Source organism: Sciurus carolinensis, chromosome 3 (assembly GCF_902686445.1).
Source record: "Sciurus carolinensis chromosome 3, mSciCar1.2, whole genome shotgun sequence".
Taxonomy (NCBI): Eukaryota; Metazoa; Chordata; class Mammalia; order Rodentia; family Sciuridae; genus Sciurus; species Sciurus carolinensis.
The window spans coordinates 23,056,341-23,163,251 of NC_062215.1; the positions used below are offsets into that span (position 1 = coordinate 23,056,341).

At 49.8% G+C, this 106,911-nt stretch overlaps 3 protein-coding genes and 2 non-coding genes across 15 annotated transcripts in view; all 5 read left to right on the top strand.

Moving 5' to 3' along the window:
- Positions 1-7,372, top strand: part of Cacnb1 (calcium voltage-gated channel auxiliary subunit beta 1) — a 19,866-nt gene extending 12,494 nt beyond the window's left edge. For 2 of the 5 annotated variants that reach the window (XM_047546323.1, XM_047546324.1), the window contains 2 exons: positions 3,101-3,196; positions 3,634-4,023. In XM_047546323.1, coding sequence (XP_047402279.1) covers positions 3,101-3,196; positions 3,634-3,927 — 390 coding nt within the window. In that variant the 3' untranslated portion in view covers positions 3,928-4,023. Of the gene's footprint in view, positions 1-3,100; positions 3,197-3,633; positions 4,024-5,506 lie in introns of those variants that run through there. The other 3 variants (XM_047546321.1, XM_047546320.1, XM_047546322.1) reach the window with 3 other exon arrangements.
- Positions 7,373-11,246: 3,874 nt separating this feature from the next.
- Arl5c (ADP ribosylation factor like GTPase 5C) lies at positions 11,247-18,030 on the top strand. Of its 5 annotated transcripts, XM_047545341.1 has the most exons (6): positions 12,087-12,244; positions 12,824-12,884; positions 14,191-14,338; positions 15,015-15,098; positions 15,487-15,638; positions 17,761-18,030. In XM_047545341.1, exons 1-6 carry the CDS (start codon positions 12,199-12,201, stop codon positions 17,807-17,809), a joined length of 540 nt encoding a protein of 179 aa, XP_047401297.1. In that variant the 5' UTR covers positions 12,087-12,198; the 3' UTR covers positions 17,810-18,030. The 5 variants fall into 5 exon arrangements, with proteins under 5 accessions (XP_047401295.1, XP_047401297.1, XP_047401293.1 ...); XM_047545337.1 differs by lacking the exon at positions 17,761-18,030 and having other exon boundaries at positions 15,487-16,576; XM_047545339.1 differs by lacking the exons at positions 12,087-12,244; positions 12,824-12,884; positions 17,761-18,030 and adding an exon at positions 11,247-11,783 and having other exon boundaries at positions 15,487-16,576.
- A 1,031-nt stretch (positions 18,031-19,061) lies between these two features.
- On the top strand, positions 19,062-19,133 carry Trnac-gca (transfer RNA cysteine (anticodon GCA)). The gene has a single exon. It is a non-coding gene; the product is annotated as a tRNA-Cys (tRNA).
- A 687-nt stretch (positions 19,134-19,820) lies between these two features.
- On the top strand, positions 19,821-19,892 carry Trnac-gca (transfer RNA cysteine (anticodon GCA)). The gene has a single exon. It is a non-coding gene; the product is annotated as a tRNA-Cys (tRNA).
- Positions 19,893-21,782: 1,890 nt separating this feature from the next.
- Plxdc1 (plexin domain containing 1) lies at positions 21,783-87,614 on the top strand. Of its 3 annotated transcripts, XM_047546228.1 has the most exons (14): positions 21,783-21,997; positions 31,325-31,503; positions 53,207-53,350; positions 53,629-53,698; positions 54,334-54,456; positions 54,993-55,111; positions 56,012-56,111; positions 67,934-68,029; positions 71,556-71,637; positions 74,964-75,024; positions 76,158-76,293; positions 80,293-80,325; positions 82,305-82,465; positions 83,839-87,614. In XM_047546228.1, exons 1-14 carry the CDS (start codon positions 21,922-21,924, stop codon positions 83,956-83,958), a joined length of 1,500 nt encoding a protein of 499 aa, XP_047402184.1. In that variant the 5' UTR covers positions 21,783-21,921; the 3' UTR covers positions 83,959-87,614. The 3 variants fall into 3 exon arrangements, with proteins under 3 accessions (XP_047402184.1, XP_047402185.1, XP_047402186.1); XM_047546229.1 differs by lacking the exon at positions 80,293-80,325; XM_047546230.1 differs by lacking the exons at positions 80,293-80,325; positions 82,305-82,465; positions 83,839-87,614 and adding an exon at positions 79,647-80,263.
- Positions 87,615-106,911: the final 19,297 nt, after the last annotated feature.

Consider the following 106,911-nt stretch of genomic DNA (forward strand, 5'->3'; position numbering starts at 1 on the left):
CGTTTTTTTTGTCCCAGTGTCACTCAGCTTCTTGACAGTTGTGGGGTCTTTCCTGTCTTTGATATGAGCCTTTTTCTGCTATACTGTCCTCATTCAGACTTTGGTAGAGAATATTGGTTGGAAAGCTGGTTTACTTTTTTGTCAGGTTGTGGCTCCATGAACTTTTCCTTCCAGATGTTAGTAGGGATTTGAGAAACATGGAAGAGTTTAGGCAAAGGGTTTAAAGTTCGAAGATGGCACAAGGTTCAAATCCTTGTTCTGGTTGGTCGATACGCTTATTGTTGGTTTGTTGTTTTTATTAAGTTTGGGATCTGGGGGGAATTATTTAGTCTCTGAACCTCAATTTCTTCACCTACGAAATGGGGTTATACTCTCTTGTGGTGTTATTATATTTGTTGCCTGGGATCAAACTAAGGGCCTGACACATGCTAAGCACATGCTATTCCTCTGAGCTACCCTTCAGCCTCTCTTGTGTTATTTCTTTTCTTTCTTTTTTTTTTTTTTTTTTTTTGTGGTGCTGGAGATTGAACTAGGGTCTTATGCATGTGAGGCAAGTACTCCACCAACCGAGCTATATCCCCAGCTCCTCTTGTGTTATTTCTGAGAGGACTGAGCTAATTGATGTAAAGAGCCCAGCATATACTGTTTGGTTCCTGATGGCAGCCAGCGGTGGTAACTATTATTGCTCCTTGATAGCTTCTTATAAGCTGAGCATCCTGGGCCAGTTACTTGGCCTTTCTGAGTCCTTAAGTTTCTAATGAGATAAAAGGTGATGGGATTTAAGTATTTGAGGGAGGGGAAAGTTGAAAGGATCAAATGAGATAATGGATGCAAAAAACACTTTGTGACCTAGAAAGTAACAAAGGCTTTCATTTTGCCCACTGAGATTAAGAGTGGGGACTCAGGAGCCAGACTGTCTGCATTTCCTACCCAGGCTGTCATTTACCAGCACTGTGTTCCTTTGGCAAGTCACCTAACATCTCTGTGCCCTAGTTTCCTTATCTGCCACATAGGCATGCTCACATAATTGTTGTGAAGATTAAATAAATGCATTCGTCACAACATGCAAAATGTGTGGTACCCAGTATATCTGTTTTATTTTTTTTTTTAAGTTTTGTTGGGGCTGGGGATGCAACTCAGTGGTAGGGTGCTTGCTTAGCACACACAAGGCCCTGGGTTTAATCCCCAGCACCTTCTCCCCAATGTTTTATTTTCAAATAATCTCAACAGAAGTATTGCAACAAAAGTTCAAGGAACTCCTGTTCTTTGAATACCCTTCACTCAAATTCACTAATTTTTAAAAACATTTTTAGTGGTACTAGAGATTTAACCCAGGGGCACTCTACCACTGAGCTACACTACCAAACTCTTCTTTATTTTTATTGAGACAGGGTTTCACTAAGTTACTTAAAGCCTCATGTCTTTCTCCACATACAACCAAAAATTCACTAAAATTTTAACAACTTTAATTAGGACAGAATTCATATTAGTTGGACATGGTAGTGCATGCCTGGAATCCCACCAACTTGGGAGGCTGAGGCAGGAGGATTATAAGTTTGAGGTCAGCCTCAGCAATTTAGCAAGGTCCTAAGCAACTTACTAAGACCTTATCTCAACATAAAATATAAAAAGAGCTAGGAATGTGCCCCTGGGTTCAATCCCCAGTACCAAAACAAACAACAAACAAAAAAAACCCAAACAACAAAAAAAGAATTCATATATTGTTTCATTCGGTCATTTATTTTATTTTTATTTATTTATTTAAGTGCTAGAAATCAAACCCAGGGCCTTGTGCATGCTAGGCAAGTGTTCTTACTGTTGAGCTATGTCCCAGCACTTATTTAGCCATTTCAAGTGCACAATTTAATTTTTTTTTCAGATTCTCTAATTTTTTTAAATTTAATATTTTTGGAGAGGGATGCTAGAGGTTAAAGCCTGGGTCTCTTAATGTGGAATATGCACTCTACTATCGAGTCACATGTCTAGTCCTTATATTTAATTGAAACTTTTTTTTTTTTTTTTTTTTGTCGTACTGGGACTCAACCTCAGAGCCTTATGCATGCTAGGCCAGTGCTCTACCACTGAGCTCCACCCTCAACCCAATTTTATTTTTTAATAGAGTGCATGCATAGCATGTGTGAAGGCCTGGATTCAATCCCCAGCACACAAACCAAAAAGATTGTATGCCTTTATTCTATATGCTTCAGCATGTATTTAAGAGCAAGAACATCATCTTACATAGTCATAATATAATTGTAAAATTTTAGAAATGTTACCTAAAATGCAGTTCATATTTATCTTTCACCAGTTGGCCCAATAATGCCCTTTAATAACGCAACCTTTTCCCTAATCCAGGAATCAAGCTGGGGTCACCTGTTGCATTTAGTTGTAGGTCTGTTTTCTTCAGCCTTTCTTGTCTTTTCAGGACCCTGGCATTTTGGAGGAAACAGGTCAGCTGTTTTGTAGACTGCTCCTCAGTTGGGATTTGTTGGATGTTTTCTCATAACTAGATTTAGGTTTTTCATTTTATTATCACTATCATTATTATTGGGATGACAGTAATAAGAATAGCTATCTCATAGTGCTATTGTCAGAACTAAATTGATGACCTAAAAAGCACTGAACAGCCGACTGATGTTGTATGTGCCTGTAGTCTCAGCTGTTTGGGAGGCTGAGGCAGGAGGACAAGGCCAGCCTGGACAACATAGTGAGACCCTGCTTCCTCTACCCCCACAACAGGCATAGAACAGTGCTGGTACCTAGCAAGCACCCTCCAAAGGATGTCAGCTGTTGCTAATATGGGTTAGGGGAAGGGAGTGAGCCAGGAGAATCAGCAGGTTAGACCAGGGTAGAGGGGTGGGGAAATAGTATCACTACTTTTCATGTAGCTCTCAAGGAGAGGTTGTCATGAGACCCAGAAAGCCTGAGCATTGAATAGGGTGGACGTAGGGCTGGTGAGGTCATTTCTGCAGAGGTGCTCAAGGCTGAGTGTCATGGAACATTCCGCCATCCTGACACTGACTCGGACCAGAACGTGCCTCTTTAACCTGGTGCATTGCCTGGGCCCCTCTAACTCCTCCTCCTCCTCTCTCTAAACCAGGTACTTCAGAGGCTCATCAAATCCCGAGGGAAGTCTCAGTCCAAACACCTCAATGTCCAAATAGCAGCCTCGGAGAAGCTGGCACAGTGTCCCCCTGTAAGTGCTCAGACCTCGGGAAAGGAACGGAGGGAGAGGGCATTTGGGTTTACCTGGTTTCCTCTGGCCTGCACTGGAGACAGAGTGACTGGGAACACCTGGGCCAGGTCTGTAGGTGCAGACGTGTCTTGGAGGAAAGAGGGCTGGACAGAGTGGGCTGAAGCACCCCTTCTCCGTGGGGAACCAAGCCCCCTCTTACAGCTTAGGTTGTCTTATCTCTAGAATGAGGGAGTTGGGCTGAGTTGGATTATCAGACCTCTTGCTGTTCTGCCAATTTGTACATCTGAGCGTTCTCCTTCCCTTCCTGTACAGCTAGAGACCTTTTTTAACCTTGTCCTTCAACCCCCTTGGCTCCACCCACTGCACCCAGGCCACACCCTCAACCCTTTGGCCACGCCCCGCTCATCCCAGCCCCGCCCCTAACCCCACCTTCACAGGAAATGTTTGACATCATCCTGGACGAGAACCAATTGGAGGATGCCTGCGAACACCTGGCCGAGTATTTGGAAGCGTATTGGAAGGCCACACACCCGCCCAGCAGCACACCACCCAATCCGCTGCTGAACCGCACCATGGCTACCGCAGCCCTGGCTGCCAGCCCTGCCCCCGTCTCCAACCTCCAGGTACAGGTGCTCACCTCCCTCAGGAGAAACCTCAGCTTCTGGGGCGGGCTGGAGGCCTCGCAGCGGGGCGGCGGCGCAGTGCCCCAGCAGCAGGAGCACGCTATGTAGCGGGTGCCCCGCCCATCTTCCCTCCGACCCTGGAGTGCAGGGAACATGGGGAAGGAAGGGAAGAGCTTTATTTTGTAAAAAATGTGGTGAGCGGCAGCTTCTGGTGTCTGTGGTTTTTGGTGGGACTGGGGTTGGCTGGTGCTGCCTCCCTGGGCCCGGTTCCACAACTAGGACTAAATCTGCTGCCCATTGGACATGAGGCCTGATGGGGCCGCTTATAGGAACAGGGACTAGGAAGAAAATAAGAGGAAGACTGATCTACTCATTTACTGAACTCCACACCCATTTTAGACCCAAAGTGACAGGGGCCCTTAGACTCAGGGAAACCCATAGAGCAGGGGTCTTTAAATCCAGAGAGCCTGCCCTTCCCCTGGAGCCCTAACTCCAGGACGCCCCTAGGAGGGACCCAGAATGGAGCATCTTCTGTGAGTTGATGCTGTGCCCTCCTCTATTCTTCTCCCAGTTAAACAGAGTCCGGGAAAGGCTGTCCTGTGGGTGCTTCTTCCAGCCTCTCCTTCCCATGGGAGCCACAGCCCATCTCTGAGACCATTAAGTATACACCATTAAGTATATGGTTCTAGGTTAGCATCAGAGAAAATTCATGAAGTCATTCTAGACTGCTGCTTTTCAAATTTGTTTTCAGCTACAGCCACACCGAATTTTGGTGGGAAGCTGAGTATATAGATGAGGCATCCTTGTTCAGTTCAGAGGCAGCCAGGGCCCTGCCCTCCCCATCACCTCCCTAGGGATCCTGGAAGCACTTCTATGCTCTCCTTACCCCACCCTACAACTTCAGGAAACAGGTTGGAAACTGCTGCTATAGTCTAATCCCCACCACACTGCAACCAAAAAACAGCTACAGAGAGGGAAATCATTTTGCTCAGGGTCACACAGCTTGAGGTGGTGGCAGGGGAAGGACTTGAACCCCACCCAGCAATCTCTGTGGTGGCAGTGGCCATCAGCTCACCTTCATGTGGCATTTGGTGATTAGGACGTTGGACCATCTGATGGTCTCCATTGGAGGAAGAGGCCCATCAACCTTCCCCAGCTGGCTGCTTTGAGTCCTTGTGGGTAGAGAAGGAATCCCATCAACCTTGTAGGGAATGGGAGAAGCAGCGTGGGGTTCTGGAAGTCTGTGATTGAGGTTTGATGTGGGCTAAAGAAGCTGGGTCAGTGAGTTTGAGCTGAAATCTCTTACTGTATTTGGAAAACTGGAGACATTGACTAACCCAATCAACCACTGAGTGGCAGTACTAATGAGCTGTTAATGATGATTAACCCCGAGGCAGCATTAATAACATGCATTGAGGAAGTGGTGACTAATTGTTCAGGGGCTCCCTACCATGGTTACCAGGAGAATTCATGCATCTGAGGTCTGATGAAGCTGGGCATCCTGTCCTAATAGAGGAGCAGATGCACCGAGGCCTGTCCACTGGGCTTTAGTGCCCCTCTCCCAAAACCAGCGACCTCTTTCAGCCAGGCTGGGTGCCTTGGTGTCCTCACTAACCTGCCTTGCTTTGTTGTGTTTTTCTCACCCCTGCCTGATCTGCATGGTGTGTGCCGTCTGTCTGCTAACCAGGGACCCTACCTTGCTTCCGGGGACCAGCCACTGGAACGGGCCACCGGGGAGCACGCCAGCGTGCACGAGTACCCGGGGGAGCTGGGCCAGCCCCCGGGCCTTTACCCCAGCAGCCACCCACCAGGCCGGGCAGGCACCCTGCGGGCACTGTCCCGCCAAGACACGTTTGATGCCGACACCCCCGGCAGCCGAAACTCTGCCTACACGGAGCTGGGAGACTCGTGTGTGGACATGGAGACTGACCCCTCAGAGGGGCCAGGGCCTGGAGACCCTGCAGGGGGCGGCACCCCACCAGCCCGGCAGGGTTCCTGGGAGGATGAGGAAGAAGAGTATGAAGAGGAGCTCACTGACAACAGGAACCGGGGCCGGAATAAGGCCCGCTACTGTGCAGAGGGCGGGGGTCCGGTTCTGGGGCGCAACAAGAATGAGCTGGAGGGCTGGGGGCGAGGCGTCTACATCCGCTGAGAGGACAGGGGCCACAGTGAGAGGAAGGGCTCTGAGCCCAGGGGAGGGGAGGGACAAAGGGGCTCATCACCTGAGACGTGTCCGGCCTCCGGGGGGCGCTGTCTCCCTCCATTCAGATGCCTTGGCTCAATGTTTGGGGTTTCTTTGGTGGTATCATCCCAGTTCCCGAGAGGCCCTTGAGCCCCAGCTGTAGGCTTATCCCTACCTGCTGTAGATGGATGGGGGATACCCACCTTTCTGAAGTGTCCCCTTTCCCCCATCTTAGGGGGCTCTTCTCCCAGAGAAAAGGTGCACTTCCTTAACTTTCTACTCCGGGTTCAAAGTGAAGGTCCTAAATGGGGCGACCCTTCTTTTTCCATAACTGGGGTATTTGGAGAGTTGGGCATTTTTCTTGGAGAGGGAGGACACAGAATCTTCCCCCTGGGGCTCTCTTCCCCAAACCCCAGATCCAGGGTCCCTCACCATGCCCACCCGCCTGCCCACTTCCTGGCAGCATTGTCTGGTAGGTGAAAGGTATAGCTTGAAAACCTGAAGGGAGCTCACCTTGAGGAGAGGGGTCTGAGTGGAAACTGACAGGCATCAGCTGCCCTCTTGTCCCTGGCAATGCTGGGGCCTGGAGTCCTAGAACCCTGAGGAGTGGGTGACCCGACCTGCTGCTACCCACCCCCACCTCCATGCCTCAGCTCTCACCTACCCCAGGAATGAGCTTTGCCTACAACATCCCCTGCCTGCTGCCATCAGAAGAAGGGGGCCCTCTGCATCTGAGCCCCCCAACTCCATGCCATTGGGTGTGGAGACCATGGAACACTGGTCCACCTCATTCTAAACCAAAAAAACTGCTCCTTCACCTTCATCCTGAGGCCCCAGGAGAGAGGCCCTGCGGGTTGGTGTCCAAGAAGTGACCACCATCCTGGGGTTGCCTGGTTACCTGGGGACCTCAGATCTTCCCCGGGGGGCTTGGCTGCTGCTGCTTCTCTATATTTGCCTCTTGTGATCCTGTCCTTCATTGGTGTCCATTTCCCCCAGGAGAGGCCTTGGTAGCCCCTGGGGTACCCTCTGCCTCAGCATCCTCCACAGCCTAGCAGCCCTGCCCCTCCCCAGCATCCCAGCTGGGCCAGAGAGAGCCGATTGTGCCAACGAGGACTGGGCCCTGCCCGGCTGCCCACCTCAGGGATGGGCACCTCAGGCCTGTCTCGCCACCTCCTGTGCCAATGTTGTCGTGCCCCCACCTGGGGGTGGGGTGCAGCTTCCACTTACTGGTTAGAAGACACCACTGCCCAATCTTTCCCTCTCCCTGTCTGGTGTCCTGTGCCCCATCTGTCTGTCTACTTGTCTGTACTCTTCTAGGAGAAGTATTTTGCCACATAAAAAACCGCCGTCCAGTCCTTTGCGGCCACCTTCCAGCCTGCTTCTTTGTTCCCGCCACACAGTGGTCAGCCTAGCTGCCTCTGCACAGAGAGCTGTTGCCAGAGGCGAAGAGCCAAGGGGAGGTGCAGGAAGAAGCTGTGCTCTGGGTTGGTGACTCAGGAGAGACAGTGCTTGGTTTTGTGGCTTTCTGAAGTACGTTCAAGCCTGACACCGGCGGGGGCCAGTCTTAAGCCCGCACCTTACCTGTCTCCCCTCATGCAGAGCCAGGGGAAATGGCAACCCGGGGTGTAGTTCAGTGCAAAGTCTTAAAGACACATGCTTGTTCCGCTCTTGTGGCCTCACTGACCCCTGAATCTCAGGAAGGGGGACTGAACTTCCGGCTCCACGATGCCCAGCCGTTACTACCATCACCTATATCTTACCTCACGTAGCACCTGCAGGTTCTCTCACCCTCCTGGTTCTTGTTTCTGAGGTTGGTGACTCTGGGGGACCAGAGCTCCTGGAGCCCAAAGTGTGTGTATATGTGTGTGGAAGGAAACAGACACCGGAAAACCTTCAGATAAGTTGGCAGATCAAAGAGGAACTGGCAGACCCAGGTGTCAGGTGGCTGACTGGAGCACCCCAGAGAGTTGATGGCAAAGTTGAGAGCCAGGTCTCTGCCTCCAGCTTGGTACTCTTCCCACCACCTTCCCATGGGATCTATCATTTGGTCCTGTGTTTATTCACTGAACATACATTTATTAGGCACCTCCTAGGTACCAGGAGCAAGTTGAAGCGAGAGCCACAGGCAATTTCAGTACTGAACACTGAGTTGTTTGCCACGGGAAGTACTGGTAATGTGGGAATCTGGAAGAGGCTCGTTCTTAACCTGGGGAAATCCAGGAAGCCTTCCTAGAGGAGGCGAAGATTGCTTGGAGATTAGAAGCAAAGTAGGGGTAGATAAGTAGGAGAATGTTCAAGGCAGAGGAACCAGGGGACATGCATGACAAGTTTTTGGCACTTCACTAACAAAGCATGTTGGTGAGGTGGTGGCCAAAGAGGGGTTGATGGGAGTGGGTCATAGTGGGCCTTGAGTCATGTTAAGGAATTTAGTTTTTGCTGGGCATGGTGATGAACACCTGTAATCCCAGTTACTCTGGCGGGAGAATCACAAGTTCAAGGCTAGCCTGGGCAACATAATGAGACCTAATCTAAAAAATGGGGAAGGCACTGGGGATGTCGCTCAGTGGTAGGCCACTCCTGGGTTTAATCCTCTGTACGCCAAAAGGTTTGTTTTTTTGTCCTGAAGCTGGTGCTCAGAGATTGAAGGATTATAAGCAGCAATGACAAGATTGCTCTGGTTGGAGCAGGAATTGGAGGGCCTCACTTGGAAACAGCTGGGCACTACAGATGGAAAGGAGGCTTTGCCTTAGACCACAGTGACATCTAGCAGTTAGAATCCAGAGCTCTTGAAGAGCGTGTAGAGGTAGCCAGTGAGAAAGAGGCATCTAGGGTGATGGTGGATGGTAGTCTTCCTAGACAAAAGAAGCAGGTGAAAAAAAACAGATTTGAGCAGAAGTGATGTGTCCAGCTTTGCATAAAGGGGTTAAAGGTTCCCTGTGGGACATTCGAGGGGAGAAGAGAAGACAGCTGAGCACAATGAGCTGCAGCTCTACAGAGAGGTTTGGCATTTTGAATCAAGGGCAGGGATTAACTCCAGTTTCCAGATAAAATTCAGAGAGGCTAAGCTATTAGTATGTAATTACACAGCCATAGAGCAAATGAATCAAATTGACATTTGGATTTCAAGTTCTACGGAGCCCGTGACCCCCAAGTTCGATGCTAATTCCTTTGCCCCAGGATGCACCAGCTTCTGCAACGATTGGGGGCTAGGGAGTTGGGGAGGAGAAGGAAGCAGGGATCTGAGTGTTTCTGTCTCCTACCCATGTGTCTTCTGCCTAAAGTTACCTTTGCTCAGAAGTTGCAGGCAAGGACATTTCTAGTTGGAGATACTGAGAGATGGGGAGAGATTCTTGTTTCTTGGTAACCACAAGCCCTTAACCAAAGCTGGCTGCTCAGTCAGCACATGTGGTTGTCAACATGTGAGGATTTCAACAGCCATGTCGTCAGCAGGCTCTGCTGCTTCGATCACCCCACGGCCACAGGAACTGAGGCACTGGGGACCCTTCAAACCTGGCACCGTTCCTTTATCTGCTTCCCTGGCTAGCTGCTTACATTTTGTGGTGGATTCTGCCACCAGTGCTAGGTGTGAACTAAGGATCCCACTGTTGTAAAATAAAGGGAGCTGAACTGAAGTCACTGCCATCCAGGGACAAGGGGGTTGACCCAGCCTAATATGCCAGAGAGATATCTTGTGTTAGCTCCAATAATTATTTCCTAGGAGAAGAGAAGAGGGCCCACTTTGCTATCTCTCAGAGGGTGTGTGTGTGTGTGTTTATCTCCCTCTCCAGACTCAAGGGTCCATGGAGACCCAGGCTGGGTGGCTTGGCTGCTTGGTTGTGTTTGACTTATATTTGTGAAATAAAATGATGAATGAGTGAATGAATGAATGAATGCCTCCTGAGAGCCGGTCCTGGGCCTCCCAGTGCAGCTCTTGTCTGTTTATTGAATGTGCTCCCAGTTTGCAGTGTCACTTTCGATTCTGCAATTGGGTATGTGTGTGTGTATGTGGTTGGAAGGCACTTTAAGGTTCCCAGGAAACATGGTAGAATCACTGAAAGCACTGTAGCTTCCTCCAGCACCCTCCTGGCCTCTACCAGCCCCAGACCCAGCTCTCTTCTTTCCTAAGGCTGAAATGAAATCAGCCCTAATCTGCTCAAAGGTCACTTCTTCAGCCTTCTAACTCTGGGCACCAAGCTGGGTGAGTTGAAAGTCTTTATTTAGTGAGCCAGGGGTACTTAACCACTGAGCCACATCCTCAGCCCTTTAAATTTTTATTTTTTATTTTTTATTTTTTTAATTTTGAGACAGAGCCTCAATAAGTTGCGGAGGCTGGCTTTGAAATTGTGATGCTCCTGCCTCAGTCACCTGAGACATTGGGATTACAGGTGTGTGCCACCACATCAGGCCCCATATTCCTTTTTTAATACTCTAAGTGCACTTTCTCAGGCTGTAGCTTAACTTATCCCAAGTCAACCTGATGGTCACACATTCCTATTTTATTTATTTTAGTTGGTGATGGACCTTTTTTATTTATTTATATGTGATGCTGAGAATTGAACCCAGTGCCTCACACATGCCAGGCAAGAGCTCTACCAAGCAGCCACAACCCTAGCCCCATGACCGCACATTCCTAACTGTATGCCAGGTACTGATCCAGGTGGGGAGCAGGGCAAACACTGGTGAACAAGATAGAAAACCCAGGCTCTAGGGCTCACAAGGGATCAAGAGAAGCAGTTTAGCCCCAGTGTGGAGAGAGATTCCATGAGGTGGGAGCTTGGGAATAGGTGGCTTTTATAGCAAGACAGCTAATGAGTTCCAGGCATTTTCCCTTTCTGAGGAGGTGTAAGGCATTTATGTGGAAGGAATGCAGGAGAGCAAGGGCACCATGGGAAAGAGCTGGACATCTATGGGCAAGGACCATTGGATGCAGAACCCAGGAGTTAACCTGCAAAAGTAGGTAGGGCTGTTGCTGGAAACTCTTGAATGACAGGTTAGTAGGCTGATCTGGATCCAGAGGGCATTAGAGAGCCATTGAAGGCTGAGTTGGGAGTGACAGATCCTGAGCTGTGCTTTTAGGAGGCTACTAGAGCTGTGAGGAGGATGCCCTGGAAAGGGGAGGTAGGAACTGGCCAGTTGAAGAGTTGCTACATCAGTGGAGGGGAGCCACACTGGGGCTATGGGGACAGGGGCAGTAGGGTGGAAGAAGCAGGCACTCTGATGTGTTGACTTGCCTTTCCCACTTCTCTTTTTGGTTTCTGTTTTTTTCCAAGTTTATGCAAAGAAGGAAATTCACAAACAAGAATATCTCCCCTTCTCTCCTGCTTGATCTCCTGGTTCTCTCTAGGCTCACATTCTCTGCTTTGGAGGCTGAGGCAGGAGGATCACTTGAGCCCTGGAAGACCCTGTCTCAAAAATAAAACAGAAAGAAAAACCTAGACAAACAAAAAGAATTTTTCCTCTCTGCTGGGTCTTAATATCTGGGACCCACTGCAGGGTCTCTGGCTGGGAAATCTTTTCTTCTTGCTCCATCTTTGTCTCCAGACACCCACTATTGGGATCAACTGCAGAGTATGTGGTGTGTCAGTGGACTGTAGAAACCCGGATTTCTCCCCAGATGTTACCTAGAAGGAGGGACCTGCAAGAGGAGGGGCGACCCTGCCTTTTCCCTTGGGAGTCCACTCTTGTGGGGAGTGGGCCCACAAGGCTCTCACTAGCAAAACAACTAGAGAAGACCAAAGGTTGGAATGGTCTCCCAGCTCAGAGAGGATCCGTTGTCCCACCGGTAGGTGCAAAAGTTGGGTCGCCTCGGGTTTTGCTTCAGTCTAGGGTTTTGCTCTTTCGGGTAGAGGAGGGAGAGCTAGGATCGTTTGGGGTACCACGGTGCTTAGACTCCCTTGATTTGCAGCCTGGGAGTAGAACACACAGAGAACTTCAGTTTTCTCAGGGCTAAGGGGAGAGTGCAATCTGGGACTCCATTGTTCTTTGCACCTCCGCTCATCGTCACTGTAATGTCCATTGGGCACGTGAGGAATGAAGTCCCAGGGTTTTCCCAGGTCCCACCTGCGAGGTGGGGTTTTCCCGGTTCACACAGGCTCAGTCTGTCGGGCCCTCCCCCGGGGGCGGGGTTCGGAACCCTTGGGTTAGACTCTGGCCCCCGTGGCCCCTGAGTCTTGCACCTACCCAGCTAGGGACGTGCCATGGGACAGCTGATCGCCAAGTTGATGGGCATCTTTGGGAACCAGGGTAAGGGGTAGGGCGTCCCAGCGACCGCTTTGATCCTGTGGTCTCCTGGGGCTTCCTCGATCAGAGGTCGTCTGGGCAGACGTGCTGGGGGACCTCGAATTACCAGAGTCTTGCGTGAGCGCTCCTTGCCTGCTCCACGGTCTTCTCTATCCTTCTCCCAGCCGGTTTCTCCGGGACTCCGCGCTTCCGTGCGCCCCCGGGTGTGCTGCAGAGCTGGGCGAACCTCCTTCCTCCCCACTAAACCGCTCGGGCGGCAGGGTTGGGGGTGCCGCTACCGGTTTCCTGCAATTAGTGCTTAGCTCTTTCTCCAGACCCCTTCTCTTGGCAAGCCCAGAGCACCCGGACCCTTCAGGCAATAGCTTCTAGAAATCTAGAGGGAGGTGGGGCTCAGTTCTCTTTGCCACTGTCCGGGAGTGGTGCAGGGGTCCTCCCGGCCGGTCGGGAAGTAGAAGTGGTGCGGTGGGCAGAGGTTCCTCAGCCCGCTAGGAACACAGGTCTTTCTGGGGGGCCTGCTGGGAGCACACAGTCCCTTGGACATCGGGTTTGTCTCTGACTCTGACCTTCCCCGGATGCCTCCAGAGCACAAGGTCATCATCGTGGGCCTGGACAATGCAGGAAAGACCACCATTCTCTACCAGTTGTAAGTGACTTTCGGGTGGGGAGAGAAAGGGCTGGGCCTCCCACCAGACTGACAGGCATTTGCACCAATCATCGGAGCCCTTTTTTTGATTCCGCGGTTCTCCAGTAACTGAAAGTAGTGATGAGGGACACTGGTGTGACCTTCCTGGTAGAAACGGTGGGCCTGGCATTCGAATCCTGCACTGTATGGGCAGCCCCAATCTCCAATGCCTCCTGCCGTCTGCCCCCCTGGTGGCAGGTCCCTCTTTTCTCAGTGCTACACCTTACATTTATCTGTTAGCTTTGACCTCCCATTAGAAACCCAAAACCAACTGTCAGCTCTAGTGGCCAACTTTGGATCTGGTTAGGCTCTGTAGGTCCTGGTGTGGCAAAACCTGCACACCAAGTCTTAACTGAGCCAAAAGCCAAAGGTGGGAACTTTCCCAGTGTTCACGGTCTGGACAACATCTCTACCCAGATGGAACCTCCAAAGTACTTTATTTACACAGGATAAGTTTTCCCCTGAAAAAGTAATAAATATAAATTTAAAAAAAATAGAGGAGAAAATGCCTGTAATCCCAGGGACTCCAAAGGCTGAGGCAGGAGGATCCCAAATTTCAGGTCAGCATCAGCAATTTAGCGAGGTCCTATGCATGCATGTATATGCTTTTGTCCCCAGTACAAAAAAAAAAAAAAAAAATCAGACAAGAAAAATTAAAATAGCACAAGAGTACACAGCGAGAAGTAAGTTTCCCTCTAGTGAGGGGTCTCGATTTTCTTCCTCCCAGGCAACCACTCTTGCAACTTCCTGTTCACCTTTCAGAAGTATTCTTCACGGATAAAAATGAGGGTGTTTTCTATGTATGCTGCTTAAACAAGACATCTCATCTCTCTGATGACCCTCACTTGTATCTATCTCATTTTTCTCAGTCCTTGAGATTCCAAGTGTGGTCCACAGACTGGAAGCGGGAGCATCATCTGGGAGCTTGTTAGAAATGCCCCAACTTACTGGATCAAATCTGCATTTTGACAAGACTCCTAGGTGATTCAACTGCATATTACAATTTGAGGAGATGGTTCTAATGTGGGAAATTTCTCACATCTCTACTGAGATAGAGCCTCCAAAGTACTGGGTCCTCTCTGGGACCTAAGCCTGGGCAACACTTGGTCTCATTCTGTTTTCATTTTCCCTTGCCCTGGCAGGTGCTTGGTCCACCTGGGTTGGAGTTCTTAGTTAGACTCAGCTGCTCAGGGAGTGGACCAGAGCTGGTGACCAGACCTGGGAGGGGGCTGGACAGAAGTCTTAGAACCTTCTTCTACCTCCTTAGTTTGACCAATGAGGTGGTTCACACGTGTCCCACCATCGGCAGCAATGTGGAGGAGATTGTTCTTCGGAAGACCCACTTCCTCATGTGGGACATCGGGGGACAGGAGGCTCTGCGCTCCACCTGGAGTACATACTACTCCAACACGGAGGTGAGGAGGACACCAGGTCTGGGATGTGTGATGTTAGCCAGTCACCCACTCTTAACCTTGGTTCCCCCATCTGTGAAGTGGGGAGATCTCTTTGAGTGGCAGTGAAATTAAATAACAATCAGACAAGAGCTAAGGCATGTAGGTCAAATACTTAACCCAGTACAGTGCCTGTCGAGATTTGTTTTTAATCCTCCCTGTCTGCTTCTGGCAGTTTTCAGTCTGATGCACTGGATGGCATGAGCCCTTAGTCTCTCCAGGCCCTACTTTCTCACTCAGCAGAAGTAGAGTTCAGTGGTTTAATTTCTGGAGTGAGACAGCAGTTGGAATTTCAGTACTGCCACTCACCAGCTCTGTGGCCAAGGGCAAGATCCCTAACCTCACTGAGGTTACCCTCCCTTATATAAAGGCGGTAATAACAGCACCAAGTCCACAGTATTGTGGTGAGGCCTAAATGGAGTCCTGAGCACTCAGGGCTTAGCATGGCCTCTGGCACACAATCAGGTGTGCTTTGCACTTCCTCTGTCTGGATAGAAAAGGCAATTAAAATGGGACCAGGTTGGTGAGATCTTGAGGCTGATCTTGAGGCTGAGTTCCTTTTCTATGGAGTTGGCATGTGGGCAGGAAATACTTTCACAAAGAGGAAGCCCACTATTTAAGGCTCCCCTCTGCTGGCCAGTTCGTCATCCTTGTGATTGACAGCACAGACCGGGATCGGCTGTCGACCACTCGGGAGGAGCTGTACAAGATGCTGGCCCATGAGGTAAGCTTCCTGTGGTTCTAGCTGTGTGTCATCAGGCTAGTCACTCAGCTTCTCTGAGGTCCATTCCTGACACCCTCATTGTCATCCCAGCAGTGCGGGGAGGGCTAGTTTATTGGAGAAGGATGACAGTGCCCTCAGAACTGATTATAGAAGTCAAAGTTGCTGGTTCAAGGTCTGTCCCCTCTCCTCACTCATGGATTCCTACCCCATGAGGTTGTTGTAAGGATTACGGAGTTGGTTGGAGGCATCCCATGAGTTTTCTGTCGTTGATTGTGGTTGCTGCTGTTGGATTGAGGCCCGCCTGGGAGGCTAGGGCAGGAGTCGGGAGGACCGGTGGGCAGAGGAAGGAGGCTGGCTGATTGACAGGGGTATGGCTCTTCTTTCTCAGGCACTTCGAGATGCTTCAGTGCTGATCTTTGCCAACAAGCAGGATGTGAAGGACTCCATGACCACCGTGGAGATCTCCCAGTTCCTCACTCTCAGTGCCATCAGAGACCATCCGTGGCACATACAAGGCTGCTGTGCTCTGACTGGGGAAGGGTTAGTGGCTGCCAGACCTGGATCTGATCCACCAATGGACAGGGGCCATCAGAACCCCACTCCTGTCTCTCTCCTGTCAGAATCTGGCTCACAGTTGGCTACTGGGCCAAATCAGATGAAAGGGGTTGAATTGTTGAAATCAGGTTGGTGGGTAAGCTGAGTCCCTGCTCTCCAGGGCCTCCTAATGCTCAGGTAACCCTCCACATCAGCACAAGGGCAAGCTGGGTCTGACTTAGCTCTGGTGGTCAGGGATGGCCTCTCCTAGAGATGTAGTTTTTGAGCTGAGACCCAAACAAAACCCAAATGAAGAGAAGGGACAGTCATGGAAAGACCTAGGGGACAAAGACTTAGGGGATTGAACCCAGGGGACAAAGACTTAGGGGACTGAACCCAGGGGCACTTAATCACTGAGCCAAATCCTCAGCCCTTCATATGTTTTATTTAGGGACCCAGTCTTTCTAAGTTGCTTAGGGCTTCCCTAAGTTGCTGAGGTTGGCTTTCAATTTGTGATCCTCCTACCTCAGCCTCCCAAGCCACTGGGATTACAGGCATGTGCTATTATCCTTGAATTTCTGCAAAGAGTACATGACACCATTCCATCAACAGATTTTTATCAAATACCTACTTCATGCCAGGTAGTGTTTTGGGTATTGGTGAAACAGCAGAAAACAAAACAGACAAAAACTCCTGCCTTCATGGAGCTACATTCCAGTGGGGGAGAGAGACAATAAACCAACCAAACAAACAAACAAAAAAACTGAACCTGTATAGAAGTTAAAAAGTGATAAATGTTAAGCAGGGGGAGTAGGAAAGGGAGACTGGAAGTATGTGGAAGGAATGTTGTGATTTTTTGGTTGGGGGCAGTACAGGGGATTGAACCCTGAGGCACTTAATCATTGAGTTACACCCCCAGTTCTTTTTTTTTTTTTCCCCCAGTTCTTTTTATTTCTTATTTGGGACTCACTAATTGCTGAGGTTGGTCTTGAACTTACAATCCTCCTGCCTCAGCCTCCCAAATTTCTAGAATTACAAGTGTGTGCCACCACATCCAGTCACAATGTTAATTTTTGAGATGGGATCTCAATGTGTTGTGGAGGCTGGATTTGAGCTCTTGGGTTCAAGCAGTCATCCTGCCTCAGCCTCCCCCAAAGCTGGTGACTACAGGCAAGTGTCACCATGTGTCCCCAGTTGAATGTTGCAGTTTTAAATGAGGTCTTTAGGAAGGGGTTCCTGAGAAGGTAGCTCTTGAGCACATACCTGCATTGTGGACTAGGACACCTAGCAAGGGCTCTGCCTTGGGCCTAGAGAATTCCCTTCCTCTCCCTCTGGAGTGGAATGGTAGCAGGCTGGAGACGCAGACACCTTTTTTTGTTGTTTATTTTGTTCTGTGGTGCTGGGGACTGAACCCAGGGCCTTGGACATGCTGGGCAAGCACTCTACCACTGAGCTATACCCTTAACCTTGTAGACATCTTTCATCTTTTTGAAAAAGGGGAGACTTCAGGCAAGTCAAGGCAAGGGCTCACACATTTCTGGGAGTGTACCTGCCTCTTCTGGGTCAGGAGGACCCTCCCTTCCCTCCAGCTCACAGTCAGTTCAATGCAGCCAACATTTCCTAAGTACCCCCCATGTCATGCTTTGTGACAGGTGAGGACTGGGGATGACACAGAGATGGCCAAGCCTCCACCCTTGCTCTGGAGTTACTTACTATCTCACAAGAAAACTTGCATATGGAACCTCTTCCTAGACCTTTGAAGTCACTCTGCCATGTCCCCTAGTGACAGAGCAGGTGGAAGGGGACATGGGAGACTTACCAGAACCTTCTGTATATCTTCTTAACCTTAGTCACAGTATGTAGCTGTGGAATTATTTGCTGGACCATTCGCTTATTCTCTATGTCCTCCTGTATGCTGTAAGCCTCAGAAGGCAGGGTGGCTTCTCAAGAATCATTCCAGCCCCCTGGCAGACTTGGTGCATTTCAAGAGCTCAAGTCAGTTTGTGGACTAAATGAATTGATGTAACTTTGGCTACTCTCTCCATCTGCTCTGGGCAGAGGCCTTGGGCTTGCTGGCCATCATCTTTATGGGAAGTGCTGATCCTTGCCCTGTTTCTCCTCCCTGCAGGCTGCTGGCAGGGCTCCAGTGGATGCAGTCTCAGGCCACTGCCAAATGATGTCGGAGCCTGAGGCCAACCAGAAACTTTGGGGGTTCTGCATGGTCAACATGGGTGGAAAACTCAAATGGCCATTTTACTTTTCTCTGATTCTCGGTGGGAGCAGGGCCAGTTGTGGACAGTGAGATTGCCACCGTCTCCCCAAGCCCTCACTGAGCAGTACTGCAGGCTCTGGGTTGATACAGACAGGACAGTAGAAAAAACTGCCCTTCCCTCCATGGATGCAGACACCAAGGAAGCTATGATGTGCTGGGGGATTAGAAAATGGAGCGCTCTCCCTCTCGACCCTTGAAACACGTGGGAAGTAAGAGGTCCTTGAAATTGCTTCTCATTTCTCTGAAGTATCTGCCCTCCTCAGCTTTCTGGGCAGTCTCTCATTTTTGTCCCATTCCCTTGGAGCAAAGGAGATTCCAGAAGGATGAAGAGGCTACTGGGAGGTAGGAGGGAAGGGCCAAAACCTGGGAGGGGAAAGAACTTCCCACTCAACCCTTACCTTCCCATTTTTTTCTGGGATGCTGACTCTGACCAGTTTTGGGGCTTTAAGCCACCCAGTGGTATTCACTCTCAGTGTTCTTCCAATGTGAACCCCAATCCTCCCAATTGTCCCAGATTCCTATGGAACCTGCTTATTTGGTTTGTTTTTGTGTGATTTTTTTTTATATTGCACTGATATTTTTATAAAGGAGTAATAAATGTCATTGAAAACTGTTCACATACTATTTCTGCAAAACTCTCAGGAAAATCCAACTTGGAAATGGGGGCTTGGGGGCCTGCCCCAAGGGTCTATCTGGCTAGGAGACTGGCTTCTTGGCCCAGCGCTCTACTACCAGGCTGGAGGGCACTGGTACCTGATGAACCAGAACTGGGAGCTCTTGGCTGGGCCTAGGGCCTGGTTTGATTCTGATCCATGGAGAAGAGGAGGAGGGATTCCCAGGTTTGGAAAAGTTCAGGAGCCTTCTCTAGGTAGAGCTGGATACAGGAGAGAGACCCTACTGCCCTTCTGAGTTCAGGGAGCAGTGCTATTTCCCTAGAAGACCTGGAATGGTCCTGGTGACAAGCAGGTCTTAATCTTGTGATCTTTGCAAGACTTGATTGGAGAAAGAACTCAGGAATTCTAAGTCGTCCTCATTGTATATTTTATATATTTTTCTTTTGTGTTATCCTTGACAGAACTCCTAGCTGAAGAGGAAAATGAATCCTACCACGTTCTTATTCCATAGAAATTCATTTTAATGAGGAAGCTTTACGAGGTGGGGGTATAGCTCAGTGGTAGAGCATTTGACTGCAGATCAAGAGGTCCCCGGTTCAAATCCGGGTGCCCCCTCTCCGGGTTGTCCTTTTGTATTTTGTTTCCCCGTTCACTGAGAGGAATTGCATTAGTTTCGAGGCGGGAAAGCCGCCGAATCCCTGGGGGGTTACCCAGTCTTTTTCAGGCAGGTGGGGAAGTAATTGACCTTACCGGTCGCTTACTGTGTATGTCCAAGGGCGGAAGGCAGTGCGAGTGGGGCGAGTTGCTCACGGCGAGCCCGGGAGGTCATATGGGTCAGTCCTCTCACGTGTAACAGGGCGCAGGCAGCACATCCTGGGCTCAAGTGACCCCAACCCCTCTCCGCCAGGAAGCGGGCCGGGCTCGGGCTGGGGAAGAAAGGCCCCGGGACGCCGCGGAAATGTGTGGGAGGGAGAAAGAGACGCGGAGAAGCAGTAGGGGGACTCCTGCGGGGCCGGAGAATGGGGTTCCGGCCTAGAGGAACGCCCCCAGAGGAATGCCCCCCAAATGAGGGATCTTGAAGGATCTCGAACGTCTTCCGCTGCAACCCTCTGATTACATTTTATTATACCATCAGTAGGAATCTTTAGCTCAGAGCTTCAGGCAACACATCCTCTGCTTCCAAGAAAGTAATCGGGGATTTTATTTTACTTTTTTGGTAAACGCCGGATATCGCCGAGAATGAGCGACTGCGCTTGCGCAAGTCTAGCATTAAGAAGCCTCCCGCGCTGCTTCGCCAGCAGAGGGGGTATAGCTCAGTGGTAGAGCATTTGACTGCAGATCAAGAGGTCCCCGGTTCAAATCCGGGTGCCCCCTGGGACTTTGCTTTTTTTTTTTCCCCAGGTTCACGTTTTCCTCAAAATTGCTTCATGGCTCTTCCACGCCTTTTATGTCCGTATTACCTTCGCCACCTCTCTTTGGGGCAGTCGGGGAGCGGTGGGGGAAGTGGGAACCTCTAGATCAGCGACTTTCCTAATGTTCCAAGACACAGCAACAGCGCCTGGGTACTCATTAGAAATGTAGATCCCCGGGCTTCATCTCATACCCGGTGAATTAGGAACTTGGGGCTGGAGGCCAGAACTCTGTTTTAATAAGCGCCCCAGGTGACTGATGTACGCTCAAGTTCTAGAAACTTGAGTTTAAAACACGTACACGTCGTTTGCTTCCAATATCTCTAAGTCGCTGTTTCTCCCTGAGCCTTCGTCAGGGACCTTATAAGACAGACCGCGGGCACTCGAGATCCTGGCATGTACGGAGACACCGGGGCGGGGGCTGGAAGTCCATCCTGGGACCCCGCACTCCAGCTTCCGGGGAGGTAGGGGCGAGCAGATATGGACCCTCACGTGGCACAGAGCCTGAGCGGGCCGGAAAATGCAAAGGGAACCACAAAATAAATACTACGTAGCTGCTCCTTACGTGGCCACTCGAGGGCAGTAGGAAGCCGCAGCTGGAAATAGCAACCTATTTGATTCTTATGAGCGGCAGTCAAGTTAGGATTTAAGTTAGACATCAAGAAGAACTCACAGGCCGGCAGGTTTGCCTTGTTCTATTGTAAGTGGAGAAAGAGTTTAGGGTTGGAGGAGAGGTCGTCTCTGGGATCTTGGGTCCTGAGGAATTGGGAGGAATTGGGATTCTGAGAGATTTAAGGAGTCTTTAATTCCTGTTTCCTTCCTCAGGTTCAGTCTATCTGCTTCCTCCAGCCCATACTGTTCCTTCTCCTGTCCCCAGCTGAATCCCTCCTTTTAGGGGCTCTTCCCCCATGGACCTCAATGTCCACAGTCTTCCTCTCTGCAATCTTCCTGTTCCTAGCCCCCAGACCTGTGGCAGTCAAGGAGCCCCTGGCCCCTCACCCGTCTTGGGTCCCCAGCTCCTTGCCCTCCCACGAAGTAGGTCAGAGGCACCTTCGTGTCCTGACCTGATTCGCTGCTGTCTATTAAATCTCCTAAATTGCGGGTATTTTTATTCTGTCCTGAAAGAAAAGAGAAAAAATCTCTCCCCACAGCCGGGTGTGTGGTGGCAATGGGACGGACAGTTGCCCGCTCTGGAGCTGCTGGCTCTGAACATTGACTGGGTCTGGCCTGAGCGGCCTCCAGAGCGGCGCGTGCCTCAGTTGCCTTCTTGGGGACAGGGGTGCAGGTTATTTCAGGATAGGGATGAGCCAGGTCCCTGCTCCCCCTGTCTGCTGGGCTGGAGGGCAAACCCGTGCTGGAAATGGGGTGTGGAGGGGCAAGGTGGGGAGCCGCGCCAGGGGAGTGGGACCCGGGCCTCTGTTAGGGGAGAGGCCGGGGTTCTCGGCTGCCAGGGAGATGTGCGAGGGGTGCGCTTGAGTAAAACGTAGGAAACATACAGACTCCGAGGAGCAGCTCAGAAAGTCGCGCTGCCTGGAGGAGGCGGGTGGCAGGAGCCCATGGCCATGGCATGGGCGCTTCTTGGGTTTCTCTCCCGGCTTTCCCTGGGGGACCAAGGGAGAGGAAAGGAAACAGGAGCCAAGTGGGGGTGCAGGGCGACTGAAGGTGCCTGGGGGATCCCCCAGTACAGGGTCCCCGCCGGTCCCCTCGCCCTTTGACTCCCAAGCAGCCTCCGAGCCTTGAGGAGACTGGGAGGCTGGGAGGCTGCGAGGCCCGGGAGGCTGGGAGGCTGGGAGGCTCCCGGCGCGGCGCCCCGCCCCGCCCTCCCCCCCGCCCCGCGGCTCCCGGTCCCCGGAGGCCGCAGCGCCGCGGCTCTGCTCGCTGGCCGCCCGCTCGCGCTCCTGCCGCTCCCGCCGCCCGCCGGACCGCGCGCCCCGGCTCGGCCCCCTCCTCGCCAGCGGCCGCCGCGAGCCTGCCGAGCGGGTCCCGCCACCACCATGCGGGGCGAGCTCTGGCTCCTGGTGCTGGCGCTCAGGGAGGCTGCCCAGGCGCTGAGCCTCCAGCCCGCGGCAGGTAGGACTGGCCCCAGGTGGCCGGCGGGCAGGCGGGCGGGCGACGCCGCTGAGGGCACTGTCCGCGGGAGGCCAGGGGCTGGGGCTGGGGGCAGGTGGACGGGACCCCACTTTCCCAACGCAGAGGGTGCGTGAGCGAGGGTGGAGGCACCAGACGGTGATGCCCGACCGCTTCCCTCCTGGAACACGCCCGAGGGACCCCCGGAGAGGCGACTCCGGGAGGCAGAGGACTGTGGCCCTAGAGGGGACCTGAGAGAGTTCCAAGGGGCCCCTGTCACTCCAGGCTCCCGATGAGGGGCAGAGAGGCTCCTCCCCAGCGCTGCCTTCCCTGCTCTTCTCCGCCTCCTCCCCGCTGACCCAGGCTGAGTCTGAGTCGCGTTAGGCGGCTGGGTGGGAGCCGCCCCAGGGAGGGAGGGGACCGGGACTCTTTCCCTGGGCAAAGGTGGTGGCAGCCTAACTTGCTTTCCCCTACCTGTGTGGTATCAGTAGGGAGGCAGGGGACCAGGAAGAATCAACTTGCCTCTCCTCCAGCCCCTAGCCTTGAGGCCCCCTGTCCCTCCTGCTCTGTTCTGTCCTCCTTGCCTTTGGCCTTCAACTGCTCTGGTTCTAGATAGGGGGGGATGCTCCCATTTACACACTCCTCTTCCCCCTTTATCAGTTTCCCCAAATCATTTCTCCCACCTGTAAGTTCTTTCTGGACTCTACTTTGAATCCCTCATGTTGTAAATGAGGCCCACCTTTCAACATACAATTTATCTTCTCCTCTCTCCTCATGCACCCAGACTTTCTCTGTGGTTGAGGAGGATGGGTAATTTGCAGCCAAGCCCCCTTGGCAGAGAAAACTGAGAAGAGATCTATGCTTCCCTGGCCTAGTACCTGTCAGATGGCGTGAGGGAAGGAGCTGTCCATGGATGCTGTATTTTGGCGGCTGTGCCTCAGGGGTGCCAAAGCAGCAGGCACAGAAGAGTCAGTGACAGTATTCTAGACTTCATGGACTCAGTATGTAGCTGACCCTGGATTCCTTTTGAGAAGGAAAGATATAGTGGAAGTGGGAGAGGGGGCAGCGGAAGAGAAGTGTCCAGAGGCTGCTGGAGCAGAACCACACAAAGCATGGCTAGAGACTTGGCTTCCAGTCCTATGGTGTCACTTGCTGTGTGACTTGGGTGACTTACTTTCCCTCTTTGGGCCTACTTCTGCACTTATAAAGTGAGTCAGTTGACAAAATCCTTGACTCTTGCTTGTGGGATTATGAGGGATCTTTTTTCTCTTTTATCATGGTCTTTCCTTCTTGGATGTGTATAGGTCACACACACACACACACACACACACACACACATACACACACGCACATACATAAGCACACATTTTAACCCTTATAAACAGGAAGGGATTGGACAGGTTAGTTTCTGAGGTCCTCTGCAGTCCCTGCTTGGCACAGTCTTCTGAACTCAGGGTGTGACCAGGTTGATAAATTGGATCTGAACACTCTGCCTGGGTTGTGAGGACCATGGAGATGGTTGGGAAGGGACTAGGAGGTGATAAGAGTGACCAGATGCAGGCCTGGCTGAGTACTATCTCTTCAGAATTGGGTTGGGGTGGCAGACAATGGGGGGGCAGGAGGAGGGACAGCAGGGACTTGAATTGCTTCTCTAAGGAGAGGACACCTGTCTTCTGGACTTTGATGAATTCAGCTGAGAAAAGTGGACTTTCTCTGCAGCTGGAGAGATTAAGGTTAGACACACGAAGCGGGAGGAGCCGCTGTTGACTCCTGGTCCAGCGCTGTCGGCAGGCTAGGCTGGATTTGAGGGAGGGCTTGTACGGAGGCAGGGGCTGTCTTCTGGGCAGGGGAGATGTAGGCATGGGACATTCTGGAGAGGTTCCTAAAGAGAGCCTCCCAATGGAGCACTTTTATCCCCTGAAGGGGCAGCCAGGAGTAGAACCCAAAGAGGACCAGCCAGCCAGCCCCAGGGCTCTGGGGTCTCTGGGCTGGTGGGAGCCCTCACTGTGGCTGGTTTGTTTGGTAGAACCTTGACACTTGATCTGCCATTACAGCTGGAGCAGGAGAAATCAGTGACCAGAGATGGAATCAAGCAGCAGGGGAGACCAGGAGAGGCAGACTAGCAGAAGGACTGACAGGAACATGGCTTTGGGGTGTACAGTGGAGTTGGGGGGCACCAAGCGTCTGACCTCAGTTGGAACCAGAGGTGCCTATAACAGGCATGGAAGGAAGAGGCAGCTGCAACTGGTATCCATGCCCGAGAGCCCTGCAGGAAGGAGGCCAGGTCCAGCACGGTCCTGTGACTCGATGACTTCCTCCATTCTCTGAGCCTTGGTTTCCCCTTCTCTAAAAAGGGGGTTTGGATGATGCTGTTCCTAGTAACCCATTTGGCCCTGATCTGCTTCCACCTTCCTTCCTGCCCATGGGGACTTTTTTTTTCCCTACCCACTGGGGAATTTCCCCCACCTGCACATCTCCTGTCCTCCCCAGGTCCCCTCTGAACACCTTCCAGGATGCTGCCCCTCAGCTGCTCCTCAGCCGGGTCTCAATCAGCTCAAGAGGCCCCTCGCCATCAAGGACCTGGGGGCTCTGGGACTGTCTGCCCAGCGCCTGGCATAGTCCTGGTACCGAGTAGGGGCTTAGTAAATGTGTGTTGGATGAACTGGGTGAGCACATGAATCAGAGGTGGTCACAGGCTCTGAACGTGCCCCTGGAGGGAACTCCCAGGGAGCTGAGTCCCAATTTCCCTTTCTCTCTTCTGCCTAGTGGCCCTCCCTGCCATTTCCTGTGCCTCCCTCCTTCTCCCCAGGTGAGGGTCCTCTCAGGGCATGGTTGGGGACTTTGTAACCAGGGTGCAGGATTTAGTTTAGCATCTAGAGTCTTCTCCAGGCCCCTGGAAATTTGGTCCTCCTTTGAAGGGGGCAGGGCTGGGGATGGGGCCTAGGACCCTCCTGGTGCTTTGTGTATATTATTCTGTTAAAGATTCAAAACAACCTGTGGAGTGAAGGTTTCCTCATCCCCATCTTACAGATGTGCAAACTGAGTCTTAGATTTAGTAATTCGGCTGGACTCGGTGGCACATGCCTTTAATCCCAGCTGCTGCGGAGGCTGAGGCAGGAGGATCAAAGGCAGCCTCAATAAAAGCAAGGCACTAAGCAACTCGGTGAGACCCTTTCTCTAAATAAAATACAAAATTGGGCTGGGGATGTGGCTCGGTGACCTGAGTTCAATCCCTGCTACCAAAAAAAAAAAAAAAAAAAAAGATTTAACAATTTGTCCAGTGTCACGGTCAGTAAGTGTCACAGTCAGAGTCAGCCTCGAGCTCATCTAAATCCCAGCCTTTACTTGTTTACTGCTCTGATACGACAGTGTGGGTTCTCAGTGGGACTGTGTCCCAGGGAAAGGGTCTTCTCCATCCTGTGACTCTCAGGTACTCAGGGCATCTCAATTGCTGTCTCCTCCCCTCCCATCGTCCCTGTGAGCTCACTGACCATGTGTGTGGCCAGGCACCTGGCGCCTGTCACAGGCCCTGAGTGTCGTGCTGTGCCAGGACCCGAGCTGGGATGTGCATCTGGCAGCTGGGGTGAAGGGAAGAGGTGCCGGGGAGGCTCTGGGAAGAAGTAGCCTCTTGTAAGACTTGAAGAATGGGCAGGAGCTGGTCGGCAGGAAGGCTCGTTCGTGGGGCAGCATGGTCCTGGCTGGGAACACTGCTTTTGTGGATCCCTGTGGCCAGAAGCAGCAGGGCTGGGTCCTGCCGGGGGGTTGGTCAGGGGAGGGCACGCAGGGACCCAGTTACAAAAGGCCTCAGATCAGCTGGAGGGACGTGGCGAGTAGGAAGCAGGAGAGAGGGAATTGAGTTTGTCCTCTGGACGGTTCGTTCTAGCTGGAGTGTGGGATACTAGCTCTAGGGTGGAGTCTGAAGGAAATATCAGGAGAGAGGTCTTGGTGGCTGGGACTGGGTGGTGGCCCTGGGGCTGCAAGGGCAAGCTTAGGTGCTGGGTGGGCTGAGTGTGGTCTGGCCCAGGCTCTGGGTGGTCTAACCTGGCCTCCTGGGTCAGCCTTACGGCCCTGTGCCCTGGAATGGGGTAGTGCTGGGGGTACTGGTACAGGGGCAGCACCCCAGACCTTGCCTCTGTGTCCCAGGGGATGTGGTCCCCCAGGGCACCTCCCAAGGTAGGCCCGATGGCACCCAGGGTGGGACCCTTCAGGAACCCAGCCCATGTGCCAGTCTTGCCCTCGGCTGCCCTTGCACCCTGGGGAACAGCTGGAGAGTTGCTGCTGGCTTCTTATTACGCTCTGTGTGGTTCTGAACAGATTCTGGAGCCAGCTGCCTGCTTCAAATCTTAACATCTTTGTGACTTGGTTTCTCCACTTAGGAAATGCATCTAGTACTAGCACCTACCTCATGGGGTTGGTGTGGGGATTAAATGAGTGAATGTGTTTAAAGCCCTTGGATAGTGCGGGTGGAGGAGAAGTCTAAATGTCAGTGACGATTGTCATCGTTACTGTTATCATGGCATCGGTTAGACTGTACACTACCTGGGGCCGTGAGCGAATGCATGGGCGAATGGGCAGCGTGTGTTCTAGAAGCTTCTTGACATTGTGCACAGTGGGACTCTCACCCATGGGCATGGAATGGGTACTGGGGAGGCAGAAGGTGGGGCCAGGAGCACTGAAGGGCCAGGTAGTTTTCCACACATGTGTGGCCACCTGGCAGGGAGGGCAAGGTGTTCGGGCCAGTCTACGTGGGTGTGCACACAGGCACGTGGCCCCTGCACACGCACATGAGCAGCCAGCTGCTTTGGCTCCTCTTATGAGTTGAGGGGCGACGTCCTGTCCCAGCCCACTGAGAGGAGGAAGGGAGACAGATGTGGTGTGGCTGGGAGGGGACGCCTGGGGGCGGGGTCCAGGCCAGGGGAGGGCAGTGCTCCTGGATGTCTGGCATGGACCATGTGCCCCGACCCTGACCTCAAACCCTCACTTCCTGTTGCTCCCCTGATGCTCACGGCAGCCTGGGCCACGGGCACCTTTGTCATCCTCATTTAACAATGGGGAAGCTGCAGCCTACAGAGGTAAAGTGACAGGTCCGAGGTGCCACAGCCTCCCCGTCTGCTCCCTGTGGGGCTCCCCATTGCTCGCTCTGCCCAGGCCTCAGGCCTCCGCCACCCAGCGCCCTCCCTCCAGTGCAGTCAGGTGGGTGGCAGCTGCAGGTCTTCAGCGCCCCCTCCGAGCTGGCCGAGCTCCTCCACTTGCTCTGTCCAGTTCTGGCTCCTGCCCAGGCCCCAGGGCTGCTTGCAGGAGGACTGGAGGAGCCAGGCTGCACAAATAGTTCCATCTCTGAGGCAGCTGTGGGCCCCGTCCACGGGGCAGGCCGCCCTGGCGCAGGGGAGGTGGGCCGGCCGCCGTCCTAGAGCGGGGCTCTGGGCATCTGTGGACAGCCAGAGGGCCTCCAGGGAAGGGTCCTGGGACTGCCCCTCTCCCCACATTCTCCAGGAGCATCTGGATGTGATTAGGGAGAGAGAAGTGAGAGGGGCCCGGCAAGGGGCCAGCAGCACCAGCAGCCAAGAATGACTTAATTGGATAAAATGTCTAATGACAAACCAGAGCCCCACAGCAGTGTCCTGGCCCCAGCGCCAGGCCTGGTGTTGGCCAAGCCTTGTCTCAAACTCTGTCCTTGCTGCCTCCCTCAAGTTATCCCCAGCATCATGTCCTTGAGTGTGCAGTGCTTGAGCACTTACTGTTTGCGAGGTACTGCTTGAGGAAGGTGGAGAGAGTCCTGGGGACTCAAGTCTCCCAGAGAGATAGGTGCGTAGTCACACCACTGGGGGTTCCTGGAGGGTGAGAGCCGCATCCACACACTCTGGGAAGAGGGGTGGAGGAGGAGGGCATCTGACACACACCAGGCCTGAGATTGATGAAGGTCAGCGGTCCGGACTGTCATATCCATCCATCTGGTAGTCCAAGTCTTACCCAGGGAAGGTGTGATAATTAGAATGACAATATGAGGCACAACTCAGGGGATGCAAATCTCTCCGAAATGGAAAAAGATGCTTTTTGAGTCATTTAGAATTAATTTAACAACCTAGAGGGAATGGGAGAGAAAGTGGAGTCTCGGAACGGCTGCCTGTGTGTGGCCACTTGCTAATCCTGTGCCCGTGACTGACGGTTCTAATTGGTGGTGACAGTCTTTCCTGCGCAACACAAATGAAGCCTCAGAATTCTTCTCAATTAGAGTGCTCCTGGTTGTCACTAATATCACTGGAGAGGGCATTTGAGGCAAAACCTGTCCGCTATTCCAGATGGTATATCTAAGCCCCTTGTTGAACGGGACAGTGACTTGCCCGGTGTTTGAAAGGAGCGTGAGGCTGAAACCGTGGCTCTCACTGGGGAGGAGGGGTACTTTTGTTTCCCAGGAGATATTTGCAATGTTTGGAGACATTTTCAATTGTCATAGCTTAGGGGCAGGGGAAGGTCCTACTGACACCTAGGAGATAGAGGCCAAGGATACCGCTAAATAGCCAAGAAAGTACAGGAGAGCCCGCCACAAAGAATTATCCACCCCAACCAACGACTCAAAGCAACTCAATTTAAAAATGGGCAACACTGGGTGCAGTCACGCACACCTGTAATCCCAGCGGCTTGGGAGGCTGAGGCAAGAGGATTGAGAGTTCAAAGCCAGCCTCAACAGTGAGGCCCTAAACAATTCAGTGAGATCCTGTCTCTAAATAAAATACAAAATAGAGCCAGGGATGTGGCTCAGTGGCTGAGTGTCCCTGAGTTCAATCCCCAGTACCCCGCTCTGCCAAAAAGGGCAAAAGACTTAAATAGACATTTCTCCTAAGAAGATATACAAATACCCAGTAAGCACACAAAAAGACACTTAACTTCACTTGTCATTAGAAATGCAAATCAAAACTATACCCGTCAGAATGGCTGCTACCAAAAACACAAAAACAAAGCAGAAAATAGTAAGCCTTGGCGGGAATGTGGAGAGAATAAAAACCTTGTGTGCTGTCGGTGGGAATATAAAACAGCTCAGCAATGGAAAACCATAGGGGAGTTCCTCCAAAAATTAAAAATAGAATTACTATGTGACCCAGCAATTCTACTTCTGGGTATATACTCAAAAAAGTTGAAAACAGCATCTCAAAGGTGTCTGTACACCTGTGATCACATCGGCATTACTCATAGTAGCGAAAACATGCAAGTTATCCAGCTGTCATTGACAGAGAATGGAGGAGCAAAATGTGGTATATGCATAGCATGGAATATTATTCAGCATTAAAAAAGAAAATCACCAGGCATGGTAGTGCATGCCTGTAGTCCCAGCAGCTCTGGAGGCTGAGGCAGGAGGACTGCATGTTCAAGACCAACCTCAGCAATTTAGCAAGGACTTAAGCAACTTAGTGAGACCCTGTCTCAAAATAAAAAAAAATTTAAAAGGGCTAGGAATGTGACTCAGTGGTTAAGTGCGCCTGGGTTCAAACCGTGGTACCAAAAAAAAAAAAAAAAAAAAAAAAAAAAAAGAAAGGAAAGGAAGATTCCTGTTATACACTACAACATGGAAGGAACTGGAAGACATTATGCTAAAGTAAAATAGGCTGAACACAGCAAGACAAATATTTAAGATTCCACTTATATTGTAACTATATCTAGGCAACTGGGTTCTTTATCTCACAAATTCAAGGAATAAAATCCATGGACACAAGGGTGAGAGCAAAGTAACAGGATTTATTAGAGTAACAGAGAAAAAGCAGAGCCCCCGGAGGCAGCGGGCAGAAGAGGGGTAAAGGTAGGGTAACTAAGGAAGGGCTCTGGGGTTGCAGCTGTGGGGAATGGGGACAAGCACCCCACCTCAGAAGAAGGCACTGTGGTTACTGCTGGCAGCGAGTGGGGGGTCAGAGATGTCCTTCAGACCCCTGTCCCCCTCCCCTCCTGCCCTCTCCAAAGGCTCTTATCCTCTCTGCCCGCGGGAGACCCACCTTCCTGCCTCCACGTGAGATACTTGGACTAGTCAAAATCGGAGAGACAGACTGGAGTAGGGTACTTGCCAGGGACTGGGGACACAGGAGGATGGGGCCCAGAGTTTGTTTAACGGATGAAAAGCATTCTGGGGGTGGATAGAGGTGATGATATACTTACAATGGTAATTCTTATGTGTATTTCCCTACAATTTTAAAAATTAAAAGGAAAAAAAAAAGATATCAATAGTACCAAGGTTGGGAATCCCTGAACTGAAAGATCTCTGCTCTCTGGCTTCTAGTCCCCTGCTCCCCTGGGAGATAGGATTATGTGGCAATTTTGGCAGATAAATAAGCACCTGGTTTGTATTTCAGAACTGTGGTTCTCACCCTTATTGCAGAGGTTTTTGCTTGTTTGCTTTTTCTGGTACAGGGAATTGAATCCAGGGGTGCTCTACCACTGAACGACTGAACTACGTCCCCTGTTCTTTTATTTTTCTCTTTTCAGTCAGGGTCTCACTAAGTTGCAGAGGCTGGCCTTGAACTTGTGGTCCTCCTACCTCAGCCTCCCAAACTGCTGGGATTACAGGCATGCACCACTGTACCCAGCTTTTATATCCACTGTTAATATCGTCATCATGAGCAAGCAGGAGACCCTGGGTTCAAGCCCCAGCACAGCAAAAAAAAAAAAAAAAAACCGTCATCATGAAAATGTGTTCTTGCACATTAGAAAAAGGTCACTTTGAAGGACGGCCACAGGTGGGGCACAGTGGTGTATGCCTGTAATCTAGAGACCCAGGAGGCTGAGGTATGATTATCAATTCAAAGCTAGACAGGAATTTAGGGAGATCCTGCCTCAAAATAAAAAAAATTAGGGCTAGGGTTGTGGCTCAGTGGTAGAGCACTCGTCTTTTCAGAGATCTAATGCCCGGTCCACACTATAGACCAATTACGTCAGCCCTCTAGGGTAGGACCTGGACATCCAGAAGTTTTAAAGCTCCCCAGATGATTCCAGAGTGAACTGAGGTTGAGAATAGTCCCCGGATGGAGGCAGATCAACTTGGGTTTGAACCTAACTTACCATGTCTAACCCGTTATGTGACCTGTAGCCTCTGATTCCTGTCTGCATAACAGAGCACGTTGTATCTATGTTGGAGCACTAACGGGAAGGTGAAAAGCAGCGTGTGCAGGAGCTGCTTGGCACGGTACTGGGCACACGGCTCTCGGGACGTGTTGGGTATCTCCTGCCGGGTACTCAAGTGTCCCCAGAGTCAACAATGGCATGATGTCGAGGCCTCTACAGAAGCGGGTTGGTTCCCTGGGGTCCTTACCTGCCCGGCTGACACTCAGTTTTCTGTGTCTTCCCCAGGTCACGATGAAGGCCGAGGTTCTGGATGGGCTGCCAAGGGGACCACCCAGGGCTGGAATCAGAGAGCTCAAGAAAGCCCCAGGCAGGTGCCGGAGCCGGACCGGACCCAGCTGAGCCAGGACCTGGGTGGGGGCACCCTGGCTATCGACACGCTGCCGGATAACAGGACCAGGGTGGTGGTGAGTGCTGGATGAATGTGGGGCGGGAGGGAAGTGCGCGTGGGCCCCTCCAGGAGCCCTGTGTGCGCTGGTCAGACGGGCAACATGCATCTCCTCTGGATCAGCCCTGGAGATTGGAGTGCGGGCGGAGCCCAGGGGAGGTGATGGAAGCAGAGCTCAGACTGGGTCAGGAAATCACAGCATCTCAGAGCCTAATGGGCTGCCTACTCCTCCAGGACCCAGGGAAGCCTAGCGACTTACTCCAGGGTGCACAGCCTGATCACAGGGTTCCCGACATTGGATTCTTTCACCACCCAGGGAGGAAAAAGCCCAAGGTGGCATTAATAGTTACATCCCAGCTGCCAGTTCAGGTTCTTCCTACCCTTGTTTCTGCACCATCTGCAGACTGTGGGCCCCCAAAGGTTAATGGCTGCGGAGATGCGGTCTGTTTGACCTAAGGACAGGACACTCTGCAGTTAGGCTACAGCTCCAGGACAAAACCCGCTGTCCTGAGTCAGTGCTGGGCAGGGTGCAGTGAGCAAGCCCCTCTAGCAGCTCTCTGGGAGACTGACTAGGCATCCGCGTCCTCCGGCAAATCTATAAATCGCCAGTTTCTGGGAACATGTGTGTCAGCAGGGTGTGTTTGCACGTGCCTGGCGGGGAGGTTTGAGTATGATGTCTGTGTAGGGTGCGTCTGGCGCTGTGGGTGTCTGTGATAGTGTGAGGGTGAGAGCGTGAGTGTGCCAAGGCGGCGAAGAGCGTGGAGGCCCAGGATGCATGAAATCTGAAATGGCGCACGCCCGTAATCCCAGCCGCTCAGGAGGCTGAGGCAGGAGGATTTGCAAGTTGAAGGCCAGCCTCAGCAACTCGGCCAGGCCCCAAGCAACTTAGCCAGACCCTGTCTCAAAATAAAAAATAAAAAGGACTGGGGATGTAGCTCAGTGGTTAAACACCCCTGGGTTCAATCCCCAGTACCAATAAAGAAATAAATAATCATTGAGAAGATGTGATTATCAGTATAGACTTCTTTATTTTATGTTTTAAGAACAATTTTCTTGAAGAAAAATCTGCAGACAGTCAAAAAGTTCAAACAGGAGCTGAGGCAGGAGGATCATTTAAGCCCAAGAGTTCAGGGCTGGCCTGGGCAGCACCAGACCCCTGTTCAAAAGAAAGAAAGAAAATGGTGCTGCAAGCATAAAACAAATGCAGCAGTCCCGCCAGCCCCTCCCTGGCACCGCTGCCGCTGATGTCCTCAGCAGGTGCCCTCCCAGCTGTCCTGCAGGCGTCCACTTGGAGATTTTGACTTTTATGTTCTCCCAGTGCCCCCAGCTTTGCTGTGCTCCCTCTCGGATCTTTCTGTTCACTTCTGTCTTGTCATTATCATTTGAATCCTGTTCTCACCTGATCCAAGCAGAGTAAAGTCCTTGTACCTTTTCATTTTCCCACCCCCTTAGTCCTCTGTGCTTGCCGAGGCAGCTGCGTCTTCTCACACAGTCTCCCTTGACTTCAAATGTAATTCTCCGCGTGGTCAAACTCATCAGTTCTTTTATGCCCCTGGAAACCTCTTTTCTTTCCTGGAATCTGCTCTGTCCTGGGTGGGCTGTTCACCTGCCTACCTACCATCCCCAGGCCTCCTTTTCCTCTTTGTCTCTCTCCTATGTCAGATTCCCTGTTGGGGGTTCTCCTTGACCATGTGTCTTCTCTTTCCAGCTTCACCCCCTTGGCTGTTTAACTTCCTGAGAGAGGTTGCACAGGAGGAAAAAAAATTCTCTTGAGAACTTGCAGGTCTGAAAATGCCTTTATCCCGTCTGCTCACTTGATTGATGGTTTTGCTGAATATAGACTTCTAGATTAAAAATAATTTTCTATTTCAAGTTTGAGAGCATCTCACCATTGTCTTTTTTTTTTTTTTTTGGTACTAGGGATTGAACTCAGGGGCACTTAACTGCTGAGCCACATCCCAGCCCTTTTTAAAATTTTTATTTAGAGATAGGGTCTCACTGAGTTGCTTATGGCCTCACTAAGTTGCTGGGGCTGGCTTTGAACTTGCAGTCCTCCTACCTCAGTCTCCCAAGCCTCTGGGATTTACCAGCGAACACTACCACATCCGGCTTGCCATTGCCTTCTTGCTTCTGATGTTACTGTGAAGAGGTTTGGTGTTATTCTTGTTCCTGATCTTTGTATCAACCTTGGGAAGCTTTCAGGGTATCCCCCTAACCCCAGCCTTCTGAAAAAGTGTGGGGGCTGCCCACTTTGACTGTCCTTCACCAACCTGGACATTGATGGACCATCTCAGTCTAGAGACTTACATTTGTCCGTTCTGGAAATTTTTTCTGCTTTCTTTCTTTGATAGTTTTTTCCCTTCCCATATTGTCTTTTTTCTACAGTTCCTCTTGGTTAGACATCAGTTTCTGGATATCATTCTTGAATATTCCTCTCTTCTTCTTCTTCTCCTTTGCATTTATTTTTATTATTTATTGGTTAGTTTGCTTGTTATCATATTGTTCCATGTTCTGAACAATCATTTTCAACTTTTTTTCCATAAAGTATTGATTTTTTCCTACTATCATAGTTTTAATTTCTAAGAGTTCTATTATTTTCAGATTAGCGTCTCTTAAGAAAGCTTCTTGTTCTGATGTCATGGATGAAATATCTTCTCTGAGAATATTTAAAAAGTTATGAGATTTTTATTTTCTGTTCTCTGTATTGCTTCTGTTACTGGTTTTTCCCTCTACCTTGGGCTTTCAAATGGTTTGACATTTATTTCCTATTTCCATTTAAAATTTTGATATTTTGCTCATCAAAGTACCATCAGTTTTTGTCAGTAATTTTGATTTTTAAAATATCATATTAAAAGGTTCCTTATCTTGATTCTTGAGTTTTCTAGCATCATCTTGAATATTGCACCTGAGGTAAACACCTCACTTACCTCACCCCAGTACTGGCCTTGAGGTGGGACCTCAGAGGACACATTCCCATTCCCTGCCCCGTTTTCTGGATCCTGAAGAACCAAGAAACAGGACAGGCAAGGTGGAATGATGGAATTGACAGCCAGGCCAGAGTGGTCCCTGAGGTGGGAGACTTCTGACCTCTCATTCCCCACCCTACAGCTATGTTGTGTCATTGGGTAAATTATCAATGCCTATTCAGGATCAGACACAATGGGCTATGTCCCAGTCTACAAAGAGGACCTTCCAGAAGAGAGTCACAGAGCAGCAGCTTTCTGGAAGCAATTGCTAACTGGCGTTCAGAAAAGGCAGTGGGTTCATTAGGAGCCCGTATGGAGTCAATAACACTGGGGCTTAAGAAACAGCAACACATATTCTCGGGCTCCACCCTGGACAGAACTGTTCAGAAATATGAGATAGAGCCTGGAGATTTGTTTCTTTGAAAGTCCCCCATGTGAGGCTGGGGGTGTGTTTCAGTGGTAAAGCCCTTGCCTAGCACGTGTGAGGCTCTGGGTTCAACCTCCGGCACTGCAAAAAATAAAATAAAGTTTCCCCTCTGAATTCTGATGATTATCTATAGACCAGAATGCTTAATCTGTAAGATTTCAAACCAATTAGTTGGCAGATGGATGGCCAGAACACCGGGCTTTCTCAAGAGCCACGTGGCTGGTACTTGAACAGGCAACTTCCACCACCCCTGGGCTTCATGACCCCTCAGCAGCCGCACATCAAGAGTCCACACTCAAGAGCAAGGCCACCTAGGAGGAGACTCCTCCTCTGCTTTTCTCGTTGTCCCCTGCTTTGCCTGAGAGATGCAGGATCAGACTTTCAGAGGTAGCCTGTCTGGAAGAGAGAGTTGTGACTCACATCAGGAGACAGAAGACCTCCCCACTGAGCTGGAACATCAGCCTCAGGCCAGATGAAACTACTGGATAAATACCAACCCTGGCACTTGCGGGTAGAGTAAGTTGGGAGTGAGGCGGTTTAGAAAATTCCTGAGGGAAGACTTGGGGCTGCTCAGTGCCCATGACTGGTGTGATTCAGGTGCATGAAGTGGCTGCCAAGGACAGAAGTGGGCAGCAGCTGCGTTAATAGAACCCCATGGAAACCTGGGGGGCCAGGTCAGGGCTCTGGGGACCCTGTAGGCTATTTCTCAGCTGGACCATGGCTGAGGGGCTTGTGGCCCATTTCAGGCAGCTATCTAGAAACCAGAGGAGATGAACAAGATGGTGAAGAGACTTGAACCCCTGTCCTAGAAGGAACGGCGGGAGGCTTTTGGGGTACTTAGCTGGCTATAGAGAAGCCTCGAGGTGTGGCTGTTTTCTTTTTTTCTCTTTTTCTTCCCTCCCTCCCTCACTCCCTCCCTCTCCATCTTTATTTCGTTGCGCCCAGGGCCTCACCCATACTAGGCCCTCACCCTGCCCCTGACTGCTCCCCCAGCCCGGTGTGCCTGTTTTCTAATTGCCGCAGGGCTGCAACTGGGGCAGAAAAAGTAGAATTGATTTTCCTCCATGTCACTTATCACCTCCTGTGCTGAATTATCTACTGACTTGTTTATGTCGGCTGTCTTCCCCACGGACATAAGCACCTCGAGCTGCTCTGTCACCTCCGTCACCACGGTCAGTGCCTGGCCCAGGGCAGGTGCTCCTCTGAAAGAACAAGGCAAGGAGGGATCAGACTTCTCCATCCCCAGAGGTCTCCAAAGATGTGGTTGCTGAAGAGAAGAGTGGTGCCTGGGGTGGGCTGTTGGACTCCGTGACCTCTAAGGACCTCTGCTCTACTGACTCTTGGATTCTTCCTCAAGACCATAAGAGAACATTGGTGTTTAGACACAACAGAGCTTGTGTGACTGGGTGACCCTGTGCCAGGGTCCCCAGGGGGCTTGCATGCGTTCCCTGCTCCGCCATGAGCCCTTAGGCCTTGCCCAAAGCAGTGTTCAACCGAGGATGCTGATGACCCCCTGGCTCGGCCAGTCCTCACCCCCAATCTGGGGAACAGGCAGCCTCAGCCTCAGTGGAGCCAGTGAAGGCTCCCAGAGACACCTGCTTCTCCTGCATCTCTGGGAGCTCAGCAGCCCTGTGGCCTAAGGAAATCTGCTTTACATTACGGCTTGGTGGCAAAGGGTGGGCAAGACAAGGCCAGGGTGTGGGAAGAGGATATTACAGCAAGTTTGCTTTGGTCTGTTCCGGAGTTTTCTTGGATTTCAACAGAAAAACACTTCCACCAACCATCTGTCTCACAGCTTGGTTTGTGCCACAGCAACCAGACTCTAGGTACTTTTGCTCTGGGGCCATCTGAAGGGACTGCTATTCCCTTTGCCTTATGTGTTAGTCAGTTTTTCATCACTATGACAAAGTACCTGAGAAAAATAGTGTAAAGGAGCAAAGATTTATTTTGGCTCTCAGTTTCAGAGTTTTAGTCCATGATTGGCTATCTTCATTGCTTTCAGGCTGTGGTGAGGCAGAACATCATGGCAAAAGCTGCTTACCTCATGGCAGTCAGGAAGCAGAAGACAGAGAGAGAAGGGGTCAGGGGCAAGATCTAATCCCCAAGGATCTACTCTCTTCAACTAGATCACACCTCTTCCCCATAGTCCATTCAGCTATAATCCATTGACGAGGGTAGTGATGATTCCATCACTTCCCAAAAGCCTCACCTCTGAACATTGCTGCACTGGGGACCAAGCCTTCAACAAGCCTTTGGGGGACGTTCCAGATACAAACCCCAACACCTTCCCCACACCTACCCAGGGGCACCTCAGAATACCCTCCTGACTGTGAGCTGTAGTTTTGGCCCCTCTATCCCAGCACCCCCTGCTCAGCCCCTGTGCCCAGGACTCTTGCCTGGACACCTCATCACAAAGCTTCTTCTAACTCAGAACCTCTTGCTTTAAAGACTTTGAGATGTTCAGCCTGCACTCCATCCTCAGGATGAGCTGATGGCTCTGAGGTCCCTGATCAGGGCCATCTCCTCCCTACATTTTACTCCCACTCTTCACCACATCCCAGTGGAAATAGGATTCTTGTCCAGGCTCAGGATTTCCAGAATTTTCCGCCTAGTCCAGTCTAGTCCCTAGACTCTGGGAACCCTGGGATTTTTTTTTTTTCTTTTAGTGGTTGGGGAAGCCATTGTGCAAAGTCAGAGACCCCAACGTACTGCAGTTTATTTAAGAGAAAGGAAACCTTGAATGAAGTTTCTCTTCCAGCCCCGGGATTTCCAAGGCCAACTCCCAGGCTTTCTTGGTTCCATGGTTCATGTCTGGGACCAGGCTTTAGGAGGAACCAAGCTAGAGAACATTCAGATTTCAAAGTGTCCCCCATTTTCACTCTGTCATAGAAGAGATCTCCTCCTCTCACCCCAACAGTCCCCTGGCCCAGCTTCCAGAAATTCTCTCTCCTCTCTGGCTCAGGCAAAACTTCCGAGCTCATGCATCATCATGGCAGGCCTGGAATGCTGAGGGACCGGTGGTGAGGCAGGCACCCTGTCATCCAGGACAGTTGGGCAGAGACAGACAGGTGGATGTGGTGCCTGCCTGGTTTCTGCAACCTTCCAAAAGAGGCAGTTCCCGATGGGAGGCCTTCAGGACACCCCCCCACCCTGGTCCCCCAGTTGATTACAGAGCCTGGGAAGCAGGGACAGACAGACAGATGTGTAACACAGACATGCAGACAGCAAGCACCGCTGCCTCATGCCAGTGCACTCAGAGCAAGCTATGAGGGGGGACCAGGACAGGAGACCTCTGGGAATGCGCACGGCAGGAGGAGGGAGAGAAAAGTCATGAGCTACACTTGGAGAGAGAAGATAAGAGGTTTTGTGAGAAGGAAGGGAGTCCAGACGTCTCGTCTCCAGCACTGTGGAAAGTCTGGCAGTCCTGGCCCTTGCTCTTGGCCCTGACACATACCAGCTGCGTGGCCTTGGGACTCTTGTGAGCTCTTGCCAGTTCCCAGTTTCCCAAATAGGGTGGTCAGTGCTGATCTGGCTCATTGAGGCTCAAGAACAAAATGTGGGGCTCGGGGTGGCTCACAGTCCAGGTGGTCTCCCCACCCCACCCCACCTGCCTAGCTCCTCAGCCCCGGGTGTATCTCCCTCTTAGGTCCCTCTTCTTGACTCTTTTCCATTTTCCTTGAGCTCCTTCCTTTCTTTCTCTTTCTTTTCTATTGAAGTGAGATTTATATTAAAAAAATTAAATTTTATATTTTATTTTGGGACAGAGTCTCACTATGTTGTTCTAGCTGACTTTGAACTCGTGGGCGCAAGCCATCCTCCTGCTTCAGCCTCCCTGGGACGTTAGCGTGGGTCACTGCATCTGGCTTAAAATGAACCCTTTTGAAATGAACAATCTGGTGGCCTTTAAAACTTTCAAAATGTGCAGCCACCATCTCCATCTGATTCCAAAACATTTTCGTCACCCCAAAAGGAACCCTGTGTCCATTAAACAGTTTTCTCCCCCACACCCTGCCCTGGCAACTGCTGATCTATATTCTATTTCTATGGATTTGCCTGTCTGAATGTTCGTGTTTTCCCAATATCCCTATGTTGAAGCAGAATTCTCAGTGTTCAAATAAGCAATACCTATGTATATGACATACAAATCATACAATTTGTGTCCACGCCTTTTGTGTCTATGTGGTTTCTTTCCCTTAGCATAATGTTTTTGAGGTTCATCCATTTTATGGCTAAATAATATTCCACTATATGAATATGCCATAATTTGTTTATCCATTCACTTATTGATGGACATTTGGCCTGTTTCCACTTTTGGCTATTGTGAATAGTGTGCTGTGAACATATGTGGAAGCATATTTTTTGAGTACCTGTTCTCAATTCTTTGGGGTAGGTACCTAGGAGAGGAACTGCTGGGTCATAAGATTATTGTATGTCTAACTTTTTTTGGAGGGGGTGGGTACCAGGGATTGAACCCAAGGATGCTTAACCACTGAGCCACATCACCTGCCTGTTTTATTTTTTATTTTGAGACAGGGTCTCACTAAGTTGCTTAGGGTCTTGCTAAGGTGCTGAAGCTGGCCTTGAACTTGCAATCCTCCTGCCTTAGCCTCCCAGGTTGCATCACCACGCCTGGTCTACATGTCTAACTTTTTGAGGAGTTGCCACACTGTGTTCCAGAGCAACTGAACCATTTTCCCTTCCCACCAGTTATGGCCGAGGGTTCCAATTTCTCTATATCTTTGCCAACACTTGTTACTTGTCTACTTGTTTTTGGAGGGGGATACCAGGGATTCAACTCAGGGGCACTCTGCCACTGAGTCACATCCCCAGACCTATTTTGTATTTTATTTAGAGACAGGGTCTCACTGAGTTGCTTAGCACCTCGCTGTTGCTGAGGCTTCTTTGAACACTCGATCCTCCAGTCTCAGCCTCCTGAGCTGCTGGGATTACAGGTGTGCACCACCACCATGCCCAGCTCCTTTTTTTTTTTTTTTTTTTTTTTTTTACAGCCATCCACATGGGAGTGAGTGGTTTTGCTTTGCATTTCCCTACTGACTAATGATGTTGAGACTCCCTGTGCTCATTGACCATTTGTATACCTTTTTTGGAGAAATGTCTATTAAAGTCCTATGCCAGCCTTTTTTTTTTTTTGGGAGGGGGGTCTTTGCCCACTTTTAAATGGGGTTGTTTGTCTTGGGAAAATTTCTCAACCCTCTGAGCTGACTTTCATTGTCCAGTGCTATTGCAAAGATGTTGTACAGTCATGTACATGAAGGGCCTGGCAAGGGTTGGGAATGATAAACACTAGCTGGCTGAATTAGGCTCTGGTCTGTGGTGACAACCACATTCTGGTTCTCCCAGGACGGTCTTGGTTTTAGCACTGAATATCCAGTTTCCTTCACCTGGGACACCCGTAAGCTCCAGGCAAACTGGGACAGTTGGTTACTGGTCCCAGGGAAGATCAGGTGCATCTGCTATAGTCTGAATGTTTGTGTCCCTTCCCAATTTCATATGTTGAAGTGGAATCCCCAATACAATAATATGTGGTGGTGGTGCCTTGAGGGGTGATTAGGTCACAAGGGTGATGAATGGGATCAGTGCCCTTATTAAAGAGCTCTGAGGATGCGTGCTTGCCCCTTCCACCATGTAAAACCACGGCAACAAAATGCCATCTATGAAGCCCTCACCAGACACTGGACCCCCCGATGCCTTGATCTTGGACTTCCTGGCCTCAGGAACTATGAGAAATACATTTCTGTTGTTTATAAATTACCCCATCTAAGGTATTTTGTTATAGCACATCCTTGCCAAATCATCACTCTGAATCAATTTTCTCATCTACAAATTGGGAGCAATAATGCTTCATAAAATTGTTATAAAAAGCCAACAAGCTGAATGGTTCAGAAGGTTAACCAGAAAGATCCCTCCCAGACCTTACCTGAAAGTACAAAAGTAGGATTATAGTAACAAAAGGGAATTCCCCGGCCTGAAACCTCAGGCACCACCCTTCCTCTCCCCTTGGATGGTGAGGGACCACAGCACTGGTAGCGCCTGGGAGCCGGTGGGAGATGCGGACTCTCAGACCTGCAGAAGCAGATCTGATGCCCTGGGAATTCCTAGGACACTCCAGTTTGAGAAGCATCACCTTATAGCAAAGGCTTCCAAGTAGAGGAAATCACCCAGGATTGTCTGACCAAGCTCATCACATTTAAGAGCATGAAAATTGGAAGCCACATAAATGCCCAGTTAAAAGGAAATAGTTACATTCTCCTCTGAGGGGACTCTCGTGAAACCATTACAGATGGTGGTTCCAAATACCATATTCACTATCAAAATCTCCTTTAATGTCATTAAACATGACAGTCATATCCAGTTCACAAAACTGGGTGACCAGCCGGGAGCGGTGGTGCATGCCTGTAATTCCAGTGGCTCAGGAGGCTGAGGCAGGAGGATCGCAAGTACAATGCCAACCTCAGCAATGGCAAGGCACTAAGCAACTCAGGGAGGCCTTGCCTCTAAATAAAACCCAAAAAAGGGCTGGGGATGTGGCTCAGTGGTTGAGTGCCCCTGAGTTCAATCCCCAGTACCAAAACCTAACCAACCAAACAAAAAACCTGGACGACCAGAGGGATCATAACTATGGAAAATTACATACATGTGAAAACACCAGAAGGAAATATGCCAACACGGGACCAGATGAGGCATTGGGGGCAGTTTTTGATTTTCCTTGTTGTGGAATTCTCTGTGGTTTCAGAGTACATGGTTATACTGTCAAACCCTCTGGTGGGCTGATACCCCTCAAAGCCCATGTGTTGAATCAGCACCGGCATAAGAGGATTCTTCCACCTCCCTGAGTATTTAGGGCATTAAGGCGTGCTTGGGCTGGAAAGCCAACCAGGCTGCCCTTCTTCCAAGCCTAATCCAAACCTGTCAGCCTCGCCCACCCTGATACTGTCCTACCCCAGGGAATCAAGAGCCTCTTTGTCTAGTTGGGTCTCCAACCCAGGTTATACCAGGGGACTCACTTCCTGCAATTCTGTGATGACGAGTACTCTGTGCAGGTTCATTTCAGCCCAAGGTTCCAACATCTCCAGAGGGCAGCTGGATGTTACGGTGTGATGTCTAGGTCCGTTTTTTGTTGCTGTAACAGAATACCAGTAATTAACAAAGAGTAGAGGCTTATTTAGTTCACAAAGTTGGAGGCTGAAAGTCCAAGGGCAGGTGGCCACATTTGGTGAGGGTCTCATGGTGCTGTGTCATAACATGGCAAAAGACTAGAAGGGCAGCTGGGAATGGCAGCATGTGCCTGAGATCCCAGGGGCTTGGGAGGCTGAGGCAGGAGGTTTGTGAGTTCAAAGCCAGCCTCAGCAACTTAGCAAGGCTCTTAGCGAAGCCCCTGGGTTCAATCCCCAGTACACCTCTGCCCCTCAATAAAGAACAGAACAAAACAGAAGGGCCAGCAGCTGGGTGTAGAAGAGAGAAAATACGAGGGTAGCCTCACTTCAGAATGACCCCCTCTTGTGTTAGCCAATAATTAATGAGAAGCGTATTAATCCCTCCTAATGACCGAAGCCCCTCTTAAAGGTCCCACTCTCAACACTGTTACACTGGGGATCACATTAAAATATGAGTTTCAGAGCTGAGAGAAAATAATACCAACAGGTGATGTTCAAGGAGAGCTTCCTGAGTGCCAGCTTCATTCTGTAACTTTACATTTAACCCACACAACTACCTCTTTATTGCCTTTTAACCTAGAGGTGAAGTTGCCTTTCCAAGGTCACAGAGCTAATGAGTGCCAGAGTCTGGACAGAACCCAGGTCTTTCTGCATTCAGAGTCTGAACTCTTCACCACCATTTCCTTCAGGAACAAAAATAAGTGATGTTTCGCTGCACCCTGTACTTCGATTTTAATTAATTAATTAATTTTTGTGGTGCTGGAGATTGAACCCAGGGACTACCACTGAACCTCAACCCAGTCCTTTTTAGTTCTTTGGAGACAGGGTTTTGCTAAATTGCTGCAGCTGGCCTTGAACTGGCAATCCCAGCCTCCCAAAGCGCTGGGATTGCACATGGAGGCCCTGGGTGTGTGCCACCACACCTGGCTCACAGTGTATTTTTAGATCTCCGACTTCACTCTGCATCAGAGTCCTGGGAATCTTCTTCAGATGCAGATCCTGATTCAGTAGGTTTGGGGTGGCCCAGAAGTCTGCATTTCTAACAAGTTCCTGATTAACGCTGATGCTGCTGGTCCTGAGGCATACTTTGGGGAGCAGAGGTCTAGAACACATTCCCATTGGTTTTGTAAGACCTCATGGAACTGTGACAGCAGGGATTGGGATGTCTCTTCCCCCTAGACATCTCAGTAGCACTTCCTGGGTTGGACCCAACTGCTTGCAGCACCACCCTGACAAGATTGTCTGGCCAAGCTCTCCAGCCAGCCCTGCAGGACACTCTTGGTCACTTGCCCCAGCATCCCCACCTGCCAGTTGGCTGCAGGTAATGGTCTGATTGTGACAGCTCAGCCAGAACTCCTGTTCAGAAACGTCTTGAACTCAGCCAAGGTAAATGCAGCCCCGCTGTCAGAAACCAAATGCCTGGCACGCCTCGGGCACGAATAATTGAGGCAGAAGAGACACTGTACCAGCAGACAGCCGTTCAGGATAGAGAGGGAATTGTTTTGAAGAGGCAGCTTCCACAACTGAGATGTATTCTGGAAAGGTCCAACAAAATCATTGTAATAGTTTCTACTTACCAAATGCCTACTGTGGGCCAGGCAGTGGGTTAAGAGCTTTATGTTGATATGTTTCATCTAATCCTTTCAGGAACGCTGCAAGAAGATTCCTGATGAGAGGGCTGAAGCTCGGGGAGAGGGTTATGCTTGGTACCAATTATTATGCAATGGAGCCAGTTTTTGAACTTGACTCCAAAGCCCATGCACTTGATCCTAGAGCCATGTTTTTCAAATTGTCCTCCACAGTAACCGAAGGGCTCCCGAGGTGCTCCATGGGCTGCTGTGGGGCGGAGGTGGCGGAGAAGGAGGTAGCACAGCAGACTGGCCTCAGACCTTTTTTCTTTCCCCCAAGCTGGCTGTAATTCGATGTGCTGCCATGAAAGATTAGTTGGAGGAAAGGATCATACAGACAGAGTTGTTTGAAATTCACAGTCTGCTGCCTCCTTGAGTGAGCGTGGACTGTTGACCACGTGTTGCAGAAACCCACTTTCCCTTGGTGGACTTGCCAAGGGGTCTGCCTTGTGCTGACCCTCCTTTTTTTTTCATACCAGGAATTGAACCCAGGGATGCTTAACCACTGAACCATATCCCCAGCCATTTTTATTTTTTTATTTTGAGACAGGGTCTTGCTAAGTTGCTTAAGGCCTTGCTAAGTTTCTGAGACTGACTTTGAACTTGTGATCCTCCTGCCTCAGCCTCCTGAACCACTGGGATTACAAGTGTGCACCACCATGCCCATGTGCCGACCCTCTATTTAATGTGAGATCATCCTATCAAATCTTCTAACCAAGGCTTCTAGCCTCCAATAGCTATGCCTAGAGCTGTAGTAAAGACAGCAGGTCATGTGTGGTCATGGACTGTGGATGGTGGGACTCCCTCAGGCAGGGTCATTGCCAGGCACAGCCTCTACATCTTTTCTCTTTTTTTTTTTAAGTGCTGGGGATGGAACCCAGGACCTTCCACATGCTAGGAAAGTGCTCTACCACTGGGCTACATTCCAAGCCCTTTTAATTTTGTTTTAATACGAGGTCACACTAGGTTGCCTAGGCTGGCAGTGGAACTTGCGATCCTCCTGCCTCAGCCTCCCAAATAGCTGGAATTACAGGTGTGCACCAACACACTCTGCATCTACATCCTTTTAAGGACACACACAATATGCATTATGGTGAATGAGCCCTGGGATTTACTGACCCAAAGAAGCCGAGTAAGGCTTTGTATTAATTAGGATACAAGTTTCGGCTGTTGTAACAAGTGCCCAATTGACAAGGCACTTACACACAAGAGAAATCTATTCTGCGCTCACATGTAAGTGTGAGACATATTGTCTCACATGTAATGGTGGACTGAGTGTCTCATGGTGTTGGGGACCCAGTTTCCTCTGTCTCGTGGCTCAGCTCCTTGCAACATGTGCCTTCTGTTTTGCGGTCTAGGATGGCTGTTTCAGCTCCCACCATCACATCTGCTTTCCACCCAGGCAAGGGGAAGAAACCCGTTCCTATTAAGGGCCATGGTTCTGCTCGTCTTCCATTGGTCAGACCTAGAGTCATGTAGCCACACCTGCCTCGCCAGATTCCCCTCAGTTCTCATCTCTTTTCATCCATTCAGCCAAGATGCTCCTAAGGTATCATCTCTCCCCTCTGGGGACCAACGTCTTTGGTAGTCAGTAGATTCAGCTGACAGCAGTTTCAGCTCCTAAGTCTCCATGGCCTTTGGAGCTCAGCTTTAAAGCATCTAGCTTCTCTCTAGGTGGCTCGATTTCACCCTCCCTGAAAAGGGATCCGATTGGCTCAGGATGCATAACCCTAGATTGTAGGCGTCCAATAGATGGTTGTCTTTGAATCATGTGATCACCTGTGTCCAATCAGCCTGGCTGAGGCAGCGCAGGAGCCTGTGGCGGACATGGTGGGTGCAGTCACTCCACAGAACCTCTGGGTGGGGAGCAGATGTCCTTGTGTAAAACATGTCTGGCCTAGGACACCCTTTAAAATATGATGCCCACCTGGGAATCTTTGTGAGCAGGGCTTCATACAACACTGATCTCCCAGGAGCATCAGAAATTCTAGACTGAGAGGATTGGTTCCAGAAAGCCCTAGGTGAATGGGGTCAGTTTTAATTTCATCATTGGTCATTGCATCATTGAGAAACCTGAATACAGTCTAGTTTCATAAAGAACTTGGACAGAGACAACTGATGCAGAAAATTGAGGAACCCACCCCACCCAAGTCTCTTACCTTTTATTCCACAAGCCCCGAGTGGTTGGCAGAATTTTATCTCCCTGGGCATGGGACAGATTGGAGGACACTGGCCAGATAATCAAGCCTTTGTACAGCTTTGCCTCCAGAAAGTGAAAGGCATCCCCAGTCTTTTTTATTTTTTATTTTGAGGCAGAATCTCACTTATTGCTGAGTCTGGCTTCGAACTTGGCTCCTCCTGCCATTGCCACCTGAATCACTGGGATTACGAGTGTGCACCACCATCCAGTTCACCCACTGGTGAGAGAGGCTGATGCTGTTCAGTTATGGTGCTTCCAAGGCAGTAGGTATTAGTCCAGAGGGGACAGGTGACGCAGGCCCAGCCATCCCGAGGTACACTGGTTTCTTCAGTGACTGGGGAGCTGTGTACTCTCCCCCTGTTGCTATGAACCAAGATATGTGTCAGTCATCTTGTGGTTACAAGGGAACCAGCCTTAGAAGGAACCCCATGTTGAGAGAGGCGGAGAAGAAAGACTGGCAGAACTTGGCCTTGACCATCCTAAGCCACATTCCCATTCAACTCTCATCATGACTGTGGGGTTTGCTTACCCTACTTCCACCCCTCCTTCCTAACTGAACTGTGATTCCCCAGGTCCTGGGAGATGTGGGTTGATCACATGCTGACCCCTCTGGAAGTGACTGAGTGGGGCGAGGGGTTTCTCCTTTTCCACCTGAACAAGGAGGCAGGCTGCCTTGGCTTCCACAGGCAGCCCTCTTTGGACCATAGGGCAATCACACTCAAGATGGCACCCTGATGACATGAGAGTCATCCATGTGCCACACGTGCTGCCCAGCACTGGACTCTGGGTCGTTTGGTCTAGCTCACTGCCAAAGCTGGGTCCAGCTGGGCTTCCTATTCTTTGTCACTGAAAGCATCTCTCTGCTGGTGTCACTTCCTCAGAGAAGAGCTCACAGAATTGGAGATGCCCTCCTGTTCAGGATGTCCCAGCTATGGGAACGCGCTCGGTGACTTGGATTCTAAGAGGAGGCAGCTGGTTCCTCCCAAGTGACTTTCGTCTCATCTGACATCAGAGCTGTATGAGGAAGCTGCACCTGTTGGGCCCACACTGTGCATTCTCAGCATGGCTTTGGATCCATTGGCTTTGGGATCCTTGTCATTCATCTCATTTAACAAGCAGATCCCGAACCAGGTACCAAGGTGTGGAGATGACTGCACCATGGTCCCTGACTCCCCTTCTTCATAAAGGACCCACAGTTGTCCTCCTGGTGTGACAGATTTTAACCCATGTATGATAAGTGGCCTAAGTCGCATTTCAGTGGGGCACTTGCTTAAAGACCTGAGAGACAGTGGACAGAGCAAAGGTCATTGTCTTTAAATGACATTGACATGGTTTCAGACAATTATATGATCTTGGGCCTCAGTTTTCCCACTTAGAAAATGGAACTAATATTAGCGCTCACCTCCCAGCGCTGCAGGTAGTAGGGACTGTAAAATGCCTGGCTCACTGCTGGCCTAGCAAAGGCCAGCTTTGCTTCTCCTCCCTCCCAAACCACACTTCCCCCAGTGGCTTGGTCCTTGACTATGCCCAGGAGTGACCTGTCTCCAAGTCACCCCTCCTTCCATCTGCAGTTTGTCCCCACCCCCACGCCCATCACCATGTAGTGTCCCTTGGCCAGTGCTCTGAATAGATACAGCTCCTCGCTGCACTGTCCTGGGGTGACCAAAATCACTTTGGGCTGGAAGAGGTGGTCTGGGAGTGTTTGGAACCTGAGGCGGATCTGCATGGTGTTGCCCCAAGGCAGCCCTCCCCTGGCAGGCCAGTTACACATGGCACTTTTTTGTTTGTTTGGTACTAGGAGTTGAGGATACCCCTGAGCTATACCCCCAGTCCTTTTTATTTTTTCTCTTGAGAAGGGTCTCACTAAATTGCCTAGGTTGGTCTTGAACTTGTGATCCTCTTGAGTCAGTCTCCCAAGTAGCTGGAATTACAGGCAGGCACCACCATTGCCTGACTGGCACTTGGCAACTGGGAAGCCTAGAGCAGTCTTGGCCTCACTCTGCCTGGCCTGAGCAGGGGTCTTTGGGTATAGAGGCCCTTGGTCTCCCTGGGTTCTGCTGACCATTGGAAAGAATCTCAACCTGGGAGTTTGCTGTGGTTTGGATAAGATCTGAGGGTGTCCCTGAAGGCTTCATGTGTTGAAAATTTAATCCCCACTGTGAGGTATTAAGAGAGCAGTAACCAAATCTGACTATGAAGGAGCAGGGCCTCTGGGAAGTGATTAGGAGTAGAGAAGGCCACCAGGGCGGAGCCCCCACGAATAATACTGCTGGGAGAGAGAGCAGAGGCTATGGACACGCACGCATACACACATACACACGCACGCGCACCTACCCCCTGTATCTGCCTTGCAATGCCCTAAATCACCTTGGGACTCAGTCAGCAAGATGGCCATCATTGGGAGCAGCCTGTCAACTTTGGACCAGACCACGAGCCAAAATAAACCTTTTTGGTTAGAACTCACCCAGCTGGTGCTAGTGAGTCACTGGTAATAGAAAGTGGGCTCAGAGAGGCGGCAGCTCCTTGAGTCTAAAGGGATGCAAACTTGGCATCAGCTAAGCAGCGCCATTGCAAAATGAACCCAAGGATCCCCCAGACATTAGAGAGGGGACACGGCGGCACATGGCTCCTCAGTGGAGCAGCAAAAACAGGGACTGTGAACCAGACGATTTGTCCTTGTGTGACATAGAAGATTCAAAGCAACGGGTTAGCTGGGTGCATTGCCCATATTCCTTCCCTGTGCTGTCTTGTGGGAGGTAGCAGGAGATGTGTCAGCGTTTGTTCAAGCTTTGCTGCAGTAGAACATGGCGTCTGTCCCAGCACCTGGGTGTCTGGAGGTTTGGGGAAGTTCCTACCCTGCAAGTCCAGGAAGCAGGAGGACTGCAGCCAGCCCCGCTTCCAGCCTTGAAGTAGCCTCTTCAACACTGGACTGTGCACGCTCCCAGGTGGGAACTGAGTCCAGCTGGCTTCCAGCAGGGGACCTGAACAGCACCTGCTCCATCTGCTGCCTCCTGCTGCTTGGTAACATGATTCTGTCACAAGCAGAACACCTGGTAGTAGCAATAAAGCAGGCAAAGGATGAGTAGGCTTTCCAGGGACCTAGACTTCATGGCTATTCTTTGCTCAGCAAATCCTCCAGTCAAGCACCTGCCCTGTGCTGAAGCGCCCTGGATGAAGATGGGACCTGCCCTTAATGAACTTCATCTATGGGACAGGCAGACATGGAGATGACCGGTAAAAAAGCCAAGTCAGTCATCACAAATAGGCAAGATGTGAAAGGTTAAGATGTTAAGATGCTCAGCGGGTGAGGAGAGTTACCAGGGACACGGGGAGGCCCCCTGAGGAAGTGACCCCTGAGCTGAGGCCTGGGTGACGAGGAGGACTCAGTTTCTGAACAGGGTTGGGGAAGAGGTTTCAAGGACGGGAGGCACCAAGGCCTTGGGGCAGTCCAGGGCTTGGTGATTCCTGGAACTGAGGCCTGGAGCGTTGGAGAGCAGGGAGAGAGGAGTAGGTGCTGGTAGGGCCAGACCTACTGCATTGGGAGGGATCAGGAAGGATTTATGTTTGTATGTCACAGTTGAATCAAGGGACTTAAGAGGCATCCTTCCAGCATGCCTTCAAAGGGTTTTTTGCTGGCTGCATGCTGCTTGCTACAAAAATCAATTTTCTGTTAGTAAAGAAGAAAAGGGAATGGATGTTGGATAGGCAGTGACCAGAGTGTCCCCAGAGCCTTGTAGATTGTGGTAAGGGGTGTGACCTTTGATCTGAGTGCAGCTTGGGAGCCACAGAATGTTCTAAGCAGGGGAGTGACATGCAGTGAGGGAAAAACTGCAGGTTGTCCCAACTGAGCCTCAGCAGCACACACAACTAGGCGTGTGTATTAGTTCTGTAGGGCCGCCATAACAAGTTACCCCAAATTTGGTGGCTTAAACATCAGAAATTTATTCGGAAGGGTGGAAGTGAGAAATCAAGATGTCAGCAAAACCATGCTACCTCTGAAGGCCAGAGGAAAACCCTTCCTGTCCCTTCCTGGCTTCTGGTAGTTCCTGGCAATCCTCAGGGTTTTGTGGTTTGTAAACTGCCATCATGTGTCCTTCTTCCCTGTGTGTCCGTGACTGTGTCCAAATCACCCTCTTTTTTTAATTTCAATTTTTAAAAATTAAGACATCATTTGTTGGACTGAGATTCCACCCAAACCTGGTGTGACCACATCTTTATTTGATTTTACTCTATTTCCAAAAATGGCCACAGTCACAGGTACTGGGGCTTAGGACTTGGATGTATCTTTTGGGGGAACACAATTTAAACTCACTACAGCCTGCAAAAGGACTAAAGTGCTACCTAGATGCTGGCTTCACTAAATAGGGCCACTTGTTTCTGCTTCACCCATGCATCACAGAAGAGCAGCCCAGGATTTAAGGAGGCAGGTTTGCCTCCCAGATTTCAACCAGTTGCAGGACATTGGTCCTTCCCTGGTCCCAGTCTCCTTTTCTCTCAGAAGGCAAAAGGAAGAGCCCGGGCTTCTGGCACAAGGTCTTAGTTTACCTGGTACATACTTCTTGAGCACTGAGCATGTGAGAACTTTGAGCAATGGGCACAAAGGTGACCTTACCCATCCCAGTATGTCAGGGGCTCATAATTAAGGCAGTAAAAGACATTTATTTGTTTGTTTGTTTGTTTTTTTGGGAATGGGGGGTTCCTGGTATTGTACCCAAGGGTGCTTTACCACTGAACTACAACCCCAGACCGTTTTATTTTTTATTTTGAGAGAGGGTCTTGTTCAATTGCCGAGTTTGATCTTCAACTTGCAATCCGCCTTGCCTCAGCCTCCAGTCACTGGGATTACCAGTGTTCACTAACACTTGTCTCACCCATTGGTTCTTCTTCTGTCAATTATGTTTTTGTTTTGCTTTGTTTAGTACTGGTGATTAAACCCAGGGGTACTTTGGCACTTTACCACTGAGCCACAACCTTGGTCCTTTTTAATCTTTTTATTTTGAGTTAGGGTTTCACTAAGTTACTTAGGGCCTCAGTAAGTTGCTAGGTTACAGGCATGCGCCACCATGCCCATCAGAAACAGACATTTAAGAGGTTTCATTTCTTCAAAATTTTAGGCTAACAGGTGTCCCCTAATAAAGTACTTTTTATGTGTGTGGTGCTAGTTTTCACACATGCTAGGCAAGTGCTCTACCACTGAGCTAATCCCCTGCTCCGTAAATTACATTTTTATTTGATCTGTGGGCTGGGGTGGGGAGGTGAACTGTAGTCACAACTATGACATGTTGTCAAAGCTTCAAAGTTGGGGGTTTGCAGACTGTCAGACGCATAGTGTTGTCCAGGGCCCTCTCTATATTTTTTGCTTTGAGGACAAATATGATTAAAAAAGAAAATGGCTCTCTTGGAAATTCCAGGAGGCAGGTTGGGCACCAACAAACCCACTTTTGTACTCCTGCCTTTGCATGGACCTTTGTGTTTTGGTGGGTGATTTTTGGTAGTTTTTGTTTTGCTTTGCTTTTTTTTTTTTTTTTTTTTTTTTTTTTGTTGTTGTTGTTGTTGTTGTTTCTTTGCTTTGTTTTTGATTCAGCTGGGGCTGCCCACCAGAGATTGGTGGAGACAGGAGAGAATGAGCCCTGGGCAGTGGGGATGAAGAGGGAGGGGGCGGAAGTTGCTGTTTCTGCAGGGAGGCTGAGAGCTCTGGGCATAAGCATGGCGGCTTTGGTGCCGTGGGCAGAGCTGGAGAGCATCTTCCTCTGGGCACCCTCCCAGAATCCCAGGGTTGGCAGCGATAGTAGCAATAGGAAGCAGCATCCTGGGCATGGGCACTTGCCCTCACCCCAGGGTGGTGGCTCTGTGGGTAAAATCCATCAACCCAAAAAGCCTGGGACCATGAGACTCTTGAAAATAGTAGACACCAGTCACCCGTGATCACCAAAGGTAATGAGGGTCATTTGCAAGAGTTGGAGGTCCTCCCTGGGCAGATAGGGTCAGAAGGTCAATAAGAGCTGAGCATTGAAGAAACAGGAATCCATTGAGAGGAGAAGACAAGGGCAGTGATTCTTCCTGTGCAAAGGCAAGAGCGACCACTGGTGGCCTGAGACTGTCAAGGGAGTCTGATCTGGTGGGTGGGTGCCCAGGGGTGCATGGGGGCGTGAGGGAAGTGAAGCCACAGAGAAGGGGGCTGGCTCATGCTGACACCTCGCATGCCAGGCGCAGAGTTTGCATTTTACCCCAAAGGGCAGTATCTTCAGGGACCCTGCGTAGCTGAGAGCAGAGTGATGTGACCTCAAGAGCATCCTAGAGAAGCTTGACTGCATGCCGGGGTTGGTGCAGGGGTGGGCCCTCTGGAAGCAGGAGGGGGAGCGGCACAGAGGCAGTGGGAACACACCACTGCACCCCACGTCTCTTCATCATCTTCCCCAGCCCACCTGACCCAGGTGCCCAAGTGTGACACCTGGCAGAAGAGCAGAGTCTGCCTCCCAGCAGGTGAAGAATGCAGGAGTCCCTGGTTCCTGCTGGACCCGGGGCAAGAGCTGGCTGGGCAGCTGGCAGCTTGGCAGGAACAACATTGTTTGCTCTGCTGTGACTGCAGCCACTGCTGCTGGGCAGCCTGATTAATGACCCATGACTCCCAGGGCATCTCTGCAGTGGCTGCCAATGGAACCTGCCCGCCCTGCCTCCTGGCCACCTGGCCTCGTAGGTAGGCACTGTTGGGCCAGCTCCAGAAGTGCAATGACATCCCTCTGCTCCCTGGATCTTCCACTCTTCTGTCAACCATTTCTCCAGCCTCATTTAAACCCCATGGCCCGGGATGCTCCCACGTGGGAGCCCACTGTGATCTGCCTTGTTCCACGTTTGATACCCTAAGTAACTCAGCAAGACTCTGTCTCTAGGTAAAATATAAAAAAGGGCTGGGGATGTGGCTCAGTGGTTAAGTGTTCCTTTTCAATCCCTGGTATCAAAAAAAAAAAAAAAAAAAAAAACCAACCCTCTGGTGACCCCAGCGTGGGTTCTGCATTACTCTGCTTGAGGGCCTGTGTTTTTTTTTTTGTTTTTTTGTTTTTTGTTTTTTTTTTTTTGGGTGCTGGGGATCGAACCCAGGGCCTTGTGCTTACAAGGCAAGCACTCTACCGACTGAGCTATCTCCCCAGCCCCTGAGGGCCTGTGTTTGGGTGTTCTGTTTATGTATGTCGCATCTCCACCATCAGACTAGCACCTCCCCAAGATCAAGGGTCAGCTTCCTGTAGACTGAGTGGGAAGGAGCAGAGGGTGGTTCCTGGCCTGCCTGATGCCTTGTGCCTTCTGTGATTTTGTCTTGGGCACCTGCAGGAGGACAACCACAGCTACTATGTGTCCCGGGTCTATGGCCCCAGTGAGCCCCGCAGTCGGGAACTGTGGGTGGATGTGGGTGAGGCCAACCAGAACCAAGTGAAGGTCCACAGGATCCTTTCCAACACCCACCGGCAGGCTTCGGTGAGTGACCAGTGTACCCGGTGTGTGTGTGTCTGGGTGGGAGACTGCACTGTGGGGACCTGGGAGCAGGCATGGGGGTGACCTGAGGTCTATGATGGGGGGGGACTTCTTAGGGGATCTCATGGTCTCAGCCACAGTGGGGGTACATGCCTTCAGTCCTAGGGGCCTGCCCTGGCCATACCTTCCCCCAACTCTGTCCAGACGAGCATGGGAAAGTGTGGGAATCCCACCCTTGGCCTGTGGCTTGGCCCGTGTTGACTCTCTCCCGTCCCCTGCAGAGAGTGGTGTTGTCCTTCGATTTCCCTTTCTACGGGCATCCTCTGCGGCAGATTACCATAGCAACTGGAGGTAAGGCAAAGTCAGCAGGGCCCTGGGGAGGGTTTAACCACCTTAGGCTGAATGCAGGGGTCTCAGTGGAGAGAGGCTTGAGAGAGGGACTGGAGAGGACCCAGGTTTGCTGTCTTGGGTGCCCCATTCTTAGGAAGGAGATCAGGACTCTCAGACCAACCCCTTCATATCAACTAAACTGCTCTCGTGTGTGTGTGTGTGTGTGTGTGTGTGTGTGTGTGTGTGTGCATGTGTGTGTGTGTGTGTCCCTCTGGGCCCCTGCAGTCTCTGAGTCAGAGAGAGAGGAAGAGGAGACTACATTCCACATTGAAAGTCTGGGTTCCTAGGACCGGTCTCCCTGTTGCTTGGAGGAGCCCATTTCTGATTCCCTTGCACTTCAGTTGTGTGTCCCACTTCCCTAGGGATGGGGGGAGGTGGGAGTCACCTCCTTTTCTTACACTATGTGTCCAGCTGGAGGCACAGGGAGAAACTTCTTTGGACTAGGGGCCTTCCGCTCTATACACACCAGACCCAGAGCCACGAGGTAGGGATGGGGCATAGGGGTCTGAGGCTGTCTTCCAGCCTTGGGGAAAAGACTCCCAGGAGTAGCCCCTGGAGGCATCTCTGGCAACCCCTCTGTACCTCTCCCACCCTAGGCTTCATCTTCATGGGCGATGTGATCCATCGGATGCTCACAGCTACCCAGTACGTGGCCCCCCTGATGGCCAATTTCAACCCTGGCTACTCCGACAATTCCACAGTGTCTTACTTCGACAATGGTGAGAGGCAGATCTCAGAGTGTAAGTCACCAAGCTCCAGGGATCTCTTGGTCCACCGGCTTTGGAGGAGCCCTAGGCTCAGAGAGGATAAGGGCCTTGCCCACCATCCCACAGCCAGACAGCCACCTCAGCTTTCTGTTCCTCATGTGGAAGATGGGGACAAAAATGCAGCTGCTTGCAAAGTCTGGTGAGATGACAAAATACAGGTGCCTGCTGTTAGTAGAGGTGAAATCAATGTCAGGGGCCTGGATGGTTCTCACTGTCATCCCACCACCCCAGGCGAACAGACATCTCTCCTGTTTCCTTTTCATCTCAAGGGGTCAGGATGACAGGAAGGAAGGACCCCACCCACATGGGGTAAGAGATAAGCAGGATCTGGGGGCTGAAGCTTCTGGCTCCACAGCCAGGCTGATGTCCGTGGGCTGCCCAGCTCTGGCCTTCTCAAATTTGCAAACTGCCCCCATCATCCAGAATGGAGCAAACCCGTGGCCAGTTCCACTCTGGCTGTCCAGCCAGGTCTCTGCTCTTCTCCTCAGGAACAGTCTTTGTTGTTCAATGGGACCACGTCTACCTCCAAGGCCGGGAGGACCGGGGCAGCTTCACCTTCCAGGCAGCTCTGCACCGTGACGGCCGCATTGTCTTCGGCTACAAAGAGGTGAGTGGGCCCAGCTGCAGAGGCAACTGGATCTCCAGCCTTTCTTTCATCCAGCAAATATTTGTAGGGAGTCTGCAGTGTGTCAGGCGTGTTGATGCTAATAAGCCAGCTGAGGGCCCTACCTGGGGCCCTGTCCTTGTGGAGCAATAGCCATAGTTGAGAGATAGACAATAATTACAGGGACAAATGCAGAATCACTACGGTGACAAGTGCTCCTGAGTAGAGCTGCCTGGTGCTAGCAGAGCCTGTCATGGGGCTCTTCATGTTGTCAGAGGCCAAAGAAGGTTTCCCTGAGGAAGAGAGCTGAGATCTGCAGGATGAATGGGAGTTAAAGAAGAGAGAGGAGCGTAGTCAGGGGAGAGACAGGCATGTGCAGAGGTCCTGTGGCAGGACAGAGCAGGGCTGGCACCAAGCCTTGGAGGGGAAAGAGCGGGGCAGGATGAGGCAGAGGAACAACCAGACATGCCTTTGAAAATGGCTACTCTGGCTTCAGAGCAGGGAGCAGGTCACTGGGGGCTCAGGAAGTGGGAGTGGACTCAGGGGAGAGGTAAGGGAAGCTTGGGGAAGGGAGACAGATATAACTGGACAGATTTGACAGCCACTGGAGTTTTTTTTAAACAGAATTGGAGATGGATTATGAGGGAGGAAAGAAAAGGAAGGGAGGGCAGAGGGTGACTGCTGGTTTCCGGCTGCACAGAGGTGCCGTTCACTGAGGTGGAGAAACGGGCTGGAGGTAATGTGGGCAAGACCTGGAATTTGGATGGGAGTTTGGGTTTGAGGTGACTTTGAGTCCTCCAAGAGGTGACACTGGGCAGGCAGAGCCCTCTGGAGCTCAGAGGGAAAATCAGTCTGGCCCAAGAGAGTTTGGGGGGTATATGGAGCCCCTTCTCTCTGCTGCAGATCCCCATGTCCGTCCTGGAAATCAGCTCCTCCCAGCACCCCGTCAAAGCAGGCCTGTCAGATGCCTTCATGATTGTCAACCCATCCCTGGACATACCAGGTGAGTCCCCAGGGAACCCGCGGAGACCTGGGCAGGTGGGACCCAGCTCAGATGGAAGTCAGGCTGGAGGGGTTGGCGTTGGGAGGAGTAGGGGATGGTAGAGATGTGGCAGCTGAGGAAGGAAGGGGCACAGTGAGCTCCAGCACTTCTCTGTTACAGCAGAAGAACCATTTTTTCCAACCAAATGTCCAGTGGGAGGCACGGGTCTGGATGAGGGGAAGGAGAGCCAAAGCCTTCCCCTCTGCATCTGTTCCATTTGGGAAATCCCCAAAGACACCAGGGGAGGGTTTTTTGAGCCTCCCAGAGCACAACTAGAATGGCCTCCAACCCAGGCGATTCAAGGGCCATTCAGGGAACAGGGAATCCAGCCTCAGTCATGCCACAGTGAACTCTGACCTTTGGTAAAACACATCTTCCCTCCAGTCTCAGTTGCCTCATCTGTAAAATGGGGTAGTAACTGAAAAGGTGCTTCCTCCTGGGCCCGCCTCCTGCGCTGACAGCTCCAGGAACCACAGCTCTTTCTCTCCTACTCCAGACCCCAAGCCAGCTTCCACAAGGGTCTTGGTTCAGCCAAGGAGGCTGCTGCCACCCTCTGCTTCATGACCCTTGACCCAGAGACTTTCTGTCCTGGCCTCTTTTGCTGAGCTGGGTGTGCCAAAGCCCCACTGTTTGACCAGTAGGAACCCAGGCAGGTCTGGGGAGAAGCCCTTGCTGTTCTTCTCCCTCCCACTTGTGCCTGGTGAGGCTGGGGACATTCTGAACTCCAGCCTGCCACCCCAGGCTGGATGAGGATGAGCCTAGGAGCCACCCAGGCTCCCTCTTGTAGAGGGGCCAGGCACCACCAGTCCGTGGAATCCAGAGCTTCCAGCAGAAGCGCCCTGGCTTGCCTGCGTTGGTGGAAGCCAGTCAAGCCCACTGGGCTCATTGAGACAGACACAGAGGAAGGAAGTCCTGCCTGAGCCATTCAGCCTCCGACAGAGCCTCTGCCCCTCAAGGACCAGCGCTTCTGTTGTAGGGCTTTATCCAGCACCTTCTATATGCAAGGCCGTCAGCACAGCGACTCCGCTCAGAGCCAGAAGCCGGGGCTGGAGTCCAACTATCCAGCTGTGTGTGACCCCCGGCAAGTCCCTGACCTCTCTGTGTCCTGCTCCATCTGTGTAGTCGGGGTAGGAGAGTGGCACTTTGCCTCCCACAGTTCCTGGGAAGATGAAGGTGGCAGTGTGCTTGGTGCCAGGCTCAGCGTCTGGCACGTAGGGACTGTGGGTCCTGTGTTAGAGTGACTTCCCCGCTGGCCTTCATGTTTCACAATCCGGCAGCACCTGGGACTGTAGCAAGTGGTGCAGGAGTAGCAGCAGGTGACACTGGTGTGTCACAAGTCCGAGGCCACAACCACAGCACTTTCACGTGGCTTTTGTGGTTAGTGGCAAAAAAAATCAGAGACCATAGAGACAGCGTTTCCCAGAGTTCCTTCCTATGAAATCCCCCCTTGAGACTGTTGCCATTTCTACAAACGACTCTTCTGATATTTGCTAATGCTTTTCATCTTCATTTAGAAAATTATACGTACTTTCTTTCTTTCTTCATTGATTTTGAGATAGGGTCTCCCTGTGTTGCCAGGCTGGTCTCCAACTCCCAGGCTCAAGCAATATTCTTGCCTCAGCCTCCCAAGTAGCTGGGACCCTCGGCAAAATTGCATATTCTTTTCATGAATAAATGTATCTGGTCTGAAATTAAAAAGACACAAAAAGATGTACAGAAAAGGTTAGATGGGAACTCTCTGAACCCCCAGAGCTCTATAAAGTGAATACCAGGGCTGCAGGACCAGCCCCATCACTGCGGTTAGCATCACCCACACAGGTGGCTTAGCACCTGGACAACCAGTTGTGACAGTCTCCAGATCACCCTGATTGTAGTAAGTAGCTACAGTGTGTAACAAATTGTCCCCAAATTTAGTGACTTAAAACAACAAATATGCTGTCTCGGTTTCTGTGAATCAAGAAGCAAAGCATGATTCATCTGGGTCATCCTCTTCAAGGTCTTTCACAGGCTGCAGAGTGTTAGCCAAGGTTCCAGTGATGGAGGGGCAGGGGGCAGGAATCTGCTTCCAGGAGCCAGCACATGTCATTGGCAGGACTCAGTTCCTCAAGGAGGTCTCTTGGTCCCTTGCCTTGTGACGTGCCTCAGGATGGCTCACAACATGGAAGCAAGTTTCCACCAGAACAGGCAAATCAGACAGCAGAAGAGGCAATCGAGATAACGGAGTATTAATTATTTTTGCCATATTCTACTAGTCAGAAGCAGGTCACTAGGTTCAACCCACACTGGGGGATGGGACCATGAATATGAAGGTATAATATCAGGAGATCGTTTTAGAGTCTTCCTACACACTGGTTATAATCTCCAGGTTCTGAATTTTACAGCATCTCATTAAATCTTCCCCCCGATATGGTGAGTAATGTCTGTACATTTGTGTTATTCTGAATGAGGACACAGATGCTCAGAGAGGTGGATCAACTTGCCTGTGGCCACACAACTATGAAAAGAAGAACACAACCCCAGATGTTCAATTTAAATCCTGGAGTCCACCACTGAGATTTTCTTTCTTTCTTTCTTTTTAGATATTGATAGACCTTTATTTTTATCCATTTATTATATATAGTGCTGAGAATCGAACCTAGTGCCTCATACATGCTAGGCGAGTGCTCTACCACTGAGCCACAACCCCAGTCCCACCACTGAGGTTTTCTTAATCTGACCTGCCCCCATCCCACCCACAGGAAGGAACTCTTTCTTGGCTCTCACAGACAACCACAGCCTTATGTGCACACCGGCTGGCTCTGGGGACAGTTCTTAGTGTCTGGGCTTTCTTTCTTTCCCTCCCCTCATCCTGTATACATGGCGGAATCCAGTGCAGGCAGGCGCTGGTCTGTTTCATCTGTATCTCCCTTGGGACTTTGTGCGAGGCTGTCTCAGGAAGTGTGCGTTGGATCAAGCTGTTGAATGAGGGTGAGGTAGAGGAAGTCAGGTCCCCAGGGATCTGCATCTGAGACTCCTCCATGATTCAGAAATAAAAGCCTATTTTAGAGCAAGCCCGGAGGGGGTGCGTAGGGCTGGAGGGCAGAGGGAGGAAGCACAGCCCACCTGAAATAACAGAGGTGGCAACCGAGGCAGGAGGGACGCCCGCCCCGGGGCTCTGGAGGAGCAGCTGAGTCTGTGTCCCCAGGGGCTGTTGGGTCTACCTGCCTGGCACCTGACCTCTATATCCTTCCCCAGGGCCTCTGCCTCCAGTCTCCCTCCCTTCCATCCCCTACTCGTGCGGCTACCACATCTGATCATGTCATTTTCTGGCTCCCTGTTGCCTACAGGATCAATACAGAAATCCTCAGTATGGCGTCCAAGGGCCTGCACAGCTGGCACAGCACATGGCTCACTTCCAAACCCTCCCTTGACCCGCCACACTCTTCCCAGGCAGCCTGGTGCGCGTTCCCTGTGTTCTCCAAGCATGTTCAGGGCTGGCCACATCTTTGTGACACAGTTCCCTTGTGGAAAATATTTTCCACCTAACCCTTTCTACCACTTGGCCAAATCTTACCCATCGTGGTCTGGCCGCACGGTCCCTCCTCCAGGCAGAAGTTTTGCTTCCTCTCTGCCCTGCAGGCCCTCCACTGGCACTGTTGATACAGTGACTCCCACTGCCCCCCTCAGCTGCCTTCTCCCCTGTGAGCTGTGAACCCCCAACCCTAGGGGCTGTCCTGTTAAGGAATGGCATAGCAGAGACCCTGTCCTCGGCCCTGATGTGACTCAGTGTGAGAACAGGCGCCTGATGCCACGTGTGTTTGGGCATGTTGTAGAAATCACATTCCTTTCTGTTGGAGTTTAGTACAGGGAGTGAGCATAGCCTTTAGGGGGTCTGGGAGCTCTTCAAACCGTATGTGGAATTGTGAGACGCAAGTGGGACACATTCCCATTCGTGTGTTTTTCTGGGATACTCTCTATCTCTGGCCTTCACTGGATTTTTAAATGGGCCACGTAGTGTGTGGAAGACTCCGATTCCACCCCCAGCACTGCAAAAATAAAAATAAAACGGGCCTCTGTGAAATAAAACGAAACCTCTGCTTTTGGGAATGAAGGATTTTCTGTGGCTAAGAGGCTAGATGGCTCTGAGTCTGATATTCAACCCTGCAAGTAGGGGATTAGTTTGGTTTAGGTTGAGCTGCAAATAACTGTAAGCCCCAAATAACTACGGCTCGAATGAGATGTTCAGGGAGAGCCCTCTGGTCTGCAGACCCTGTTATCTCCATGGGTGTTTCCACTGTCCAAGCCCAAAATGGGTGGCATCTCTGTTCTCGTCCCCAAGCATGACTCTTCCCTGCCTGGGGCGATGTGAGGACTGGGGTTTTGCTCCCCACTTTTCAAGACCTGTGTGGGGCCCAAACACTAAGCCTTTCCCTCCCAACCCTTTGCTGGTGAGGTTGAAGCCTCCGAGTCTCCCTCCTGGGGTTGAGAGAAGAAGATGCTGAGAACAACCAGAGTTTTTCTTGCCATTACTTCCTTACATAAACCTTGTGCGTATTTTGAGCAGTCTGCAAAACAGACTTTGATGAAGACAAAAGCCATGTGCCGTTAGCAGCATCTGTTTGTGGAGGTGCTCAGAACATCCAGGGCGGCCTAGACACTATGCCCAGCGGAACCGCCAGAAGTCAGTAGAATTTCCTCTACTCATTGGCTTAAGAAACTCTTTATTTCATGAACTCTATAATAACAACTTGAGCGTAGCCAATGTCTAAACTGACAGAGATTCTGAATTAGTGGAGTTGGTTAGTGAGGATTTGATTAAGCCAGGGCTCCAAATTGCAACCTGCCTTTTGGCTGGCCCCAGAATGGCCTCGGACAGCCCTAACATGCTGGTCCACCTCCTTTTCCAGAACTTTCCTTTCCAAGGCAGACTTGAGACCAGATGTGTGTCAGAGGTCTGCGGGTGCCTCTATTCCAGGCCGTCAGTGGGGGAGGTGGAGGTCCCTGCTAGCTGCAGAAGGGAGAGGGACCAGCCAAGGAACATGCATGGGGGAGAAAGAGTTGTGGTCACCAGATCTGGCCCATTTCCTCTTCTCATCTTTCCTGATAAAGGATCCCTCAAAGTGCTCTTCCTAGGAGTTTTTTTGATTGTTTGTTTATTTGTTTTGTACTAAAGATTGAACCCAGGGGTGCTTAACCACTGAGCAACATTCCCAGCCCATTTTATTTTTTAGTTGGAGACTAAGTTGCTTAGGGTCTGCTAAATTGTGGAGGCTGACCTTGAACTTGCAATCCTCCTGCCTAGCACTTCCTCCGCCAACACCAGTCACTGGGATTAGAGGTGTGCCACCACCTGGCTTCTTGGAGGTTTTGAATCTGCCTGGGGTCTTCCTCCCCTCTTGCCCTTTTCTCTGCTGGTTGCCCCACTCCTCTGCTCCTGAGTCTAGTCTCTTCTTTCTCTGTCCCTTTTTTATCTTGCTTTGATGCTAGGAGGAACCCTCCTGCCTTCCCAAGGGCTGAAAGGCCCTTGGGGTTCCTTCTAGGGCTCAAGTCATGATTACTGAATGAATAATTAGTTGAGCAAAGGAATGAATGAATGAAGACTGTGCTGGGACCCCTCATTTTACATTTCTTTTTATACCATGACCTCCTGTTCTGGGGGGATGTTGGTGGCTGGACCTCTCAGTGTCCTAGGTTCTTCTGACTGAACCAATGCTTCTCCATAATAGCTGATGTAGAAATAAAATAGGACACATAAACTTCCTCTTTTTTTTTTTTTTTTTTTTGAGCCATTAACATGTCTTGATGGGACAACAGCGTCTTCCATGTCTTGAACGACTGGGAGCAGAGATAAAACAGAACGTCCCAAACTGACAGAAATGGCTTTGGGACAGCCCCCATGCTGGTTCTGGAAAGCATCAACTGACAATGCAGATGGATGTCATTGTTCTTGGGCAAGCCCCAGATGTTGGTGAAACGATCCAAAGTCAAATAGGCAGGGAAATTAAGGATCCTGTTTACAAAAAATAAAGTATTACCAAAGCCATGCACTCCAAGCAGTGCAAGCAGGCAGCTAGAGGATGCCAGTATTCTCAGCTGGAGATTTCCACACACTCACTTGTGTCCCCCTTCCTGCCACCACTCTTCCAGGCCCTGGTAGGGCTGTGTTTGGTTTTGAAGGGACATCTGGCCATCTTTGGCTTCACCCTTGCTTGGGGCACATCCCTAGCTCTGCCCCTGCCCCACCCTAGTTCCTGGTGGGAGGTTTCCCCAGAGCCCTGCCCTCCCTGGCTGCTGCTCCTGTGTCTCTGTCCTTGAACTCAGTTTCCTTGACAAGTACAGGTCTCCTTATGTGCAGAGTCCCTTTGTGCCTCCCATTCCCGCCTCCCACCATCCTGCAGGAGACTCCTGAAAGCCAGCTCTGCTCCCTCTTTGGGCTCTAACCGAGGAAAAGGTCTGTCTGGTTTTCTATGGCCATCTGGGGACTGCCCTTTTGGAAGGGCCACAATCTGTGGTGGGCAGGGGAGGAAGGGCGTGCTTCCTTGGGACTGTGGCCAGTGCTGTAATAGTTGTTGAGGTTTGCATGACTGTATCCCATTCATGCATACACAGTCATTTCTTGAAGCTCTGTTAAGTACAAGGCCTGGCGTCTTGGGCAGGGGTGCCCAGATAAATACCATACGCCCGCTATCCTCCAGGAGCTCAGAGTCTGGTAGGGAGAGGGGCAGGCAGGAAAGGAGATACTGACCAAGCAGGTTATAGATGACACTGGACATTGCACAGGGGGTGGTGAAGCTCAGAGGAGGGGATGCCAATTGCCTGAGGGTGGAGGAAGTCTTCAAGGAGGGGATGGCCATCCAGCTGAGCCTTCAGACTTGGGGAGGGAGAAAAAGGAAGAAAGGTTGCCATTGGACTCCAGAGGCCACAACCAAGCACCTTGGAAGGCAGAATTGGGAGACCTGAGTTTCCCGTTCCTTTTTTTTTTTTTTAATCCCATCAAATTTGATACCTGAAAGGGGTGATTCTTTCAGAAAGAAAGATGGCTCCTGTGAGTAGTGGATGGGGACGGAGCTCCAAAAACTGGCCTAAAACATTCTTGTCCTCCTTGGAGAGGTTCCCAGACTCCAGGCCCCCTTCTCATAATAGTGAGTGTCACACAGGGGGTGCCATGTAGCACAGGGGACTTTAGTGCCCCACAGAACACATGAATTACAATAACCTGCCCTCCTCACCTCAGTCTCTGTCAAATCCCGCTCTTACTTGGCAAGGGGTCTTGTATTGAAAAAAAATAAAAATTGTATGTGGGGCTGGAGATGTGATTCAGCAGGAGGAGCCCTTGCCTAGCATGTGCAAGGCCCTGGGTTTCATCACAAGCCCTGGGAAAACAAATCTGTGTGTTGTGCATATGCTTGTGTGTCTGAGTGTTCACGGAGGGGGCATGTGTGTGCCTCACTTCCCTCAACTCTTTTTTTAAAAGTGGATTTTAAAAATAATAACTTTATTAAGTTTTGTATATGGTGCTGAGGATTGAACCCAGTGCCTCACACGTGCTAGGCAAGTGCTCCACCACTGAGCCACAACCCCGGTCCTCCCCTCAACTCTTGAGCGGGGCTTTCTCCTCTTAGGACCACAGAAGCTGTGTAGATAGCTGGCAGTTGCTGACTGACGTCCCCAAGGCTTGCCTCCTAGGGTTGTTTAGGAGGAAAATAAATACACAATCATTCAATCCTTTGGATGTTGGCTTAATTTTTTTTTTTTTTTTTTTTGTACTGGAGAGTGAACTCAGGGGCACCTAACCACTGAGCCACATCCCCACCCCTTAATTACTTATTTTTAAAGACAGATAAGTAAATCTGTTTCCGCCTGACTTAGAAACACAAATAGGAATGCTCTAAGCAATGAGGTGGGCAGAAGCTGATTGGACACCTCTCTGCCCAACACCATGTCAGTAGCACCAAATGGGCCACTTGAAATCAGCACTGGTGGGAGTATTTACACCATGGAAATTGGCCAGAGCTATAAGTGGGGACTCCTCAGCCCCTTCCCCACCTGGCCCCAGGTGCTGTTGAACATTCGTCTACAGATGTCTTTGATGAACTTCTGGAGCTGCCCTGGCATGGAGGCCTGAGTTTTAAGTTGGCCTCTGGGGGAAAAAAATTGTGTGGCTTTGGGCAAATAATGTCCCTTCCTTGATTTCACCCCTTCCTTGTAAAATGGGGAGATTGGTGACTTCTTGACTGTGTACCCTGGAATGTCATGAGGGCAAATGAGATGATTCAGATCCAGGTAACTTCCTGATAGGAGCCCCAGGGTGGCCAGTGCCAGGACTGTCTTGTGTGTCACTGAGTGCTCAGGACTTAGCAGGACCCCCAGGACAGAGCAGGTGCCCATACCTGTTTTCTAAATGAGCAAGTGAATATGGTACACAATGATGCTGGGCTATTGTGCAAGTTTTCTCGTTTATTTATTATAGATATTTCCCATTTAAGGCTGTGGATAGGTGTGGTAAATTATAATGTATTATACCAAATTTTATCAGTCCATGGATTAATCTATCTGAACCTCAGTTTCCCCATCTGTGAAGTGGATAGCAGGACCACGTGACTTCTTAGTTCTCTGGCAGCTCTCAATCTGACAAGTCTGAGTCTCTAGAGCTGGGCCCATCTCCTCTCTGATGGAGCCCATACCTGGGCAGGGCTCCCCTGGTGGGTACCTACCAAGTCCACCTGGACCCCCATGCCTGGGTCTGCCTGGCAGGGAAGCAGGGAAGAGAAAAGCAGGGGGAGGCTTGGATCTCAACACAAATCAGCTGGCTCCAATTTAGGAGTCCATCGGGGGAGGGTGCCTCAGGGCTGGAGAAGTCATTCTCTGTGGCAGGAAAGGAAGGGCCAGGCCAAGGTCCTCCCACTGCCTCCTCGGGAGAGTCATTATGTGAGGGTGGGGGCAGGGAGCAGCCCTCAGAGGAGCATGGGCTATCCACCCCAACCTCCAGCACCCCCAAGCCCATTCAGCACTTTGATGTCCCCCGCTCTTCTTATTGCCTTATTCTCTAGTAAGGAGAAAAGCAAGGAACAGCATCTACTCTGGCCCAGGAAGAAATAAGGGAAGCCAGGGAAGAGGTGGCAGCCCCAGGGAGAGAAGCAAGCAGCCTGGGCCTTGGAGCCAGCCGAGGGAAACGGGGAGGACCACAGGACTGGGCATTTGAGGCTGAGAGAGTGAAGTGGGGGGACCCAGGTTGTCCAGATGGTCATGGTCAGACACCTCTATGGAGGATCTCCACTCTGTCCACAGCAACCTCCACAGCGGTGGGACTGCAGGAACCACTAGAGTCTTAGACAGGAAGCATGCTGAGAGAGAGGTGCAGGGGAAGGGAAAAAAATGAGGTATACTTTCTCTCCATGTTCAAGTTTATAAATTAAACTTTGTTTAGGGAGGAGTTTAAGGGTTAGGAGTTGCTGAAAGTGCCCTGTATTCTCAGCTACATGAAAAGCAAAAAAGCAGGCGTGGTGGCGCATGCTCCATAATCCCAGCTACCCAGGCGGCTGAGGCAGGAGACTGAGGCAAGTTCAAGGCCAGCCTCAGCAACAAAGCGAGACCCTGTTTCAAAATAAAATTTCATAAGGGTTGAGGCTGTAGCTCAATAGTAAACATTTGTGTAGTATGTATGAGGCCCTGGGTTCCATCTCCAGTAACACACACACACACACACACACACACACACACACACACACACATGCACACACACATGAGCTGGGATTGAGAGGAAAGAGGGACTCATGTATTTTCAAAATAACCCCAGGTAAAGGATGACTAGTCTCATTTCTGGGTGCAGTTCATGAAGCCTATGTCCCTCATCCAAGGTCACCTAGATGGTAAGGACAGAGCTATCTGCCTGGTCACAGTAACCCCGACATTCCCCCTTCCTTTGAAGTCATTCTCTTAGTGCAGGGCTTCTCTTCCTCCATGTCTCAATCAGTTCTCCCCACTCCCTTCCCCTTCCTACCCAGCTCAGAGCTATAACCAATTCATGGGTATCGGATGGACTCCCCTAGAAAAGTCAGATGGGCAGTACCAACATTTCAAGCTCAGATCTCTGTTTAGTTCTGGGGACCTTTGCCAGCACCAATGCCAGAGTAGTTTCCTTCTCATTGGTTAGAATGATGTTGTACAGACTTGAATGCTTCAAGGGCCCAGGGTCCACCAGGACCTTCAACAGGGCACTGTGGTGTGATGGGAAAAGAGTGAACTTTGGCTTCAGACCTACGGGGGTTCAATCCTGGGTTAAGTAGGAGGGAACTATTCTGAGATTGAGGATAAGTAAGTGATGTCATACAGCTGAGATATTCTGCTAAACAGTGGATGCTCCCCTATATTCTTCCCACAGGAGGAGGGGTGAGGGATAGGGCACCCAGCCCTTGCACTAGATGCCCTCCCTTATATGGTAGCTCTCCTATTCCTTTGGGAAATTTAGAAACCATCTAGAGTTGAGTGAGAAATATTTCCCTACTTACTCTGGGTTTCTAATACTAAAAACCCAATCCAAACTAGCTTAACCAGGAAGTAGAGTGCATTGGGAAATACCGAAGTAGTCCAAAGAACTAAATGAAGGACTGAACGTCTGGGAAGATAGGGGCCAGGGAAAGTCTTGGAACATCACTAGTACTTCCTGTTTCTTTTCGTAAAATGGCTTTATTCCCCATAAGATGACTGTAAACACTCTCATTCATGGGCTTGGTTAGTTGAAAAAAAGTCTCGGGGAAGATTTCTGATTGGTTCATCTTAAATCCGTCACCCAGCCCTGAACCAATCACTGTGAGGCAGGATCATGGAAGACAGCACCTCCAGTGGGCTGGGCACAGTTTCCCCAAAAGGAATGTTGTTTCCAGAAAGAGGAAGGGCGTTGGAAAGACCACACACTAAGTGCCCTTTCTCCTTGTGGGGAAGTTCAACTGCTGGCTGCCTGCCTTGCAGAATCAGAGGAAACCAACTCCAAATCTTGGTTCTTGAGTTGACATGGTAGCGTTGTGGGAAATATCAGTACATTTAAGAAGGCCATTTTAAGACGAATATTTTTATCTACAGTTTCAGTTTTTTCCTCCCAAAGGTGTGTGGCAAGTATCTCCGTCTTTCTACTTCACAGACAAGAAACTGAGGCTCCACTGACTTACCCAAGGTTAGCTAGCAAGTCAGGAGCAGAACTCAAATCAGAACTTAGGTCTTCTGACTCTGAAGTCCTGAGGGAAGTTTCTGCAGGGATCAAGGTAGGACTTAAGAGTGGCTCCAGGCCCTGAACCTTGCTCAGGCCTCCATCCAGGAGGAGAGAGGAGTCAGTGAAGTGGAGCGAGACTTTAGCAGAGCACTCACTGTGGGTCAGGTGCAGGACCAGAGGCTCACAATCTAATGCCTGGAAGGTCTGTACCACATGGTGAGTACAGTGGGAAGAGGACACCTGGCCTGAGTGGGGACAGGAGGGAACTGGCCAAGAGGTGCCGCTCAGAGGAAGCAGGATCTGCACGAGTGAGCTAGACAAGGAGATAAGGGTGAAAAAACATTGTGGATCAGGGAACGGCACTGTGATGGCCCAGAGGCACGTAGCAGCACAAGAGTCCCCGTCTTCTCACCCCAGGAGCAGCCAAGCCTCTGTGGTGGTAGTTTAACCTGCATGTGACAGAAGGCTCTCCTCTCAAGGTCAGCTCCCATCCTCTTGTCTCTCCCACGTTGGTGGGTTGACTTCCTCCCTCAGTGGCTGCATATTAAGCCCTCTGGCTGTGACAGGCTTCTGACAACAGGCTTTGCCTCTGTTTCAGAATCACGTCGAAGGACGATCTTTGAATACCACCGGGTGGAGCTGGACTCCAGCAAGATCACCAGCACGTCGGCCGTGGAGTTCACCCCATTGCCAAGTGAGTGGGGGTTGTTCCCACTGACAGGGGGCATTCCACCATCTTGGAACCTGCTTCAAAGTTAACAGACAGGGTTCATGGCCCAGACCCACCACTGAGCTCTGAGGTTACAGTTACCTAACTTTTCTGGGCCTCCCTTTCTCCTCTGTAACCTGGCCCCAACACCTCCCTCCCAGAGCTGTGGTAAGGGCTGGAACCAGAAATGACAGCTCTGACATTCACTGGTAACTCCCAGGCCTGGAGTGTGTTTCGCCTGGTATATGACAGTTATTGTTATTTATGTATAATTGAAACCCCAGAGAGATATACCCCTGAGAATGCTTAGATAGCCCCAAAGAAAAATAACCCAGAAACTGAACAATCCATGGTTTGTCATTAAAATTTCCTTAGAGGAAGTGATGCTGGAGTCCCTGGGCAGAAGGCAGTAAAAAGATTTAGGCAGAAGCCCTCCAAAAATTTGCTCACTTAGAGTTGAAGACACATGTGACCAAGGCCCCCTGCCACTGTGGACCCCTTAGGGCTAGCTTTGGGTGCTCTTTGGGATGTGGTCAGGGCAGCTGGGGGACTGAAGGAAGGAGGACAGCACTTCCGCTCTTGTATTTTATTTTATAAATCCCCAGTGGTGCTGGGGATTGAACCCAGGGCCTTGTGCATGCTAGGCAAGCACTCTAGCAACTGAGCTATCTCCCCAGCCCCATATTCTGATATTCTTAAGAGGCTTTTAATTCCCTCTCTCGTCTCAGCGTTCCTCCCAGCTTCCTTCTGAAGCCATGGCCTGCCTGCCTTCCGTGACTTTTCTTGCTTCCCTTTCTCCTCCTTCCTCCTCCTTCCTGGGAGCAGGGGATAGAAAAAGAAAAGGAGAAGGAGGAAGGGTTGGTCCTGAATGCCAGGCCATGTCTCAGCCTGGGCTCAGCCGGTATCTTCCCCTGGAAAAGGGAAAGGACCCAGACAGCAGGGAGTCCCAGGGCTAAGATACCTTGTGGGTCACAGACCCACCCACCAACCCAGTCACTTTCTAAGGAGGCAGGAGCCCTGGGCCTGAGAAACAGGGATTCCTCAGGGACTCCTCGGGGATTGGTAAGGACAAACTTCAAGTCCTAAAACTTGGATTAAGCTGCAGTGAAGAGCAAGGACATCCAAGGCCAGGGTTAACTGCCTAGGTGGAAGTTGTAAGCTGGCCTAGGAATGCCTTTTTTTTTTGGTACCAGGGATCGAACCCAGGGTTGCTTAACCACTGAACCACATCCCAGCCCCAGGGTCTTGATAAGTTGCTGAGCCTGGCTTTGAACTCATGATCCTTCTGCCTCAGCCTTCCAAGGTGCTGGGATTTCAGGCATGCACCACAGCGCCTGGTGTGGGAATGCATTTCTGAGGCTGTTTAGTTAAGCCACTGCAGGACGCCAGTGAATTCAGCATTTAATAGCATACAGGACATCAGAAATGAGATGCAGGTCAATAGGCATTATGAACATCCCACAAGGCCCCAGAGGGTTTCGTCATGGCCACTGTGGCCGGAGTCATTCAGGGGCCTCCAGAGTCACCGAGAATGGCAAGGCCATAAACTCCTGTGTGGCTGCCCATGTAGGAGGCCAGCTGGCTTTGTTGGGAGAAAACTCTTCATCCCTCAGCTTCTCCATTACATTTTGGGTGTAGCACTGTGTTCTTATCCCAGATCCTTCCAAAAATGTGGATGGCTTATCTTTAAGCCATCGTACTCCATGTTGTGTCCCTCCTGGCTCCTCTTCTAGGAGACAGTCATGGAAAAGTAGCCTGGGGTGAGGCTGGGGGCAGGGGCAGGAGGGACCCACTGGGGAACTGAGAGGCTGGGTTCTGGCTCTAGGTCCACACAGACCCTGGCTCAGACCCAGATCTGCCACTTTAAGCTTCATGGCTCTCTCCAGGCCTCAGTTCCTTCCTCTGTAAAATGGGAATAAGAAGAGCACGTCCCTGTGGATTCTACATAGCACATGCTGGGCACTCTAGGCCCCTTGGGTACACCAGGGAGGGAAATAGACAGAGAGCACGCTGCCCCACCCCCACTGCAGGGCAGTACCTGCTTATTTCCTGCACCTGGCTTTCCATCCACCATGGTAGACAAATGGACACAGTGCCGCCAACTGCCTGTCCCTCCCATAGAGCCACTGAAGGTGGCTTCACTGTGCCCACAACCGCCTCTTGCCTATTCACCAAGGACTGGTTCCCAAATGCCATCTTGCCAGAACTCCATGGAAGCAAATGATTCCCTAATTGATGGGCTGTGGTGTCATCTCATGACAATGCACAGAGGAAGAAACGCATGGAATGTTTATCGAATGAGTGGTCATTTTTCCGTAGTTACTTCTTGCGGCTACCAAGGTGTCTGTCGGTCACTCCTAAGATGAGTCCTTGCACTACATGCAGCTCTTCTGGGCTTTGTGCCAGTTATTTGTCCCTCAGAGGTGGTCTGGCCCTCTGGAGCAGGCAGCATTCAGTTGCAAGTGAAAAACTTAGAATCCAGCCCCCCGCCCCCTGCTCCCCAGGCATCTCTGCTCCTCTGGCTGAGCAGCGAAAGAAGGGTCCCCACGCGCCCTCCAGCAGCCTGCGCTGCTCCTTCTCTGCCCTGGGCTGGCCCCAGCGGTGCTCTCTCCTTATTCTTTGCTACTTCGGCATCTCCCCTCTGTGCAGCCTCTTAGGGGTTCTGTCTGCCCTGGGACCACCCCTGGGCCATGCACACCAGACGCTTCTGCCTGGACTTTTCCTCCCTTGGGAGAGTTGCCCACTCCCTCCCTCCCTGCTCATCCTCTGCCCAAAGGCTCTCCCCTCCAGGGCCTGCATTAGCCTCCCTGAGCAGTTCCCATCCCCGCTCTCCTGCCTTCCTGTCCTGTTCTACTTTTTCTTCAGCCCCTCTCACCACAGAAGCCCTGAGGCAGACTTGTCTAACCATTTGTGGGCATCTCCTCTTTTTCTGCTCACCACTGGGTCTCCATCATCCAGGACTGCCTAGCACCAGTAAACACTCAGTAATGTTTTTTGTTTGTTTTATATTGTTTTGTTTTGGTACTGGGAATTAAGCCCAGGGGCTCTTTACCACTGAACCACATGCCCAGCCCTTTTTATTTTTTATTTGGAGACAGGGTCTCACTAAGTTGCTGAGGCTGGCCTCAAACTTGTGATTCTCCTGCTTCAGCCTCCTGAGTTGCTGGGATTAAAAGGAGGCACCACCACACGCAACTTGTAGTTGTTTTTGTTTGTGTATCTGTTTAGTGTCTGTCTGCTCTTATGACAGTAAGCCCCAAGAAGGCAGGGACTAGGTCTTGCTGTAGAGCCCCCAACACCAGCTCAGGACCTGACCTCCTGGGTCATGGAAGGAGGGAAGGAAAGAAGGTAGACGGGCTGGACTGAAGTGAGGATAGCAATAATGACCTTGAGCGTCTCTGCTAAGTCAGAGACTCCGTTGTTCTGGAAGGACCCAAAACTCGGGAGTTGGACCGTATAAAGCCCGTGGAATTGTCCTGATGCTCAGCCTCCACCGCCTCCTCTCTTGCAGCTTGCTTGCAGCATCGGAGCTGTGACACCTGCATGTCCTCAGACCTGACCTTCAACTGCAGCTGGTGCCATGTCCTGCAGAGGTTTGTGCCCAGGGTCATGTACTGAATCTCATAAGCGGACCATGGAGGAGGAACAGAGGGAAAGCCCCACTCTTGCCTCAGTCCGCAGGGCCTGTCTGCCAGCAGGAGGCTCTCTGCTCAGTGCCTCTCTGACCATCAGGACAAGAATGTCTCAGGAGAGAGTTTCTCTCTGAGGCTTGTACCTGACCAAGGTGTTCGTGTGGCAGGGTGAGGCCTGGGGTGACGCTAAGCTTCTGGAAGACCGTTCAGGGATTCCAGCTGCTATAGACACCTCCTCATACCCAGGAAGGGTGTGAGGGTGTTGGTTCTAGAGCAGGACTTCTCAAAGAGTAGGCCTCAGCTGTGGTCATCCCAGGGTCACTGAGATCTCCTGTGAAGCATGCAGAATCCTGGGATCTCTGGAAGGGGACCCAGGAGCCAGCCTTTTAACATAGTGCCTCATCTACAAACAATGTGAGAACTACCAGCTCAGAGACAGGCAATGAGCTGAAGACCCACTGCCTCTGCATGAGAGCCCTGTGACCCCAAAACACCACCTCAAGATCTTTCTTGGGTTGCAACAGTATTTCCTGAAAACCAGGGGTGTGGACACTTTGGGCATCCACAGAAAGTTGAGGGAGGCTACACCACTGCATGCTTGGGTTTGGAAGCACAGAAAATTCTGGGTGAGATCCAGTTTCAGAGCTGAAGTCCTTAAACCCAACTTATCTTCTACTCCTTGTTCTAAAATCATTTCCTTGCAAATTAGATTTATAATTCAAGCTCTGTTCTCCTGTCCAAGATAAATAAATGGCAGGAGGGGGAAAAAGGATTCCTGTGGGGACCAGGGCTCTCGTGTGAGTGGGAAGCCCTAGGAACCCCGTGAGCCTTGAAGGCAATCTTGAAAATGGCAAAATTACAGTCTCCGAGTTCCTGTGCAGCTGCCATGCAGCTGTCAGCGTTCCCTCTGCTCCCTTCCAACATCCCTGAGCAGAAATAGAAGCCCTGGCCTCCGCAGGCAGCCTGCTACGCTTGGGGACAGGACGGCTCCACTCGCAGGGGAAGGGGTGGGCTTATCAGGCCTCTCAGGTGCTCTTCCCACCAGCTGGGCCTTCGTGCATTCTCCTGGGCCATCAGTGTGTTTACCCTGTAAAATGGGGTGGCATTATGTGAATTGGGGGGATGTGGGTGAGGGAAACACTGTTATTTAAACTCCCCAAGTGCCAAACAGCATTTTTACAAAGCACCCAGGGGTCTTGGCAGGAAAGGCACAGAGTCTCAGAATTTGTGGAGACGAGGCTGGTCAACTGGTTGGTTCTTCCCGAACAGGAGCTTGGCAGAGTCCTCTGCCCACCGAGTCTTTCAGAATCACCTGGAGGGCTTGTTAAAAACCAGATTCCCTCCTCCTCCCACCACAATCCACAGAATCTGATCCTCTGGGACCAGAATCCCAGGAGTCTGATTTTTGGAGTGTTTCGTCTTGTTCGCTTTCAAAGTGAACCGCTGTCTCCATGACGGGGAGACACTCTAGATGAACTGAGATGAGCCCTGGGATCCTGGGGCTGGCTGCCACCGCGTGACTCAGCATCCAGCACAAACTGAGCCATGGGAACTGCAAAGTGGGCCAGACGAAAGCAAAGCCCTTGCATCACCACAGCCCCATTTAGCGGCCACACCCAGACTCAGAGAGCGTGACGTGACCGAGAGGCCTGCCTCAGCAGAACCGGCCAGTCAGGCGGGGAAGGGCAGGGCTCTGGGTGTGGACTCTGCTCTGCTGGGGTTAAGTCAGCCCCAGCACGGAGAGACTCCATTAGAGAGCATGAGGGTGACATGGGCCACAAACCATCCATCCCCAGACACCCCTGGGCTCACTCTAATGCGTGCCCTTCCTCACCAGCTCTTTAGATCCTTGGCTCCAAATGAGAGCTGAACCCAGGTTCCTATGGAGCCAGAGGACAGGACCGGTAGAGTGGGGACCCCCAGGTTCTCCTCTCCCCTCTCCTTCACCTGCTCAGCCCTCTGCAGCCTCCTGGGCCACCCCCTCCTGGCTCGTGGCTGGATCTGATTTAGACGATTTCACTTACCACGGAAGGTGTCTTTTTATCATCCTAAAGTAGCCCCCAAGGCCCATCTGGAGTCTAAGGGTGACCTCAGGTCCTGGATTAGCTTGGGAAATGATGGTCATAGTCCTTGCATCATCATTGTGAGGGTCCCAAGAGATGGTGCATGGGAGAGATGCCCCGTGTCTGGGGCAGCACCTGCTGTTCAAGAGACACCCAGTGAATGGCCATTTCTCATGCCCTTCTTCGAGTCTGTGTTAACTGGCTCAGGGTTTAGAATGTGACCTACATTCTAAACCTTAGACCTACAATGGAGGCTTAATCCTTGAAAGAATCAGTTGGCCTGATCTAAAAGAAACTTTAGTCCCCAGGTTCCAATAACTGCCCTTATCCTCCATCCCCCAAGTAGTGGTCCTGGAGGGCCTGAGAGAAGGAGCCTGTGGCTGGTGCAGTGCAGTCACCCCTGCTCAGGAGAAGCAGCTTGGAAACCACGGAGGCCTCTCCGGAAGGGAAGACTGGAGGTCCTCCGAAAACCTCATCTCTGGCCTAATGGGCAGGGGCTGCTGGTGTGGAGTTAAGGTCCTGGGAATTCCTTTTCTGCCCTGGTGGCTCAGGATGTTATTCTGCTGGTGCAAATGTCCCTGAACTCAAGTAGGGTTTGCTGACTTCCCCTGGCACCAAAGAGTGAAGAATGGAAATTTGAGCCTGAGGCCGTGGAGAACATTCTCTGGTTCATCCTGTGCCCCCACCCTTTCCCTAGGGAGGCACTAGGTCTCTTCCGGCCCAGCTGAGCTGCACAGTGTCCTCTCCAGAGACCCTTGTCAGCCAGTTTTTAATAACTCCCAGCCTCTGGCAGAACCCTCATTTCTGCCCTGTAATGCTCACACAGGGAGGTGTTGGCCAGCTCTGCTGATGCCCACCTTGGGCCCAGCCTCTGCTTCCGAGTGGAGGCCACTGAATGATGGGGAGCCTGGGGAATGAGCGTGAATTCTTCCAGTTCCAGCCTTGCCGTGGTAGCAGAGTCAAACAGACTTAAAGGTCATTAGAGGTCATGCATCCCAGCAGACACACACATCTGGGCAGATGTCGTCTTGATCCCTGAGAGCTGGTCATAAGAAAGGTAGGGATACACAAACATCTTCCCCTGCACCTGGGGAGCTTGACCACCCCAGCCCAGGAGTTGAGCCTCTCCTCACTGTCATCAGAGACGTACTGAATAGAGGACATGAAAGTGGAGGGCTTCTCTGCTGGTCCCCTCACCTCTCTAACGTTTTGGTTCCCTTGCAGGTGCTCTAGTGGCTTTGACCGCTATCGTCAGGAGTGGTTGGCCTACGGCTGTGCTCAAGAGGTGAGAACCAGGTGTGATCTGCTGTGGCGTGGTCTGCCAGCAGGCCCCTCCGCAGGTGGCTCTTCTCCAGGTCTTTAGCCCATGCTGCCTTTATTCCCTCCTCCTGCTAAGATTTGTTTTGCAGATTACTCTGAACCAATTAATTAGACCACATTGGAAGGTTTTAGAAGGCTCTGTGTGTCCCTAAGACAAACACGTCTGGTGACTTGGCTTTGAGCAGTAGCTCCTCAGGAACTCTTTTGGTCCCTGCAGAAGCATGGCCTCAGCCCCAGCTGGCTCCTCCAGAGGCTGTGCACCTGCTGACCTGCACCTGCCGAGGCTCTAGGCCTCTGGCTTTTGAGGGAGGCAGTCATCCTGGGGGTGTGGAGGGTCTTCCAGGCCGCACCCATGTAGAATCCCCTACAGGTTCCTTCTCACTGCTAGAACTTTCCAGCATACTCACCACTGATTCTGGGCAGGGAGCATCCTGTTCTCATCCTGGACTAGCACAGAGTTCGCTCCAACAAATTTCTTTGCAGCCCTCCTCTTTCTCCTTTTGCAGGGTAAGCACCGCGCTGTGCTGCTCTACACTTGCTCTTATTTAACTTGACCTTGAAGCTGAAGGCCAGTACCCCTCTTGATCAGAGGGGGTAACGGAATGAGCTGGGCTGCCTCTCACAGCTACTAGGTGCTGGATCAGCATTTAAACATGAACCCCCTCGGCCTCTTTTATTAGTCTGGGTTGCAGTTAACTGTCTTGTTCTGGCCTTTATTAAAAAAAAAAAAAAAAAAAAAAAAAATTCTGCTTTCTGATGTTGACTGTGCTGAATATTCAGATTTGCTCTATTTATTCAAGATTGGCATCTCAGTTCCTTGCATGAGTAAGAATTTGAAGCAGCTGACTGATAGATATATTGCCCTGTAAGATAAGACACTTTTAGGATCAAGTAAAGGGTTTTTTGTTTGTTTGTTTGTTTGTTTGTTTTCTTTTCTTTTCCTTCTTTTGTGAACTGGAGTCTCCCTAGATTGCCCTGGCTGACCTTGAACTCCTGGGCTCAAGCGACCCTTCATCTCAGCTTCCCAACTAAATGGAAAGTTTAAATGCATTCAGGGTCCAACTCTAGCCAGGCAGCAGGGCTGGGTCTCTCTTTTAGGCAGAGGGCAGCACGTGCGAGGACTTCCAGGATGAGGACCACTACTCGGCCTCCCCTGACAGCTCCTTGCGCCCCTTGGATGGCGACCTCACCACCACCTCCTCCTCCCTCTTCAGTGACAGCCTCACCACGGAAGGTAAGGCGGGAGCTGAGGTAGGCTGGGGAGGGACCTGGGAAGAACCATTGCCTGGAGAACTTGCTGGCCCTCATAGGGACCATCTCATGGGACAGGCATTGGCCTGCCCTCTTACAGCAGGACTAAAGCCCAGAGAGCTTAGCTGGCTTGCTGGTGAGCAGCAGAGGTGGGCTTAGAATGCACCAATTCCGGGTTCTAACCACCATGCTGGCCGGCATCAGAGCAGTGGGATGGAATTCACTGTGGAGAGGAGAGAATTAATGTCTCGGCCCAGTGCCAGGTATATTCTCTCGGTCACCTCTGTTAATCTTTTTCTTTTTTTTAACCTCAGTTAATCTTGATAGTAATCCTCAAGGTGCTGGGAAGTCCCATTCTTGCAGCAGGTTTGAATTTAAGTCCATACACTAAGAGGTGAGAGAAAGGTTGCCTGATTTTTCTGTAACTTAACTTTGCTTCTGGCTCTCAGGCCCTACTTAGCAGAAGCAGTGGTAATTTCTCCTTAGTTCTTCTGGCCTTGTTCCCTGCTCCAGCAGAGGGTCCCAGTGGGCCTCTGATGTCATCCATCAGGGGTTCATCCTGCCTATTCCGACCTGACAGTCCCGGGGCTTCTTTGCCATCTTGAGGCCTCTTGGCTGAAACTGCCAGAGGTCATGGGTAGTTTCTGCTCCCCGCCCCCTGGAGGCCCTGTGCCACCTCCTCCAAGTACAGGAGCCCCCAGATCTTTTAGTTTCTCTCAAACTCCTCCAGGATTCTTTGCTTATCTCTGATAAATTCCTCTTACCTTTTCCAATACATCTCATCTAGATTTGAAAGCCCCTTTCCCTTAAAGAAAGACTGAAAGATTATGAGCTCTTACAGCCTCGTCTGAGCCAAACACCTACTTGGAAGGAATAGCAGAAAGGAAGAAAGAAGAAAAGAGTTAATATTTTAAAATGTTTAGCCACGATCCTTTTTATAGATAAGGAAATAGGCTTATAAGGGGCAAAGTAGGTTACTCAGGCCTACATGAGGTGCCCCGTGCTTTCTAAACATTACCCAGTGAACTGGAGAACTAGGTCAGGGTCTCCTAGCCAGAGGGTGGTCACAGAGGAGAATGAGACATGAGACAAAGAGTTAATATCTTGGGGGACTGGCTATGTGAGGGGTAGGTTGCTAAAGTCATGCACAAATTAATATTCAGTCCTCCTAAAAATTCTGGATGTTGACTGTTATGTCTCCATTTTATAGAGAAGACACTAAGGCTCAGAGAGATAGATGACTTGTCCTGGGTCACCCAGCCAGGAAGAGATGGAGCCAGGTCTCATCTGGCTGCAAAGGCAGCACTCTTTCCCCTTGACACCACTGCCTTTTTTAATGCTGGAAGACATGGAAATGGTTGGTGTCAACTCAGGGTACAGGGATTAGAGCCAAAGGTGGACACGTGAAGCAGATTCAGGTGGCTTCGTCACTCTGAGGCTCCCTGGAAATAGCAAGGACCTGGTTCAGACTCAGGTAGTGAGAGCAGAGGTATTGCTGCTGCTTCCAGGTATTAAATGAAGAGGAAGCACAAAGAAATCTTGCCCTTGGGGAGTCAGCTGCCAAGTACATGGGTGACCTTACTGTGAAGGGAAGTTCCACTAGAAGGAAGCAACCCTTGGTCGGTCTCCCCTCAGTCCATCCTGTGCTTAGAGAGCACGCCCTGGGCCCAGCACTGGGCAGGGGCTGCAGACAGCTCCCCCACCTCACTCAGGACTTTACCATCTGCTTGAACCACAGTGTCAGAGGCTGGAGGGGTGGCTGTGGAGGGCATGGAGAGCCCAGGACACAACATCTGGGGTCTGATCTAAATCCTGACTTGTAATCACTCAGAATTCAAGGGACCAGTGCTCCCTGTCGCTGCTGTGGTGGCTGTCCCTCACAGAGGCAGCAAATTGTTTGCCCATTTTGTTGTCTGTATCTCTTGCCAAGCCAGAAATGGGCCTCACTCCTGTTAAAGGAACCAGGCCTGGAAGAACTTTGGGGCTGGAGATGGGGCTCAGGGGTACAGTGCTTGCCTAGCATGCTCAAGGCCCTGGGTTTGATCCCCAGAACCACAAAATAAAGATCTTTTAATGATGACTGCCCCCCCACACCCCGCTCTCAAGGTATCTTGGCAGAACTGGGGCCAGGTGCCCTCCTGGTTATAGCCTGCACTAGGACATTTAGGAGACAGGTGTGGGATACAGTCTGCTTGGTACAGCTCATCTTGTGGTATAGTTTGTAACGGGGAAACGTTATAAACCAAGGGGATGCAGCTCTCCATCTAGGGGAACCTGCCTCGGCAGGGCAGAGTCAGGGACCAGAGAGGGCCAGGGGGCCGGGGGCTGGATTCTAAGTTCTTCACTTGCAACTGAATGCTGCCTGCTCCAGTGGGCCAGACCACCCCTGAGGGGCAAATAACTGACACAAAGCCCAGAAGAGCTGCATGTAGTGCAAGGGCTCATCTTAGGAGTGGCCGACAGACACCTTGGTAGCCCCAAGAAGTAACTACGGAAAAATGACCAGTCATTCGATAAACATTCCATGCGTTTGCGTTTCTTCCTCTGTGTTGTCATGAGATGACACCACAGCCCATCAATTAGGGAACCATTTGCCTTCCTTTGAGTTCTGGCAAGATGGCATTTGGGAACCAGTACTTGGTGAGTAGGCAAGAGGCTGTTCTAGGCACAGTGAAGCCACCTTCACTAGCTCTATGGGAGGGACTGTGACGGGCACCATGTCCTCTTACCACCAGAAGTAAGTGCGGACCAGGTTGCAATTGATTTTTTTTTTTTTTTTTGTGGTGCTGGGGATCGAACCCAGGGCCTTGTGCATGCAAGGCAAGCACTCTACCGACTGAGCTATCTCCCCAGCCCCTCTGCATCTGCAATTGATTTTTAATGACCTAGATTCTATGTTCTTTTAAATTGAGTTTAAGATGCCAGTGATATTTAGGTTACTTTGGTCTGTTTATTAGCCAATTCATTCTTGTCAACTTGCAATAACAAAATAGATTTGAAGGATTGGGGTTGTGGCTCAGTGGTAGAGCACTTGCCTAGCACATGTGAGGCACTGGGTTTGATCCTCAGCACCACATAAAAATATAAATAAATAAAATAAAGTTATAAAAAAAAGTAAGTTACTGTTTAAAAAAATAGATTTGAAGTTCCGCTCAAATACCTTTATCAAAATTTTGGAAGAAAATACACCTTTAGAAATCTACAATTTTATTTTCCTTTTAATTTTTAGGAATTGCTGTTTCCTTTTTCCCCCTTTTTTTTTTTTTTAAACTAGGGTCCAACACATGCTAGGCAACGAGGTACATCCCCATCTCTTTTTATTTCATTTTAAGACAGGGTCTTACCAAGTTGCAGAGTCTGGCTCGGATCCTCCTTCCTCAACCTCCCAAGGAGCTGGGATTACAGGCATGTGCCACTATGCCCAGTTGGTTTTCTACTTCTCAACTGACCAAGTTCTTTTTGACTGTGGGCCTTTGCCTGTACCCATAACCCTCTTGGGTTCCCGCTTCATAATTCAAGAATCACACCCTCCACCACCCCCGCCCCACCAGGAAGCTTTCCTTGACTTGTGGTCTGGGTGAGAGCCTCGTCATGTGGGGTTTACTTACTTTTGACAATGCTAGGCATGTGCTCTGCCACTGCTGCACCCCTGTTGTTGTGTGAGCCCTCCATTCCCCACCTGTGACTCCCCGAGGGCAGGGACCACGTCTGTCAGTTACCTGCAGTGTCACCAGCACCCACTCCTAGTGCTTAGCCCATGGTAAATTCTCAATAAATATTTGTTGAATGAATGAATAATTGTCAGGGAAGTCAGCCCAGCTTGCTCCGGCCTTCTGTCCTTACACTGCTGTGAGACTTTAAGCAAGTCACCTCCCCTCTCTGCACTTCAGCTGAACCGAAGCTCCCTAAAATCCCATCCAGACCCAAGGAGACAAAGGCATAGTGATTCCACTAACCTTGCTCCTGTCTTCTCTCTTTGAAGATGACACTAAGTCGAACCCCTACGCAGGAGATGGTGAGTACAGAACTGCCCACCCTCTTCTTCATACCCCTGGACCTGCCCTGGCCAGTAGGGCGCGATGGGTCTCTTTGTGGGAGAGAGGAGGGGGTAAGGCTGCTGCAGGGATGGCCCAGGCCTCCTGCTGGGTGGGAAGGCAAGGGGGCCTCAGCATAGGCCCCAAGATGGAAGGAACATGTCTGCCCAAACATTTCTGTCTCAGCCGGATCCTCCAGCGGTCCCTCCTGGCCTCCAACTCTTGCATAGTTGCCGCCCTGAAGAGGCGGGAGGGGAAAGTCTGAGCCTGGTCAGGCATGGCTGGTGGGGCCGATGGCCATGGCCCCTCCTCCCCCTGGGCCTCCTAGTCAGCGAGGGGAAGCCGTCTCTCTGACATTACATTCCCTCATGGGTTGGCCAGCAGCACAGAGAAGTTGTCCCACCATAAATTTTGCAGGGCGCCCGAAGGTGGGTTCTCTGCAGCCTTGGGAAGATGAGGTGATGGGGGCCCTCCTCCCCTGCCCATCGCCCAGGGCCAGCCAGGCTCTGCTGCAGCTGCTGTGAGGACAGGGCCTGGAGACCCTTCTGACTGCAGGCTGGAGGTTGTTCTCTGGTTCCAGCGGGAGAGAAGGTTTTTAAGACAGTACAGTTAGAGCCGTTGCTTCTCTCCCAGGCAGCAGGAGAGACAGAGGGAGTGTTGGGGTCAGGGGACTGCACCATCCAGTCATCAGGTCCTGCCCATGAAGTCACCAGGGTGGCAGCAGGCTGCGGGCTCGTAGCCAGCGGGTCAGGGAGGCTGGTTTGTTACCTCAGCTCTTCCCACCTCCTGGCATGGAGGCACTAGTCAAGCACTGCAGCGCTGGGCAGCTTCTCTCCTGTGTCCTGAGCTTACAGTGCGTCCCACAGAGAGCAGGGGCTGGGGAGGACAATGATTTTGAACGCCCCCCTATTAAAAGCCCTCACCCCCTGTTGCCTCCCATTGTGCCCGCTAGCCAGGTACAAAGGGCTCAAGATTTCTGTGGCCAACATGCTCACCTGTCTTCTCTACCATGTCATCTCCACACTCCCCAGATAATGTCAGGGAACCAGGCTGCTTAGTGCTGGCCCTGGACTGGTGTGTCCTTGGGCAAATCGCTAACCTCTGTTTCCATGATCTCAGTCACATAAGAAAGGGTGGGACTGGAGGAGCTTCCAGCTCTACAGTCCATGGAAACTTCCTCTCTGCCTTGGGACACATTTCAAACCCTGACATGTTCTCAGAGAGTGCCTGCTGGCTCTTAGATTTCAGGGGACCTAATCCATTCCGTAGAGTTCAACTGCAGGTCGACCATTTCTCCTAAGAGCTGAGGACACAAAGATGAATAAGACCCTGCCCTAGCCCTCCAGGACGTTCTCAATTTGGTCATGGAATGTGACAAGTTGTTCTTTTTATAGTAATAGCTGACACTTACCGAGGTCTTCTGAGACACTCGACATGTCCTCAGTGATTGACATGACATCTCATTTTAACTCTCACTATAATCCTATTAAGTAGTTATTGTTGTTGTTGTTGTTGTTCTATTAGAAGCGATAGTGGAGACCCAGAGAGGTCAAATAATTTGTGCAAGGTCACACAGCTAGTACATGGCAGAGCATAGATTTGAACCTAAGCAGCTGGATTCTAGATCCCAAAATCTTAACCATCACATAGCCTTTGTGAATTCCTTAAAGGTGGTTGTGCGACACAGGTGTTCAAGAGAACTTCCCTTATGATCTTGTTAGACATTTGGGCAACTCTTAAGTGATTTTGGAAAACCACCTGAAAGTTGCTAAGAACAACATTAATGCTGTACTCTTAACGATTCTGACGACTTCTGTCTTGCCTCTCCCATGTTTTCGATAAGTGGACCCAAAGGTCCTGTGGACTTTCATCTCTGGGTCTTTGTTTGAACCCAAGACTCCATGGCCCAATGTTCCCTGCTGCCCTGCAGCCCCTCCCTGCCCTAATGGTCTCTCCACAGGTCTCCAGGACAACCTGTCCCCAAAGACAAAGGGCCCCCCTGTGCACCTGGGCACCATTGTGGGCATTGTGCTGGCTGTCCTCCTGGTGGCAGCCATCATCCTGGCTGGCATTTACATCAATGGCCACCCCAACTCCAATGCTGCACTGTTCTTCATCGAGGTCAGTGTAGAATGTGCCGTCTGCTTCTGCATCAGGGATTCCCAAGCCATTTGGTTCCCACCTCTCCCCGCTCATCCCTCACCCATCATGTACCTGAGAAACCTACACCAGCTCCCTCCTGGCACATCTCTCAGTGGCTGGTGCCCTTTATGCCCATCACCCCCAGGGTTTAGCACCTTGGCCCCCTGGCCCTGTGGAACAGCCCATCTGCTTTCATTTCCCCATTTGTGAAATTAGGAAAGTCCCCAGAGGAATGAAAGAAGGCCAAAAATATCCTACAGAGCCCATTTAGTGGCTGGGCAGCCATTCTCTAATTATTTATGGTCTCTCATGCCCAAATTGCAGGCTTGGGACTTATTTGGAGCCATAATAGAACCAACCTCTTTTGCTGCTTCTTTGGATTTTTTTAGATGACAAATGAAAAGTGGAAATGATAATGAGGGCTGTGCTCTCTGGGAGTTTTAGTTGAGGATATTGCGGTTTTGAATGTCCCAGAATTCTGAGGGACCAGCCGAGGTGCAGCATGGGAAGGAAGGCTCAACCCCCAGCACTCTGAGCCAGAGTCCAGCAGCTTCCTGTCTAGCCCTCCACTCTCAGCTGTTTATTAGCTTCCAGAAGATACAGTTCATTCCATAGAATTCAACTGAGTGCTTACAGTGTGTCCATTGTTTCTGCTAGGAGCTGAGGACACAAAGATAAATAAGATACTGCCCTTGCCCTCCTGAAGGTCACCAGCTGGTGGTACCCTTTGGGAATTCCTTAAAAGTGCTTAAGTTATCAGAGAGAGATCCTTTTTGTTAAAAAGGATTTTTTCAAAGGTTTTCAGAGGGGCACAACCATGGCCCTCCTGGCACTCCAGTCTCGCCTGCACAGGTGACAAACTTATGGGTCCTAGTCAGTCTCTGAAGTCTTAGCCTACCTGGATACCACCTGGGAGCTGCAGATCCCCAGCCCACAGGGATTCTGATGGAGTAGATCTAAGTGGGCTCAGGATCTACATTTCAGTAAGCCCCCCAGTTGCCTCTGATGCAGAACCTGTGCTGTCTGGAGGGGTTATCTTGGCATTCCAGTCATCTGGGACCCTTTCCATCAGATCTCTACCCTGTGTTGCTGAAGCTTTAAGCCATGAGTTCTGTAGACCACACAGTGAGGGATAAAATATTCTCCTCCCAAACACTGACTCCAGTTGTCAAGGGATGACAGTGGGGAGTCTTTTGGGGAGAGTGGCCCTGACTGTCACCTGGAGCCCAGTGGGCCCCCAGTACCCTAGGGTCCTTATAAGAGAGAATCATGGCACTATCACTTGGGGAGTGGGGTCCCCATGGACAGATCATGTCTGCTGACTCTGTTTCTGTCCCCAAAACCCGCTGCAGCGGAGACCTCACCACTGGCCAGCCATGAAGTTCCGCAACCACCCCAACCACTCCACCTACACTGAGGTGGAGCCCGCAGGCCATGAGAAGGAGGGCTTCGTGGAGGCCGAGCAGTGCTGAGAGCCAGGCAGGAAAACCCAGGACGGCCAAAAAGATGAGTTGTACAGAGCGGAGAAGTAACTTCTGCAGGCCTTGCCAAGCATACCCTGGGCCAGGAAGAGGAGATGGTGGCTTATGGTGCCCAGTTGCAGTTTAGCCCTCACACCCCAGAGGACGAGGGGGCAGAACAGCAACCATGTGGGGCTTTTAAAAGAACGATCACCTAATCTCATCCTGTTTAATGCGAGGGGTCTCCCCTCTGCTTCTCTCGATGACCTCCGTAGCTGTTCCAGAGCTACCTCCACCTGGAGGCGGCCTTGCGCCCTGCTCCCAGCCTCGTGAGGCTCCTGTGTAGAACACAGGTGACTACAAAGCCTGGGGCAGGATGACTGCGTTCCAGGGCCATAGACTCACGAGCTGGTCCTCCTGGCTCTGGAGGCAGCGGACTTAGCCCAGGCTTCTGTGGCTCTGGAAGCTGAAGAAGGGGTTCTCTCCATCTGTGAAGCTCTAAGCCCTTAGGACATGTTGTCATGGGAGAGAAGCCAAATAAGAGGAAAGAAAGAAGCTGTGGGGAAATTTGCATCTTCAGACTTCGCTCCCTTCCCTTGCCCTTTCCTGGGAAACCCAGGGACTCAGCAGCAGAGCAAGCGCAGCCTGCAGCCCAGGCTTTGCCCTCGCCTGTGCCCAACCTCCACCTGGCCGGCCTGGGTGGGTAGCCGTGTGTACCATGTGGGGCTCCTTTTTCTGGCAATCTGTCTGGTGCCCATCTTACCCACTGACCTGTACTACTGTCAGTGCAGTAAGTACCTCCAAAGGCTGAGCTTGCTTGGTTCATATTTTTCTTCCTCTGAACTGGATTTCTATAGCCATTAGGGACAAATGGGGGGGGGCTTGAGGACTGGTTGACACCCACCCAGCAGGGATCTTCAGTTAGATCCTGTTGAAGCAAAGATGCCAGGACAGGTGGGACAGAGGAAGCTGGCACAGGAGGGAGAATTTTCTACATAAGACCTTGACCTGGAAAGTTCCCTCCGTCTCCCCTGCTCTGCAAGAAGTTTTGGGGGCAGGGATTTCAGACTCCCTAACTCAGCCTGGTTTATAGGGAAGAGTCAGGGTTTCTTCTGAAGTGCATTGGAAATTAAAATCTAGAACTCACCCTCATTCGAAGTTAAAAAAAAAAAAAAAAAAAAAACCAACAGTAAATAAATGTTAAGTCACCATCTCCAGTTAGTCACGCCCTTTTTGTGCAGGTCACAGAGAGGCTGCAAAGGAAAAGTCAGAGTACCAAGCAATTCAGTGTGGGGGAGGGTAGGCAGTGCAAATAGCCAGACGCATCCGAAGCCTTGACTGATGGTTTTCCAGCGGCTCCTTGGTGGTTTATCTGCAGCAAGGACTCTAATAACAAGCAGAGTCGGCAAGCTGGACCTCAGCCCAGCTTCACAAACAGGAGAAGGGAGAGAGGTGGGGGAAGGGGAGGGGATTTGAGAAAGAAAAACGACAATGCAGCAGAGCAGAGTTCTTTGCAAACTCCAGAAGACAGAAAGATGGGTAGCTGCTCTCCCAACAGTGACCTGGCACCCAGACCTCTAGGATGGCCATGTGTCTAAATTGGCCGGCGGGAAGCTCCTGCGGTGGCCTAACAGTGGGCAGCACCATTTGCCCCACTCCCAAACTCCAGCATACTTTTTCCCAGTCAGCGTTCAGTCACCCATTCTGGATTCCTGAAGGGAAAGAACGCTGAGAGTGGAGGAGTGTGCAGTGAGGTGGGACACCTCTGTCCCCAGCCACTGCAGATGGAGAAAGGAGGCCTTGGCCCTGGCCAGAGCAAACCCTGCTGACCCTGGGGTGTCAGTGGCGAGGGCAGTGAAGCTATTGGAGAGCAAAAAGAACTGAAGATGTGTCACTGAGAGAGGCCTCTGGACATAACAGCCCCTGGATTTCTCAAGCCAAAACACTTAGACCAAGGCTTCCAAAACACAGAGCCAAGCACCTCACAGTTGATGCTGGTCCCTGGCCATGCTTGGGGTCTCTGAAAAGATAAGTATTTCTTATACAGAACCAGGTGTTTGACCCCAAGGTTCAGAGCAGGTTAACTGGGTAGCAGTGGTGAGCGATTTGCTTCAAGAGTGACCAGAGGGAGACAAGGGTCTCAGGGTCACCACTCGGAGTCTGACAGACAGTCTGACTGACCGTCGAGCAAGGTGAGGGAGTACCTCATAGTCTGCACCACCAACCAGACTTCCAGGCCTTTCCACTCTGTCTCCAGGGACAACAGGTGACTGGCAGGTGCCTTCTCTACATGGTGTATTTGGGTGTCCTAAGGGGTGGGAGTCCATAAAAGCCCATCACTCAACAGGAAGCTTCAACTCCGTGAAATAGGACTGTGAATTTGTCCATGTTGTCAGAGATCAGAAGGGTTTTTTTGTTTGTTTGTTTGTTTGTTTGTTTGTTTTTTATCAGAAGGTCTTAGGCTCTGTTTTATATCAGAACCCTTAAGAGAGCTAAACAAAAAATGGGAATATGAAGACTGCAGAAGCCACCAAGTTCAAGAGGGCGCCCAGAGTCAGGCTGCGAGCACAGCCTCAACCCCCTTCATTTGGCCACTCCTAGATCTGTGGATTTGTCCAGGAAGCACCCTGGGGTTTCTGATTCTAAGACACAAGTCATGTGAGTCCAGCTGTCAACCCCAGCACCCACAGACCATAATTAGGTGTCACCCACCTGGGACACTAGAGGTCACTTGTTCAGGTCTCAGCGTGAGCCTGAGGTAAAACAAAACAAAACCAAAAAAATTGTCCTCTAGTCATTATGAAGGTTCTTGATGGACCCATGAAGACAATGGTTTAAAATTGTATGTTTTATCAGGGCTCCCCTGCATCACACATTCCTCCCTCGCACACAAGCACACAGACACACACACATACACACACCCCGTGTGTGCACGCACACCCACATATTTTATTTCTAAAAAATCATTGGGCAAGGCTGTAGCTGTGCTCAGCCCTTGCTGAGTTTGTTAAATTAAAACAATGGCAAAAGCTGCCAGCCCGCCACGGTGTTCCAAACGCAGCATTCATCCCTGAGCCGGCCATTCGTCTGGCCGTAGCCAGGGTTGAGAAGGTCCCAGGTCCCAGAACAGGACTCAGACTGGAGGAAGCAGGGCTCAGGGGCTGCAGCCAGACTCCCTGGCCATGAGCGCCTACACCAAAAGAATCAAGGTCACAGATCAAATGCCGTGTGTTTCTCTCAACAAAAACCTACCTGAATTTATAGCACATCAAGGAGGACTCAGGGCCTAGGGGGACCCTCGCTGTCCTAAAAGGAATATATTCTCATACTTCATATGAATTCCCAGTGTTAATTTTTTAAGGGCAACAATCTCTTACAACCTCTGTTGTGTACAAAAGAAAATGCGAAGGATTTGGTGTGCACATGCCTTGGTCCTGATGACTGACTGACATCTTCACCAAGGACCTGACCTTGGGAACATATGGACATCCACCAGACCCCGGTCCCTCAGGGTCGCTTTTCCCAACCTCCTGCCCCAGCTCCAAGAAAAGTATTTTGGGAAACAACCCCAGCTATTTACTTATATTGGGTTTGTAAATCCCTGGAAGTCAACCTCATGCATTTTTAATCTACTATCTAAAGATACAAAATAAATCTGAGTAAGTTGATACTGTCACATTTCTGAATGCTTTGCATTTGAACAACTTCAGCAGCCTCCTCTTGTTTTATTACTTTGTGTTTTTGCTCACAAAACATAGTTTAGCAAACCAAAACAAAGAGGAAAAATTCGAACTCCTCACTGCCAAAGTCAACGATGCCAAATTTCAGGCTCCAAACAAGCCAATTTATAAATAAACATGCTGCGTTTGCCAAATAAAGAGGAATTTGTTGGAAAAGCCAATGGGGACGCGTGAAGAGGTGCTAAACTACACGGAGTCCGAAGGTGGGAGCTTAGGTCCCAGCCCTGCTCCTGAGTAGCTGTGTGACATGGGCCAAGCCACCCAACCTCTCTGGCCTGTTTCCACCTCTGTGAGGTGGGAAGTGCTGAACTCCTTAGTCCCAGGTAGGACCTCAGTAAATACCCTCACCTTCTTGTTTTCAGTTCACACAGCAAATTAGACCAAAGCATCTCATTCTCTTCCATTATCCTGGTAAGGTGACCATCTTGTTTTTTCATTGGTTTCCTTTTCTCACACTGAAAATCCTGCACCCCAGGGGGCTCCGCAGTCCAGAGCACTCAGGGTCACAGGATCCTTGGAACAGATCTCCCAACCCATTGACTGAAGAAACAATGTTGGGCCTGAGGCTATAGCTCAGTTGGTAGAGTGCTTGCCTGTCAAGCACAAGGCCCTGGGTTCAAACTCCAGCACCACAAAAAAAAAAAAAAAAAAAAAAAAAAAAAAAAAAAGAAAGAAAGAAATTATGTTAACAATTTCAAGTACTTGAGCACTTTCTATTTAAAGTGTGTGTAGACGGTCTGCACAGCACCCTTGGGGTCAGTTGGAAATGCAGGACACAGGCCCACCCTCCCCAGACCTGCTGAATCAGAACATGTGTGTGAGTAGCCCAGTGTGATACACACAGATGCTATCTCAGAAAAAATTCTACCTTGTTAGAGAGGCACTGTCCCCCCATTTACCAGATGGGGAAACTGGGCTCAGACAGGTGTTTTACCTATTTATTTATTCATTCAATTGATATTCATTAAGCATCCACAGAGTGCCAGGCACTACTATTAAGTGACTTGCTAGTAAGAAACAGAGACAATCCCCAAACCAGGTCTCCACCTTTCTATTTGAGGTTGTTCTCAGTGTACCTCGGGGCAGTGCCAGGACCCCACGGCCACAGTTTAGTAGAGAAACAGATCGGAGACCCCGACAGAATCCTTCAGGTCTGTAGAGATCCTCAACCAGATGCATAGCGATCTCTTCAGATCCTCAGTCTCGGCTCCTGGAACTGTGAGCTTATCTTCCGTTTCTTTGTGTGGCCCCAGGAGTTTGCAAGTGCCTTACCTACTGCTGCCTCCTCATTCTGAGCCCGTCTAGTGACCCTCCCGCAGAAGAAGCAAAAGCACTGGATGAGCAGGTCATGTTACTTCCCTCCTTGAATGAGAATAGCAGTTTCCTTCATTCCTCAGGATGAGGCTGCAGATGCAGGAAGGTGGGAGAAGCTCTACTGAACTGCAATGACCAGAAAAATTCCTTAGGGTGTCCATTTTTTTTTTTTTCCTGATATTCATGGGATATTTTCACATTTAGTCCCTAGGTTGAGCTAAATTATGCCCACCATTTTCTACAAAGCTAAACACACACACAAAAAAGACATTTGAATATAGGCCAATAACTTTTATCAGATATTCGCAGAAACTTGTGAACACACCTTCCCCTCCAGCTTCAGTATTCTCTCTATAACTACTACATGATCAGATGGAGTGTCCAAAAGGGCAAGACTCGCCATGTCCAGTAAAACTAAGAAAAGTTGAAATATCCTTAAAAAAAACCACAGATCTAAGATGTGGCATGGTGGTGCATGCCTATAATTCCATTGACTCAGGAGGCTGAGGCAGGAGGATTGCAAGTTCGAGGCCAAACTCAGCAACTTAGTGAGGCCCTAAACAACTTAGTGAGATGCTGTCTTAAAAAAGTAAAAAAAAAAAAAAAAAAAAAAAAAAAAAAAGGGTTGGAAATATAGCTTAATGGTAAAGAGCCCCTGAGTTAAAACTCCAGCCGCAAAATTAATTAATTAATTAATTAAATTTTTATAGACTGCATCTTGATTCATTGTACATAAATGGGGTACAAATTTCGTTTCTATTGTTGTGCACAATATAGATTCATACCATTTGTGTAATCATACATGTACATAGGGTAATGATGTCTGTCTCATTCCACCATCTTTCATACCCTCACCCCCTCCACCTTCTCATTTCCCTCCAGGTAATCTAAAGTTCCTTCATTCTTCTCTCACCCCCCACTCTTCCATCCCCATTATATATCATCATCCACTTATCAGAGAAAACATTCAGCCTTTGGTTTTTTGGGACTGGCTTATTTCACTTAGCTTGATATTCTCCAGTTCCATCCATTTATCTGCAAATGCCATAATATTATTCTTCTTTATGGCTAAATAATATTTCATTGTGTATATGTACCACAGTTTCTTTATCCATTCATCTCTTGAAGGGCATCTATGTTGGTTCCACAATCAAGCTATTGTGAATTGAGCTGCTATGAACATCAATGTGGCTGCGTTACTATAGTATGCTAATTTTAAGTCCTTTTGGTAAAGACTGAGGAGTGGGATAGCTGACTCAAAAGGTGGGTTCATTCCAAGTTTTCTGAGGCATCTCCACACTGCTTTCCAGAGTGGCTGCACCAATTTGCAACTCCACCAGCAATGTATGAGTGTGCCTTTTTCCCCACATCCACGCCAACATCTATTATTGTTTGTGTTCTAGAAAACTAGATCCAATTTTCCCTCTACTGACCTGGCCTACAGTCCCCTCCATTTAGACGCCTTTTTAAAATTTTTTATTTTACTTTATTTTCTTTGTCGCCGTGCTGGGGATGGACCCAGAGCCTGCACATGCTCAGCAAGCGCTCCCCCACTGAGCTCCCTCCCACGCTAGGGGGCATTTTAAACTCACAGACAGCTGCTCTCACACAACTTTGCCTTGACTTTCCTCTCCCCAGGAACACTGTGTAACTCCAAGGGCTCCTCCTCGAGGTCCTGCCTTCACCCCTCTCTGTTCCTGGGGCTCCTCTCCACCGAGCCCAGTGGGCCCTGAGAAAGCCTACCAGCTGCACTCTCTCTGCCTTCTTCTGCCTCTGGAGATGAAGGCCCCGGTGGGGCAACAGAACTGGGCAGTGGTAAAGCCTCCTTCCAGCCAAAGGCCAGGTCCGTTTCCTTTTGCCCTCTGAAATCACCAAGGCAGCAGCGGTGGTGGGAAGATACTCAAGTCACCAGCTGGGTCACACGGGCAATGCGACGGCACCTGGAAGTCAGTCAGCCTTTGACCCTCGGCTTTGGTTCCTGAGGCCAGGGCCTGCCACTCTCCTCCCCTGCACGCCGTGGACACTTTCTCTCAAGGGCCCTGGTCCCTTCCTTCATGGAGGCCTCACTTCCCAGCCAGGAAGTGGAATTAGGAGAAAAGAGGCACCACTGCCTCAGCTTCCAGAAGGTCTGCATCTCTGAGCCCTAGGGAGGGGTGGCCCTCCGTTCACTAGGCTTCTAGGAACCCAGTCTTTGAGGTGTTGCTCCCATTCTTTGGGTTACACAGCTTAAAGACTGGGACCTGCTGGGTTTCAGTCTGCAGAAAGGCATTTTTATCCAGTCCTCTGATCTTGTAGTTTTACACAGGGAAGACCCAAGTCTGGTGAAGGCCAAGAATGACTCAGGACCACGAAAAAGTGGGAGAGGCACTGGGGTGTGGCTCAGTGCTGGAGTAGCAGGTGCGAGGCCCTGGGTTCCACCCCAGCACTGCAAAAAAAGACAAGTGGGAGGACCCTGGCGGCTGATATCTGGAGGGGACAGTGAACGCATGGACTCTGAGGCCATGAGGCCCGAGCCGAATCCCACTGACACCTCACACTGCACACATCTCACTTCCAGCGTTAGTTCAATGGGAGTGACGACAATGATAACACCTACCCCATCGGGTTTTCCTGAGGATCAACCCTTCCTCTGCTCGGCAAAAGCTCCAAATCCTTAGGGGCTTTTTTGTTTGTTTTTTTAAAATTTTATTTTATAGTTTTTTAGACAGGCCTCTCTGCGCTGCCCAGGCTGGCCTCCAACTCCTGGGCTCAAGTGATCCTCCCATCCTCCCTCCTCAGCCTCCTGGGCTGGGAGTGGCCAGGACTAGAAGCGCTACTGGCCTTTGTTGCTTGTTAACAACATCGCGCAAGAAGGGATTTTTCTGGTGCCTCCTTCTGCCTTCACATATGACAGTTCTGTCCCCAGAAGAAGGCGCTCAGCAGACTGTGAGACTGTGAGCATCTTTCTTTCAGAAACCCTGCTAACCCAGGGAAGGCCCGTCGCCCACATCCCACCAGGGGCAGCGTGCACTGGCTGCTCTGAAGGAAACAGTTTCGTAAACATCTAGTCACCATCCGTGCTTAGCTTTCTATAGTTATCTTCAAAACGCTCACTCATTCTTGGTTCTTTAGGGAAAGAAGGATACAAGAAGAGACATTGCAGAATTCATTCTGCAGAAATCAAAGCCTAGAAACTTCCCAAACGACTCATTTCAGAGGAGGGGCTCAGTGTCCAGCCCATGGATTTTTTTCTTTTTGTAATACTGAAGACTGAACCCAGGGGTTGTCTCTACACTGAGCTGCACCCCCAGTCCTTTTTCTTTCTTCTTTCTTTCTTTATTTATTTATGGTACTAGGGATTGAACCCAGGGGTGCTTTACCACTGAGCTACATCCCCAGCCCCCCGCCCCAAGTCCTTTTTAATTTTTATTTTAAGACCGGGTACCACTGACTAGCTGAGGGGCCTCACTAAGTTGTTGAGGCTGGCCTTGAATTTGCAATCCTCCTGCCTCAGCCTCCTTCATTTTCTTTCAAAGGCACAGAAAGTCAAGGCAAGCTCAAATGTGGCTTTCTCACGGGCTATTTGGAGGGGCGACTGTAGGGTATCAGGCCCCTACAGGGTAGGGTAAAGTATGGTGTCTGGTTGAGAAGAATTCTCATTTCTCCCTTTGCCTGCTTCTTCTCCTTCACAAGAAGAGAAAGCTGATGTCCCTGACAGTCCCTAGACCCAGGATAACAGAACACTGGACACACTCGGAGGCCTCAAGGCTGGGTCTGCCTTGGTTTGGTTATTTGGCAAAAAATGCACAAACTCTCAGTCCTCAGCATCCAAATATATGACTCACAGGCAGCTCTCTGCACAAAGAAAGGGCACAAAGTGAGGACACACAGAGAAAAGTGCCAAAGGCGCTGCGAGGGCTTCTGGAACCAGTTCTTTCTGGCCCCAGTCTTCACCATCCAGAACCTTAATTTCTGGAAAAAATCACCTGCTGCAACACAAACAGGGGAGGAGAGTGCCAGGCGCGGGGCCCTGAGCCCCTGTGTTAGGATCAAGCACCAAAGGCTACCAAGGAGTTCCTCCTTCCTCCCTTTATGGCGACTTAGCAAACAGGCCCTTTGAGGAAGCAATCCTGACTTTGAGAACTCTGAGAAGCAGGAAATCTCCCCAGATCCCTTCAAGGTTCCTCCCAGTCCCCCTGCTTGGATCTGATGTTTAATGAAATACCCGCCATGGCAGTTTCTGTTACTTCCACCTTAATTTCTTCTTTTCAGGCACCTATGTGGATTTGACAGCTAGCAATTCCCAGAACCTGGAAGAATGCAGGTCTCTCTCATCAGTTATATTTCCCAACTCTTAAAACCAAGCTCCTGGGGCTGGGGTTGTAGCTCAGTGGTCGATCACTTGCCTAGCATGTGTGAGGCACAGGGTTCGATTCTCAGCACCACATAAAAATAAATAAATAAATAAAGGTATTGTGTCCATCTACAATTATAAAAAAAAAAAAAGGCTCCTCATGAGTTTGACATAGCATCCCCGCCCCCAACCAACTGGTAACACAAGGATTCCTTCTACGACTTTACAGCTTTCAAAACACCTCACACCTTTACCCCTTTAAAGGAAGGACAAATAGAGCTCATGTCCTGGTGGAGCCCTTGGAATAGTCACTGCTGTCCCTCCCCAGCCGGGTGCAAGCATGGTGGTGCAAATTTGATCATACTGTAGCTAGATCTTAGTTTTCCCATCTCTTCCTCAGTAAAGGGTCTCATCTGATTTTCATAGCTCTCCTTTGGGGTTGCTGGGATGGGGATAACCATCCCTTTTGTGTGTGGAAGTGGGTACTGGGGAGTGAACCCAGAGGCTCCCATAGGCCAAGCAAGCACTCTACCATGGAGCTACACCCCCAGACCTTTTTACTTTGAGACAAGGTTAGGTTGCCCAGGCTGGCCTGGACCTCGCGATTCTCCTGCCTCAAACTCCCAAATCACTGGGATTACAGGTATGTGCCACCATGCCTGGACCCGAGCATCTCATTTTTAAGGTTAAAGGAAACTGAAGATCAGCATCTGTATTAGTCAGCGTTCTCTACAGGAACAGAATCAACAGGAAGTATGATTAGAAAAAGGGGATTTATTAGATTGGCTTACACCATCAGAAGCTGGTAGTCCACAATGGTCATCTGCAACTGGAGAGCTGGAAGAACCAGCAGGCGCCCAGTCCAAGATGCAGAGCAACCAGAACAAGAAAGATCAACAATGCTACCCTAGTCTGACACTAGGCTTCTAGAAACTACCTGGAGAATCACCGGCAGAATTTGCTTTGGAAGAGTGAAAAAGTGAAAGTCCCATATCTCCGGCGATCGAAGCAGCAATCGAGAACCTGTTCAAGAAGAGCAGAGCTTGCATCTGCATCTGCTTCCTGGTTCTTCTAGCTTTTATTCCATCCTGTTGGGCGGTGCTGCTCATGCTTAGGGAGGGTCTCCACTTCAGTTCACTATTCCACATTCCAATCATTCCTAGACACGTCCTCCTGAACACACCCAGAAGCCTCTTAATCCTCGGCATCTCTTAATCCAATCAAGTTGACAATTCAAACGAACCATTACAGCATCCTAAATAGTTTTCCCCAGTCCCACTACCTTTTACTTGTAGCCCTCATCAGAACCTCAACTCTGCCCACTGCTAATAATAGAACAATGGAGCTAACTTGGGCCTAGAAGTTTCAGGGTCCCGGCAGTAAGCACCTCCTATGCATTCTACACCAGAAGGTAGAAAGGAAGTGATTCCTTCTGGATTCCCAAAGATGTTAATTAAAATACCATTGTTGAGCACTTATCCCAGGCCCAGGAAAGTTTTGGAAATATAGAAAACAAGATCTAGTTGCCTTTATGGTACTTAGAGTAGAATTAGTAAGACAAGATGAAATCACATGAAACAGTGGACAGTACAATCTAATCCTTATGTGTGGCCTAAACTGGTGAGCAAACTAAACTCTCAGAGTTAGAGTTTCAAAGCAGAGCTAAGATGGAGAATTTAGAGTTGCCCTGGTCAGTAGGATAGCCACTAGCTACATGTGACTGCAGAGTTCCTGAAAGGTGGTTGGTCTGGATATGCTGAAGTTTAAGATACACACCAGATTTTTAAAATGTATTATGAGAGAGAGAGAGAAAAAGAGAGAGAGAGAGAGAGAGAGAGAGAGAGATTGTAATCGTGTCTCATTTATAATATTTATATTTGATTACATGTTGAAATGATAAGGCTTTGAATGTGTTGGATTAGGTAAATTATTAAAATTCATTTCATTTGTTACTTTTTAAGATGGCTACTAGAAAATTTAAAATTATATATAATACATATTTCTTTTGAATACTACTGGTTTCAAATAATGATCAGTCATTAACCATTAAGTGACTTTTCCAATGTCATCTAGCTAGCTAAGTGTGGAACCAGGATTCGAACCCTAGGCCTATGATGACTTGGAGTTAGTACTTTTACCCCCAGAAGAACCCTTAGAGGTAAACAGGCTTTGAAAGGCAGAGGAGGAGGGTCTTCTTTTGCAATATCCCTGGAAGACAGACAACCAGCATCTGCTTGAATATCTCCATCAATGAGGAGTTGGTTACCTTCTAAAACAGCATTTTCCACTGTTGGCCAGCTGCTTATTAGATTTTTCCATCAAATGAGGAGAAATCTGTCCATTTTAAGATCTGCTCTTGAATTCAGGATCCTCCCAGAGGAGAAGGCCCACTTGTGCCAGGTGAGAGGATGGGCTGTCTTGCACTGGCCTCAAGGGAAAGTGTCCAGGTGCATGACTTCCCGGGGAAGGGACCCCCCCATGGGACCCCCCCATGTCCCCCACACCCCACTCCTCCCACCTCCACCACCCAGAACTTCCTGCAGACTGGCCCAGGTAAATCTTGCCTGTTCAGTGTGCACTGCTTCTATCATGTGGCTTTGGGGCCACAGCTGCAGCAAATGCCTGAATTGCCATTCATGCTAAGGCTTCCACGGCTGAAAGGATAATTATCTGCCTGCTGAGCTGACAGGTTCCCATCTGGTGAGGGCTAAATGCTGTGTCTTTAGAAAAGACACCAGAAAAGGCAAGCTCTTGGCCTGGCTTTGACAGATTCCCTCAGCTACTTTAAGGCAGAAAAAAAAAAAAAAAAAAAAAAAAAATTGCTGAGGTGGGTGTGGGGGAGGTAGAGAGAAGGCCTAGAAAGGAAAAGAAGATGAATCTGGGATGCTAATGAATTCCCTGTGATCTCACTCTCTCTTATTCCAGCTCTTGCTCCTCTGCAACAATTGGTAGGGCTGCCTTGCCAGCTGCAGCCTGAAGATATGCCCAGGTAGACAGAACCCCGTGTCCCAGGGCAGCCTCTGAAATGCTGGCTCCTTGCTAATCAGTGAATGTCCAGAACGGACAACAGGATCGATCTGCAATTGAGACCCCACTTGGCATTTCAGGGATCGGCTTTTACTCCAGGGATTCAATTTCCTGATCTACCCTCTCCCCACCTCTAGCGTGACCTCACAATGGCAACAGAACCTTGAACCCAGGAAAATGTATAACCTAGACAAGTGGCATCACCAAACCCTGCCATCGCCCCTTCCCTCCTCTCATCTCCATTTCTCCATCAAAAATAATAAAATACCCTCCTTTAGTAAAAGGCCTCAAGTCTGTAATCTGACCCTTTGTTCTATTTCATCTGCCCAAGCCTGGCAGGCCCTGTACCTGGCCAAGACGACAGGCCAGTCACCCACTGGTAACCATTGTAGCAGGTTGATCCTAAGAGTTGGTATAACCAGCATGGTCAGGCTAGGTAAAGTCACAGAAGCCTTACCGACTGCCAAACACATTCCAGGCTTGGCCTCAGTGCTTTATACACTGCAAAAAAGCAGTGAGCCGGGAATTATTAAAATTTAATGGGCTGGAGATATAGCTCAGTTGGTAGAGTGCTTGCCTTGCAAAGCACACAAGGCCCTGAGTTCTATTCCCAGCACCAAAAAAAAAAAAAAAAAAAAACTTAAACTGGTTACATAACAAGGTCACCCAGACAAAAAAGACAGGGAATTCAAACCCTGCTCTAAAATCTGTGCTTGAAAAAAATAAAAAGAAACTTTTAATATGGAAAATTTCAAGCATACACAAAAGTACCACCAGCTAGAGCCATGAATTGCCATGAATCTGAAGCCAAGTTACAGTAATCACCCCCTTAGGCCCATTCTTGTCCCCTCTCCACCCACACCAGTTCTCCCTCACTGGGTTATTGTGACACACACATTAGGCATGGTGTCTTTTCATCTGTGAATAGTTCAGTATGTATCTCTAAGAGATAAGGATGCTATTAAACCCCTCAAAATTATGAATCTAGGTGAAAGATTTCCAAGAAAATACCTTCTTGTTCTTTGAGACAGAAGCACTGCAAGAGTTATAGCACCCCCGTAAGGGAATAAAGCATTTCCTTGACTCACTGTGGCACTTCAGCACAATGTGGAGAGGGCAGAGTCATTGTCTGCTAAGTCCAGGAATGCCCATCTGGCAGCCCCACATCACCAGGCCCTGTCCCTGGGTGCGTGGAACAGAACAACCCCTCTCTGTATTTTACCCTGAGTGACGCCAACCAATCCAGAAAGGAAGCCTGCTGCAAAACCTCATCTAGCCAGTTCTTTCCAGTTGAGCTAGTTCAGGAAGAACTTGTTACATTGTTGGCTGCCACATGTTGTAAGCCACCCTGTGAGTCACCCTGAACAGTACCAAGTCTAGGACATGGTTCGTGCCCTGTACACCTCTATCCTACCTTGGAAGGAGTCTCACTGCATTCAAGTCCACAAATACTGGTATTCTCTCTCTCTCTCTCTCTCTCTCAGACTGCAGGGCTTGTGGTCTCTGTTCTAAGGAACTTGGACAAGTAGAGGAGAAAAAACAAAGTATAATTTTCCCTTAATGCAGAATCATTCCAGAACCCCAGCATATACCAAAATCTGAGGATGCTCAGGTCCCTTAAATAAGATGGTACAGTATTTGCATATAACCTAGGCACATTCCCCCACCTACTTGAAGTCATTTCTAGGTGATTTATAATACCTAATACAATGCAAATGCTATGTGAATAGTTGTCATATTAAATTGTTAGGGAATAATGACAAGATCGAAAGTTTGCACATGTCAGTATGGACAATTCTTTTCTAATATTTTCTATCTGTGATTGGTTAAATCGTGGTTGTGGAAGCTGTGGATGTGGATCTGGAAGACAGCATACTAACCGGCGGCAGATGTAAAGATAGCACATCATGGGAGGCAACAGTAGTAGGCGATAGCTGCAATGTGGGCTGGGGATCAGGAGAGCACTGGAGGGGGTGCAGGAGAGGTGGAGAATGTTTCCCAGAACTCCCTGCAGATTTTTCTACTTGGCCATGCACAGCAGAGCTATGTCCCCGCACTGGGTTCTTCTCGACAGTTCCTGCTCACAGACACTGGTGAGAACCTTACTAAGGTGGCTGGCTTTGATCCCATCTGTGTTCTTCTTCAATGAGTCTTAGATGTCCCATGACTGCTCTGGGCTGTCTGTCCCTTTCTATGGGCATGGGACCCTTGCCGCTGGTAAAATGGCTCTTGAGGTTTGCTTGCTAACATGCTGTGGAGGGTGGTGTTGAGGTCTGTGTGTCTCTGGCAGAGTTGGCTCACTGAATCAGGGATGACAAGCAGGGGAAATTTTTGGAGGGAGATGGTTCCACGGTTAGGCTTTGGCAGGAAGTGGTGGTGGGGATAGAATTATCAGAAGAAAGGCACAGGGGCAAGAGCAAAGTGTTTTCAGAGAACAGCAGAGGATGGGCTGCGGTGCAGGGGAGGAGAGGAGAGCCTTGGAGGTGGCCCTGGAGAAGCTGGCTGGGGCATTATGTGAGGACCTGTAGAAACACGCGGAGGACTTGCACAGTAGCAGAGAGCCAAGGAAGGGACCTGGGGGCATTATCATGGGACCCCAGAAATGTTGATGTGGCACAGCAGATAACATGGGTTGGGAGTGAGGGAAAGGGGAAGGGAAGGGACCAGCTAGAAGTCCCCAGTGCATTCTACAGTCATAGTCATTGCTAATGTGGGCCTCTTGAAATAAGTCCCCTACTGGCTCTTGACAACTCAGGCATGGGCCTGCAGTGCATTTATTTCTTATTTCCCCAGTGCCTAGCACATAGTAGGTGCTCAATAAATGTTTGTTGGTGGGAAAGAGAGAAGAAAGAAAGCCAAATCTGCAATAGCTGTGGAGGTGGTTTAGGGAGAGGTAATGAAGCCTTTCTTCAGGGAGGTGGGAAGTCAAGGTGGGGAGCCACAGAAATTTCAATGACAGGATACGGGGTTTGGCAAGTGACTGACGTGGGAGGAGAACAAGAGCAAGGCAAATCAATGGCTGGAGAATGATGGGGCCATTAATAGAAATAACACAAACAAGAGCGGAAAAGGCAGTGAGAGGATGCTTTTCTCTTTCAACAACGTCACCAAAAGTAGTCGTTCAACCACAGCTGGACACACGGGGCTACAGCTCTGGAGGAAGCTAGGTGCTAGCCTTATGGACGGGGAGGCATGTGCAAAGAAGTTCTAGTGGCAACCACGGGAGTGGGTGAGATCACTAAGTAGGGAGGGGAAAAACAAGAGACCAAGGGGCAGAGACTTGAGGAACGCCAGCACTTATGAGAAGAAAGCAGTAACTGCTGGAGAGAGCAAAGGAAAATCAGGCAAGCACAGGGTCAGGCAGCCAAGGAGGAGCATTTCAAGCAGGAGAGGCAATCCTAGCCAGGTCCCCCGGAGGTCCAGCGAGGGGGCCAGGGGAAGCGCCTGCCATCCAGCAGCAGTGGGAGAGACCTCACAGGGCACCGGGGCTGTGGGGGTGCAGAGCAGAGGGCGGGGTCCCGACTGAGCTGGTGAAAGAGGCGTTGGGTGGTGAGAGCTGAGGCAGTCAACTAAGGCACTCTTGGAAGGGCTCTGGCAGCCAGGGGGAGAAGAGAGGAGACCACTGCTCCCCAGGGAGGTGGGCTGGAGGAAGACCCGCTTTTAGACTGAGAAGAGAAGGGATCTGTGGGCAGAAGAGAAGGAATCAGTGAGGTAAAACAGCCAGGAGACAGAGGGCATTTGGTGGGGCAGAGGAACCCAGACAAGAAGAAAACCAAGAGAGCACTTTGTTCTACAGCATGCAAATCAAAGCAACACATAAAAGTGGTAAAAATCATGTCCTTAACATTTGAAAAGCAGTGAAATGTAATCTATGCAGCATTTTTATATCCTTTATTTCATTTAATCCTTATAAAGGGTATATTATCACTACTAAAATATGAGAAGGTTAAATAGATAGCACAGCATATCAACAGAGCAACTTGGGGTCACAGGGTCCATCAAGAGATGCTTGTAGCCTGGCGCAGTAGTACACGCCTATAATTGCAGCGACTCAGGAGGCTGAAGCAGAATTGCAGGTTCAAAGTCAGTCTCAGCTACTTAGCGAGACCCTGTCTCCAAATAAAATATAAAAAAGGGCTGGGGATGTTGCTCAGTGGTTAAGGCCCATGGGTTCAATCCCCTGTACCAAAGAAAGAAAAAAGCCTTTGGCACAGGAACTGGGTTAGGTGTCAGCCATCCCTAGGAGAACAGGAAGTGGCTGCTGCCCTCAAGGAGCCTGCAATTCCATGGATTGAGCTCCACTCTACTGAAGAATATGTTCCAAGGCATAAATGTGCTCGGATGACGTGCAAATAATGTGCAAAAATTCAGACCAGGAAAGAGAGAGGATGCAGGGGAGGCTTTCAAGATAAAGTAAGGTTTGAGCTGAGTCTGGAAGGACAAACGAATGAGGTGGCCGAGAGGTGGGTGGCAAGAGGAAGACATTCCCAACCGAGGCGTGGAAGAGCCTCTGCCTCTGGGAACTGTGAGCAATTCACTGTGCTTGAACACTTGGCTGGGTGCAGGAGAGGACTGTGCCATGATGGGGGTGGCGGTAAAATAGCACAGTACCCTGAAGAAACACCAAGTTTCCCTGATTAAATCAGCGGAGAGTTTTAAACAAGAAAAAGATATCAGCTTTCCATTCTAGGACAATCTCTCTGGAGGTTCCCTGGAGGCAGTGTGGAGGGTGGATTAGAGGAGGATATTATGGGAGGTAGAGAAGCCAGTGAAAATGCAAATATGGTGACCTAGGAAAGAACAGATGAGGGCCTAGACCGAGGCAGCAGCATAGTAAGAGAATGGATGGATGGATGATAGATAGATAGATGTTTAGCCTGATTCCCAGGTATGGCTTTAACAGAAACAGGAAAAGAAGTAGATACTGGTGAAGGTGGGGAGCTGGGAAGAAAATAAGTTCAGAAACCCTGGGTTGAGAAGCCTGTGGGGCATGCAGGAGGAGGTGTCCAGCAGGCAGCTGGATATGGAGGTCTGGAGCTCGTGGGAAAAGCTGAGCCAGAGATGTATCTTTGTGTATCGCTGTCATAAAGTAGTGTTTGGAGCACTGGTAGCTGTGAGTGTTAGGAGGGAGAAGAGCAAGGGGTCTCACACAACCTTAAGGAGCACTGGCATTTAAGGAGTAGGTGAAAGAAAAGCGATCCCGGGGCTGGGGTTGTGGCTCAGTGGTAGAGCGCTTGCCTAGCACGGGTGAGGCATTGGGTTCGATTCTCAGCACCACTTATAAATAAAAGAATAAAATAAGTTTCTATCAACATCTAAGAAAATGAAAAAAAAAAAAAAAGAGAGAGAGAGAGATCCTAGGAGAAATCCATCTTCCTTTGCTTTCACGGGAGGAGCGATGGCTTCCCCTGGGCCTTAGAAAATAGAAGAGAAAGGCCTTTTCAAGCTGAAAAATGGAAGGAGCGAGGTTGAGTCCCTCTCCTGTCTGCTATGTTTTCTTGACTCTTGCTGCAATAATCAGTGCATTCACAGAAAATAAAGCATGGTATTTGACCAAATGTGGAAAGTCAGATGTTCAAAATGTTTCTATTATGTGCTTCAAAACCAGACAGGCTGGAAATGGAGGCCATCCAATGTGATCACGCTGTCCTTAAAAATGTTCCTTTGATAAACATTAAACTGTTGTGTTTACCAGAAATGTTAGCAAGGAAAATAAACAACAGGACCATTTAGGAGTATTTCAAAATCGAAGTTTAAGCTGTAGAGAAAACAACAGGAGGAAAAAAATCCAAAACTTATGAACACTGTAGACCTCAGCTGCCCTTGAAGTCTTTTTCTCTGCCTAACATTACATAATTCTTCATCAGCCAAAGATATCATTTTCACATGCTAAAATTCACTGCGTATGTGTCATACTTAAAGGACAGGATATTGAAAGAGAAGAATAATATAAGAAGATGTAAAAAGACTTGGAAGCCGATACAGATATAGGCCTGAGAATTTTCTAAAGAAACTTCAAGGATATAAAGTGAGCCGGCTGCCATTTCAGATGGTATAATTGACCCCGGCATCCTAACTAACCTTTCTACTGCAAACAACTAAAAATATGGGTAAAATACTCAAAGTAGCTTCTTCTAAATACACGAATTAAAAAATAAGAAGAAGAAATGAAAACCAAGTGTCAGTAGGAACCCAGAAAGACAAATGGAGCAATGGGCAAACCAGTTAGCTTTCAGGTTTCAAGACCTTAAGGTTAGTGTTGGGGTTGGAGTTGGGTTTAGGGAGGGGGGCAGGAATGGAGGAAGGAAGGACTGTATAGATGGAGGGGAGGGGTGGGAGGGGAGGGGGGGAAGGGAAAAAATGGCAGAATGAATCAAACAACATTACCCTATGTAAATTTATGATTACACAAATGGTATGCCTTTACGCCATGTACAGACAGAGAAACAACATGTATCCCATTTGTTTACAATAAAAAAAAAAAAGAAGAAGAAAAAAAAAAAAAAAAAAAGACCTTAAGGACCTCCAGGGACAGGACACTGAGGATTTGCCCAAGGTAGAGATTCTGACTGACACTCTCCCATAGAGGTGCCACAAAGCTATACCCTTACTGTTAGGTTCAACCAGAAATAAATCTAACCTCTCTACCTAGAGGGTCTGCAACCAAAATGGACTGACATGATTCTTGGTACTATAAGAAAATGGGAGAAAGAAAGAAGGGAGAGAAGGAAGGAAGGTAGGTTCTGAAAATGTGTAACCAAAAACATGTTGTGCTGTACAAACTTGTTTATAGGCAAGATTTGTATCAGTTTGATAATCTGAAAAGCCTCCAGCAGAGAATTTAAAGTAGTCCTGGACTGGGATTATAGCTCAGTGATAGAGCACTTGCCTAGCATTGATGAAGTCCTGGGTTCAATCCCCAGTACTGTTAATAATAAAAATAATAATAATAAAAATAATAATAGTATAATGAAGTGTTCCTAAATACCTGGAGTCTAGAAGAAGCAAATGCAATCCTCCATAGAAGAACCCACTTTTCTATCGGGCCTCAAAATAATCCTCAAAAAATTCCCACAGATAGACCTTTAAGAAGTAAGCTGGGCAATGTAAGGCATACCTACAATCCCAGGGACTCAGGAAGCTGAGGCAAGGAAGATCGCAAGTTCGAGACCAGCCTCAGCAATTTAGTGAAACCCTGTATGAAAATTAAAAGGATGGGGATGTAGCTCACTGACACAGTGCTTGCCTAGCATGTGCAGGGTCCTGGGTTCAATCTCCATAACTTAAGAGAAAAGAGGGAAAGAAGCTGGGTGGGCTGGTGCACATCTGTAATCCCAACAATTTTGGAGGCTGTAGCAGGAGGATCACAAGTTCAAATCCAGCCTCAGCAACTTAGCAAGACCCTGTCTCTAAATAAAAAATTTAAAAAGAGAGAGAGAGAGAGAGAAAGCTGGGTACATGGTTCAGTGGTTCAGCACCCCTGGATTCAATCCCCAATGCCATAAAAGATATCCTTAGAACAAGGAAATCAGGGCCAGCCCAGGCAACATAGTGGGACCCTGTCCCGAGAGAGAGACAGAGAGAAAGATCCTTTATTAAGAGAATAAATACGAAGCATCCAGAAATAGATCTAACAAAAGATGTGCTAGACCTCTATTGGGAGAAATTATAAAACTTGATTAAAAGATATTTACAATACTAAAATAAATACAAGAATATGCTATGTTCACAGACTTGAAGACTCCAGTTTATAAAAATGTTGTTTCTCCCGAAATCGATCTATAGACTCAATGTAATCCCAGTCAAAATCCCAATGGATTTTGTGAAACTTTGACAAGCTTATTTAAAAACATAGTGAAAGTACAATTGACCAGGAACAGTCAAGATGAAATAAGATCTGGACTTCCCTTCCAGATCTGTCTCCTTAAGAAGTGACAATGATTAAGGCCCTGTGATATTGGAGCAAGGACAGAAAAATAGAACAATGAAAAGAATAGAGAGCCCAGAAACACACACCTACCTCTATGGCCCCTTGCTATCTAACAGAAGGAGTTGTAAAGATGAATGGGAGAGAGATGGAACTGTGTAATAAATAGCACTAGGACAGTGAATAATTAATTGGAGCTCTAGTTTTCCCATTTAATTCCAGGTGAATCAGAGACCCATATGTGAAAAGTCAAACTACCATATAAAGCTTTGTTAAGATAATAAAAGAATGTATTCATGACCTCAGAGTAGGGGAGGATTTCTTTAAAAAGAGGCAAAAAGCACAAACTACTGGTTCTCAACCAGGGGCAACTCCCTATAACCACCAGGGGACATTGGACTTCATCTGGAGGCATTTTTTTGGGGGGGGTGCTGGGGCCTTGTGCTTACAAGGCAAGCACTCTACCGACTGAGCTATCTCCCCAACCCCCTGGAGGCATTTTTGATTGTCATAACTTGGGCAGGGATATGTCCTTGTTATCTAATGGATAGAGACCATGGATGCTTCTAAACACCCCATAATGCACAGGACTCTTATACACACAACACACACACACACACACACACACACACACACATGCACACACGCACACACACACACACACACACACACACACACACCCCAGTGTGTTATCCAGTGCAAAATATCAATAGTGCCAAGATGGTTCCACTACATTAATATTAAAGAACATGTGTTCATCAAAAGGTTCCATTAAGAGACAAAAAAAGACTGGGCACTGTGGTGCATGACTGTAATCCCAGCAACTTGGGAGACTGAGGCAGGAGGATCTCGAGATCAAAACCAGCCTCAGCAATATAGTGAGGCTCTAAACAACTTAGCCAAACCTTGTCTCCAAATACAACATGAAAAGGGCTGGGGATGTGGCTCGTGGTTGAGTGCGCCTGGGTTCAATTCCCAGTACCCCCACAAAAAAACACACAAAAGAGTGTTTAGAAAGAACTACTATGATCAATGAAAACACAACACAATGGGAAAATGGGAAGACATAGATGTGTCCTACAGAAAAAAAGGAAATCCAAAGACTAATACCCATATTTAGAGAGATGCTCAACCGGATTAGTAATCAAAGAGATATAAACCAAAATGATGAGATACAATTGACACCCATCAAGTTGACAAAAAATTAAAAATTGACCAAAAATGAAAGTCTGACAGTATCAAGTGTTAGGCAAGGATGTTGGAATGCTAGGAAATCTTGGACATTGGGATGGCAGTATAAAATGGTAAAACCACTTTGATACAGTTTGGCATTACCTGGGAAAGTCAGAGATGCTCAGTTTCTGAGATCCAGCAATTCTATTCCTACCTAAACACACCAGATAAATGCTTGTACATTTGCACCAGCAGACATGAAAAAGAGTATTCATTACAGCATTGCTTGTAATGCCAAAATGATGTAGACAACTCAGACATTCCTCCTAAATAATAATAAATAATGGAATGCCACTTGTCAGGAACAATTAATAAGTTGAATAAAGAAGTGAATCACAGAGAATACAAACTGCAATTTCATTTGTACAAAGATTCTTTTGTTTTTACTGGGTCCTCATGAATGCTAGGCAAGGCCCGTACCACTGAGCTACACCCCCGTCCTCATTTATAAAGTTTTAAAGAGACAAAATTAAACAATAAGCAGTTTAGGAATACTCTACAGGACACAAATTATTTTGAAATGGTTATGGTACTGATAGACAAATATAGAAAGCAATGGAATACAACAGAGCTTCAAAATAAATGCTTGCATATATGGGTGCCAAGACTATTCACTGGGGAAAGAACATGGAATCAACACCCAGCATTGCAAAAACAAAAACAATGGAGAAAGGACAATCTTCTCTACAAATGATGTTGGGAGAACTGGACATCCACAGGTGAAAGAAAGGAAAAGGAACTGAACACTTACCTTACAATATATATAAAACTGAATGCAAAATGGATCAAAGAAGTAAACCTAAGAGTGAAAATGGTAAATCTCAGAAGAAAACATAGGGAGAAAGCTTCATGACATTGGATTTGGATGTGGCACCAAGACACAAACAACAGAAGAAAAAATAATTAAGTTGGACTTCACCAAAATTCAAAAACTTTTGTGCATCAAAAGACACTATCAGGGCTAGGGAGATAGCTCAGCTGGTAGAGTGCTTGCCTCACAAGCACAAGGCCCTGAGTTCGATCGCCAGTACCACAAAAAAAAAAAAAAAAAAAAAAAAAGACACTATCACCCAGGCAGGGTGGCCCACACCTGTAATTCCAATGACTTTGGCAGCTGAGGCAGGAGAATTGCAAGTTCAAGGCCAGCCAGGGCAACATAGTGAGACCATGTCTTAAAACAAAATAAAAAGGGATGGGGATGTAGTTCAGTGGTAGGTCCCCTGGGTTAATCCCCAGAACTGTAAAAGGGAAAAAAAAATCAAAACAACAACAACAACAAAAACAAACCAGAAGATATCAAGTGTTGGTGAGGACATGAAGAAATTTGAGCCCTTGTGCAAAGCTGGTGGAAATGTAAAATGGTGCAGCCAGTATGGCAATTCTTCAAAAAA

Bases quoted from the DNA above. Each gene is read 5' to 3' on its own strand.
- Arl5c (XM_047545337.1), top strand. From the start codon at position 12,199: ATGGGACAGCTGATCGCCAAGTTGATGGGCATCTTTGGGAACCAGG. The intron at 12,885-14,190 runs GTAAGTGACTTT...CTACCTCCTTAG, and splicing joins ACCACCATTCTCTACCAGTT to TTTGACCAATGAGGTGGTTC. The intron at 15,099-15,486 runs GTAAGCTTCCTG...CTTCTTTCTCAG, and splicing joins ACAAGATGCTGGCCCATGAG to GCACTTCGAGATGCTTCAGT.
- Plxdc1 (XM_047546228.1), top strand. From the start codon at position 21,922: ATGCGGGGCGAGCTCTGGCTCCTGGTGCTGGCGCTCAGGGAGGCTGCC. The intron at 55,112-56,011 runs GTGAGTGGGCCC...TCTCTGCTGCAG, and splicing joins TTGTCTTCGGCTACAAAGAG to ATCCCCATGTCCGTCCTGGA. The intron at 76,294-80,292 runs GTAAGGCGGGAG...CTCTCTTTGAAG, and splicing joins TGACAGCCTCACCACGGAAG to ATGACACTAAGTCGAACCCC.